The sequence below is a fragment of the Thunnus thynnus genome, chromosome 3, assembly GCF_963924715.1.
Source record: "Thunnus thynnus chromosome 3, fThuThy2.1, whole genome shotgun sequence".
NCBI classification, from domain to species: domain Eukaryota; kingdom Metazoa; phylum Chordata; class Actinopteri; order Scombriformes; family Scombridae; genus Thunnus; species Thunnus thynnus.
In genome coordinates, this window is record NC_089519.1 from 17,397,495 (window position 1) to 17,541,673 (window position 144,179).

At 38.7% G+C, this 144,179-nt stretch overlaps 3 protein-coding genes across 8 annotated transcripts in view; 2 read left to right on the forward strand and 1 right to left on the reverse strand.

Moving 5' to 3' along the window:
• Window positions 1-1,753: 1,753 nt before the first annotated feature.
• Window positions 1,754-17,928, forward strand: LOC137179659 (zinc finger protein 709-like). Of its 4 annotated transcripts, XM_067584503.1 has the most exons (5): window positions 1,754-1,838; window positions 5,501-5,635; window positions 8,011-8,398; window positions 9,037-9,122; window positions 12,550-17,928. In XM_067584503.1, exons 3-5 carry the CDS (start codon window positions 8,347-8,349, stop codon window positions 13,645-13,647), a joined length of 1,236 nt encoding a protein of 411 aa, XP_067440604.1. In that variant the 5' UTR covers window positions 1,754-1,838; window positions 5,501-5,635; window positions 8,011-8,346; the 3' UTR covers window positions 13,648-17,928. The 4 variants fall into 4 exon arrangements, with proteins under 4 accessions (XP_067440604.1, XP_067440605.1, XP_067440606.1 ...); XM_067584504.1 differs by lacking the exon at window positions 8,011-8,398; XM_067584505.1 differs by lacking the exons at window positions 1,754-1,838; window positions 5,501-5,635 and adding an exon at window positions 8,739-8,863 and having other exon boundaries at window positions 8,382-8,398.
• Window positions 17,929-23,528: 5,600 nt separating this feature from the next.
• LOC137179653 (glutamate receptor 2-like) lies at window positions 23,529-120,311 on the reverse strand. 3 transcript variants are annotated; one of them, XM_067584489.1, is made up of 20 exons: window positions 119,860-120,311; window positions 99,782-99,922; window positions 84,099-84,338; window positions 82,593-82,714; window positions 81,354-81,428; window positions 80,531-80,584; window positions 75,289-75,447; window positions 74,577-74,744; window positions 73,923-74,027; window positions 73,725-73,832; window positions 72,430-72,493; window positions 70,997-71,139; window positions 67,526-67,741; window positions 65,326-65,480; window positions 62,117-62,315; window positions 59,040-59,287; window positions 47,060-47,174; window positions 40,137-40,271; window positions 33,076-33,251; window positions 27,910-28,001 (listed from the first exon to the last, which is right to left on the reverse strand). In XM_067584489.1, the coding sequence occupies exons 1-19, from the start codon at window positions 119,927-119,929 to the stop codon at window positions 33,081-33,083; spliced, it is 2,688 nt and encodes an 895-aa protein (XP_067440590.1). In that variant the 5' UTR covers window positions 119,930-120,311; the 3' UTR covers window positions 27,910-28,001; window positions 33,076-33,080. The 3 variants fall into 3 exon arrangements, with proteins under 3 accessions (XP_067440591.1, XP_067440592.1, XP_067440590.1); XM_067584490.1 differs by lacking the exon at window positions 33,076-33,251 and having other exon boundaries at window positions 23,529-28,001; XM_067584491.1 differs by lacking the exons at window positions 33,076-33,251; window positions 47,060-47,174 and adding an exon at window positions 46,075-46,189 and having other exon boundaries at window positions 23,529-28,001; window positions 119,860-119,986.
• An 18,274-nt stretch (window positions 120,312-138,585) lies between these two features.
• LOC137179669 (glycine receptor subunit beta-like) overlaps window positions 138,586-144,179 on the forward strand; it is a 64,096-nt gene continuing 58,502 nt past the window's right edge. The window contains exon 1 of the mRNA XM_067584523.1: window positions 138,586-138,670. The gene's annotated coding sequence lies outside the window, so the exon portion shown is untranslated. The remainder of the gene's footprint in view (window positions 138,671-144,179) is intronic.

Consider the following 144,179-nt stretch of genomic DNA (forward strand, 5'->3'; position numbering starts at 1 on the left):
GAATCAGGTAGAAATGATGAAAATTAAAAAGCATCATTTTAGGGATACTGTGGTGAGTGCTAAGGCAATGGTTGGGCAAAACAACAGGAAAATCACCCAGCAACTCCAGACAAGCTGTTAACTCTATTAAACATTCATCTGCGAGGTCCAAATCAGTCAGCAAATCGAGTGGTGGAAATCCTATTTCCATTGAGGATAGCGGAACTAGCAAGGTTTCATTCTATCCAAAACGGCTGACTAACAATTGCACAGATGACAAATGTGTAGAGAAAAGACAGATAGGAGGATTTCTTTTTCCTCATTGCAGCTGCATTAGCAGAGAGGTGGAGGCAGAAATACAGACTGTAAAAAATAAGGACTTCGCCACCGTGACGTCACCCTGTGGGAGAAAACCTTCAGCTGTGCCAGATGTTTTCAGGTCCTCACCACACTGCTCAGATTCAAAGAAGAAAGAAAACACATCGATCTTGATGCATTTGATATAGAAATAGATTTACTGTAAATTCAAACAGAGTACACGTAACCCAAGCTGGTTCATGGAGCATCTAAAAAAGTCATCATCATTAAAGCACATTCATTTATTCATTTATACTAACTTCAAAGCTTAAAATGGTTCAACGTTTTGTGGTTATTTGCAACACTAGATTTTGTTGAGACTTGCAGAAATCTGGACAATGTTACTGTGAATCATTGTAACATTTACTTAATACATGTCCAACAAACAGTTTGAAGCAAATCAATTAACCTGAATTTAGATTTTCTATCTATATCTATATCTACAGGACACTGTAAACTGTGGTATAGCATGTGAGCTAGAGCATGATGAGATCAGATAATTCAGTTGCTTTATTTGTCTAAGGTGAGTGTGAAATCATCAAATAACAGTTTTAAAAGTCTTTTTTAGTGGCTCTATAGCCTAACATGATTTTAAATCTGGTAAACATTAGCGCTCTAATGTATTTTACCAAAATGTATATGGGTCTGGCTCAGGTATAGACCACAGGGAGTCCAGCCATAGACATATAACATATATGAAGAATTAATTCCGGGGAGTGATACAGGGAGTGAAATAAGAAATTTATACATGTACAGTAACAGTCAAAAGTTTGGGCACACCAGAAAGTGTGCCCAAACTTTTGACTGTTACATAAAGTAGGTATAAACACACACACACACACACACACACACACACACACACACACACACACACAAAACATATTTAAATGTCTACATAAATGCAAAAAGCATCATAAATCAATAATATGTTCACATATTAGCAATGACTACATGTAAATATATCAGATAAAAATATTTTTAAATATGTCTAATACACAGTATGTGGAAAATGTTAAAAAGCTGCCAAAATAAAATATTTATATTATATAGTATAAAATATATATTTCTATCTTCATTTAAGAGATTGGATCATACACAATTAGAATATTTTCTAAAATATTTTATCTTGTGTAACTTCTGTATTGGCTCACAGTGATGTATGCTGTATGGGTATGCTGCTTTTTGATATGACCAACTCATGGTGCCTTGATACAAATAAACATGTATATTTTTTAAATAATGTCTGGTGTTTAATTGTTTTGTGAATCTCCATCTCAGTGTAATGATCAAATATTTGATGCCAGCCTGTTTATAGCATTAGTAATTCCATTCATCTTTTCAATTTTATGTAAAGTCCTTATTTCTTTTCCTTTTCTCTTTTTTTGTTTCGAAACCATCCCACAATGCTTCGCGCAACTACGTCATTGTGCCGTCAATTTCCAAGATGTCGTGATTCTTTCCTGAAAACATCATAGCAGAAGAGAGACTGTGGAGAGATAAAGGTATCTGTTCCGCTTTGTTGTCTTGGTTTGTCTGCGTAAATGCTTATTGATAACACTGTGTTTAAAGCTGGAAGCAGTCTATGTAAATGTTGCGGCTTTTTTCCACCACATCGATGCTAACCTTATGCTAGGCCGCTACTATGTTAAATTAACTGTTAGCTCTGTGGTACATGTTCTGCTTGTTGTGTGTTATGATACCTGTGTATAACGTTACTTCGGGTTAAACCTGTTAGCATTTTGTTATCTTCGACAAAGATTAAACACATGATCAATATAGTTGTTGTGTTAATTAGGGAGCGCGAGTTAAAGGTAAATAGATGTAATACGCTCTGTTTTATTTTTTTCAAAACTTTACTCTTTTACAACAAATAGGTATGATAACAGTTATCATACTAAAACAGTAAAAAAACCAACTTTTTACAAGCCAGAGGAGTCAAAAGTCCATTCATTGTGAGTGATTTTGGAGTTCAAATAAAATTTACTTCCTTTAAAACATTGAGAGTCTTCGAACCTTTTTTGTTCTTCACATTTTCGATTGAGGTGTCATACTCTTGGAGTTTGGAGCCAGACCATTTCGATCTGTGGATGTGGAATTTACCAAGAATGATCCCAACCCACTGAACACAAAATATAACATCATCAAATATAAATAGCTACAATAGTACCCATTTTTCTATTTATAAAGTGTTTCATAGCTGTCCAAAATAAATTCAAATGATCACACTGAAAAAACAAATGAAATATTTCATTTATAAAAATTAAAAATAAAAAGTTTCTCTATTTGAATTGCAACAAGTAATATGCTCTGTTACTGGCTCAGTCTTCTGGATGGGATGTGTCACACATACATGTGCATTTACTGAGAGAGTTTGGACTGAAAGTAAAAACTGTTGGACTGCATTTTACTATCCTCTTGAAAACCTCTGGGCATCAGTTCAGATATCTGTCTGGATGCTCTGGCCTGATAATCCATCAGCTTTTCACTATTAGCAACACTTCACACACAGACTGCTTCTGCAAGATGAGAAATCCCACTGACAGTAAACACAACAGTAGTTACATGAAGCTTTTGAATAAATGTTCCTTAGTGCTGTTGTAATGGGTGTACTCCAAAACCCGACTGATGCTCCAGTTTAACTGGCATTTTATTTCATTTCATTGATTCATTTTTTCTGCTAATGCACAATTCCAGAACAAGATGCGATTCATAAACTAAATACAGTTCAATTTCCTTGTACACATTTCATGACCGAAAAGGAGCAGGGAGAAGAAAATCTTATAGCCTATTACCTGCCCCCTTACTCGAAACATAGATTAACAATAGAAATAGATGATGAAATAGGTTAACAAGTGATACTCGCGTGCATGAGACAGATGTGTCATAGGTATGGCTTGTGAGGACACATTGTCAACTAGCAAGGAAATAAACGCTCTGATTCCTTTGTTTCTCTATCACATTCTCTTGTTGGTGTCTCTTGAAACATTGAAATGGCTTACTGGAACATTAATGTTAGTCTCAACAAAAATACATGGAAACATTAGAAGTTCTCATTACAAAACTAAAGCCCCATTTCGACCAAATGTTCCATGTACTTTGGACCCAGAGGAACTAATCTCTGGAACTAAACATGGAACTGTTGCACAGTCCTGTTTGCCTTTCCACTATATCTGAGGAGCCAGGTAGATCATGCGAATTAGATCCATGAGAAATTTAAAAAATTACAACCGTGATTGAAACACACCATTCACACATGAGAAAAAAACAAACAAACACAGATTTGTCTTGTTCTTTGTATTTACTGCTACATGAGTTGGATTTAATGAATGAATGAATGAAGAGGAGAAATGCAGAGGAGGAAAATGAAGCTAAGAGCACTTGTCTCCTCAGTGAATCATCAGCTGAGAGTTTGATGGTTATTTGTTTGTGCTTAAGAACGTAAATAATAATAATAATAATTAGAAACTAACGTTTTATTACTGTCATTCACTGCTTTGTTCTCACTACCGCTGCTCGCTCTCTTTATTCACTCTCTAGCTTGCTCGTGCTGTCTCTCTCTTTTTCTCTCATCTTTTTTTAAAACAAATGGGGAAGCCGACAGCAAAGTCTAACTTTACTTTTAATGTTAACAAACAAAGAGAAATGTCCTTCCCATGTCCTAAACTGGTCCTAAATCAATACTAGAACACTTCCTTGTTTTATGAATGAAGCACAAGTTGAAGCAGCCAAGCTGTCTGTGTTTGACCAATCAGCAACAGTTATCCCTGCAAACCCCGCCGCCAAAGTTCCTGTACTTTTGGAAAGCACTACCCCTGCAGCAGGGACTTTTTGGGGGGTAAAACAATCTCCCTTAACTTAGACCCTGGTGCCTCCGATGGAAATGCAAGTAGACGAACTGAGTTCCTCAAAAGGTTCTTAATCCCTGGGGAAAGTTGCTGCGGTGGAAACGCAGTTAAAAAAAAAAAAACTACCCCTGCTGGAATTGAACCACTGGACTGCTGAATGTTATAACATATCACCAATGATGCTTTAAAGTATGCCACTGAGATATTGAGGCAACAGGAGAGACAGGAAACCACGAGTCCCAGTTCTGATTGAGACATTAAAATTAGTAGATGCTTTACAATAATAAAACCAGAATACTTTTAAAATCATTTGCATGAACTTGGTCATCGTACTAGGTATTGGCAAGCTAGAGTGAATTGTGGTATTATATAATATAGCCAAACAAGATAATACTATAGAATAATATCATGTAGTTTTACAAGCAATACTGGCTGCCTTTTGCATCTTGCATAATTAAAAAGAATCAAATAGTAACAACACACCAACTCTGGTGGAAAGATGTAAAGTAAAAAATACAAAGCGCTGGCCAGATGGTAGTGTTTTCCACTCCATTAAATTCAGCACACAAAACAGCACATGCTGCTTGTGCTGACCTGAATCGACAGTTTGTGTGGCAAGTCAACAAAATAACGCGTGGGATCTGAGAGAATAGCAGGCAGCAATTCAGTCACTGAGCTTTAATGTTTTCCTTTTGTGTACAAAAGCAGAGACAATGGGCCTCATGCAAGAACATTTTCATATTCTTGTCCTAAAAATCATACTTTTTGTGAGGTTTATTCGTACAAGTGGTTCTTGCATGAAGTTGTGTAATGTGAAAGGATAAGTGTGGCCAACTCACAGAGCTGGTAGAATAGCATTGTTGAGATTGACATCTGGTTAATCCTATGATATCAACCGCCTGCAATCTATTTAAGAGGATTTCTCAGCCCTCGCCGCTACATAACAAATATACATTTGGCACGGCCAAATGGAGCGCAGCTAGTATTTCCTTACCAAAACATGAGCTGAAAAAAATTGAACTTCAATCATGTCCTCGGCAAATCTTTGAATCCTTAATAAATAAGTTTTAGTTCAGTGTAAGGTTCTCAGGAATTCATTCCAGTGTATTTTCCATAATAAGAGAAAGCTCTTAAGGAGGCTTCCACAGTGACTTATCTCCACTAAAGAGATGGTGGAGTTTTCTCATTGATGAACAGAATGACTAAAGAGTGTATGGAGGCAGACAGAGAAAACCATGTAGACTCTTTATCTTGTCTGTCACTTATCGACTCTTTGCTTGCTTCAGATACTTAAACAATGATCTGTTTTCTTTTGGCAGATTCATCTGACAACAAAAGTTCTCTTCCTCAGTCCAGTTTGGCTCCTTTTTCTCATTATCTTCACCAGACAGTTTTAACAACCGCACCATTAAAAAGACCACCAACAAGAACACTGGCAAGATCTGAATAAGGAGGTATGACTCTTTCATGGCAACTTCACTATATTCCTTATGCACTCTGGGAAATCAAGCAGTATTTGTATCTCTGTATGTACTTTGGGGTGGGGAGGAGGATTCTTTTTGATTGTAAACGTGAAGTATTTATCAGTACAGTCCTGCTCAAAATGAAACTAGGGCTAAGAATCCTCCAGCCCAGACTGCCATGTGATGCTTCCTAGACGCCCTTTCAGCAAGGAGAAGTTCTCATTTTATTTTTTTCTCAAGTTGATGCAGAGTTAAATACAGAAAAATCAGTCATTAATATGACGAGCCGAGTTGTGTTCAGGTGAGGTCCAGAGGTTACAATTAAGTGGCAAGTAATAAAGAGCAACAGATATTTTTACAGGTCAGTAGAATCACTTTACTGTTCCAGACTTTCCATGTGTCAGTCAACAGAGCTTCTAACAGTCAGAGGGATAGTTTACCACCATACATACAGAATGGTGATTATAGCTGGATTTTTACTGCACAAAGTTTCTTTCATTACCAGAAGGATTGCTGACAGTGTTGATGCTTTTTGCACTCTGATTCCATCACTGCAGGGCAGAATAACATGAGGCAACTGTGTGATAATTATTATAAATAAAAAGTAACCAACTATTGTCTTTTTATTAGAAAAATAATCCACACACTGTTAAATATTTTCCATTATACACAAATATAATAATAATAATAATAATACATTTATTTATAGCCTTAGCCTTACCTTGAATAATTGGAAATTATTTCTAGTGTATCTACAGCTTGTGATTATATGTAATACAAAATATCACTTTCTGCTGTCATTGTAAATGAATTTCCCAGCGAGAATCATCTTATATCATATGAATTACTCCACTCATGGTTCTGATGATGTTGCTTTAGTAAACAGCTCAGCCTCATTCACATGAATACGTGTATAACTGGATAAGTAAACCAGAGTGAGCAGAGTCAGTTGATAACCAGCCTCATAACAGCAATTATCAGGGTCACCAATATTGGGCTCAGTGAAGACAAAGAGAGCAGCTTGCTTTGTGGTAGGGCTGAATATGGCCTCCGATAGTCTGGAATCAATTCATTTTGATTCAAATCTTGAGTCAGTTACATCAGATAAATACAAATATTGCATAAAACCCTTCTGAATTCATCCTGGGAACTTATATTTCTTCTACATTCAACAAGTGAGCAACACTTTTGTCCTTGAACAGTCCTTGAACATGGACTGTCAACACATTTCGTGGTTATAAATGGACCACAGATTTTTTTCTGGGGTGCATATAAAAAACATGACACATCTATATTTTTTTAAGCCTACATGTGCAAAACAGTTGAGCAAGAATGATAAAAGACCTGCACCACCTGCAAGGGCTTCATTATTATGCATATTTAAAAGAAAAAAAAGCTATCCCATAAAGCTCTGCATGGACTGTCTCTAGATCTGGTCAGTGAACCATCCTGAGTCACAGCAGTCCCAGAAACTGCGGCGGATCTTCAGACTGAAACAATTCTTGTCACAGTTTATGGGACTATCTTGACTGAAGGTGGCTAATATAGCCTCCTATCGTTTATGTAACTTTTTAACTTAAAATAAGCTCTTTTGTGCCAGATTTCCACAAGGTAGATTTTTTACACATCATGCAGCCCTAACTTAACTACTTACTTACTAAGTAACCACTGTATACACACATTTAATGTGAGTAAGAATAAATAAAGGCAGGGTTTTCTAGCAGAAGCCGGTCACTTCTCCTGAAAAGCTGACCAACTCAACTGAACATCAAAAAATATGTATATGATTTTTAAATAATTATTTTTATTATTTTTATAGGCATTTAATGCTTTTATTGGACAGCTGATTGTAGAGAGATGACAAGAAATGAGTGGAAAGAGATAGTGAGCAATATGTAGTAAAGGTCCCTGGCTAGTTCATTGTCCCCACCGTAACCCATAGGTCATCAGAATGCCCCAGAAATGTATACACCTTCAGAGGAAAAGACCAGGTGGACTATTTCACGTAGTAACAGCCCATATTTACTGACTGCAGCTATCATCATTAGCTACTAAATAAATAGATCATGATCATGAGACGATATGCACCATAATCTGGATGGATACTGAGAATTCTATTTGCAAATTTTTCATATGTATTCCTCCAGACTAATTACCCGGTGAACTAACAAAGAACTTTAAAAGTGTTTATTAGGTGTGTGCCCGAATACAAATGCATTATTTGGCAAAGCACAAACAATGTTTGTTTTTTTTGTTTTATATGAATATTTGTTTCATACAAATATTTTTTAAATTATTTGTTTTCAGGTCAGTTACATTGCAATCTCTGTCCCTCTCCTCTGCTCTGCTGTTATTTCAATCAGCAGGTCTCAATGAGGGGAGTCACATCCACCTGCTACATGACACACATCTCCTAATTTGGACATCAATCCTGGAGTTGGGGGTGTTCCTCTGAGCTACTGACACACAAAGTGCTCCCAAGGAACTCTCCATAACCTGTTGTTCCCCTTCTCCTTTCCACAAAGTTAGGTTGTAAAAAATAGGCAATGAATGAAAAGTACAAAGCAAGAATTGCCTTTGAAGTTCCTCCCTACATGTTACATGCTGTACTGTCTCTGTGTTATGGGTGTATAAATAGGTAGAGGTCTGTCTGCAATGAGGCGATGAATAAAATTTTAGCTCAGTAGTCAGCGCAGTCATCTATGATCTGGGAGACTCCAGTTCAAGACTCGGTGTGGGGACCTCTTTCGCAAGGTAGTTTATTCATGAACACTTACTTTAATACTTTAATTTTCTAAAATTAAAAATGTAACAAAAACAAAAACAGGATTTTAAGCCTCTTTCCACTTTTATTCAAATACAAGTACAAATAATTTTGCTGCCTCAACAAATGTCAATACAAATACTGGGCTCTCTGTATATCCCTAGTGTTTATAGGTCTTCATTTATAGTGTTTTTTTTAGCAAAGTAGTAGTCACATCTGGAGGCTGATGTTCTTCTCAAACAAACATTTTTTGAGTTTGGTCTTTATAAAATGTATTAATATGTAGTTCAGTAAATGCATTATTCATTTCTCCTTTATCCTCAATTGCAGTACAGTCAGGGATAGTCTATAGCCATTGGCTGCGCTCACAAAGGTCAGCTCAGCTCAGGTTCAAAGTTGAACAAGTTAAATCTTTCATGAAGTGAAATGCAAAGCACTCAATAACAGGAATATTGGTGAGTAAATAAAAATACACCACATACACAAAATCAGCAGATGCTAGGGCCAAAGCTGCTCTGTCTGAAAATGTGAATGAATCTTTAAGTGGGCTAAAGTTACATTTCCTGTAACTTGATTCTTGAAAATCTGTTCCTGTTCTGACAAGTCTGTCTGTATTTGATCATTTCAGAGCTGAAACGTGCTGACGAGAAGAAAAACATTTGGAGGACGTTAACTTATTCACCAATAAGACGTGAAATGAGTTCTTCAGAAGAGGTGAGATCATTATTAACATTATCCAGTGCTTTTTTTTAAGAGCTACCACAGTCGCCACCTCCAACAGCGCTGCCACACATAGGCCTGTCACAATAATACTTTTGTTGGCTAATATATTGTCCCAGAAATAATTGCAATAAATTATATTATTGTCATTTTAAGACCATTTTATGACACAGTTACTGCCGGAGAAAATAATTTTTGGCAACTTCCAAGAGGAGTGTGAGTATTTAACTATATTATGATGTAAGTTATATTCAGAAAGTATTTTTGAAAATAAGATTATTAACAGAATGTGAAGAAATAACAGTCATGATGCTATGTCAAAGACCTATATGTATTGTGTTGCAGAGATACCTACTGAAGTTAGCATGGTAACCAGCTAGCCCCGGCCCTGTCCAGCCCATACTGTCTCGTAATACCACTTTGTACCTCAGGGGCAATAGTGGGTCACTGTAGCGTCCAGTTTGTCCTCAGTCCAACATGAGAGGAACAAGTGGTGCTGCTGTAGTAATGGCAAAGCCAGGCTGAATTTTGCTCTAGAACTGTTAATATGTCACTTTATTGAGTTTTAGGATTTTTTCAGGTGAGAAAGTAACCACATAGATTCCCAATATGTGGCCAGGGGAAAAGTTAAACCTTCTACTGATCAATTACATGTTATTTAACTGTGAAGCTCTGGGTTGATCCGTTTCTTTCACTGTGCCGATGATGTAATGTTCATTACCTGAGAGAAAACAGTAAGACTTTGCTGTTGAGCCAAAGTGCAGGGCTGTTGCTGGAGAGAGCGCCAGTTTTGACTCGTGCCACGCTTAGTCACATGACCAAAAACTCAGTTAATCTTTTAATGTCTTAACAGCGGAGGCAAAAACCAAACCTTTGCATGATTTAAGTTGTCTCTGCAACATACTATAGTACACGATATCACACAATATTAGGCTATTTGCTATATATGCTATTAATGAATTCATTTATTTATTTAGCAATCAACATTTTCCCACTGGACATTTTGGATGTTGATATTTTCATCTGCTGGCCAACTACATGTAAACCCTGGGTGCAACTGCTTTCTGATCTGTGCAGCTCTTTTGTAATTTATCATTTTCTGTTATGTCTCAGTAGCATTTTCATATGTCATAGCACAGATTCACTGTAAACAGTAAGCTTTCTAATATATTTGGTGAGTTATAATGATGGTGGGGTGATGTGTTTGATATGCAACCCCCTATTTTTTGGATCAGTGGGCCAATTCTTACACATTGAACCTTTAAGGCATGTACCTATGTTCCAGATTTTTGACGTTACACCCAGTTTGGTTCCAATTGTGATTCATTATTTATTATTCCAAGCAGAGTATTTTTACACATCTTAAAACATGACTAGAGGGGATCTCTCAGTTAAACTTTGATTCATATATCAACATTTGATCTGATCAATTTGCCCTGTCAAGTACTACACCCTAAACTAAACTTTGGAGATTGCTCACCCTTAGTAATGACCGTCGCTGTGCAAGTTACATCAAATTTAACAAAGTTGTCCTTGACAGCAATTTTCAGAGGTGGCTGGTCAAATGCTTTTTCAGGGTTAATGGAGATCATTAGAGAAGTCAAAGCTTTGAGTGCATAATGATATTAAGTCCTGTAATGTAGTAAGTAAATCTTCTTCCCTTTTAAAAATACACGTGTTTGGGCATCTACGCTTCCAAATTAGAAGCTAATGTATTTGTATGATTAACATTTTTTGTGGGGGTTACCCTCCTTTAATATCAAAGATATATTAGCATCCATCATAGAATTGGAAAGAAACACAACCTATCATACTAAGGTTTCATAACAATATATATGTTAATCATTTGGAAGCATTTCATTTAATGAATGAATTTAAACAAGGGAAATTGAAAATAAAGGCCTGGTTCTCTCTGCAGTTGAGGTACATAAAGTAGTCAATAAGTAATGAGTAATCTAAGAATTACTCAGTCCCTCCAGGATATTGTGATTTTGCGATCGCAATAATTAACACAAATTCAAGAAATCTCTGCATTATTTGCAAGAGCTTGCAGTTATGTTAAATTACTGCAACTTTTCCACATGAAATGGCCAAATCCTCAGACCGCTTGTGATTTAGATCAATTGTTGCATTTCATGTCATTATGTCATTGCAGCATGCAGTCAGGAAGGACTCTCACCTACCAACAAAAATGATGCCATAGACAGAGCAAAACAATTCCCATGTCTTCCCAAATGAGGTTTGCATTCAGTTAGTCAGAAGAATACAAGTTGATGTTGTTCAGACAGCAAAGATGGACATAATCTACCTCAAACATAAAAATGGGCACTTTGGAAATTAAACTATATTTTTACATTAATTGATCTCTCTATATAAAGCAAGGAGTCTCTGTCTGTATGTATGTTTGTCCTTCACATATCTCGAAAACCATTCACCCAATCTACTTCATACCTGGCGGATGTATTGCTGGGGACCCAAGGAAATGCTGTGTTGAGTGTGAAGTTGTGATGAGCGTTTTTTTTAGAAACAAGCGAACAGCGAGCCGCTCAGCTCCATGTCTGACTGCAGCGGGGGCTGTTTGATATTAACACAGTCACATCACATCAGGGTGGGGCCTTGCTGAGCGGGACAAAGACACACACCCTGCTCAGTTAAACTGCCTGAAAGAGAAGAATGAGCATACACAGGAGAAAAAAGCAGAGGCAGTAAAACTAGCTAATAGGAGCACAGACACATTTGACTGGCAGCAGAATCAACCAATGGAGGGCTGTGAACTACTTCTACGGTTCAACTTCAGTTTAGTCTCACTGGTGAAGTTTCTATCTGGATTTAAACCATTTAATTGATTAATTTATTATTGTTTTAATTGATACATTTGTCATTGATACATACATATGCAGTTCTCGAGAAATAATAAGCAATCGGCCATTCCGAACAGGCACGTTTTGAATGGGCACTGTCCTAGTTTATTTTAATGGCATTATTGACTGATTTTATATGGTACTAATGTTGAGGTGAAAGTTTATTCAATAAAGGCTTGTCAATGGAACTCAAGTACAGTATTTTCTTTTTTATATAATTTTTAGCCCATGTTCATGTTCAGAAAATAAATTACAAAATTAGCACTGAAATATAAATGTTTCTGTGATATTCAGTTTGCTTTTTATCATTATCATTTATCATGTCATTACATATGACTCTTCTTTGGTAGTAGTTTTTAAAATAACTAATAATTAACTGCAGTAAGAACATATAAAACATTGCAAATTGTATCACAATTTTTTTAGAAAAGCTACAGCAAAATCAAGCATTTTTGGCTGCAATAATCACAAAAAAAGAAACTCCTGGAGGGACTGATTACTGGTTAGCAGCATTTTATGAGTCCTCTACTCTGACCTTTATTTCTGTCTTTTCTCCTCAGGTGAAACAGTCAGACACAGACAGGAGTAGACCTCATCAGTGTCAACAGTGTGGGATATCTTTCAGTCGGATTTGTAGTCTAAGACGACATGAAATCACTCACACCGAAGAGAAATTGTACCACTGTGAACAATGTGACATCAGCTTCAGCCAATTACATGAATATAAGCTACACCTACATACCCACACTGAAGAAATACCATACTGCTGCGACCAATGTGGGAAGGAATTTAGTGACCAGACTTCATACAGAAAACACCAGCGTGAGCACACTGGACCATACCAGTGTGAACAATGTCCAAAGACTTTTATTTATTTCAGTATTTACAAGATACACATGCGTGTGCACACTAAAGAAAAACCATACTGCTGTGACTTGTGCCCAAAGAGTTTTAGTTTTCTAAGTTCATACAAGCGACACCAGCTTAGCCACAGTGGTGAGAAGCCGTACCAGTGTGACTTCTGTGGAAAGAGTTTCACTCAGTCAGGGCATTTCAGTCTGCATCTGCGTAACCACACTGGAGAGAAACCATACGAGTGTGACCAATGTGATAAGAGTTTCAGTGATTTGAGTGGTTACCGTATACACTTGCGTGTGCACACAGGAGAGAAACCCTACTGCTGTGATCAGTGTGGGAGGAGTTTCTCTCAGTTGGGGAATTACAAATCACATCTGCGTATCCACACCGGAGAAAAGCCATACCGCTGTGAGATCTGTGGGAACTGTTTCTCTATCTCTAAAACCTACAAACAACACATTCGCACTCACACCGGAGAGAAACCGTACCAGTGTAAAGAATGTGGTAAAGGCTTTGGTCGATTAAGTAACTACATCCGCCATCTCCGTATCCACACTGGAGAGCAACCATACAAGTGTGACGAGTGTGGGAAATGTTTCAATCATGCGCACAGTTACAGCCGACACCTGCGTGTCCACACCGGAGAGAAACCATATTGGTGTTCACATTGTAAGAAACTGTTTACTCGATCGCAGTCCTTGAAGAAACACCGCTGCGTTGAAACAGTTGAAGAGAGTTCGACTGTGTTCAGCGAAGAAGCACAAGAGAGCTGCTCACCAACAGACCCAACAACAAAATAAACTACAGTGTGTATGTTCATAGCAAACATGTCACCCAGTGCAGCGGTGTGGCTCACTGACATGTTTTTAATAGCTTTTGGTCAATAGTGGAGCTCAGAGGAATAAGATATCTCAGACTCTGGGTACACACACAATACTTGTTAGTAGATCAGTTCATCGTTGGCTTTGATCTTTCCATGGGATTGTTTGACTCTGAGAAAATATAGAATACAGCACCAGACGGGGGCTTTCGTGGCAAGTTGGCCGCAGTTAGCCCTGCTAGTAAGCACGACTGCAGCAGCATGGCTTGGCACAGCTATCCCCTGCCGTGAGGCTTTAGTGGAAACACATTTCATCACAGGTTGGTTTTGTATGGTTAGGCCAAAGCAGACCGACCGGGCTAATGGAAAAATCCTGTTTGTATCTTCTCTACTCTCTAACTGAGATTATAGGAGCTGGAAAGATAGTGAGGTGGCACAGAGTGTCAGACATTAAAGAAACCTTCAAAATGATGACTTTATAAAAGACATTTGTGAATGACACTATTACAAAAGACCAAGTGTGTTGAGTCATTTTATCCTGTTTAATTAGGGCTAGATAAAAAAAAAATCTGCTTAATTAATTTTTATTTGAATGATCCAATATCGACTCTTAAAATCCAGAGATTGATCTTTGCATTTGCACCATTTCTCAGTAAACAATTGTACATCAGCTCTAAATGTTGTTGTGTTTGTGGTGGTTACTTGTTCTAAGTGGTTCAGTTAGGGCTGCATGATGTGTAAAATCTGCTTTGTGGAAATCAAGTTATTGCAACCTGCACAAAAAGCAAGAAAAAAGTAATGTTGATTTGAAAGGAGGCTATTTTGGCCACCTTGAGTCATGACAGTCCTGCAACTGTGATGTGAATAATTTCAGTCTATGGTGCAGCCTGTAGTGTTCAGGGAAACATACAGTGGTGCTCACTTGTTGAATGTAGAGGAAATGTAATTCCTTTGATAAATTGAGAAGAGCTTTATGTAGTATTAGTATCTATTTGATGTAACTGCATCAAGAAGTGAAATGGAATTGAATCAGGAGATCAGTGGTGATATTCAGGCCTGTTTGATTTTTGAGAAAAGCTGACTTTTAATCATTAACTGCTATAGTATGCTAGCTCCTAGCTTGCTAATGTTAATCAAACAGCTCATGCTAATATTTGTTTGCAAAGTATCTTGCTCAGACCACAAAGTCACTCATGATTCTAGATTCAGGACTCATCTGTGAGCACCTGGCTGGGAGTTCAGGACTGAGCACAGTGACCTTTCTTTATCTTTTATTCTCATTCTCACACTCATTGGAGCATCACTCATCATTGAGGCATGGACATTTGTCCACTGTGACAAGGTAGAGATTCAAGCTGGAGAAAGATGGCTTTGCTTTTGTGTTTATTCAATTTTTATTTTAGATGAAAACATAGAGAGTGTGTATATTTAGTGGTGTTATTAATAAATTCTCAATCGTTTTGGTCTTCTTTATGTATTCGATTGATTGTAAAATGTGTGCTGTCTCAACAATAACAATCAGAAACCAACTTGTATCTCGTAATCCTTCCTGTTCTCTCAGTGTATCCGAGTAAAATGCAGAATTTCTGTGGAATCAGTGGTGGGATTAGTTCATCCAGATTCTAAAAAGATGTGATACCACTTCACCCTACTCATATGTAGTCATGGAGACTTGTCTGCCCAGTTCTGAGATGCCTGTCATCAGTAGCTGCCACCCAATATATTAACGTTCAGAAATGTCTTTGTGTTGCTTGGTGTTGTCAAAATACATTTACTGACCTTAGAATTACACGTTTTTTCTTAAAATTCAGTTCATGCGACAATATTCTTTGACAAGTCATAAAGACTTTGTATACGTTTATTTTGACCTTTACACATTAGTGGACCTACAACTTGAAAAAAGAAAAGGTTATAACGAGGTTAAAGAAGCTGGAAAGATCATTAAATGTTGCTCAGTCTTTCATTTTAAACCTCAAAATTGATTATTTACTGTCAGACACTGACAATGATGACCCAATCTTGTAAAAAGTAAATTTGGGACAGAAAAGAAAACAGCAGAGGGAAGGACAGCAGCAAACAAAAAAGAACAAGGAGAGGAAACTGTTTTGGGTTTTTTTTTTTGAGTTGTATTGTTAGTAAAACTTCATGAACTGTATTTTCATTTCAGATCTGTCCGTGAAAATTTGATAGTTTTGTGTCTAGATTTAAAACTTGTAGCTAAATTGTCTGTGACCAAATGTCTTCAGTCATTAAACAAAGTAAGAAAATCATTGCTTTGTGTAAAGTTTTAGCAGACAAAACATTGTAATTCCAAACAAAAAAACCCAGAAGGTTCTATCTGAAATGTATCTGATTTAGAAAACCTCATTTAAAAATGTAATAGGATATTGGTATTGTATATTCAGAAAACAAAATACTACTATTACTGACTGTATATTACGGAACCCCTAAAGTACCAAAAGGTGATACTTTATCTTGTGTGCACAAGTTATAGGATCTTGTGCATACAAGATAATTTACGATAAAGTCATGTGTGTGAAACATTTAACACTTTATTAATTATTCATAATCATTTATAACTGCAGGACTGATGACTTATCAGTGACTGTGACTATCAAGCAACTATTTACTGTTTACAACACCTAAGAACTTATTACTAAATCTTCTTTTGGCTGAAGCTAGAAGACAAGAAGGCAAAATAGCACATTGAATGTTTCAGTGGGATAAAGTAAAACAACTGTGATAGTACTGATGTAGTATTACCACACCAACAATAATAATGCACTTTTCAAAGAGTTTCTTGAACAAGTTGCAAAATGCTGAGACTGCATTCACACTGGATAGGCTTTTAGTATTTGTTCCTGAAAAAACAACCAAGTAGACCATCAGTATAGTTAGAGCCAAGTCAGGCTTACCATTCCAAAAAGGGTTAGTTTTTCACATGTTCTAAGTCATCAGGTCTGAAGTTATACTTAAGTCCTTAATGAAAATAATAAGTCTATTATAGTTAGCAGTTATAAATGTTAATGAATGATTTTCATCTTGTTCCTTTACACCTGAAACAACGTATGGATGGAACATTTCTTAAAAAAACTACCCAAGTTTGAAATCTTAGCAAACACATTTTGCGTTTCAAATTTGAAATTGGAAGTAGCTCTTTAGAGTCCCAGCTTGATTGACACCTGTCTGTCTTGTATCATTTCCTGTTTGTACAAAGTGGTCATTTACATGCATTATTCACATATCGAAGAGCTTCCTGCCTGAGGACCTGAAACTGGTGTGTCAAGTGCTTTAAATGTAACGAGTAGGATCTTAAAATCAATTCTAAGACCAACTGATAGCCGGTGTAAGGACATTAAAAGAGCAGTAATATGGTCTGCCTTAGAAGTTTGGCTGCTGCATTTTGAACAATTTGGAGTCTGTGAATTGATTTCTGATTTATGCCATGAAGAGACTATTCCAGTAATCTAATTGCGAGGAAATGAAAGCGTGTATGATGGATTCAGTATCTGAACTTCTGGCATTGTTCCTGAGATGGTAGAAGCAAGACTTGAATACTTTGCTGATAGTTATTTCACAGTTGAGGCTGGAGTCGAGCATCACACTGAGGTTTCTGACAGAAGGCTGAAGATAGTTGATTTACCGTTAGTGGACCAAGTGATCACTGGATTTGTGGATATAGATGTTGGGGCCAATGATGAGAATTTCTGTTTTGTCTGAATTTAGTTAAAGGTTTGCAGATGTCCAATCTTTTATATCTGCTATACAGGTTTTTAAGGTGGAAATGTTTTGGACTTCATGGATTGTCAGACTTCACCGGTATATACAGTACCAGTCCAAAGTTGGGACACATTTTCTCATTCAAGTGAATGGGAGGGTGTGTCCAAACTTGTGACTGGTACTGTACATGTGTGTCATCTGTATAAAAGTGGAATTGGATGTCATGCCTGTGAATGATGTGACTAAGTGGGAGCATGTACAGTGTATATTATAATGTATAGTATTAGTATGTCGTATTGGACTGTGAAGTCAAATTGAAGCGCTCAATAAATAAATATAAGAACATGCTGTAAAATAAGCAAATGCTGATGTATTTTTTTTTATTAAATGGATGAATAAAGTCTGAAATAAAAGTTTGAATGTGTAGGGACTGCCCAGTTGCCTAACCACGTCTGCAGTTCAGTTCCAGCTGTGTTGCATGTCATACTCCTTTCTACCTGTTTCCTTGACTTTCAAATAAAGGCAAAAATGCTAAAAACAATCTTTTTTGAAAAGTGTGAGTGTGTAAATGACTGAATACATCTGTAAATAATATAATTATTTGGACATGAAGTAAAATGGTCTAGTATTCTGAATAAATATGTAAATATGCACATATATTCATATTGAATATGAAACCCTTTGGCAATCCATCTTGATAGTCATATGGTTATTATCTATATATCTATATGCCATATTCATCATAATTAATTGGCACATTTAACAAACTTTTGCTTCAATTAAACAATTAAAAATAAAACAATGACAATGAATCTTGATTATTTGAATTAATTACTTATACATCACTACTTGTTTTAGATCTGTTTGAATTAATGAATTAGTTAAATTATTGAATGAATAAAATGCTCTTGAGCCCTTTTACTTTTTTACTTTTAGTTTACTTTTTTGTGTAAACAGTGCAATAGTTCACAACAATCAGATTTTTTTTTAACTTGCATTTAAGTTTCTATTGGTTTTGTACAACATAGGGTTGGGACATGGCACCAATAAAACCTGAATATCAACAAGACATAGTGTGCAAAATAAAGATAAGTAAAATTAAAAACAACAACAAAAAAAAAAACAATTAGAGAAACAAAATTTCTGAAGAAATTTTAGGTGTGCTGGCAACCTGGCACAGGCTGAAAGGCCAAGTCAAAAGTCAAAGCACACATAAAAGTCTTTGTTCAGTAAATGTATATTGTGTTTAGTTTGTCAGTTATTATGAAGATTTTTCCAGGCTTCCTATTGTTGGTGGTTGTTATGGATGCTGATATCTAATCATTGTCTTAACATTGTGTAGTTATCTGAGCTGTTATGTTGTTTTATTTGATGTAACTGTCAAAGTGAGACATAATTGTAGTACTACTTAATCTTATATTTTGCATGTCTTATTTTGATTATATGCATCTGGTTTTAGTGAGTTGCCCTGCATGCTTTTTTATATGGTTTTATATTTTCTGATATTGTGTTTTGACTTGGACTGAGTGCATTGAACTCTGATCAAGTGATGGACTAAGTGAGAACACCGGTGAGTGATTGGATAACACACCCCCCTTCACTCAGGATTGGCGGACTGGACTGAGCTCCTTGATTTTTGGTGTGAGAGGTGAACGCAGGTGGAGAAGGAAGGGCAGAGAGGAGAAACTTGGAGACACGGGGAGCGACGGATGTGAGAGGGTTCGCTCCACAGAAAATCGGTTGCAGTTGGTCGTGGGAACCTGAGGACGGAGACTACTCGTTGAAGCAGCGTGGATACACCGGAGAAAAGGTGCAGCTGGGACGAGGAAGCAGACAGACCACAGCGGGACGAGCCAGGCGTTGATGACGGAGACATACATGTGTATATATATATATATATATATATATATATATCTGGGGGTATCTGTCCTGTGACGGAGTAAGCTAAGGTGATAGCCTCCACTATCCAGTTTGACAAATGCTCTTTAGACAGGGCTTTGCCTGCTGTCTGGGATCCAAACAAACTGTTGATTTGAGCACCAAAACACCCTGGTGTGCTCCACATAGATGGAGAGGGCATGAACTGGACAAAAAGTATGTAAACTCTCATCTTCCTTTGACTTAAAGGGAGGAAGGCAAAATGCAGACAGATCAATGACAGTAGACTTGAGCCCAGCCTTAATAACGCAGTCACTCTCCTATTGTCAAGGGAGAATGTAAGGAAAGACTGATGTACAGACAAAGCTGCCAAATTTCCCACCTAAACTACTGCCACTAATAGGGCTGCTTTTAGCGATAAAACATTTTAGTCCCACATCTTGGAGAGGCTGATATGGGGCCCTTGTCATAGCATCCAGGACTGTAACTAAGTCCCAGGAGTGTGCAACTGACAGACACCCTGCATAAACTGTGAAGCCAGAACATGGCTGCCTGGTGGTTTGCTATCTATCCCAACATGGCAAGCTGAGATGGCAGTACCAGCACTCAGATACTTTCCAGGAGGGAGCTCTGGCATTTTGTATTACCTTCGCCCAACCAATTATACCTCCTCAGGGGCCAAGCAACTAGCTTCCATCATCAAGGAGCTGGATGGAAGATTTCTCCTTTCACCTGAGTCAGCAGGTCGGGTTACAGTGGCAGTGGCCATGGCGTACACAAGAGACTTCAGGTCCACAAACCATGTTTGCTTTGGCCAGTTTGGGCCTACCAGGATTACCTGTGCCTTTTCCTCCCTCATTTTGTCCAACACCTGTTGTAACGGGAAAGGTAAGGAACACATATAGCTGACTCTTTGTCCAGCAGTGAGCTAGGGTGTCATGACCCATGGGGGGGTTGTCGTTCTGAATGGAGAAGAGTGGACAGTGAGCTGTGTCTTGTGAAGCAAATAAGTCTACTTCTGCCTGTCTGAAATGGGTCCAAATACTCTCAACAGAGAAGCAGAATAACAACAATAATAGTAATAGAGATGTGACTAGCAACAACAAACAGCAGCAATAGCTGGAGAGGGACACCAACAGGGCCGCAAAGGCTCAGCCCAGATTCCGGGGTTTCTTGCGAGATGAGAAAGCACAAAAAACTCCAGGGAAGAAGCCAAGTTGCCAAGTAGCAAGCATTAATGGTAAATGAATGCATACAAATGGAGAGGAGGAGGAGGAGAAGAGAGGAGCTCAGTGCATCATGGGAAGTCCCCTGGCAGTCTAGACCTATGGCAGCATAACTAGGGGCTGGTCCAAGGTGAGCCCTGGCCGGCCCTAACTATAAGTTTTATCAAAAAGGAAAGTTTTAAGCCTACTCTTAAACATAGAGAGGATTTCTGCCCCCTGGACTGAATCTGGAAGAGGGTTCCACAGGAGAGGAGCCTGATAGCTGAAGGCTCTGGCTCCCATTCGACTTTTGGAGACTGTGGGAACCACAAGTAAGCCTGCATTCTGGGAGCGCAGTGTTCTAGTGGGATAATAGGGTACCATGAGCTCTTTAAGATATGATGGTGCCAGACCATTAAGAGCTTTGTAGGTGAAGATTAGGATTTTAAATTCAATTCTGGATTTTCCAGGAAGCCAAAGCAGTAAAGCTAAAATGGGAGAAATATGATCTCTTTTCTAGTTTTTGTCAGTATACGTGCAGCTGCATTCTGGACCAGCTGGAGAGTCTTTAGAGACTTGTTAGGGCAGCCTGATAATAAGGAATTGCAATAATCCTATCTTTATCTGAAGCCACACCAGAGTGAAAAACAACAGGGGGGGATATGCTTTGGAATGTGGGTGTGTGTGTATGTATGAAATTAGAAAGTGAAAAAGGGATTTGAAATAGATAGAGTTGTCCTAACTCATCAAGCAAAAAAACAGTCTCTCTGCATTTTTCCAAGGAAAGGTCCTTTAAACTGGTATCGTCTGAAACTTGAGTTGATAAACACTGTAGCAGTTCTTCGAAGTTGAATATACATGCATATCCTTGAGGCTAGAGGTTGTCGTTGATCAAGCCCAAAACTTCTTTGGGCTCTTATAGAGATTGCATGAAACTAAGAGGGTTTTACTGGTTCTCCTACAGGATGGTTGTACAGTCTGTGATAGTTTTATACTGCAGGACAGGTGCAGTGATGTAGGCCAGAGGGGCCCAATCAAAGCCTGTCATGTCCAAGAGCAGACACTTGGTTGGGTGGAAAGGGGTATCGCTTTATTCAGTGGTGCTGTCTGGAGACAGCATAAGGCATTAGTATGAACTTGAGTTCGAAATTACGTAAAACCGTTGCGAGTAAAAGGCCAATAAGTACTTTGTCAAACCCATATATATGGCCGAACCACCTGTTCAACAAGCATAAACTTGTAGAAAAGCACTATTTTCAAGCTGCCCTCAGTGTCTCATCAACCACCGATATGTTTTACACAATCACAGCATGCTGGTTAAGCTAATAACATGAAAGTTGTCTGTATGTAGCCTAACTGTTTATCTGAGTTTGCCATGTATTAAAATTTGGCAAATTCTTGTAAACTTTGCTGCTGACTGAACTACTAACTAGCCCCTCCTCTCTACCAGTGGTGCCTGCAGGCAGTGAATCACATCAGCAGCAGAGGGAGTTGGACAGAGAGCAGTTGTGCACACACCCCTTAAATCAGGTTGTGGTGACAGATGGGTTGACATTGTATGTCATGTGTGGACTGTGTGTGTAGACATTGTATGTCATGTGTGGACTGTGTGTGTAGACTGTCATAGATAATCTGGCAATGTGGGTAACATCAGACAAACATACATAACTTGGATCTGTGTATATGATGATTATTCATAATAAAGGTTGAGGGCCATGCAAATTACAGGAGTTTCCCGGGAGAAACAACAAAACAGGAGATGGGGTGAAATTACATGAGAAACCCATGAAAAACGGAAGTGTGGCAAGTGTGTAGCCAGCCATGAGCAGCACTGTCAGTTAGTTTCTGTGTGGTGCCTGTGTTGTAGGTGAGCTAGTTGCTCCACTACGAGAGGTTCTCTGGTGTGTGTGTGTGTGTGTGTGTGTGTGTGTTTGGGAGAGTGTCAGTACGTAGCTGTAGCCCTGCTGTTTATTGTGCTTAACATTACCATTGTCAGCCCTAAGTATCTTGAAAAGCTCTTAATGTAGCACAGTTAGTTATCGGCAGACCCATGTGTTGTTTACTGCCACCGAAAATTAATAAATCTTTGGCTTATTTCCATAGCCACAATTCGCTGAGTAGTATGATGTTGTCTCTCTTGCCCTCTCTTATCAGACTTGCTAATACTACCAGCAGCTCTGTGTGAGTGAGAGGCACAAACTGAGGATACGGTTAGCTAGTGTTTTTATATTTATACTTTGTGGCAGGTGATATGAAATATTACTCATCTTGCCTATTACATCATGATTAGAGAATTCAGAAAAAAGTAGTTTTTAAACACATTATGTGTATTGCTGTAAAAATCATGTCATTATATGCCAACATAGTTATGTGTGTAGTGCAAAAAAAGGTGTGTAGTTACTCTTTAAGGTAAAGCTTGTGGTTAATTTAAAAAAGTGAACTTAAAAGGTAGCCAGTCAGGAATCTTGAAACCATTGGCAGAAACCCTTGTCCACTAGAGCAAACAAAACAGAGACCCACTTGTAAAAAATTGCCCACAGCGCTAATAGTGATCAAAAAAATTTGTAGTGTTTACACTATTCTACTGATCTACAGGTGGCTGTTATGTCCAAAGAGATGCAAATACAGTAAAGACGAGGACTGCAAACTAGTAAACACTGTTGTAAAAAATGCAGGTCAAAGCATTTCAAAAACTCTTTCTCATAGATATTTAAAAAAGTCAGTTGTGCCACAAGCCCATCCACTAGTTCAACAAAACAGAACTATACACTGATTCTGGCATTGACTGGCAGTGATGGAAAGTAAATAAGTACATTTATTCAAGCACTGTACTCAAGTACAATTTTGAGGTACTTGAACTTTATTTGAATATTTCCATTTGATACTACTAATATTGTCATTTTTTCTTCACTACATTTATTTGAACAAGAGTTATTAGTTACTTTTATTCAAATTATGAATACAGAATATAATCAATAAGTAAGTTATTATCATTATTATTATTATTATTATTATTATTATTATTGTAGATTAAACTACCAAGCAGTATATAAAGACTTTAGAATTAGCCCCACCTTTACCAGTTGCAACATTGAAGTAATGCTTACACATTAATGCATCTATAATTACAGTACAACCCAATAACATGATACATACTATTCTGAAAGGGGCCCTTCAGCAGCACAGTACTTTTTATACTTTAAGTATATTTTAATGCTAATACTTGCTCGTACTTTTACGACCTGTGTCGTACTTTTACTTTTACGCTGTGGTGTTGTTACTTTTACTAAAGCTAAATTAAAGTAAAAGACCTGAGTACCGCTTCCTTCTTCCATCACTGCTGACTGGAGGTGTTACATGTAATGACAGGGACAATTTTACAGTAGAGCAGAATGGAGGAAGAATTAATTTGTGCACCTCTGATTTCCCACAACTCTGAAACACTTTCTGTGTAAACACATTGTTATGTACTGCTCTTCATTCTACACACTGCCCTCTGCAAACTAATAAACTATAACTAACTAAATAACTAAACTAAGGTTGGGGAATGATTGTGGTCATGGTTAAAATAAGCCAACACTGCCAGTGGGAAATGCTAAATGAACAGCGGTCTCCCATGTCAAAGTCACAAGCTTTGTTGAGCAATTACTCCTGACAGACAAGTCATAATTCACTAATGGCCATTGTCTTGAAAACACAAACATAGGTTGTTCTACAAAATTTATTCCAAATATTGTTTTTCATCAGAGGACACACCAGTCTATGTCATGTCGCTTTCTCTGCATGTGTTGTGTTTTTTCAACAACAGTGTTTTGTGGCAACCATGTTTTATATATACTGAAACTGGTCAGGTCACATCTGTTGTGGTAGATGTTTGGCATTTCCATTTATATTCAAGACTTAATTTGCTCTGTTGAAAAGCAATTTACAAGATTTTGGTCAAAATTGATGAGTTTAATAGAAAATGAAGTTAAACCAGAGGCAAAGTCAAAAGTGAGTCATTCCTCAACTGCCATTTTCACATTTCTCTCCATGGTTGACATGTTTGAGAGCCATTCTGTGATAAGCCATTGACACTTTTTGATAACACCAGGAAATTCTCACAATAATTATCACATGTGGTCATTGCAAAAATGATATGGAGTCCATGAGAAGAAATGGAAGTGGAAACCTTGACATTTTCAGCTCCACTTTACCTGGCATTTATCACGTCTTGGCCATTTCTCATGTTGTGGAAGAAGCTTTTTCAGCTAACCAGCTAGCCTCTAACTAGCAGCACAAATAACAGCTTCCTGGTGAAAGAAAATAGCAGACTTGAGTTCTTAAAAGCATACACTATACATAACAAGAACCACATTAATACTGCAATTAATATTGTTAATATTATTCTTATTACTATTAAACACTAAAATGCAGCCAGGCACAACGCTTCAGGCTGTCCAGTTCATCTGAAAGAAAAAACTCAAAGTGACATGCAAACGTTCTCTTCGCACTCTCGTCGTCCTCCTCATCTTCATTGCCATGATCAGTGCAGTATATTAATTAAAAGGAAGGTTTTTGTTCACAGTTGTTTGTCCACCTCACAGCAATGAGAGCTCCTATTGGCTCAGGTTTCAGTATCAGCAGCTGCCATTTGCTGAGCATGGAGAGCTCTGATTGGTTCTAAGTCTGTTTGGCACATAATCCAGTTGGCTTCAGAACTCATGTGACAAGGTTATGTGCATGTGTGCGTGCAAATGTTAGTGTAGACGTGTGTATCATGTGATAATGTATGAATATGTCAGTTTGTGCTGATATGGTATATTTGTCTATATGTTGTTGTGTTGTATTGGTATGTTGACCTATAGACAGGGATGGGCTGACATATGAGTACTCCTCATATGTATTTGAAAGGGGCACCCCACCAATTTAGTCCTCCTTAGCTTGTGAAAACAGTTGTATAATGTCTTCTGTGGCTCTGGGGGAGCTTTGTCCAGTCTGAGGAAATAACCCAGATGATGTGCATTCAGTATCAATATGTGTTTAGGTAGTGCAGTAGCATCCAGCAACATTCTTTATCAAACACACTACTGGTTGTAAGTCAAACACACTCAGTCACTTGCCTAAAAAATAAATGGAGATCTGTAACATGTCATGTCCTTGGAATACAAAAGTACTGATATTTGCAAATCCATGTTCGATATATAATTATAGTGGCCATATTGTGTTTGTTTTTTGGGACAATTGCATTGCAACATTGCATTCATTGTTTGCCACTTATCCACAATTTCTGTCCTCTCCCTTTTCATCATAGTGCAAGTGAAAATATCTTCACATAACCTGCATTTTCTGAATGAGAGAACAATAATTTATATCTAGGCTAATAGTCACTAAAATACTGACTACAACAGACACGTTTCAGGCACATTTTTCAGTTGTCCAACTCATGCACGTCTGATAGCTTCTATTTTAATTAATACTGCACTATTTTCCTTTGACTTATGTGCATAACTACAGTGACTGGGCTGTGAGTGCTGCCAATACAGCAACTGATGTACTACATGTCATGACAAAACCCAGAGACACACAACCGGCTTGTACTATGTCTTAAAGATCTGTCTTGACCTCTTCCCGCTGGGCATCATGTGTCTCCTTTCAACCCATGACAAGCCAGATACACTGGTGGGACCCATCATGTTCAGATGAGGTAGCAGAACTCAACTTACGACAAATGCAATGTCATTTGAAATTTCATATAACCCTTACCAGGTTAGCATGATGATATTGCCAAAGTTCATTTCTACTTGCAAGTTTGATTCAAGCTCCAATTTAGACAACGTGCCTTTGAATGTTGACTCCCTCTGTTGACCTAGACAGCTTGTACTACAGCTTGCTTCTACCTACACACACTAAGTCACCAGCTCCTTCTTTTCACCTACAAGTGAAACTTCATTTATCAACCACTCAGAATCACTTGTGCAGTTACCAAGATTTAATCCCCAGCTGGCCCCTGTGTTCACTCATGGGGACTAACTCCAGCGTTTTTCTGCTGTGGGTGAGCCTACCCTGGTTAATATCCTATAAAAACAATGCATTAACTGTAGCTTTTGTTAACACTAAAAGCAAAAGTAGTTTAACTGACTGATTTAACTGATAATTTATAATGGTCATCACACCCTTTTCCTACATGCTATCTGACAATTATATGGTAGAGGAGTTGTGTGTTTCACACAGCCAACACAACAACTTTGAATCTTAAGCTATTACTCATAAAGAAGTGCAAAATGTAAACTAGTAAGTCATTTCCAATAATACTTCAGTTAAAACCCTACAAAACTTAATAAGGATACTGCATAACTTGTAAGCATGAGACCACCAAGATCCAAATACTAACTGACCTTATCAAATGAAGCAGTATATATAGGCATGTGTCTGAATAATTGTGCATATAAAGGCTTTTGTTTGATCATTAAATCTATCAATGGGTGGTGTAGCACATTTTATTTAAACACCTACAAGTTTTTCAAATTATGCTGTTGGCTTAAGTTTTTGTTATTGAAAAATTAATAAATCCCAGTGAAAATTGATACAGTTAATGTGCTGCTTTCACCCCATTCATTCTCTCATATTCTCAAGTATAATTATTTTGTATCAATGTACATTATGACTTGTTTTTGCCCATCCCTGTGTATCATGGTATGTATGTATGTATGTACGTGTTTGTGTGTGTGTGTGTGTGTGTGTGTGTGTGTGCCAGTCCATGCATCTCTTGGGTCTGGTAAAAGTCTCTACTAATTAGGGATTTTCAGGCAGAAATAAGGGAAGCAATTAGCAACAATAACATCATTATCTGTTAACACAATTACTATTATTTCATGGATGTGATTTTTCAGGACATCAGTTTTTGTTCAAAGCACTTGCACTCATTTTAACCAAGATTCTACCCACAATTCCTGATCACATCCCTGATTAATGTTATTATTGCCAGCATCACTATTGTCCTTATTTTCTATACAAGAGGAGTCTTCATGGCAAAAATCTATGAAACAATGTGTGTTTAGTTTAGAAAACTGTCAACTGTGCTTGATTGTTTTTCATGAATTTGTGAGTGACCAGCCATCTTTCTTGCTGTTGGCCACATGATTCGCTTCGTAGGTGGGCAGGTCTTTGCTGAAGCTTGACAGCCAAGTGGTAGAAGGACAACAGCTTTCCAGTCTCTCCAGGTTAGATGTTAGAAAGTGAGATCAGGAGTCCTCAGAGAGATATGATTGGCTAAACTCCAGATTGAGAATCAGGGCAGATGACCCACGGTGAGTGGTGATTGGTCTACGAAGAAGATAACAAGTATTTCCATTCACTTTCAGAGGGGAAGGGAGGATGTGTGTTGATTGGCTGTAAGGCACTGGCTCGGGCATGGTCAGGAGAGATCAGTCATGCTGAGGCTCATGGGTAATCCTGGACGGAGGTAAGCCACTGGGACACGACCATTCTCACTAGTCGATCCTGTGATGGACAGACGAGCTTTGGAGCGCATAGCATCTGTGAATTTCATCTGTGTAAAGGAAAAATATGTTAGAGAAAGATATCAATTTAATGTCTGTCTGTTAAGTATAGAGCTGCATTCACAGTGTGGTTAGCCTAGCTTAGCATAAAGACTGAAGGCAGAAGTGTAAAATCTACAATTTGTAGTGTAGAGTTACAGTACAAGCTGTGACTATTTCTTGAGTGTATAGTTGAGAGTTTACAGTGTATACATCCACCCAGCACTACTGCGCAGCTTCTCTGGTTACAACACAGTTTGCCACATACAGTCCATACAAACAGGTGAAGAGTGTAAGCAAACAAGAGATTCAAAACAATATGTGGCAAACAGTAAATAAATAAATGATACAGTTTCCATCATAGGTCGTAGATGTGGGATAGTGATTTCAGGAGGGGGTCTAGTGTTTCATATGTTTCTACTCACTAAACCAGTCAAACTAGCTACATGCTCTGAACATACATCCCAACATGCCAAGTCACGACATCAACAAGTTTGTCTGTTCTAAGATTAAACAAATAGGATACGACATATTTATTAATGAGCTTTAGAGGTGTTGGTAGGCAAGCAGTTTCCCCCTGTTACCAGTCTTTATGCTGAGCTATGCTAACCATATCCTGACTGCATCTCTGTACTTAACACACAGATGCGAACAATTCCTTTACATAATTATCAATCACGTGATGATAAATGAGTCATGTGGTGCAAGATTGTAATGTAGAATAGGAATGTAATTCATTTTGATGACCTTTGAGAATGTATGGAATGAATCCAATGATACTTGAGCATATTGAATGAAAGTTAACGAAAGTCCTCCACAGATTTAGCATTACACTCCTATAACATTGTCAGACTCACAATGGACAAAGAATCCATGCAGTAGAACTAGAGATTCTTTTTTCCCCACACACTTTTGTACCATGTCAAAACCTGGCATCTGGAGTTCCTCTTTAACATCATATAAACGATCATCTCCTTTTTCTTTATTATTTTGGTATATTTCATCATGAAATAAAGGGACAGGTTGACACTGAAAAGCCCACTGAGATAGTCTGTGTGCATACTAACTTCCACACCAGGTGCTCAAACTGTAAAGACTGATAATTACACCTTGAGGTGCATGGGCAGTCCTCACCTTTACCAACTGACACTGTTTACTATGTAAACAGTGTCACAGCTCTTGTCAATCAGATATATTTGTCTTTTTAATTTTAATAAACCATTACATCTTTATAAGCCTAAAAAATGCTTTCATTGAAGCACTGCCCCCTTCAGAAGTCTGTGCACTATAATGCTCACTTTATTATACTTTGGTTTATTTTAGTATTGCTCTGGAATATACAAGCACCAACCAAAGTGTTCATTATTTCCTTACTGGATTGTTGCCACCAGATTTCCCATTGACTTATTAATTCCGATACACTGTGCAATGACCTGTGTGGCTCAGACTTACATTAAATGTCTGAAACACAGTGTGATGCCATCATTAGGTTTGAGTGAATGTTTTATTCCATATTCTTGGATTTTCAGTCAGTACTCTCAGACTTTAATTCCATCATCTCAAGTTCCATTCAACACTATCAGACTTCTTCATATTCAGCGAGCCCAGTTGTGCTGCAAGGTAGTATGGTATTGTACCTCATTCCTCTTCTTCCTCTCAGGAAATAGATGTTATAGTCTTGTTATAGTCACTTGGTACAGCCCATATAATCCGGAACATACTGTATATACTCGCCCAACAGAGAAGCCACCTCTCTGGAGACAAATCTGCAATACAGTGAATTGTAGAAACATGGAACCGCCACTTGGGGGGCTGTTTCATTCAAGAGCCAAAATAGAGCCATTGGAATTGAGAACAACTGGCTACTGCACAAATATCACTCAATACCCCTTTTACCAACTTCCATGACGCTCTCATGCCACCCTGTCGAGTGGGTTATGGACGACCTTTGCTAGCCAGGGAAAGTCACTGCATAGGCTTTACCCAGATTGGCAAAACAGATGAATAATTGGACACATAAATGCAAACTTTGAGTGCAGTCTTTGTAGGCATGTAGTACTCATAAGGTGAGCAACCTCCTCTGCTCCTCAGATGCAAAAGGAAGAGGGTAAAAACCCATGTGCTTAAAAGCAATGATACACTGTACAATTACAGTAACCTTAGGTACATAAGGTGCATTCAGGTGTAATGTAACCTTCAAAGTATTTAAAGCTAACTGGATGCAAGAGGGATGCACAAAACATGGAGATCATCCACTCACATTGTGGAAGACAAAGCAAAGAGCAGTGCAGTCTTATATGAAAGAAACCACAAAGGATCTTTAGTAACAGAAAAGGAAGACTGGACCACAGCAATAGAGAATGAGACAGGGGAAGTATGCGAGTGCCCCCCCCCCCCCCCCCCCCCGGTCTGTTTATGTATGACACCACTGCTGTATTGTATGTCCAAAAATGTCACTGTTGCACAGAGCCCACCACACCTGAAGGGAGGCATCAGATGACACCTTTCCAAACGACTATAGTTCTGGGAGTGTCCTGGCAGAGTGAGCCAGGTTCTCAAAAACAGAGTATAGCCTATATGCTAGGGGTTACCGTGAACCCCCAGTACAGGTAGCATATAGTTTTAGAATAGAATACCAGGTTATTTGGATTATGGTCCACCAATCCAAACTTTAGAGATTGCCTGTAGCTCAGATGTAGTGCTGTCTGAAAATAATCATCTCCAATATTGATTGTTGCAAACCAATCACAAACCCAGACCTACTGCACTCAATAACTCCTCAGTGTGAGCATTCTGAACTTGTGAGTTCTCAGACACTTGCAGGTCTAAAATGGAATGATGAAATTGTGGTTGTAACAACCTTTGTTTGCCTCTGAAGGGAGAACCACCTGTATGACTGTCCTGTTCAGCCTCGTCCCCAACAACCGTGTTGATTATGGACATTAACAATGAACGGATGTCATACCCGAAACTGTAACCAATTACCAATTGCAACTGTTCTCTCTATGTGCACCACTCCAGGAACTGACCACAACCCGAATGATCTATAGCACCATTGGGGGAAAGGCTCCTTACTTCTGATATATATTTATTGATTTGGTTTATTTTACCTGCAATGTTCTGAGCACAAAAAAGCACAATTTATAAGCCCTGGAAACAACCGGTTTGGTCACCTGAAAAACCGTAAAAATTCAAACCAAGGTCTACAACCTGGGACAACAGTGCAGTGCATTAGTGTGCAAGAAGGGGAATTCTTAGGAGTCTTAGGAGACTGTGGTAGGGGATGTAGTCTATGGTTATCTGATCTTGTCTTGGCTGTCAGTGGACTCTGTGATCCAAGGACAGAGCAAAAGGCCACAAATGTGACCCACCATTACAGGGTTCAGTGCTGGAGCTGAGACCTGGGCTCAGCCAACCCCCAGTCCACAGGCAGATGGGACTTTGTGCTGGTCCATTTCCAACTAGGTGTGGCTACTTAACTCTGTAGAGTCTGGTGTTCTTAGTTAGGAGAAGAGTACAAGAACTGAGCAAATCCTGTGGTGACAGAAGTATAAATATGTAGATTGGGCCTCACAAATGTCCCCACCGGCTATTTGTCTTTTTGGCGTAAATAGAGGTGTCATTAGGCCACATGGGGGCATGCTATTCCATATGGTATGTGTTATACAAAATAAACTGAAAGGGAACAGTGGTATTTTAACAGGGTATGGACACCTTTGTAGAGCAAATGTATGTGCTTGATGATGCTACCAGTCCGAATCATCCCATCTTTTAAATGAATTCATGGGGCAGCGTAATGAAAAGCTGACATTAAGACAGATGGTAATGATTGGTCAATGAGGCAGTCCATTAAAGAGGATGATTGGCTAGAAAGAAATAAAGAAAGAGAGGAATAGGAGAAACAAGGAAAACATTGAGGATCAGGGAAGGAAAAAGCTCAAATGGGGAAAGTGGAAGTTTATAAGAAGGAGGAAAGGAGAGGCAAGAAGGAAGGAGTGGAAGACAGTGGAGTACAGAGAAGGTAGGACAAGTAAAGAGAAAAGGACAAGGTGAGGAGAGAAAAAAGGGTTAGAGGAGGTGATCAAGCTGTTGGGAAATGAGATAACAAAGAAAAGTAAAAATCACAGCCATAGACAGTTTTGACCAGAACCTTGTATGCAGTGTTAAGCTAAACTTTATTACTTCTCAATGATACTATTGTTTATCAAGAACAATAGCTGCATTCACATCATGCACTAAATATACAGTAAATGATACCATTTAGCAATGCCAGCCAACATCAATGGCAACTTTTATCTCATTGGGTTTTTTTGTTTGTTTGTTTGTTTGTTTTCTTTGTTGTTGTTTTTTTGATTAGCAAACAATTACATGTACATGGATATTAATGAAATTATACTGTTGAAAACTATGATGTGACATGTTCACTTGTGGTTTGTCATTTCATAACAAGTCATACTATTGTCAAGTCATACTATTGATTTGCATCCTACTTGTATTTCTGTCTATACATAAAAGTCAGCTGATTAAAGCTGGACAAAAAAGACCCGTACTATAATGGCTAACACTGTGAATTCAGCAGAATGTATATGTCACTCTATACAGCTCTAATTAATGGTGTTGCAAGTATGACAGAGACATGTCACACTCACCACTCTGCTGCTTTCACTTTCTCTTGTTAAGAGATGTGATCTTCAATCACTTTGACATTACCTCCAGAACCTACAAATGTTTCATATTAAAAGCTCACCAGAAAAGAGAAGAATTATGCCCTTTAGGTACTGGAGGACTTTAATGTGAAACATCTGTGCTGGAAATGGTTAATTTCAGTAATTAACAGTAATCAAAAAAAGTAAAATTGGAAGCATGAAGTTTAAAAAAGTAATGTTGTCCAACAGTGAATTTTTCAGATTAAATCAAATCAATTAGGGCCATTGAAAGTGCAGTTTGCCATTGAAGCTGCTATGCATCACCATAATATGGATGCAGTTTCATGCAGCTTTGTTTGTTCGAGCAAATCCATGGTCTAAACATTGTCTATGACTGTGAAGTGCGGAAGGTTTTAGCCATCAATCATCACTCTCCTACCCGTGTTAGATCTTGACGCTCTCAATGCCGTAAACGTTGTAGCCCTCTTTATAGGTGGCGTAGTTTGGCTGGTGGCTGGGGGACAGCAGGTTGAAGTTGGGGGCATGTTGAGGAGAGGACAGAGTGTGTGTGTAGTTTCCTGTGTGCTGGGGGGACGACAAGGTGTTGGCTGCCACCTTCATAACACAAATAAAGTCATTGTTATTAATATACTGATTGTGCTTGTGGAACAATGATGACGCACCAATAGTAGATAATTGCATAAGACATAGGTTTGCATTACAGGGGAGCTGTGGCCTTTCAAGGTACGTCTACGCATTAAATCAAAACGTAGTAAAATTTACTTGTTTACAGTAAATAGCAACAGTATGTGTGTGTACTCCAAGGCCCAAATGTCATGTTGAAAATATAAAAAAAGACCTTAAAAAAAGAAAAAACATTTTTGAATGTTCTAATTGTCTTCAATTTTGTTTGTTTATGAACTGTATTATCAGTTCTAATCTGTCACTGAAAACCAAATGTTGCCTTGTTATGTCTAAATTTAAAACATGCAGCTAAATTGTTATCTCTGCCCAAATATCTTAAATCAGAACTTAACTTCCTTCAGCAGTACATACATTGATTATGTGTATTAAAACAAGTTAAGACTAATCTGTCTCCTTTGTTGCAACAAAGTAAATGCTTCATGTGAAACCTCAAAAGATGAAACCTTTTTCCAAACAAAAAGTGAGTTCTCAGAGTTAGAGGGTTCTATTTGGAAATGTGATAGGATTTTGACAAACAAAAGAGAACTGAACTATATGACAGTCAGAAGGATGTCAAAACTTTGAACCTCAATATCTCAAAACCACTGAGAATGCAGATAGAACCTTATAATTCTAAGATCACAACACTAACACCAAAGGAAAGAACGAATGACATCACCTTGAGCACTAGAATTTTTTTCACTGGCATTTGGAGGGCATTTTTCTGTGTTCCCCAATGATTTATAGACCAAATGATTAATCAAGAAAATAATCTATAAAAAGTTGCAGCCCTATTGTCACAATATCAACCTCTGGTTTCCCTTCCAGAATTATTAGGAATTTATACTTGCATTGAATTAAGGGTGTATACCTCTGCCATAGCTTGATGGCTATGTGCAGAGGCTCTGAGGTTATGTCATAGGCTATGGAGATACCGTGTGGGGACTGCAAGAACTGTGAATAGGAACGAGCTTGTATTCGTTCCTTCAAGTTTCCAATGCTGGTGGAGATTGTTTAGAGCATAGGTAACATTAACCCATAAGAACCCATGGTGACACAGGTGTCACCAACCCTTTCAATGTTCTGGAAAATTCCTTATACAGCTTTCTCCTTGATTTTGACTCATGAAGTCCCTAAGTGACATCTATTGAACATGGTGCAGTCATGTGACAATGTGTGAATCTGTGTACCCATGACATCACTTCTAAAATTTGTTACTAAAGGTAGGTTTCAACTCATTTAACAATTCTGATGCTTTAATAAGATGTCCTGTATTACATTTAACCTGTTCTGACCACATTTCTTGAACAAATTGATATAAAACAAGTTAGGGAAATATCGTTATGACATATATGTTACATTACAGATCTTTGACACTGAAGGTAGAATTTAAAAAAAAAATTCAGAAATGTGTTCCTTGTGGTCCATTTGGTCTGTTTTATATTCCCCATAGTTTTCCTTTAAGGAGAAATGGGTCCGGGTTCTTGTGGGTTAAGGAAGTTGAAGAAAGACTCACATTAGTCTTCTTTTCAGTAACACACATCTAGCAAAGCCTTTACACTGCAGACCTTCTGTGGCAATATCAGTCTTATATTCAATAATGAGACATGGCAAAATAATGTTACAAGTTACCTCTAAATGGGTATGTATGCAGTATATGTGTAGCTCACTGTTGCTATGTATCACAAAGTAAATACAAGAATGTAAACACTGTTACTATGGGGAATATAATTAAAGCATGATATGGCCTGATAATGTACACTTCAATCCATTGCAGTAATGACATCAACAGGTGAAATTCAATGCTCAACTATAAATCAAAATCTCTCCTGTTAACCCCTTGCATTAAGACTAAGTATAATAAATAGAAAAGAGTTTCAAATTACTTCTTGCTTGATTCCAAGATGCCAGGAGTCAATTTTTGCAGCCTGGGGTCAGAATTGTTTGCCTGCCACCAGAGTGTCAGCACACCAGACCTTGGCCCACATGGGAGAGGCCCCAGGTGGGTTATCCTGAGTGTGAGCTATGAACCAGAGAGCTCCCCCTGCAGGCATGCTCTAGCATATTCTGGGTAAGGTTGATGTATTCCAAAGATACCCATCCATTTAAGTGTTTGAATTGTTTTTAGTCTGGACCAGCAGCTGGGTATTGCTCAAACAACACATCTTCCAGGATCACCTGGGTACACAAAATCCTTGGGCAGTTGATATGTGTACCTGGCACCAGAGCACATTAAACCAATGATCGGTGATGAACTTTGTATGATCAGATGTGTGGCCATAAGCTTATGAAAGTCTGGTGTAGGATGAAGCAGAGCTGTCAACTGTTGCATGTTGTGCGATGATACCTTCAGATGGGCAGACAGGGGTGATGGTTCCCACTTTAAAAACATGAATATAGCATGAGCTCCACTTATAAGGGTATCACACTGCATAAGGCCTGCACCATGATGCTGGCAAGTAAACTCAGGCTGATTGTCTAATCTTGAACACAGGAAGAGTGTTGGGGTTCCATACTGGTCATGAAAGAGTGGAACCACTCTTTACTATTGCAAAGACAGTAGATGGGTCATGGGCCCATGCAGAATACATGTGGTTTGCAGATTTGGAGAAGAGTTCTGACTGTCCCTCAGGGTGTCTTGTGGGAACTGCAGGATTACAGGGTGCTGGGGTGATTGTTCAGCCCTTTTTAGACATGGAATATCAAACATTCCTGGCTTCATCTGTTAAAGTGGTTACTTTTTGTCATTCAGACAGGTGACTTTTACATGTTCTGTGTCATGGCTTCATTCTGGCATTACAAGACATTAATGGAAAGAGAGAATGCTTGAGTGATATTTGGAAGCTGGTGCACGAGAGGAAGCAGAGAGAGAGTTAAAATGTTATGACAGCAAGGAAGGAGACTTTTTTTGGGTTGTTCACAGGCTTTGAGTATGTGGGTATTAATCTAGTCAGCAGTTTGCATGAATGAAACTGAAAACATAGAGGGAAAAATAGTTTTATTGACTGATCTGATATGAGAAGATAGATCTCCTCAGTGCCTTAAAATTGGTTCTTTCAGTGTTTCATAGTTCATTAAACAAATTTTGTGCATAAGATATGATAATTGAGATATTGAATTTATTACAGTGATGTTGATGTGCATTTCTCTCTTTGTAAATGTGAAATCCAGGCTAGGCACAAGTGTATGATAAAGATAAAGTTTTATCTTGTGCTCCTCAGCCTTTACATTAATCTGAGAATATTCAACTCAGACTTGTGCTGTGTCACAACGGCAATCATACTAGGTAGGACACCTAGTATGATTGCCGTTGTGACTTTTACATAAAAGTGACCAGGGTGCTTATTCAGTCATGAGACCAGCATGTTAAATTGCCATCAGCTTAACATAAAGGGCTGCATGTCTGAAAGGGGCTCAACATGCCATCTGGTCCTAACCAGAGTAATAGTGTTGTTCCTAATTTCATGAAGAACAAGCAGTAAGGTGATGTATGAAGGAGCATAAGGAGCATTAGAAACACCAGATAGATAAAAGGTAAATGCTAAAAGAGTGGCAATTCAACATTTTGTTCAATGTAAAAACCAAGTGCAGCAGAGACACATACTTTGCAAACAGCCAGTAGCATCAGAGTCTGCAGTCAAAAGAAGGAAATGCAGAGCTGCATGTTGACTGTGAAACAGCTGAAATATGTACATCCACCACAAATCAAACAACAGGCTAAAACCAGCTGGACGTGTTTTATCCAATACGGTCTGCAATGAGTTGACAGTGACTCTGATCAGAGAGTTATTTTAAATCAGAGCAAAGAGCCACAGCTCTGACACTCGGTCTGCTCCTCTAAAACAACCTGTATATCCACCATTTATCACACAGACTGAGTACAATAAAGCTGACCATACCGACTGAAGCGAGCATAGAAGATGAAAACTTTTATTTGGATATACAGAACCAGAATGTGGAATCCAGGCTAGGCACAAGTGTATGATGACAGATAAAGACAACACAGCTCATGTAGTAAGAAGTAATTTGGTGTTTTTAAAACACACCTCTACATCTGCTAAGAAAATCTACTCATCTACACTGATGGAAGAATGAATGACTGTGAGGAACGCTTTGTTGTAGAACAGGAAAAAAATCATCTGCTCAAACTAAGATAATGGACAGCTTTGCAGCTTTTATTTTCCAATGTTAACATCTCTCTACATATATACGGCTGTGGCTCAGGAGGTAGAGCGGGTCGTCCACTAATCGGAAGATTGGCGGTTCGATTCCCGGCTCCCCCAGTCCACATGCCGATGTGTGTGTGAATGGTTAGTTTCCTCTGATGGGCAGGTTGGGACCTTGCATGGTAGCCCCTGTACCCATTCAGCGTATGAATGTGTGTGAATGGGTGAATGTGATTTGTAGTGTAAAAGCGCTTTGAGTGGTCGGAAGACTAGAAAGGTGCTATAAAAGTACAGTCCATTTAAGTAATACAAATGGGGGTTGCTTGGTTAAGTCCACATGCTTATGCATATCCAAAGCTTAAACCAAAGCCATTGTTGTCCAAAAACTATTAAAAATAAGTCAATGAGCCACACCGCTCTACTGGGTGTTCCTTCATTATGAAGAGTTTGGTCACAAAACCCTACTGTATCTGTTAGGATTATTAGGGGTCCAAGCAGCGAAGCTGCTGGAACCCTATTGTATCTGTTAGAATTATTTATTATATAATTATTTTTATTTTTATTTTTCTTCTCACCCTTAAAGTATCTGGGTCTAAGAAACCGTAACAGTGACAGTTCCCAGACTTGGCAGATTGGTTGGAAATCTCACCCACTACTCAGACAAAAATTTTTTACCAATTGGCCAGATGGTGGCGCTATAACAACAAACTTCATGTTTTGGCCTATAACTTGTGAACCACAAGTCTCATACACAAAATTCTTTTTTTCCTGGATTCTGTGGGTTCAGACAAATGTAACCATATAAACCATGCCCATTTGCGCCTAGATAGATTTTCAGCCATTTTGAACCAACACAAATTTGTCATTTTGTCCTTGTATTAACCACTAGTTGGATGTAATGAATGAATGAAAAGGAGAAATGCAGAGGAGGAAAATGAAACTGAAACTAAGAGCGTCTGTGTCCACAGTGAATCATTTGTTGACTGTTTGATGGTTATTTATTTGTGCGTTAAATCGTGACTGCCGTGAAATAATCAGAATATAACGTTTTACTTCTCTCATTCAGAGGTTTTGTTCTCACTACCGCTCGCTCTCCTTCCTCGACCACCGCTGCGCTGTCTCTCTCTCTCGCTTGCTCGCCCGTGCTCAGCTGGCTTGCGCTATTTCTCTCTTTTTCGGCTGCAGAGAAAACAATTTTCGTCGCTGGGTCCTCATTTGACGCTCCAGGCCTTTAGAGAGGTATTGATTCAACTTTATGGTCATTTTTGGAGGCTGTAGTTTGTGCTGCTGTTGAATTGTATTGTTTTGCTGAGAGGCGTTTCTAAAATTTTGTATACCCTTGTGATTTAAATAGGGTAGACTCAGATAAGAAACACTTCTTAGTATTAAGTAATGCAAAATTAAACAGCACCTTAAACTATAACCTCAAATTGAAGCTGCAAGCAGCAATGATCGGGCCCTCACACCTTTGTGCATGTCAGGGCGCACCGCAGTCAAAGTGCTGTTATTGCGGAGCAACACAAAGCAGCATTTCATTTACCAGAGGGCAACTGACAGGGATATACATTTTCATGAATATTGGACATTGCATGTAGGAGATAACTATCACTTCCTGTGTCCACTTTACTAGAAACACACAGTAAATGTACATTATGTTGCTGCATATCAAATGTAGACCACACACTTTAAATTTCATGTAAATCAAAGGAACTTTTTAGCACAAGGCTTGCTTCCTGTTGCCACTAGGCAGTGCTACATAAGTGGCTCATTAATAAAGCAATAAATTTATTGGATGTGGCTTGACATGCATATGAATTTTCATGAATATCGGATATTGCACGGAGTTAAATATAACTTCCTCTGTCCATAATATGGTTTCATGGCGAAATATGCTAATTGACTGGTCAAGGGCGTTCCATGAAGACTCAAGATTTTGATAAAGGTCTTTAGATGACACCAACCAAATTTGAAGACCCTCTGGTTAATTCTCTAGGAGGAGTTTGTTAAAGTACAACACCTGCAAATGGAAAAATTTGCACAGTAAATTCAAAATGGCTGACTTCCTGTTGGACTGAGGGTATGGCTCCAAGCAGCTTCTTTGTAAGTCTGGACATGATACATGTGCCTACCAAATTTTGTTCAACTACATCAAATTTAATGGTGGGGGCTCTGACTTTGAAATTTTGTAGGGGCGCTATGGAGCCATTTTGCCACACCCATGCCCATGACCCATAAAATATATAATTTTTCACCACGTCTGACGCATGTGCAAAGTTTTTGTGAGTTTTCAAGCACCTTTGGCCCCTCAAAAATGTGATCTTTTTGGAATATTTATAATACTAATATCCACAAAGCTGTACCTATAAAATCAAATAAGTTTATTTATTACCTTACCCATATGGTTATTATCATGAAAAACACTGGCCTGCATTTTCTTATACTATATATGCTTTTCTAACAGGAAGATATTTGTCAGTTTGTCTTGCAACATTAAGCGTCACACAAACTCAGATTAAGATTTATTATTAAGATAGTTATTTTTAATGAGAACCCTATATGTAGCAGATTTAGTACTAATAATATTACTGCAACACTAATTATAGTTAAGATCGAAAGTGAATTTAAATTAGTGTTTGAAAAGATAACGTACCTTCATTTTTTTGGCTTCAGCATGGCTCTTGTAGCAGAACTCTACCAGCGCTACCATCATGGCCAGACCCAGACCTCCAACCAGGATGTAGAAGACTCCTGCTACGTTACTGAGAGAAAGAGCACTGGTCTTCTCCTAGTACACACACACACACACACACACACACACACACACACACACACACACACACACACACACACACACACACACATACACACAAAAAAGAAGGCAGCCACCCAGAGAAAATTGTTAGTGGGGTGTTTATGTTAACAGTGAATTTTAATGACTGACACACCACCTGTGAATGTTTCATTGTCTCCTTAACCCATTATGACCTAAGGCACCCTCTAAAAAAATTCTAGAACTTAAGGCATTGTTTAAAAACAACCTCCTAAGAAATGAGGGTTTCATGAAAAACTTGACAAAATTGTCAACACGGAAACAAAACAAAAAAAATATCTCATGATGCATTTTGTCTTCTCCACGTGTATTTCAGCGAAGCATGATGTATTTCATCAGTGTATTTCATCTGTCTTGAAAACGATGCTCACGTCTAAAACATGCTCACATCGCATCCGGTTCTAACAGAAAAGCACGCAAATGTAGCACCTGGTCTTAAAGGGATATATACACACAAATGTTGCATCTGATCTTAATGACCAGATGCAACATTTGGACAACACAGAGTCACAGGCAATTGGACTGAACCTGAGCTGCAAACATTTAAACCAATTCAAAACATTCTTGCCCTTTATCAATTTTTCTTTGTGTAAGTCATTATTGGAAAACAAACATGTGTATACCCTTTTTGTTTGTATGTATTGCATGTATGTTTTTGCAGTTAATGATCACCATGGAAAAGATAATAAATTCCTCAATACCACCTAATGAGACTGTCAAGTTTCCTCTACAAGCATCTTCCACATCGGTTTTATGTTCATAGCTCTGGCCATCGTTTCTATCAGGTATTATCTCATACTCAACAAAATAAAAGCTGAGATCTTGGAATAAGGTTACATCACTAAAAATAGGTCCAAGATAAACATGGGCAACTAACACGAGTAGTCCAACAGTCAGAGAGTTTGTAAACAAGCCAACAGGAGCTGGATTATTTTAATCAAAAATATGAGAAACAAAAAGCAGGAGAGCTCAGCTGAAATGTCAGTAATAATCCCTTATTACACAGGAGCACAATTCTAACTAGTCGACATTTTTGCCTGGAATTCTAAGTTGTACGGCAAAGACATTAAGACACTTTTAATCTTGTGGCTCTACTGGAATATCTTTGCATGATTTACAGTTAAAAACTCCTTATTTATCTTATACTGGACCTTTATGCACCAGCTCAGTTCAGCCTCTGCATGAAACAGACCGTTTCAGCTCCTGTCTCTCTAAGGCCCCCCTCCTGAACAGCCCGCTCTAATCTGATTGGCCAACTCTTTGAAGCCACCCTTCAGGGGACTTCCTCCAGCTCTAGGGGTTAAGTTAAAAAAAAGCAACAAACTATAGTAGTAGGATTGAACTATTTCTCGTTTTTTACTCAAAATGTCAACTTCTCGAATGCATCCATACATGTTCAAACCCGAATCCGATCTGAAATATAAGAGTGGACAATGCAAACAACACATGGAAAAACCTTAGCGACCAAGGCTATAAAATGGACAGCCATTTATGGGCATGCACAGCTCATTGGAAAGGTAAAAAAAATGTTCAGAGCAGGTTGAAGCCCGTGCAGAAAGCATTTCTACATACTTAAACCTCAAGTTTTGGAACTTTGACCATGTTTAACGTAGACATCCAACATCAGTATATAAATAACAGAAAATTACAAAAAGCATAATATGTCCCCTTTAAGGTTGAACTTGAATTGCAGTTTTCTTCTGTTTTGAATCTACACTGCAGCCATATAACAATCTTTGATGCTCAGGTTGATCACAACCAGAAGACAAATTTTAACACACTGGAAATTTTCCTCACCCCCATATTTTCAAAGGTGGATGGGGAAATGGTTCAATCATTTCAATCATATAGCTGAAAAAATTAAGGTTCATGAGAGAATCATTTTCTTGGAAAACCTCTCAAGTATTTGTGTCCCATTCCTTGTTACCGTGGACAGCCCCAAGTGATTGGAGGTTCTGACACACTTTGTAGCATGTTTATTTGTGTTTGTTTATAGCTGTTGTCTATTATGTTATTGTGACATGTTCTAGGGTCCAAAAGTCAGAGACCACTTTTCCATTCAAATGAATCAATCATGTATCTAGCTGTCTTATCATGTGCTATATCACTGTGATCAGGAGCACATAGCCTGCAACCTAGGTAAACATAAACTTATTGCCAATAGTAACAGTACAGCCAGGGCTTTTACCTTCAACCATGCTGGGTTAGCTTCCAGCCCACACTTGACACAATGAATGTTATTAACATTGGAAGTAGGATCCAAACTTTAATTACAGTAAAGCTTCTCATTCAGGACACCAATACAGTGTCTATGGTTTTTTACTTCTGTGCTCACACCACTTGCTTATTAGAGGCTTTCCCTTACGCCATCTAGACATTCATGAATGAATGAAGGCCAATATGCAAAAAGCTACTCAGAGAAGAACTGTGTTCTAAAGTGTGTCAAAATTCTAAGAATGACATAATTTGTCTCTTATCCTTATAATTAAGCTCAAAGGTCTCAGAAGTCAATTTACAAACTTTCAGGCCCGTCGACGGCATCTCACAGACTTCATCAGTGAATGGGGCTGGCTTTATTGTTATCATGTGACCTGAGTGGAAATGAAGTTGATGTTCAGCACTTAAGTTACGTGATAACACAAGCCATTTCCATTTGAAGAGGAAGAGCATGAGATGCAACTGAATGACGTGAAAGCAGGTAAATGGACCTTTGAGCTTAGATTATGTTGGCTACATACATTTTATATAAGTTTTTTTACATACTAGCCAAGGTTTGTCTGACTGAGAACCTCAATTGATTTAACACCTGCTGAAATCTTTAAGGTGCCACTGAGCTCTTTGTATGCAGTCTTTCTGGCTTAGGAGTCCAAAAGGCAGCAGCAGACCATACAGCTGTCAACTTCCTGCTGACACCCTTCACCATATGCCATTGCAGGTATGCATCTATGCATCATATTATGCTAACTGAGCATTCCAAGGTCTTACAATACTCATAAAAATATCTTTCTCACTTCTTTACATAGTAGGATTCTAAATCCAGCATCACTAAATCAGGTATGTTTAATCAATCTATTCAAATTTTCCTACTCATGCAGTTCAGTCATTTCTCTTCTGTTACAGGTTATTAGCAGAGAGTCAGTCTTACATGTCTTCTCAAACCAGTTGAGTGGAACATTTAAATTAATTTGCAAATCTTTGTAAAATAGGTTGTGCTGGATGCTTGGTGACATAGCTACTTTTATATATTTATGGGGCTAGTTGGCAAGCTACTCTTGCTGGTGAGCTACCCAGCGCTGTCATACCATTTGCATTTGGTCATTGGCACAATCTGTTGAGTCAAAGTTCCACAAATTTGAATTGCATGTGAAAGCTCCAGAGTTACTTTGCTGCTGGGAGTGAATCCCCCGATGGTGCCGATTCCATTGAAATGAACAAATTTTTCTGAAATGTCACCATTGCTTGCAAAACCAGGTTGTCTTGACTCAGTTGCCTCATTGACAACTCATTACTTTTTCATATCTCTCTGTCTATTAATGTGTGATCATTGTAACCAAATATCCATTTCCATTTCCTGTCTAAATAGTGTTTCAGACAGACACACAAAATCTTACTTAAAAGTTAAAACAGACAGAATAACCTACTACATATTCAACAGACAGCAACAAACATTTCATTGAGTCTAATTGCTAATACACAGTGGATTTAATGACTTTTTATCTTAAGACGTTATATTCTTTGTTTTCAAGACACTACTTGTTTATCTTATCAGCATTTTAATTACTAACGTTTGAACGTCCAGGGTTCTACCTTACTGGGGTTGTCCTTAAAATTACAAACACCTGGGCTGCAGTCAAAAAGTACCTCCTAACCACTTTTCCTTGACCTCGATGGAAAACATCACAAGGTCAAGGAAAGATGTGAAGGAGAATTCATAAGGACCTGGGAAAAGACAACTGTGGTGAGAATCTGACTGCACTTACACTGGGCTACGTAATTATGCAATGGTGGATATTATTAACGTGGGTCTGCTGTGGTGAAACTACAGTGTTCTGATGACAGACTACAAAAAGTGTATTTTACATACTTTGCCCCGGTCGTTCTTACCGTGTTGTTTCATGCAGGCTATATAAACGTGTACAACACAGTGAAAAATATCACTGCCTTACCAAGGTCAGAATTGGATTTAAAAAAGGAATATAGGCTACCAGTCACAAAACTGATGACATTATCACATTGAGAATGCCCTGCTGAATCCCATTTATTGTATGAAAATAAAACTTAAATGTATGAAAGATAGGCAGAACATGTTACTACTTTACATATCATCATTCTTAAGTTTCAAACATGATGAATTAAAACATCATCTAACTAAAAATGTCTCATATACCTTTCTCTTGAAAGACTTCTGTGTTATGGTTAATATGCCAATTATGATCTGTTATTGGCCTATAATGCATATAACAGCTTAACAACCACCACATACAAACTCAAACACCTTGAAATGTTGACTTGATTGTGCTTTAAGGTTGTTATGGTTGATAGAGGCTGTGGGTCCATTTCCCCTCTGTCGAAAGCTCTGTTCCACTCGTTTGATAACATGATAAACAAATATACAAAGCATTATTTTGTTGCCATTTTTCATGTGAAGAAACGGCATCTGGTTATTTAAATAATGCAGTTACGCAGCTGTGCCTGGTGTGTAAATGCGCACAGTGTCTCTCTTCACATGGGTGATCCCTGCAAGTATTTAATAAAGTCAAGCAACATTACAGTCGTTTTAGTGCCAAATTCCCTCATTTTGTTATGATCCGTCCACTGCGTACACTCTCCAGACACGCCAACAGGACCCGTTAGGATCTAATATTAATTCATGTTTATTGACAGTGTGTCCTGGTTGAGCTACAGTGGAAGGATTATCAAACACCTGCAGCGATCATCCCCCCACCCTGCAGCTGAAAAGATAAGTGCGTTTCCCCATTAAGACAGATGCTTTGTTCATTTACCCACGAGGCACGGAAGCGTAACTTCATTCATTCATTATCTATCTATCTATCTATCTATCTATCTATCTATCTATCTATCTATCTATCTATCTATCTATCTATGCCATAGCGAGCATAGTTAATGACAGTGTTTTTGTAGAGATGCCGTGGGGACGGATAATATAGATATAACAATAAAAGCGAAAAACAAGTTGTTTTCTGGTTTCGGTTTAATTTCTATTCCAACTGCCAATTTGAAGACGAAAACAGGAAAAGCAGTAAATTTCTGTTTTCTAATTCACACATAAATGTAAAGTGCTTTGTATAATTGTCTATCCTGTTATCAAACAAGCTGAACACAGCTTTGGACAGAGGGTACGTTTGAGTTTGTGAATGGTGCATCGCTTGCTGCCGCAAGGAATTGTGGGACAGAATTATCTCCTTTCCTTTCGTAAAAGATGGTCAAGTGTACCCTATGCTAAAGGAAATTAGAAAGGAAGCATTGACGCAGCTTTCCTTAGTATTTAAAGAATTCAACTAGCTCTTATCATGGATGCCACTTAAATACTTCCGGGTCATTACACTCAGTTAGGAACCAAAAAAGACTATTCGACTGCAGCCCTGTGCTAACCATTCAGTGGAAATGTTTGTTTTTTCAGATTTACACATATATTTCACGTATTTCTATTCCTGATACATATAGAACCATGCTTACTGTGCACGTTAATTGTATGAAGAGACAGTGTTTGATTGATCCACAGACATATACAACTAACCTTATTGGTGGAGTCCTTGAAGCCACACTCTCCTTTATCGTACCACCACTTGTTTTTCATCTTGTCTAGGGTCCCTTGCTCATTCAGTTTCAATACGGCAAGGTTTACTGGCACTCTTCAATGGGAATAACATAAATAACATCATTATCAATGTTATCTTATGTTATTAGTGGGGCAGCGGTTCTCACACTCTGGTCTAGCAACCAAGACAGGGCCCACTAATTTTAATAATAAGTTTGTTATTTAAAGGAATGTCATCAGTCATGAATGATACAGCATTAAAAGCTTTTGCCACATTACTTTGAACTTAAAGAGCATGCAAAAATGTGTGATTACCAGTTTTAGTGCAAATATTTGATCCTCTCCAATTATCCAGTTATCTAGTTAGTCTGTTATCACCGTGATTAAATAGACAAAGCTGTTTAAAATGTCCTTTGTTGTCAGGCCCCTCTATTTGGCCCCTGAGACAGAGAATGAGAGGTGCTGCAGTGAAAAGCCTTTATGCTTTTTCAAAAGCAGTATTCGTCCAGGCCAGAGCTATAGATAAATAGAGTTTGGCCAGGTTGCACAAACTCTTTATCAACAGCCCTTCTCCTGCATTGTTGCTGCTATCTGGTGTGAGGTCACCTGACCCTATCCTTGCCCCGGAAGCCTGCCCTAACCCTGACCTCAACCAAACAGGGTGCAACACATCGCAGGAAGAAGCAGCACAGACTACAATGCCACCTGTTGGTGAAAAGCTGATCAGCAACTGCTAAATTTAGTATCTATATGTAACATCTAGGAGTATTTGTTTGTTTGTATATTTATGTGAAAGGCAGCAGCTTGACATTGCTTATGTTGCTTATTTTTGTGTTCACATGTGGCATTTTAACTGTGCTGCTTCTTTCTTTCTCTTTTTTTTTTTACACCTGATAACCCAATGTTACCTTCATGTTTTAGTGTGTGCATGTGTGTGTATGTATGTGTGTGTGAGTGTATTAACCTTGCTCTCCCCTCCTCCGCTGCCGCATTCTCCCTTGTCATACCACCACTTGTTTTTCAGTTTGTCCAGCAGCCCCTGCTCGTTCAACTTTAACACCGCCAGGTTCACCGCATTTCTACATGAACACAGTGGCTGTTAGCAGTTCAGTTGTTGTCAAAGTCAGTCCTCCTGCTGGTATGCATGAACTCTTAATCATTAGCATGAACAGAATACACACAGCTGGAATGCTTCTCTTTTCTTAGCAGCAAACTTATCAGTATTAGATAGAATTAGCTTAAACACTAAGCTCAACCTGCTGAATAATCATGGACATAAGAATGTTGTTGGAGAATGTTGGGTAATATGTCTAAGCCAGAATCACCTGATATGTCTTTGTGGAACCATACAGATAAGATTGGATTCTGATAGCAGGTTTATAAATTACAAATTTCTTATTGAATCTTCTATCACTCCTCCATTTTTAATTTGCAAAGAATACTATACAAACCATCCAGGTCGCAGCTTCTCATTGTTAACTGCCACTGACTGTTGTTTTTGCCAGTTGAAACATTAAACCTCACCAGTGGCAGATTATATTTTATAACATGATTGACAATTACAAGTCAATTACTCCCCAAAATGCCAAAATAAGACATGGCTGTTGTTTGACTGATGTGCTTTTGGCTAGCCATTTTTGTATCAGTCTGTTTTCCCTTCAAATAGTGTCTTCAATGGCACTGGCTCTATCAGTTGCAATAACACTGGACTCAACAAGTGAGATCTCACAAGGCAGAGACATCGCTAAATAAAGTAACAAACACAAGTGAAGTGGAAAGATGATCATGGGTGAAACAAGCTGACTCAGATTAGCCACCACTTTATTTGGAGGTCAAAGTGAAAGTTGGTACATCTGAAATGTTGCTGATAATCACTCACTGGTCAGGAAAACCATAAGCACGTACACCTTCACCATGTACTGAACTCAGCCACTCTGAGTATTGAACTCAGAGTGGCTCTGTAAACTGTAATGGATTTTTACAACTGATAATTTGGGTAGTAGTTTTACCATTCCCCTTAGTTTTTGAGTATATAGGGGTTTGTTTACAACCGGTCTGATCATCTGACCACTGTTGTGGACCTTTTTTTTTAGTGATGTCACTGAGTTGCAATGTGGGTATTACTGTTGGAACTGATGACCAATGTTACAAAATAAAATTCCGAGTTGTAATAAACACAGTTTTCCTATAAGTTAATATTAAGTTAGGGTTAACACTGGGTTGAGGTCAAGCATCTCAGATGATGACAGATTGGGTTTAGTGTTAACGCTGTGTTGGGTAAGAAAACACAAATTGATGATGAAACAGACTTTGACACAGGACTGTCTGTCTGTACTTGGCTAAAGGCCACTTGTAAGGTAAAACGAGTATCACTCTGTAACATCTCTCATTTAGACTCACAGTCATATAATATTAACAATTTACGCTGATCAAATTTATATTTCTGAATCAGGACTTCTGGTGTTTGGATCAAGTAGCTTGTAAATAAGACGGTATATGTTAGAAGGTAGAACTATATTTTTCAGTTGTTGTGAGCATTAATTAGGCTCCCACACAAAACTCCAGTGCAGAATTTTGGTTATTTCTTAACTTCCTTACTAATGCTGAACTGACTCTGATTAGATTCAATAAAGGATTTAGATTCCATAAGTTGATCCAATTTTAGATTCAGATTCCATGACATGCTATCAAAGCCCAACAAAGACATATAAACAACTCACGAGTACCTATAGTAGCCTAACTATTTGCCTACATCGCTGACGACAGTAATCATCCTCCTCTAAATAAAACTTCACTGCTGTTGTTCAGGGACCATATCTACATGAAATCCACAACTTTGAGCTCAGTAAATCCCTCGCAGGGTGATTTTGGCTATGGGCTGGCATTAGGCCATTCATTTTAATGGGTATTTCCACATTTGTGTAACAGTCACTTTGAATGATGGTTAATGACATCAGGAGTAACTCAAACTGTTCTCTAAGAGCAAAGTGACAGGTTCATGTACACTTTGGTGAGGCAGATGGATTGAAAGCAAATCTTTTTTTCTTTTAAGTTCCTCTGACACCCAAATCAATCTAAGGAATGGCTAGAGATATTTCTGTTGCCACTTCAGTACAGTAGAGGTGAATGGAACTCACTGTCATATGTTTCCAGAAACAGCACCCCTCTTACTTTGGATAACCAACAGAAAACAGATGTACAGTAGTTTTCATGAAAAGTTTCTCTGGGTTATTCAGAGTAATAGTGACACAGTAAAAAAATGTTTCTGGCGTAATTTTTAAATTCAGTGAGCAGCACAATTTAAATTTCATTCACCTACGAACTGAATTTGAAGTAAACATCCCAGAGACACATATCTCAAAATGAAGAAAATTAAATACTAAAGCATCTGCATGGCTGAATATCACTAGAAGTAAGTGAGAAAAATGTTTCTTTGATAATATGGGTGAACAGACCTGTTAAATGACGATTAGCTAAAGCTTGTTTACTATATCATTTGGAAATGTTTTAGTTAATGACTGTGCAGGAACTACAAGTGAGAATTACTAAACACCACTATGATGAAAGGTCCATCTATGTTTTTTGAATAAGTAATTGAATTAATTCAAAAGATTTGTTGTTAACGAAACCATAATTTTTTCAAAAAATGAGGCCAATCTTGCCACATGCTTATGATATCATGGCACCTCTGCTTCACTTTTTCACATGAGTGAAAAATCCATTTTGACTGAATTTGCTTATACAGACCCATTTTAAATGTATTTAGTATTGTTTGTAAAGCCATCTAAATTACAATGAGTTATTTAATGTGTTTTGAAAAAAAGTCTGAATATTCTAACAGTTGGTTGGGGGGAATCCTAATCTAATTGTCTACAAATGACTTTATAAATTAATTGATTGTTGAGTATCCATCTGTATCTATGAAAACTACATGGCATATGTTTAATGTGGAAGATTAAAAGTCAAATACATCACACCTTATTATATGTATGTCCTTTTTGTATAAATTTCCTTTTTATGTTTACATTTACTGTGTCATAATACATGAAAAACACATGTTAGCTTTTTATTCTGAATGAATTGTTCTTCATTGTGACATGAATTTTCCATGCCACATTAAAAAAAAACAAAAAAACAAGTGGCATGGAAATGTCACAATGAAAAACAACTAAATTCTTTTTTTTAATTACCAAAAGCTTATTAATTGCCCTTCAAACATACTGTATTTTTCATTTAATTATGACATAGTAAATGAATACATAAAGAAATACATATTAGAATGTGTGTTGTATTTCACAATATCTTTGTTTGATTTGTTTTCATATAAGCATTTTCAATCTTTCATAGTTTAATAGCCAAGAAGTGATCAAATTTAACCATCAATCTCAACAATGTGTCATTTTCTTTCTCTTTCTCTTTCTCTTTCTCTTTCTCTTTCTCTTTCTCTTTCTCTTTCTCTTTCGTTTTGAGATCATGATAGCGATGGTTAATCATTAGCTGTGTGGTGGAGCATTCTGGCTTATGTAGCTTTGCCAGTCTTATTAAATTTATTCAGTTTGGGTTCTACATTGTCACAGTATTGGTATGTTTTAAGAAAACTACATAGGAGTTGTATGCTTAAAATTCTAATATGTTTTAATTAAACTTAACTTGTACCTAATCTATTTTGTGCCACTTGACTAGACCAGGAGGTGGTTGCACATGCTTAGACACTGAATGAATACATGTCCACAAATCCACTTAGAAATCATAGAAAAGTCAGACTTGTCAGACTTTGAACACCCCTGCTCTAGTCTATATGTGTAAGTGCTCACAGTCCCCTCAGGGTTCAGGACCCACCAGGAACATAGCCACTTCTTGGGCCTCATTAAGGGGAGGGTCAGTACGAGCTGGGTTATGCCATGGTTTTACAGGCTAGATGTCTCGGAGCCATCTTTGGCACTTGCATTGCTGGAGGCCCACACGTCAGGGTCTGCATAACAATCCCTACCCTGGTCAACATGCTATATGGCTTTGGAAGAGCTTATGCAATCCTAAAGTGGTCTATCTCCCATAGTGAGACACCAATATAGTTAGAAAACAACTTTGGGTAATTTAACGTAAACCCTTGTTCTTTGATAACAGAGAGAGGTGTTTTACTATCACTTCCCTCCTACCATACAGAAAGAAACTGCTTTAGAATGACTTGGCTCAGTTCAACCAGTCTCTTACTAACAGACATGATGTAAATTACATAGTTGGTCAGGCCAACGCAATTCCTACTGTGAAACACCCCATTCTGTTATCAAAGAACCCTAGTTACCAAGAATAAAGTCCCCCTCCACACAAAAATGTGTCTTGCTGATTGTTACTTCATTTGAATGTGACCTTTAGTGTGCAGAATGATGTATGTATGTCCAGAGTTTGTTCTCACATTGACCTGCTGAAGGAGGAAAGTTTCCCTGCACTCACCTTAAATCTCAATTGAACACATGTACCTGATATGTTATTATTATTTAAAGAATTTGGCTAGCTTTTTTTCCTCACTTCTAGTGATTTTCAATATTTTTCATCTCATATGCACAGCCAAACCAACACTGAACTCATCCTACTTACAAGTATTTTGTGTGTATCCAAAGTCTGATATATCGTATTCCTCTGTGCTTGAGAAACACCACTGCATTGAGTGACATGTTTCTTCGTTCCTGAAGAAAGTGTAGCTTGTTTAGAACCGGCTCCAAAGAGTAAAAATAGCGTTAAGATAGTAACCCACCACTGCACATGCACAGAAACCATGGTTCCATTTACAGATGTTAACTAGCTTGTTGTACTACATAATACAACTTCTTGACTTTGTACCGTTCTTTGAGAAATTTATAATGTAGAACAAAGTCAAGAGGTTGTGATATGCAGCACAACAAGCTAATGAAGCTCTGTAAACAGAACCATGATTCCATGCATGTGCCATGGCATCTGTCTTACTAGAAACCTCACTCCTGAGGGTTACTATCTTATCGCTGTTTTTACTCTTTGAAGATGTTTTTAAACAAGTTACAGTAACCACTGTCTTCAGGAAGGAAGGAACATGTCACCCAGTGCAGCGGAGTGGCTCACTGACATGTTTTTAGTAAATTTTGGACAACAATGGAGATCTACAGGCTCTGCATATGAGATTTGTTGACAATAAGAAAAATACAGAAAATGGCCAGCCAAATCCTTTAATACAACTAAACCTCAATCGAATGCCATCTGGACCCTGCACAACATTTTTATCTAATATCACCAAATTTGTTTGTCATAGAACCAAAGCTCAATGCTAGATAACTACACATTTAGTCTGCTAATTAGATTTCTTATTAGTGACCTCTGCTAATGCCGTCTTTAATTGCTAGATGACACAAAAGAACCTACATTAATTGATTAACTCTTGAAAAGGAGAGGAGACAATCCAGCAGGAAGAGCTTTTAAAATAATAATAATGATGTAATGGGTGGTGAAATTGTTGCTAACGATGTTTGGTATTTTGTGCCCCAGTAAATCAAGCTAGCTTGTCAGTAATGAATCCAATGTATTAGGTTTCATGTATCATGTAGTGATGAATGGAGGCTAATGTTTTTAAGACATCTAAAGCACCCTGTATATTATGTGTTGTGAAAATGTGGCCATTAACCACGCCTGGGCTCAGTTCACCTCAGATTTGAGTGGTTGAAAATACTGTATATACCAGCAAATTATTTGTCATTGATTGAGTAATCATGGCTATATTTTTGTTTCATAATTTGAATATAATGATTTTCACATGCCAAAGGGTTTTGAGAACTTGAATTTTCTGGGTTTTCTGAACTGAACCCGCCATGGACATTATAACATCAATCATCGACTTTCACTTCAATAGTAGCAACAAGGAAAACACATTAAATGACAACAGTAAGATCATGCTAGGAGCAGAGACATGGAGAAACTGGAAGATAATGTTTGCAGGAATTCAGTGAATAATTCAAGTGGTATTCACTTCACAAATTAGGAGTTCTCCTGACTATAAGATGAAGAAATTAAAAAATGTGTCTCTGGTTCTAGCATGTTATAGTACAACAGTCATAAAATAGAACTATCAAAGGGTTAGACTTAAAGCTCCATTAAGCGATATTTTTGGTGTTAAAATTGTGTCAAGTCATCTGAAAGGGTTACTAGTGCCACCAGTCTCACTGAGAGTCAACACCCAAATCTGCAGCTCTATAGAATTCAGTTTCTCTAAACTCACTGCTTTGGTTAACAAGTTCACTCCAATGGTTCTCATTGACCCATAACAACCAGACCCAATAGAAGCCACTCTTCACTCACAAATTCAAATGAGTTGATTGGATGATGCCTGTCTCGGGGAAAAAAAAACAAAAAAATTCTGGGAAAGCCAAAGTCAACCAATGGCTAAGCAATTAGAGAGCAAAAGAGATCCAAATATTTTTTTCGCAGGAGTTGATGGCTCAAACTCGGGCCCTGTTCTTCAAACATGGTTTAACTAATCCAGCGTAGCATGATGTTAGGTAGCTAAGTTATGTCTCATCCAGCTAACTTAGTTTTTCTAATGTACTTAATTATTGTGATAACTGCATACTCTTATTCTGAAATAAAGGCAACATGAGAAGATAATTGAAACCATGGTAAGTGTTCATAATCGGATGAGTGTTGATCATTCATATGTTTGGCTGACATGTCACTATGGTATCATTATGGTACAGAGTACTTTTTTACAGCAGCTGCACAATAGTTAATCTCTTAAATGAAAGGCCCTGTTTTTATGTTGGTGCAGAGTGTGATGCATAGGGTCGCATTGGGGAACTGTTATTTTCCTTGCTCACACTGAGGTTCTTCCCTAACTCATCATGCCAAGGATGAGCACCATCCACTGCTCACCTGCTAAGAGCAGGTTGAAACCTTGGCACACTCACATGTTCTATTATTTTGCCACTTTATTTGGTGAAGGCACACCCATATAAACCTCTCTGAAGTCACGCAAACTCCTTTATTCATATTCTGCTCATCTTTCCACTCTCCACTCAGTTTTTTTTCTTAAATCCTTGGAAGACTGAATAAATATTAATGAGCAATTCTTACCTGCATCTGGCATTTACAACAGCTAGCATTCTACACTGACAGCCTTTTCTTACTGTGGTGACTCGCTTCAGCCATCTGAAGGCTTTAGGTGTCTGTTCTGTCTGCACACTTATCCACAACATATTCACTGGTTAAATTTTGTGCAACCAGCACCAGACTGTTGCAAAACATTACAAATACCTCTGTGCTTATGTGCACATTAAACATGTCAGTTATGATTGATTATTTCGTACAGTTCTGTGGCCTGGAACTCCACATTTTTTAAACCAATACAGGTAGATGTGAAGCTGAAGAGGAAGACACAGAAAACTGTGGAAATGATCACTGAATTCAGACAAAAAAAACAATCCCACCCCTCCACCCCCTCTGGAGATACATGGAAATGTTGTAAACAGAGTGGAGTCCCAAAAATTCCTAGAAACCACCACACAACAGGATCATAAAGAATAACTTAACATTAAATCAACTTTTTTGAGTTAGTAAATTACATCTACAGTCACTTTATTATACTATCTATTGATTCTGGGCCGATTTTATAGTGGTCATTGAAACAGCAGTTATTTAATTTTTCCAGAGAAAGTCTGTCCTTCAAGTATCTAATCTTAATTTTCTATTTTATTGCTATCACATGTCATCATTTTGCTGTTCTGACACCTGCACTAAAACATATTCCTTGTATAAATGTACTTGGTAAATAAAGTCAGATTCTGAATTTGCAAACAACTTCAGTTTTTGAATGATGGTTTTAATGTAAAACTGAAAGCTTGAAAAAACTGCCACCATGCCTCTGGTTAAGAACGTGTGTTTATATTTTACAGTTAAAGGTGCAGTGTGTAGAATTTAGTGGCATCTAGCAGAACAGACACGGCAGAAATGGAATATAATATACATGAGTATGTTTTAATTAGCGTATAATCCTAAGAAAATAAAAATTGTTGTGTTTTTGTTACCTTAGAATGAGCCCTTTATATCTACATAAGGAGCAGGTTCTCTTCCAGGGAGCCTGCCATGTTGCACTACCATGTTTCTACAGTAGCCCAGAACAGCAAAAATCAAACACTGGCTCTAGAGAGGGCCTTTCACATTTTTTGTGAGTTTCGCGGCCACCGTACATGCTTGGACGGGGAAGGGGAGGGGCTATTCAATTGGCTGCAATCTGCAACGTCACCGCTATATGCCAATAAATCCTTTGGTCCTTTCACTGTCCAAAGTGCCAATATAAGTGTTGTTTTAACAGACTTGAAACATAAAAAACAAGGTGATATGCCTTTGTTGTTACTCTTCCATGTAGCCAGGTGTGTTGTTGATTGAATGCACCAATCTTATGGCAACAGGAAAACTGGAGAGAATTGACCTCAGAGTGAACAGAATTATTAATGAATTTAAGCAAAGTTAAATTTTGCCTTGTATGTGTATTGTTCAGGTTTTAGATAAAGGATAAAGTGCTAATGAACTGCCCTAAAAATCACACTCTTTGGAAAAGGGCATCAAAAGTCAGTGTTGACATACTTCTTTAGCTCATAGTATCCTAATCCTATATTCATAGATATTTTACTCTTTACCATGAAAATTAAATTGTGACACTGAAAAATTTTGATGACATCACAATATTCTACATACTGTATCTACATCATTCATTTCTTATAGATACCAATGATGAAAGGTTTCATTTGAATTTGAAAAAGAAAATGTTTGAGATTCAACTTGATATGTCTTGGTGATGATCCGCCTAACTGTCAATAAGCTGCACTTTTACAAGTTTGGGCTCAAGAACCTGTAGCAACAGCTCCTGATAGTCTTCAAGCCAGCTTTGTAGAAGGAAGAAATGCAGATTTGTGCCAAATAAACTACAATAAATTAAAACTAAGTCATATATGAGGAACAGGGCCCAGGACTGAAATTCTGAAATTGATTGATTGGAAGATCAGATTATCAACAGGGTAAAACAGGCAACTTCTACAGGATTCCAAAGCTTCCTAGTTCACTGTGTGGCAATGTTACTGACTGTAACTTGTTGTAGAATATGCACTCCTGAAACACTGAATATCAGCTGACATGATTAAAAGTGGGTGCTGCTAATCATCTGATCTTGATGCCTTGTCTTGAAGATTGGTTTCATATTAAATTCTAGCTTAAAGACCTTCATTTTAATTGATATTGTGCTTACATGGTGCATGTTCCAAAATAAGTTTTGGTGTAATCAAATGGCCACACAGCAAATCTGGATGCATGTAGTATTCTAGCAGAAGAATATTGTACACAATGCAATCAAAGGGGGAGGAACAGGGGTCAATAGCAACCCAGCAGCTACTTATTGTCCCAGGCCCCCTGGTTAGTCCAGCCATGGTAAAGAATGACTTCTTTGGGATGTTCAGGTTGAGATCAGAGATCAGCTATAAAACCTTGATTAGCTAGACTCATTCCTGAATTACTACTGACCTCTGGTGTTCAAAAAATCGCTTAATGCAGCTTTAACTGTGAATTTTGTCAAATACAGATAACTACAATAAGCATTAGAAACATTCATTAGAAGAAAGGTCACTTTTAGGAGCAAAACGACAGAGACAGCAACACAGAGAGACATTAGAAAGAGTGAGAGAGGGAAGGCAGCACAGACAGAACCAGACAGCCATCTGTAGTGTGCTGAAAAGACACAACAGTGAGAAACAAACTCAGTGACTAGCATGCAGCTCAACGACACGCACAGACACACACTTGCCCAAACATACATACACACATAATGTATCTGGATCATTATTCAATATAAGGTATAAAAAATGAAGTACGGTGTCTGTAAGTACTAGTAGTAGTAACTCTGCTGATGTTTATACAGTATGTCTTAAAATTCAGGCTGCTATTGACTGCATACAATTTAAAGCTAAATATAACTGTAAATAGGTTAACTTCATAGTTAAATGTTGACTTTACATACAATGTTCTGCAGTGCAGAGCCAAAAGATGTATCATTGTTCTTCCACTTACAGACTGCACAGTATGGGGTCGGGACAGGACGTTTTGTTTTTAACTGTGAAAATATCTGAAGGGTTTGTGTAAAATTCACTTTTTTATATTATAGCTTTTATATTTATCAAGAGCATTCAGATTAGATGAGAGGAGGCAGAAATCTCACAGATATATCTCAAATCTGGAAGAATAAAACCAAAACTAATTTGCATGGAGAGATACACTGTACCATTTGAGGGAAGTAAGAAAGAAAATGCGTTTTTTTTTTCTTGACCCTTTAAGCAAATGGGAATGTGCGATGCACATGAAAAAATGTCTTCATGTGTCATTCATTTTAATATTTAACAGGTCTTTAATTTTCTCATCATTTCCCTGCATATTTTTACCGGGCAAAAAACAACAACATCAAAAAAACCCACTTGTAATTTGTTACTTATTATACTGAAAATATAGAAAATATTCTGGGACAGTTCTTAGAATTTAATTAGTTATGTTTTATAAGAAGCAGTTGATTTCCAGAGAAATGTTCTTGCAAGAATTGCTCAATATTAGCAGTGATGCTTTCCAGGGGAAGCCTGAAAACATCTTTCTATTGTGAAACCATCTCCAGTAAAATCATCTTCATCTTTTTACTCATCATAAATTTCTTTCCTCTGTGGCAACACGCGCTTGAGTCCTTTCAAGGCCCCTGCATAAGAAACTACAGTTACAAAAGCCACTTCCTTAGAAATTCTAGAAATATGTGGGACCTGTATAAACAATGTAATTCCAAGGAATTTTACATAAACCCTCCTTTTCCCCTGTAACCAGACCTCTTAAAGACTTGCTACTTTGAATGCTGAGAGACAGCAGCAACCAAAGATAGTTTTTTTTTAGGAGATACAGGATATTTCTAATGGAAAGCAAATACATACACACAAACACACACGCACGCACGCACGCACACACACACACACACACACACACACACACACACACACACACACACACTAGAAAATGTGCAGGTCACAAACTCATAGACATCAACAACTCCTTGAACCAGGTCTTAAAGAGCCCCATTAAGATTTGGGGGTTTTCTGAAATCACTAAATAATGTTGACAGTATGTTTCATAATGGTTGAGTAAACCTGCAACCAAATTCTCCTCTCACGAAAGAATATGAAATCAGTACTAATTAAAATGGATAAAGCAAAGAATGGCTGGGATTATTTCACATTCATTGCTGTATCATGATATCTCTTTTTACAGAAATGACACAAAAAGAGACTACATAATTCTAACTCTACATCAAATACAACATATCGTTAAAATTTTTTGTGATAAATTATTTCTTTAAGACCTGAAATCTCAAACAGCCCTCCCCCAGTTGTCACGGCAACCACCACTAGCCATTGGCCAGAGGTGGTAACCATGGTAAAAATACAAACCACTGAGATGATGTCATCAGGGTAGGTGGATTATTATAACAACGAGTAAGCCGCCATGCCCCATTCATCACACTCGCATACTGCACCACCCAGTCAGCACTAAGGCTTGGGACCAGACTACATCACTCCCCACTGTGGTTTATTTTTTCATGAGCAGGGCTGAATATGAACACAGCCACAGCTCACACACTGGCTAATTACCACCAGCTTGTACATCCTACTAACTACTAGATCAGGTAATCAGTCAGTATGTTCTGGTCATTATGGTTTAGGCTTCAGGGAAATTCTGAATCGACATATCACTGTACATTGACAATTAAAAATTGTTCTTTAAAAGTTTTGAGTATTGAGAAATGTACTTTGTGAATGGGGAGAGGGGACAGTATGCTAGGCAGCAGGTTAGTAGTGTGAATGGTACATGGCAGTGCAGGTTGGCTAGCATTGTTATACTGATCCACCCACCTTAATGGGGATCCTTTAGGCGTGGCAATGCCGTAGCCTTTGGAGTCCAGGTTTCCTCCCACTTTCATGGTGTCGCAGGGTTTCCTCTGCTCAATGTACTCGTTCATGGTAGACTCCAGCAGGTAGGCATACTTCCCTTTGGACTTCCTGACACGCAGGACACCCTCTGATGTTTTCTTGACGAAGACAGAAGGTTCTGCTGATTTCATGTACTGCCACATTTTGTCAAACAAGGCAATTTTAGAGCGCTGAAAAAAGAGAGACAGAAAGACACTCAGATTAGATACTAAACTTAGTTTGTACAATGTGGGTACCTTTAAGTACAATGTAATACCTTAAGCAGAGGGTACTACAAGATATACTGTAACAAATGTGCACCACTGAGGCATAATAAATGTGGTGAGTGCATCTCTTTCCTCATAAAACATTTGCACAGATGAGTTTTGGAATATTATTTCCATCAGTCTTCTTTTTCCATTTCTTGGATGCTACAGCCACCAACTGCTGATCAGTGGATCAGGGTCAAACCACAGGAATGCCCATCATGACTCTCCTCATCATGTACATGTATATGTAGCCATTATGTACTCTTCTGTTGCATTGTATAATACATTAAGCACAAAGCACTTTTATATTTCGCCACTAGAGATTGTGGATAGGTTACACTTTCTATGAAGCCCATGTCTATATTGCCTTATAAACATACTCATTATGCGGGATAATCTGCTTTTAGCACTGTATAATTATATTATTATAATTATTATAATTATAATTATAATAAAATTATGATCACTCATAAATATTCATAATGCTTTATAACAATAATCAACATATTATAAAGCATTTTATAATGATTTGTAAGATAGTATCATAATATTTAATAGTTGCATTTACATTTTTTGCAAAGATCATAGTGTATTATAATTATAATACATTATAAACATTTTATAATGAATTATAATCACTCTTAAAATACACTATGATGTGATTATAAGTTACTCTAAGTGGTCATTGGGTGCTTTAAGTGAAGTAATGAAATTCCTGAGGGATAGGCAGATATTATACATTTCAAGCTGGCTATAAGTCACTATAAGTGGTCATTGTTTTTAAGTAAAGTGAAACAGGACAGTAAATATATACAGGACAGTAAATGTAGTGAAGGAGGGATCTCACGATGCTCTCGGACCCCTCGGGTCTCTGTGGTCTCTCAGACCACGGACAACTGCGCAAACCACTCAACCAACAGCTCATTCTGCTAGTTAAGGGCCAGCACATCAAATCATCTGTGTTCGTTACTCTCTAGAGGGCACGGGCCTGCACCACGACATTATCCCCTCCTTCGGGAAGCACATCCCCGTGCTTCAGCCTACAAGCTCTCTCACACGGTGTCAGGCTCCTCATTCACTTCCATTTATTGTAATATTTCTGAATTAGCACTCATTGCCTCATGCCTCTGCTGAAGCACAGAGGTGGGAGGTGGGGAGTGGGGACGGAATGTTACCTTGCTATTCCTGATGGGGTTTACCTTTCTTTGCTTCTGGCTTAGGTCCAAATAAGACCTAAGCCAGAGGACCAAATAAGGTCCAAATAAAGCAACATTTTGGGTCTTAGTATAAGCAAGACATGCTAAGGGGAAAAGGGCCATATCTGGCTTGGGGCCCTTGGTTTCTTGAGTCTAGGGGAAATATGACTCTTGTATGACATACATGTGCATGTAAATGTATATCTCGTGGCTGTTTGCCATTGGCTGTAATCCATACATTTGTATGATTTGACCAATCAATGATGATTTCTTTGTCTCTAAAGACTATAAAAAGGTCAGTTTGGCTTTTTATAGTGAGACAGATGAACTGATGCAAATCATGTGTGTTCTGTCTCCTTATTGTACAGTAATAATATATTTTAATCTTCAATCCAGCAGTGTTTTGTGTATTATTTTATATGTGCGTTTAGCGTCTTCAGATTTCCACGACATCCAATAGCAAAAATCTTTTCAGATGGGGGACCCTGGAATAAAATCTTATCAAATGGGGGTCCGTGGTCTAATTTGTGTCAGTTTAAGGGTCCTTGACATGAAAAAAAATAAGAAGCACTGCTCTAGAGAGTCACGACCTCGGATGATTACATGCACAGGCCATTGGCTAGTAAGATGAGCTGTTGGTTGAGTGGTTGGTGCAGTCATCTGTGGTCTGAGAGACTGGGGTTCAAGTCACGGCGTGGAAACCATACTCTGCTACATTTACTGTCCTGATTCACTTTACTTAAAACAAACAATGGCCATGGATCTTGTAATGTATTATATCTGCCTATACCTCAGGAATTTCATTACTTCACTTAGAGCACCCAATGACCACATAGTTACTTATAATTACATTATAATGCATCAAAACAGTGATTATAATTTATTATAAAATGATTATAATGTATTACAACTATGAGAATTATAAATACACCATGAACCTTGCAAAGAAAAATGTCAGTGAGTGCCAAACAATTATGAGGCATTATGATGACCTTATAAGTCAATATAAAATGCAAGTAAGTAAGTTTAAAAGTAGGTTTATGCATTATACATATGGGCTTCATAGAAAGTGTCAGCAGTGGATACAATGATTCTGTACATGTGAGCAAAACCAAACAATATTACAGAATGATCATAGGTCTCTCTCAACCCGCAACAGTGGTGCCAAGTATCATGAAATACAAAAAATATTTTTTTTATTTTACTCATTTACTATTAAAGTGTTAAGTGGCAAGTTACATCCCAGAGATTTTTATATGGCAGATTTTAGAGCAAAATACTTGAATTAGACAGTGCTCTCGACCACGATCATTTACACACCAAATTAGGAATATCTTTTGGAACAATGCTGTTCATCTGTCCAGTGGAGTTCCACACAGTCAGAGAATTTATGAAAGGAGCACTTAAACTATTCTGGAGGCTTGTGCTGGAACAACACCCTACTAACACATTGCACGTTGGCTTGTCCTATAATTTGTATCACTTTTATATGTGTCCTGTTGAGACTGTAGGTTGCATTAGTGGTAACCTGCAGTCTCTTGTGTGAAGTCTTTACCCTGAAGAACTCCTTGGTGGATCCAGAGTCCAAGGTTCCATATGCTATCTCTGTCTGTTTAGCCAGGTCTTCAGCACTCTCAATGGGAGAAACCATCCTCTCCACCGTCAGGAAGGCAGCCAGGTTGGCAGTGTACGATGAGATGATGATCAGAGTGAAAAACCACCACACACCTCCCACTATGCGACCTGACAGAGACCTGCAAACACATACACATAAACAGTCCAAGGTATGCTGTTATTACAGTCTCATTAGTTGAGCAGTCAGATGAGAAATGTATGGGCAAGGTAGGGGGATATACAGAGTTCAGCAGAAGGGCTGTTTCTGTGCAGACTCCACTAGCTTTTGAGGATTATTTCTTTTATCTGAAAAATGAAAAGGTGTTCCTGGGGTTTACTTTACACATTCTAAGATACATGAGCATCTACTACAGCAATTGCTATTAAAAGTGAAATCTTTATCATTTAAAAATAAACATTTAATTAGGTAGAAAATGTAAAAAACAGCTACAGCTCACATAAGGTTTACCAGCACAGCAGTATTTATTACATGTCATTATAAATAATTCTTATCCGTCATATTCCCCCAGGCTCTCTTTCTACTTCTTAGACTGCATGGGCATGCAGTCTATGAAGAGTCCCATTTCCTTTGCTGGCAAGTCCAACTCTGAACTTGTTAATGATCTGAACATCTTTTATAATCGTTTTAATATTCATGATTTTAGTAAGGAACTGTCTATGTACAGAAATGTTTGCACAGAACAAAAGGAGATATATGTTGATGGGGACATGGTTTTTAAACTCTTCAGGGGAGTGAAAGAGAGGAAAAGTCCTGGCTCAGATAATATTGGTGATTGCATTCTTAAGAACTGTGCAGAGTCATTTCCTAACATATTTTCCTCTATCCCCATGAAGTCACTTCAACTTTATAGGGTTCCTCACCTCTGGAAGGATTTTGTAATTGTACCTGTGCCCAAGACTGAAGCACCAAAGTCCCTCAATGACTTTCGGCCTGTGGCACTTACTTTTCTGGTTATGAAAAACTTTGAGAAAATTATAAAAGATGAGATTTTGGGTACAACTCTGGTAAAACTGTACCCACTCCAATTCGCTTACAGGGTAGGTAGGGGTGTTGAGGATACCACAGACACCCTACTTAACAAGGTCCTGGGTCATCTGGATGGTGCAAAGAACTTTGTATGGCTGCTTTTTATTGACTTCTCTTCAGCTTTTAACTGTATCCAACCTCACATTTTAGCAGATCGACTTACCAGCATCCACAACATTGACCCTGGCTTAATATGTTGGCTGGTTGACTTTTTAACTTATAGATCTCAGAAAGTGACAGTCAATGGCATCTTATCCAATGTCCTTTTATCCTCTATTGGCTCCCCTCAAAGGTGTGTCCTCTCAACACTTTTATTTGTTTTATACACTAATGAGTGTCAGTGTCATTATGTGGGAAGACACATCATTAAGCTTGCAGATGACTCTGTCATTGTCCCTGCTTAGTGACAATGACATTGACCATTGTCCAGTGGTAGATGATTTTAGTGATTGGTGTAAGCACTCTTTCTTGGATATAAACGTGTCTCAAACAAAGAAATTATAATCGACTTCAGAAAGAAGCCCCCACCTATTCCTCCTGCTTTTATTCATGACCAGGCTGTTGAAGTTGTCTGACAATACAAGTATCTGGGGACAGTAATTGACAAAAATTAACATTTGACTCAAACATTGATGCTGTCTGTGGAAAGGCCCACCAGTGTATGTACTTTTATTGAAAGCTCAGAAGTTTTGATGTTGACACCTCTTTTATGGAAATGTTTTATTCTTCTCTCATTCAGTTTGTTTTAACCTTTTCTTTTATCTGCTAGTTTGGGTCATTTACACTGAAAAACGGGAATAGGTTGGAAGGCATTGTAAGAATGTGAAGTAAAATCACTGGCAAAATCTTGAGGAACTCTTCCTATTCTACAGAGTCAGAGCCACAAAGAAGGCCCAGTCCTGGCTGACCATAGTCACTCCCTGTTCAGTGAGTACAAGTTGCTTCCATCTGGTCGCAGATATATTCTGCCTAGATGCAGGACCAACAGACTTAAAAACTCTGGGAAATGGTGTTTGTTAAAACCACAAAAAAATGAAATATTACAGCAGTGGTAGATAAATAGCAGCCTGTTGGCCAAATCTGTCTCTTCAACAAGAAATATTGACCCCCTAACAAATACTGAAGTTTTTCCTTTATAAATCTACAGTAGATAACAATGTAAACACAAGGCTCATGTAAATTCAACATTCTGTAAATAAATATGACCTTGTAACCTCTTATAAACTTACAAGATGTATAACACAGGTAAATGTATTATACATCAGATTTTTGTCAATAACAGCAGATACCTTAAACCAAAAAATAAGCAGGTTTATGTGTTTATTGTGTGTGGATAGGCTATCAATTATATTTCTCGTTTCACAGTGTTACACAGAAGATATGTTCTATGATATGTTTTGACTCCATTAGCCCTAACTTACTCATCGGAATTATGATAACAAACAGTGCTGAAAAAAAATAGCCTATGGTTGCTGACCCTTTACTTATGGGATGGAGTTAACCGCAAGACTTACTAGTTTTACTTGCTGTGTAAGGTTATGTTCTAGGGCAGGATTTTTAGTAATTTGTGTTATTACAAATGTCAGTGTGACTTTGAATGAGGTTTTTTTTACTTTCTTCATGTGAATGTTTGTTTATTTCCTTGAATATCCATTTGTTTCTTAGATTTTGTTTAGGTAGTTAAAGGAACTTGGTTTAAGTCACTGAAACATCCTGGTCATGGTAAAAACATATATATGTTTTCCCCATATATGTTCGGGGAACTAAAACATTTGGTTGATGTTGGGGAAATGTTCTGGTATTGTTTAAACATTTAAAAAGTCAATACTGAACATGACATAGGATGTGGATCCTAGTCCTGGTGTCAGGTCATGTGCTTTGTACCCTAACCATCAATTACTTTTTAAGTTCTAAGGTAATCGCAGTTCCTGCACTGGAACAAGGTGTTGCCAGTGAAAAGACTTTGGAGTTCATTCAACACCTCTAACAGTGTCAACAGCAACTTTGAAGCAAAATCATGTCTAACAGAAAAGATCAGAAATGAATTAATTCATACTATGGGAACCTGGGGTAAAGAGTCATGCTTTAACAGCAACACCAACCTTGGTGAGATGTCACAACCCTGCCGCATGAAAGCACCCAAAGAGAACCAAAGGGAGTTGAAGATCCCAAACTCATTGGTTGATTCTGTTGTCAGCGGCAATGCTCCATCCTCTGGCTCCTCCAGCGTCCACTCATAAGGGCTGAATCTGGATACCTACAAAATAATACATATTACTTATTGGTCTGATTTCCCTGTTGCAGTGTACCTGTATGAAAACACACCCCTTTTTCAGTCGTCCATCTCATGCACATCTGACTGACTGACTGACATTGCACTCTGATGACATAACAGCTTGTGTTTTACCTGCACTACACATGCGTTATTGTGACCCAATGTGTATTTTTTACATTTCAAGTATTCTATTTTCTTCCATTTTATTTGTGTGATTGAACACACATGCAGGTTACCTATACTCAATGCTCACAATGACCAATGAACACACAATGAACATACTGTTGCTAAGCAGGTAAAATGTTTACCATGTTCACCATCTTATTTTTCAAAGTACAAAGTAGAGCTAGGGCTGATGGGAATGTGATTAGTTTTGCAAATATTTAGTCATAAACCAAAGTATTGGACAAATTAAAATTATGATGTTGGCACAGATGAAAGGTTGAGGAATCACCAAAGTAATTTCAATTCATCCTGAGGGGGATATGAATGTCTGTACCATGATCCATCTAATAGTTGTCAAGATATAATCCAATTATGTCACACTGGTGTTACTAAAGGTTAGACGTTAGAGGATCACTTAAGTCAATAGGATTCATCCTCTAGGAATCATGAATGTCCGTACACATTTTCATGGCAATCCATCCAGTAGATGTTGAGAAATTTCTGTCTGGTCCAAAGTGGAGGACCGACTGACCATCACTGCCATCCCTAGGGCCATGCTGCTACAATGGCTAAAAGCAAGAGCAAAGCAGATGTAGCTGCCCAAATCAGACATCTCGACAAAACAACAAACAGCTCTGACAAAGTTTCAGATGGATGATTCCATCACCAATCTACTGGCAGATGAAGGGAGCGTAACTGTTGTGATACCAAAAAGTATGTAACAAAAGCATGAATAGTTTCTGGTGAGGCTGGTGATTGTTAGCAAACGGAAAGTTATAAACACCAACGTTAGCCTTCTGACTTTGACACACCTTATTTTGGTTGTTTGGTTATTTTGCATGCCCTCAGCTAGGACTTCAGCGGATAAGTTTATTCAAAAGATTTGTGTTTTGTCTTGTAGTGGCGCTTCACATTGCCGCTTTTGATTAATGCTGCATTTTCAGAACATATGCGACACACTGGTTTAGAACTGGCTGCCAGAAGAATGAACATAAATTGGGCCATCCATTTATCTTTAAAAGTTTGGTTTTCTGCATCAACTTTCCTTATGTTGGAGCAAGCCATGCTGTCATCACTTTTACTTCTCTCTTGCCCTTGCTAGCGAACTGGCCACACAGGGTAAACAAACGATTTGATTGGCTCAATTGAATAAAGCTATTACCATATTACCTGGTAACTGATAACTGGATTAGCAGTGCCCACTGTCTAAAGCTGCAACCATACGGATAGAACCGTCACTTGATCCAGGTCCGGACCGAGGTCCGCCATTTGGTGATGCCTGCCCTAGCTGATATTTTTTGTACTGTGCTACTTTGTTGCCAGTAACTAATTGAGTAAGAGTAGAGCAGGCCACAGTAATGAAAGGATCAACATTTGACGGTCTTTATTTTAGTTGATACCAATACTTGCCATCAGTTTGATTTTACTCACTAAAATCTCTCTGAACAGTGTCCTCCGACTGCTCAGCTACTGTAGCGCAGATGAGAGAACAGAGTTGATAAAAATGTTAAAGGGTAAATCGTCAGTAAATCATCTGCTAATATTTCTGATTTTCTGGTTGCTGTTGAAGCTAACATTGGGATTTGCTTGATTTTTCGTCTTTATGTCTCAACAATGGTGTTCAAGCACTCCTTCATAACTGTCCATTACTAAATGTTTTCTTATCTTGCCCCAAAATCCATGCTTCCTTTAGTGAATATTTGTTTGTCATTAGGAACCTATGACAACCATGGTGACAATATACAGTAATACTTGAGAAATCTGGTGGGAACAAAACCAGAGGGTTAACCTACTTTGTTATAGTTCACACAAAGCAGACTCAACACACATGCAAACACACATCTCTAAATAGACCCACTTACCAGAAAGAGTACAACACTGACACCTATATAGGCAAAGACGATGCACATCCAGATTTCATAGGCCAGCGGGTCCAGAAAGGAGAAAACTCCTGGCTTGGATTTCTGTGGCTTTTTGATCATGATGGAGATTCCCAAAGACATGAAGGGTTTGGAGAAATCTATTACCTCTTCACGAACAAGAGTGATTGTCAGGGGAGCAACTGCTATATCTGCTTTCTGTTGGAGACACAAAGACAGAGAAAGATTGTGTGGTCTAATCCTGGACTACAGTCTGTTCTTTGGATGAGGAAAAAGAAAACACACTACTAGACAAATTTAACTATGAAAAACTAAACAACAAAAACTAGAAAAGGCTAAATTTCCTAAAGAAAATTGACTCTGCTGATTAACTGTGTTAATAAACAATGGAAACAGCATGAGTGTCTTAAAATCACAATCACAATTTGCCTCAAGGCATTCCAGGGAGCTCATTGACACCACGTCATTACAAGACTTTTGTTATTTGAAGATAATACACTTAAGGTATTATGAAGAAGGTAATATTCAAACATCCAAACCTGTTCTAAATCTGATTATTGATGTCAGGATGCAGATTGAATGGAATATCTCTTGGACTTGGCATCAGCCAGTGGGGGAACTTAGACCACCAAAACCCACATCCCTCAGTGTTACTTTTAACAGTGGCAAAATGGTCTTTTTTATTAAACATTATTACAAGGGTTGCTAGCAATCCCAGTAAGATATCTTTTGTAAGGCTCCTGCTGAAATTATTCTTACAGTTTCAATAGCATTGTTTATTGGCTTATAAAAACAATTCTGAGGGAAAAAAACACTGGGTGAAAACCTTTCGGCAAGTTTATTGCTTCTTTGTTTACAGCAATGGCAGTGAGATAATGTGCTAGATCCAATGCCTCCTGGGCACACAGTACCGCTGATGACCTGAGCCCAGTCCCTAGCCACACTGACCACGACTGAGAAATGCATTTGCTGAAGATTTCAACTTCATTTGATTTCAACTCGGAAGTCTTTTACTACAAGGAATCTGCCTTTGTGCATGACAATCAAAAAAGAGAGAGAAAAAACAAGTACCTGTACAGAGTAAGAAAAATACACCTGTCACAAAAGACAGGTGATATAAATTTTAAATAAAATTTTACAATAAAGAATGAGTAAAAATCTATTCCATATAAGTAAAAATCTGTTCTATAGACACACCAAGGCAGCCATCTGCAGTGTCATCTTGAGATCTCATTTTGCTTGTCTTTAAACTTTTCAGACAGTTTTTATTCTTGTAATGGCATAAATCCCTGTCTTACCAGCATCTGTCACCCACAACAGCTAGCATCCTATACTGACAGCCTTTTCTTTACTCTAGTGACTCTCTTTAAAGCCATCTGAGGCAGCAGGTACTGTATCTGTCTCATCTGCAGTCTGTATTGGAATAATGTTGCAGATTGTCAAGGCACAATTACCCACACCAGATCTACTGGTTAAATTTTGTGCAACATGTTGATAGAGATTGTTCAGGTTAAATTTTATATTAATGTGTGTTATTTTGAAAATCCAAATATATTTGTGGATCATTACCAGGATCACATGTACGTGACAATATGAAGATTCAATAAGCAACCATTTTGTTCCTAAAATGTCAGCAGTCATTTCTGCATTTAAAAATATTAAAATCTTTTTTTTGTATATTCTCAGTTCCACATGATTCCAATCTCCCTGCTCACTTACAGAAAGTCAATGCCTTTTCTTCTCTATTAGCTAGACACTCAATTCTATTTAAATGGAAGGATATAACCCTCCATCACACGACCAATGGATCAAAGATTTGATGCAGAACATCAAGCTTAAAAAAATCAGATGCACTCTCAACGACTCGATTAAGAGATTTTACAAACCCTGGGACCCTTAATAAACTACGTGAATAGTTTACCTGGCCTGGAACTATGAACTCATACCTCTACAGTTGGTCTGTCCTATCAATGTTTAAATACACTATGTTTTTTTTTTTTTTGTGATGTGTCTGTTTCAGATGTTGTTTTTGGTTTTGTTCTTTGTTTCTTTCTGTTATTCCTTATTTTTGTGCGATAAATGGAAAAAAATCTCTATAAATAAAGTGTTAAAAAATAGTAAAATCTAACTGATTTACACTGATTTTTTTTAAAAGTAATGTCATGAATAAAAATAAAAGAAGTATGACATGCAATATCACATCATGACGGAGAAAGCTGTAAAGGGGATAAAAGTAGCAAATGTGATTGATCCCACATATGACCGATGCAAACAGGAACCAGCTATTCTGTTACATATGTTCTGAATGTATCGAAAACAACACCATTTTTAGAAATCTATCTTTGACCCTTCATCAAAAATATGTAAAACATCATTATGGTGTTCACACAGAACGCAAAGCAAATTTTTTGCACGGGGGGAATACATACAAGTCAATGCAAAGTGTGAATAGACGCAAATTTGCATCTATTCGCTCCGGGCAGCGTGAATGAGGTGTATAGGCAAAATTTGCATGAGTTGAAAATATTCAACTTGAATGAAAAGTTTGCATGTATTGGGGAGCTGGAGCAGGGGATTCAGCTGCAGCTTGCCAACAGACAGCTGTTGAGAGCTGGCCAGCTCTGGAGGAAAGAGCCGGGGAGCACGTTGGTGCTGCTGCTGATTTCTGGAGGAATAAACACACAACGGAACACCACACCAGTCACACCGGATTCTATTCTAATCTCAGGAGGCAGAGCTGGTCGTCCACTAATCGGAAGATTGGCAGTTTGATTCCCGACTCCTCCAGTCCGCATGTCGAAGTGTCCTTGGGCAAGATACTGAACCACAAATTTGTCCTGACAGCTGTTCAGTGTGTGAATGATTAGATTCTTCTGATGGGCAGGTGCAATCAATCAATCAATCAATTTTTATTTATATAGCGCCAAATCACAACAAAAGTCATCTCAAGGCACTTTTCACCGTGCATGGTAGCCCCTGTACCCATTCAGTGTATGAATGTGTGTGTGAATGGGTGAATGTAACTCGTAGTGTAAAAAGCGCTTTGAGTGGTGGAACGACTAGAAAGGCACTATACAAGTACAGTCCATTTACCATTTACCATATAACATCAGTAACATCATCATGCTGGCTCCCATTGTCTGGGTGGGCACTAGCTGGTGCCTAATGGTGCTTGCTGGCTGTTTGGGGCGAATGAACACAAATGATCGCGTGGTCAACTTGCGCGAGTAATGCAAGGCGAAAATTTGCTTCGCATTTGGTGTGAACAACCTGCATTGATTCATTTTTTGGTGTGGCCCCAAAGAGATGTCTTCTTTGTCTTCTGTCTTCTTGTTTTACTCATTGTTTTATTTTTACTTGTAATTAAGAACATGTAACATGTTGCGGTTTATCTTGCTATCTTGTATAGTATATCTTGTTAAGTTGTTTAATAAAAATACATTTTTATCTTACCCCATACACCAGCTCTCCAACCATCCCATTCCAGATCTTGGTTTCTGCATCTCTTGCTCCATATTTGCCATCTCCCACTATCCTTAGCTGGTAGCGTATACCACAGTGCTTTGCAATCTCCGCAGCCAGGTCAACACAGTATCCTTGCATCAGTCAACCCCCCCCCGAAAAACAAACAAACAAACAAACAAACCACATGCACAAAGAGACACGTCAGCATTGTTCGACAAACTGCCCAGAATGTCCAGTTACTGTCCTGCAGACTGCAGGGTAGATTACTTTGAATGTTGCACAGACAGATAATCAGCAAAGGACAACAAAGCAAAAAGCCCACTCTGTTATACAGGGGACAATCATCTTCATTCTGGAATGTGTGCAATGTAGTGATTTCCTGAGCCGATCCTAAGGTCGGCATTGGAGGCCAAAAAAACTTGATCGTGACATCTTTTGTGTCAAGTATTTCCACACCCAACAACTTATGGATATGATGGTGACATCAATTTTTAACAAGTATATTGCCAGCAAATTCTGTATATTGTATGTCCCTCCAGAAGAGTTCCAGAGACTTGTAGAACCAGTGCTAAGGCTGAGGAACACCATTCTTCAAAAAGACATTCCCTCATTTGGTGTTTTGATAATGGTGGTGGAGAGCGCTGTCTAACACGTCAGTCCAAAATCTCCCATAGCTGTTAAATTGGATTGAGATTTGGTGACTGCAAAGGCCATAGCATATGATTCACATCATTTTCATACTCATCAAACCATTCAGTGATTCCTCGTGCCCTGTAAATTGGGGCATTGTCATCCTGGAAGAGACCACTCCCATCAGGATAGAAATGTTTCATCATAGGATAAAGGTGATCACAGAACAACTTTGTATTGATGTGCAGTAACTCTTCCCTCTAAGGGGACAAGTGAACCCAAACCATGTCAGCAAAATACCCCCCACAGCATTACAGAGCCATAAGATCCCCTCACTGTAGGGGTCAAGCATTCAGACCTGGACCAGTTTCCCTTTAATTTGTCACCCGTCTACATATATATATATATATATAACATTGATAGATGGTCTTTGGAAATGAACAGCTGTATCCCTCTTGAAAAGATTACATATGGATACAATACCTTTCTGAAAATTTGGCAGCCTTTCCTAGAGTATATAGGCACATCACCTTAGGGATGTGATCACTTCTGGCAAGCCAGAGGGCCTCTTTGTTTTTCACTCCATGACTTTTTTTTCTAACTGGGTTTATACAGGAAAGGAATTAGGGTTTCTTTGATGTTCTGTGTTCTGTATAATTGCTGACAATAAATCTGAAAATAAAAAATAAAATATTTTAAAAAAAAGTATACACATTTACATATATATATATACACACACACATACATACATACATACATACATACATACATACATATACATATACACCTACCTTCATAGCGGTCATTGTCTTGAAACAGCTCAGCATTCTTTTTGAGCATCACGTAGGGGGCTTCCTACACACACACACACACAGATTAATCTCTATTGCTTTATCAGTTATTGCTAACTATATGGCATTCCTGGCCAACTGGTATCGCCTGGACTCGTCTGAACCAATTCGATAATTTAAGCTTTATGCTTTACAGTGATGCAAACATATTATGATGTGTCTTCTATGAAACCAACATGACACTAATATTACCTCACCCTCAATTTTGTCATTTCGGTTTTAAAGGTACAGAAAACACAGCCGTTACATTTATTAATATCATCACTTTGCATCATTTTTGCACCACATTCTTCATGAAAGAATCTTTGTGACTTTGACAAAAGGTTTATTACTATACATGACCATAGATTTACATAACATAAAATTTGAATTAATCCCCTACAAATAATAGGAGAAAACATGTTAACAGAGGTTGATTATGTATTCTGCTAACATCATGCAGTTTGTGGGGAAGATCTTCTGCCTCTGAAAAGCAGGTGTAAACAGAGCACAGACGGAATTTACAAGAGCCAAGACAAGGCTATATCTAATGTGCATTTACATATTGCCTTATAACTAAAGCCCGGTGCTTTTCTTAATGAACACAATATCTGATTATTGTAATGAGCATGGGAAGTTTTGGTTTGTTTTCATCAAACTTCAATTTGAAATTGATCATGAATGTATTCTAAAATCACTATAGTCTGCAATTATATTTTCTTTCTTTCGTTAAGACATTTAAGTGAGTTTTTGGCTGCATTTACCCCAGAATTAACATCCATATCAAAACACCTCTGCCTCCACCTGCTCCACTCTGAACTGCTGGACCTGCTGCTCTGTCTCTCCCTCTTCACTGATGGCTTATGTGTATTTTGTGTTACTCTGTCACATCATCCCCTTTTTGTTTCCCATGAACATGTTTATTGCCTTCCAATGCATTAATATTAAGATATATGCTAAAGAGTCTTATTTTGAATTTATTTCCAGTGGAGTTGAACTGTGGCCAAAGTATACATTTTGTAGTAAGATTGTGGTAATATCCTAGAAATCCTGCTGCTGAACTGTGCCAATGAGCTTTCCTTCACTGGCAGAATGAGCTCTCCCTCACTGGAGGACTGTACCCAGTGCAGTCTTAGTAAATCTGATGCTAAATACACGCAGATTGCAGATGCAAACTCACAGACAACCGTAGCGTACACTTGTACATTGCCATTCTTTCACTACATCTGGCCCATTAGTGTCATGGTGTTTATTACCAGTATAGTTGTAACGATGACTGTCTTGTTCTCCATTCCCATGGTGTCGTTAGGGTAAAGGTCTGACTTTGTCACCACCATCTTATCCACCTCATTCCAATAGCCAATCTAAAAAAATACATGCACACACAGATAGATTATATATCTTACACATGGCTACATGCTATCATGATGATGTCAAATTGATTCTTCAGTTACCTTCACAGGTCCGTTGTTCTTCAGCTCCATGACTGTCACTGAGTAGTTGACTCTCTTCCCGTACTGGTCAAACTGAATATTCCCTGTTAAACCATCTACACGCACCTACACACACAAACACACACACACACAAAGGAAAAAATCAATAAAAACTGTATTTTTTATTTATCTCATAGGTATCTCTAGAAAACATGTGGCTGTTGCAGTTGCTCACTTCAACCTCTTTTTCTCTAAATACTACTAACTGTTTGAAACAACAACTCTTCCTCACGGGACTCCTTAGCGGCCACCAGAGATGTAATGGTACACAAAATCTGCAGTTCTAAAAGTAGCTCACTTTTCGAGTCAGGGTTAAAATTAGGATAACTTTTTTTTCATTTGTTATGAAAAATGAAAAACAATAAATAATGGCTCATTAAATCATCAAATGAAAATTGAAAATGGTCTATTACGACAAGTGTTGCGCATTCATAATGAACTTAAATGAACCATAAGAACCAGCAGTGCAGTTAAAGCTTTTGACTTTCAGTTCAACAGTTCGACTCAGTCGCACTCTGTTTTCATGTTTTTTACACCCTCCTACCACCATCACCAAAGGCTGTACAGTTACCAGCTTTCATAAAACTGGGTCAGTCTATCTCTCCTCACAGTTACCTGTTTAAGGGCACGTTCAATCTCCACCCCTTGTGCCCAGGGCACTGCTGGATTGGCCAGACAGTCCCCACTGTTGCCACGACGACTCATGTCTATCCTCTGCTTGTGGAGGAAGCGGAAGGCCTCAGTCATCACATGGACGGCATCATACGTAAGGGCTGAGGTGTACTGAAACATGCAAACACACAAAGACCCTGCATGTTATGGCTGAACAGAGAAAGAGATATTGTAACATCATCCTTGTGCTGCCTGCTGAGTAGTTCTTATAGGATGTATTAGAACCTTTGATTCAGTTATTTAAGCCATCATCCACTGTGGGTGCTGTGACCTGTTAAACTTTTTCTCTCTCTGGCTGCTCATCATTACATATGCTGAGTCACCATTTAAAAGTCCAACAGAAATTCTAGTCAAGATCATGAAGTTTCCTAATAAAAAGTTGTTCAAATCATGTGTAAAGCAATTATAATTTTACAGCAGACATCACAGTGCTTCACGATATAATTTTAGGAATTGTAGTATTAGGTTTGTTTATTAAACTATTCTTATTCTTCTTCTTCTTATTATTAGAATTATTATTGTTATAATTAGCTTGGTAATCCTTCTCTGGTCCTTGGACCAGGCAGGTTCCAGCTCCTCCTCACACAGCATACTGTAAATTTCTGGAACAATTCATACTAACCTAAGTGTGAACTAATGAATGTCTAAATCTTACCCTGATCCGTGTATCAGCTCCAGGATACTCCTTTTCTTCCAAAGCCTCCCATCGTTGGTCAAACTTTGCCACCACGGGATCATCAAAGTCTACTAGCTGAAACCCAGATACATTTGCTCCTCCATACTGGATTTTAGAGAGGTCGCCATCAACAAAACCCTGGAACACAGAGACAACGTTCATTTAAATTGATGACTTTTTCTTAACACTGACTACCTTTTAGTGCATGTTTGTCATATTTCTACTAATCTGATGGAGGCAGTGCTGAACTGGTAATCTGGCATACCAGGCATTTTCCCAGTGGGCCCATGCACCTTGGGGACGATATAATTTAAATTTCTAATATTCATTTTTTGATTTCTAACGACAGGCAAATAAAGCAGGGACAGTGGCCCACTGGTTCTTTTTCTACAATGACACTAGGCTGGCCCAATCACATCTCTTACTGGGCCGGCCCCGCCTCTCCTCCTCAGTCCTCCATTTCTTGTGTCAGATGCTGTCTCAGAGCCAAACATCTGTGCATGAAAGAGGGCATCTTTGTCAATTGCCAAGATGGATGAGCAAAAATGAAAGAAGGGGGGTGCAGAGGAAGTGTGGGCCAAATAACTGAAAAATCTAGATGCCAATGCCGCCAAATGTGCAAAAATCACAAAAAGGTTTGCTGCACGGGCTGCAGCAGTGGCTTTCACATCTACAGCAATAGCAGTACCCACCATTATGCAGCAACAGGTGGAAGAGGAGAGGTGGCTGGCCATGGCAGGGCAGCCAAGGAACAGGGTGAGCAGGAGGAGAGTGTAGTTGAAGACGTAAGCAGGGAGTAGTGGCATATCATCGCAGGGACAGTATATAGGATGGGTAATTATTTAAAGGAAAGTCAAGGAAAGGTTAGCGCTCATGATATTTGATTAATTGTTTATGATATTTGATTAAAGGCCACAGGCCTTATTTTTATTTCTAATTTTAGGGAAGTTTGACACACCACTGTTTCCAAACTGAATCATATTTGAATTATGGCCAAAATGTCAAAGTCACTAATGACGTCATTCAGGGAGGAGCTTTATTGGAAGTGACATCACCAGGGGAGGGGTTTACAAGGGAGTCTAGGAAACACTGGTGTAAAATTCCAGTATTTGGTAAAACAAGGAGGAGTTCTAGAAAATCAAATAAGACAGGCTCCACCGTAGGAGGAGATATGAAGAGTATCTAAGATGATGTTTGTGGTCTTTCAGGTAATTGATCCATGGACCAAGCCTCAGTTTATTTGTATTGCACTTGATACACAGTAAATCTTATTACATTGAACGCTGCCAGTTTCGTTTTATTTCTTTGAATTTGGAACAGCTTGATTCTTGGAACAAATATGTTGTGGGAGACCTGAAAATGTATTGGCCCATCTGAAGAGTTTTTCCAACACATAAAATTGGTGAGCGAGCCAGGAGAGGCACAGGGAGCCTGCGGCCTGGACAGAACATCTGTTGACCAGGGCAACAGTGGCCACCAATAAAGATAAGCAGAACCTATTACCACATCTGCTAACATTGTTGTTTCTGGCTTCAGATTGCATCTGAACGGGCAACAGGTAACAAATGTCTCTACTTTAAAGAAGCTAATGATGTTATAAAATACTGTGATTACTGTGAAATGGCAGAAAAGAGTTTAATGTAATGCATGCATGTTTTGGGGAATGTTTGGGTAAATGTTTTGGGATGTGCTATGGTGTGATGCTTTGCTATGTGCTAACTGATGCTTTAATATGTGCTAGCTGCTATGGTGTGATGTTTTGAAACAGTTTGGACAATATTTAAATAGTGCTGTGAAAGAGTTTGAATAGGTTCAAAATAGAAGAAGCTTAGACAGTGTTAGATAGGGTTGTTTACGTTAGATTGTGTTGTAACAAATTTAAAACTGCTGGCTAAGGATAAATGCAAATATGGGACGATTGTTATTCATGTGGACATGAATAACTCTCAATTACACCAATTGGAGGTCACTAAAATTAATGTTGAGTCGCTGTGTACATATGCCAAGACAATGTCGGACTCCGTAGTTTTCTCTGGGCCCTGCCTAATCTGACCAGTGATGACATGTATAGCCGCATGTCACAATTCAACCGCTGGCTGTCGAGGTGGTGTCCAGCAAACGATGTGGGCTTCATAGATAATTGGCAGACTTTCTGGGGAAGATCTAGTCTGATTAGGAGAGACACCATACATCCCACTTTGGATGGAGCTGCTCTCATGTCTAGAAATATGGCTGAGTTTATTAGTAGACCAAAACCATGACAACCCAGAGTTGAGACCAGGAGGCAGAGCTGCAGTCCTACACGCTTCTCTGCGCTTCCATTAGAGCAGTTACCCACTCTAAACCACATAGAAACTGTGTCTGTCCCCCGACCACTTAAATCAATTAAATCTAAAGTAAACAGAGGAGGATTAATTTATAAAAATCTGATAAAAATTAAAACCACAACTGCAATAGTAAAACAAAATAGGAGAATTAAATGTGGACTCTTAAACATTAGATCACTATCATGTAAAGCCGTATTAGTAAACGATTTAATCTCAGATTATCATATTGATTTATTTCGTCTACTGAAACCTGACTGTGTCATGAAGAATATGTCAGCCTAAATGAATCCAATCCCCCCAGTCATATTAATACTCACATTCCTCGAGACACTGGCCGAGGAGGTTGAGTTGCAGCCATTTTCAACTCAAGCCTAATTATCAACCTTAGACATAAATTTAATTATAAGTCATTCGAAAGCCTTGTTCTTAGTCTCTCTCACCCAACCTGGAAAACTTTACAGCCAGTTCTATTTGTTATAGTGTCCTCTTTTAGCGTATCTGTGATCAGGAGAAGGTTCGCTTTTTCGGTCAGCTGGATTACCATCAAAGAGGAATCGTACACGTGTGCTTATCCCCCTTTTCTTTTGGAGCTTCTCCCCTTGCTGGACAAAACTATTACGGGATCCGCGAGAGTTGCTGTTGCAACCCAGCACTCTCAGTGTTACCTGCAGAAGGAAGAAAAGATTTGCTTCATGGAGACGCGGATAACTTCTACGCCCCGCTGTCTACCGACTGAGTCGACCATCCTGTGTTTCTCCGCTGCTCGCCGAGAAATCAGCGCCGTCAACCTTGAGAAACCACGGACGGCGCCACCAGTACCATGCACCGGAGGACCTGCTGCTGGATTTCACTGATGGACTCACACACACACACACACACACACACACACACACACACACACACACACACACACACACCGGCTTGCTCCGGAGAACGACACGAGAGAGAAGTCGTCTGGGCAGAGATAATATTAGATTTGTGTGTTTATAAGCTTAGTGCTTGTACTGTTGTTGTGTGTTTTAACGGACCGCCAAGTCCCGTTTGCTGCTGTAATCCGAGGAGTATTTTTAAGTTGCTGCCTGTTTAGCCTGTGTTCACCACACTATACTGTTTGTGTTATCCCATTTAGATTTCTGTGTTTGTACCACTGCGAGTGAGAAGTAAGTTGTTTTGTCAGCTCACAACCAGACAACGTGCGTAATGACCACCATCCGTACGCGCGATCTCTGTAGAAAAAGCAACCACTGCTCTCCTCTCACGGTCGCGGGACCGAGAGTCGGTCTTCCCCCTTCTCTTTCCCCTCTCTTTTACTAACACACACACACACACACACACACACACACACACGCCTACACATCCACCTAATCACGCACGTTTTCCATACATCTGATGGCCAGATAGCGTGGGAGATAGCGCCGCCCTGCTCGCTTGTTATCCACCATCCATAATTTAAAATCCATCCAGACATAATCTATAATTATCTCTGATAATTATGAGATATAACTAATAACCAAATGCACTCCTTTCAAACCCAACAACAGTGCTCTATATGAGAAGCTAAATTTAGAGAGTTTCGATAATAAAACATCCTGATTGACTGTGTCAAATGCTTTACGCAGATCGAACTATGGGACATCCATTAACTTTGTACAGACTCATTTCTAAAAGCCAGAAAAGATATGTACAATGAGCAAACTGAGGCACAGCTAACACTTTTTGTTGATGGCTCATGTTTTAGGGATGAGACAGGAAGCCATGCTGGCTATGGCATTACCAAATTGAATGACGATGCAGTTTCTCAAGCTAAGATAAAAGGGCTTGATCAACCCTGTTCAGCACAGCTAGCAGAGATCAAGGCTTTAACAGCAGCCTGCAAACTAGCAGAAGGGAAGAATGTTAACATCTATACAGACTCCACCTACGCATATGGTGTCTGTCATATTTTTGGTAACATATGGAGAGAAAGCGGTTTTCAGAGAGCTGATGGCACACCCATAACTCATGGAGTTGCGATAACACATCTGTCACTCTGGTGGCAAAAGGTAACAATTTTGCAGATGAATTGGCCAAATAGGCTGCCATGGGTACTAAACTGACAGCTTTGCTTGGTGAATTGAAAAATCCCACACCAGAGCAACAGTCACTTATCAAAACACAAGTGATGGCAGCTCTATTAGCTCAACCAGAACCTCCTGAGGGACTTGGACTCCCTCATCCAGGCCCCTCAAAAGGGTCACTGGATAAATCTGAGGGGTTGTGAGATGATTAATGGGAGAGGAAAGAAGAAAAAGCAAATTTCTGATACACAAATCTGTTTTCAGTTTTTTGACTTTTCTCTAATCGTCACTGAACATGAACATGAGATTAATTTGTCTTCTGTGACAGTAAACACAACACATGGGGTGTTTTCTTGGTTATTTTGGTTCTCAGTTGATTATCAATGAGTTGGCGTGCACTGTAGCTCATGGTTCGAAGGGCACTGGCCCATTTGACCCAGTTTTACAACAGCACTGGTTACAGAAAACAGTTGGCACACAGAAACCCAACAGCCATGGTGGCAAACCCCTAGAAGGCACAAATTCACTGCTCTTCCAGTTAAGTCCTGAGACATAAATATAGCCTCTTAATACATTACATTACATTATATATGTCATTGTTTGTCTTGTACTTTTGTTTGGGCCCATTACTCAGACTAGGAGGCTGGCCCCCTGGGGTTGTTGACTGTAAACCTGTTATTTGACACCTGACCTAGCAAAATGTTTTTTTAACAATATCTGGCCCTTTAACCATCACTTTCATTTATCAGCCACACAGAAGCAGAATTTGGTCAGACTGGAACTGAGCCCACTAGCCAAAGTGTTCGGTCAGGTTGAAGCAGACAGACAGTGACTCACCAAATTAGCAATGATGTAGTGGTATCCCTTCACGTGCCTGCCTATAGTGATCACCTGGTCAGAAAAGAGTAAAACCTGTGTTAATAATAAACAAGGGACAATTATAAAAAGTCATGAAAATCATGTATTATTGTGTTTTTTTAACATTTGCCACCCTATTGTGGCTCTCTGATGAATACCACGCATCTCCAAAATGTTCATTTTTCACAACTTAAAAAAACTGTCCAGTTTTAAGCTTGTACTTATAGAAGATAAATTGATGGGTCAGCAACCCTGACCTGAAAACAGCTGCCAGTGGATGAATAGATGGATTAAGGAATAGATGGATTTAAATAATCTATTCACAAAGATAATGAATCAATTAACTATTTGATTCAACATAGCACAGGTAGCCCTGTCATGAAGGCTGCCATGTTCATGATTCTTGAGGACACTGTGATTGGTTTGAAATGTTCAGAGAGAGCCTTGCGAAGAACAGATACCAGGCCTGGAACTGGTGCTCGCAGGTCTGCTGAAGCCCAACAGAGAAGGAGAAACACCAGAAAGGAGTTTGATAGTACTTAATCACAAGCTACATGTTTCAAATACTGGTGTTCCTGATTTAGACCCATTAAATGAACACGCCTGAATTATCTGTATATGTAAATATGAAAGATATGAAATTTAAATTGGAAAATTAAGGCTAGGATGTATTGCTACTAGGAAGATGGTTTCACCAGAGAAGATTCACCCCTCTGTTGGTCTTGTGAAAACAGAGTCCACTCAATATTAAAGATGATATTCCTATATTAGCTGTAGTAGTAGTAGTAAGACTGGTATCAACCTGTTCCATGATGTCTTTGACTTTGTCTTGTTCACAGTCTAGGATGATGCGTCTCTCCTTACGAATTTCCAGGTCCTAAAATCACAGATGAGTAATGGATAACATTTAACATTTATCAATCAACAAATTTAACAGAACAACACTGTTTTAACAGAGCACAGTGGGGCATTTTTGACAGCTACCATTTCCAGCAAACATCTGGATTTAAAGTCAATGACTATTTCAGAATTCCAGGATTTATTGGTCTCCTGTTGATCCACAGGATCAGGATCCTTACTTTCATTCTAATTTCATGGTTTTGCCTATAGGCTTTCTTCATTCACTGGCTACTACATGACTGGAGTTGAGAGCGTGCTTGCGTATGTATTTACCATCATCACGTTATATTTGTATGGAACATAAATAACATGAATATCCTCTGGAGGTGTAAGTCACACTGAATGATATCAATATGGGTTTCATGTCTGTGTGTTCAGATTTGACTGAGCTATGACTCAGAGGAGTAAGATTTATGACTCTTCTTCACCTCAAGCAGTATCTTTGCCTCAACTTTGACTCTCTGGCGCCCCCCTGGGGAGGCTTTTGGCTTTCTCCTTTAGCTTTGTCCTGCTGAATGTCCATGTCTGTTACAGACCAGATCCTGTGATTTCCCCATGATTAAAATACTGTCCAGAACCATGAGTTAATTTACCAAGGAGCATAGAGAATATTTCATTCCCCACCTCCCCCTGTAATGTTCCCAATGGAGCTTAAGTGACCTAAATCGAACACATCCACACTGTTGCATGATTAAGAGGTGCAATGAGGAACTTCTACCTTCAGTGATGTGTGCCTCACCTTTCTACTGTTTTTTCACAATTCTGGTCACAGCTGTGACTGCTGAGTGCTTATTCAGCCCAAAATGTTTGAAAACTACTGTCTACAAGAGAGTTTGTGGGGACTGGTTATATTATGCACTGAGAATAAATGAGCAAGGAAGTTGAACCTAGTGCAACTGTAGAGGACTTCAATGCATAAAGTGTTTAATAGATGAGTACAACAACAAACTCAGTGATGATTGAAACTCATTCTCCAGAGGGGAACATAAATGTGTGTGTGTGTGTGTGTGTGTGTGTGTGTGTGTGTGTGTGTGTGTGTGTGTGTGTGTGTGTGTGTGTGCGCGTGTGTGCGTGCGTGCGTGCGTGTGTGTGTGTGTGTGTGACTGAGGGTGGATTGCATGTATGAATACAGCATCTATACCTGAAACAGGGAGCGGTAGGCTTCATCCTTCCTCTCATCTTTCAGGTTTCCTACATTTATTGCTGTGACAACCCATTTTTTCTCTGCTGCAGTGTCCAGAATGACCTGAAGAGTAGAAAGACCTACACACAAAAACACAGACATAAGACACAATCAGTGAATCATAATACTTAAGTTTAACTGTAGTCTACAGAGGTTAAAAAAATAATTAGATGGCATATTGTGGATGTAAAATAAGACCATTCAAACTTTGATTTATATGATCTAATGAATGTCACATGACAGCCAGTTGGACCAACAACTCACATGTGACCTATACCATTTTCCATGTATGAATGGCCCAACAGAACTTAAATGCTTGGGCCTCAGCCATAAATAAATTAAATTTTATTAAGCTCTGCTGACTTAAACCAAATTGTCTTTAGTTTTCACTCACTAAAAGTAGACAAAACAATAATAATCATATGATAAGAATGTGACTACACTGGGAATAAAAGTAATGCATTTGACTATAACTAATTCAAAAGAAGATGCCAAAAGGAAAATCTCCATCACCTGATTTAAAAACATGGTAAATTACATATAGTATACTGTATATAATTGTGTTTACTGACTTCTTACACACAGTATACTGTATGTAATTTACAGATGACATTGCAATTATAAAATAATTACATACAGTACACTATATGTTATTTACAGATGACATCACAATTATAAAATGATTATATACACTCACCAGTCACTTCATTAGGTCTCAATCTAATGCAATCCAATACAACAGCTCTGCCATAAATTCTACATTTACAAAGCTTATACATTTTCAGTTTTTGTTGACATTGTCAGAAAGGTGATAATTCTACTTCATGTTTATTATTGAGGTCATAGTGAGTGGTGGTGGTGTACTGGGGTGCATTATATTGAATGGTGTTCCCAATATTCCTCATTTATGTTAATGGAGTGGACAAAATATTAGGAACACCATTCAATATAATGCACCCCAGTACAACACCACTCACTATGACCTCAATAATAAACATAAAGTAGAATTATGACCTTTCTGAGAATGTCAACAAAAACTGAAAATGTATAGGCCTCGTAAATGTAGAGTTTATGACAGAGCTGTTGTATTAGATTGCATTAGATTGCTCAGGTAAGGTAATAAAGTGGCCAGTGAGTGTATAGTATACTGTATGTAATTTGTGTTTACTGACTTCTTACATACAGTATACTGTATGTAATTTACAGATGACATTGCTTTTCTAAAATAATTACATACAGTATACTATATGTAATTTACAGATCATATTGCAATTATAAAATAATTACCTACAGTATACTGTATGTAATTTCATTATTACACTAACAATACATATTGGGATATAGTACATTTTAAACCAGAAACAAATCAAGGTGCTTCATCACATTGATGCAGAAATCTTCTGAAAATCCAATAAAAACACTCAAATTTCTATTTAACAGTCCATTCATTAATGGCCTCATTACCTCTATCACTGTCGTATAGATAGGCAAACTTTTCCCATTTGTAGTACTCCACTAATGAAACTAGTGGTCCTTTGATGTCCGGCCTCATCTGGAGAACAAACTGATTCATTCCCTCTGCTGGGAATGAAGGTGTGATGAAAGAGACATGAAGCGTCTCACAGAAGGATGTGATGGTGTTTACTGACTTCTTGTCGTAAAAACCAAAAATGGCGTAGACACCTCGAGAGAACTGAGAACAAACTGGGAGAGGGACAGAGAGAAATATTTTAATAAAACATTGATAAATTACATCTGGCAGAGAGAACAAAACTCATGCTGTTAAGCTAGATTTAAACAAGTGAAAAAGGAAGGGTGTCCTTGTGTTCATCACTTTATGAACATTTTTACCTTCTAAAATTTTAGCTCTTTGTAATAACATTACATTATGGCCATAATGGCCATTAAAGGCAGCTGGTTTCTGTGTTTACACTCAGTCTGACACAGAGATAAACGTTTGAAATGATTCATGTCAAATTCATGTTAACATCATTTTCAGGAGGCTCATGCAGCTTGCCTGAAAACACGTTGTTGCTGGGTCTCACAGGCCACCCACATGTTTCAACAAGAAACAAAGGGAGTCCTTAAGAAACTCAATTTCCCAGAGTCCTTGGTTGTTCGCACCCAAATGTGAACTCCACCCATGGACCCAGGCTAACAAAACCAGAGCTCCCCCTCTCCACTTCCTCTTTCTCCTCACTGCTGCTAAGGGAGCAGTTCAGCTGCTTAGCTCTCTCTTTGTGGCAGAAGATGTGAGAGCCTGCCTAAGACTCAGTAACCAAATTATCTAGTGCCAGTGGCTACTACACAGGTCTGCTGGCTGATTTTACAAGCACAGGAGCCACGAAGCAGAGTTAGTTTGCCGCTATCTCTGTAAGGACTGAACAAAGGAGTGACCTGGGCCCTCTGGCCCTGCACAGTTGGATCACCGACAGCCCAGCAAAGCCTGTACCATTCAGCCTCAGAGCCACAGCTCTTCCCCAGCCTGGTTCACCCGCTGGACTCATCAAAGCAGCAAAACAAAGTATCTCTTTCTCCATGGACTTGGTAACATACTGGGCACAGTATAGACCAGCACATGGCTAAAGCACAGAACCGCTTAATTTAATCAATATCGATGTACATGTATTGATTTGATTTAAGGTTATTCATTGAGCTCTATTGTTGTGATTTCTGTTTATAGTCAGGTTACTGTATAGTCACACCACTAAATTGATGTTAGCATGCTTCACACATGTTACATCCAGTGACTAAGCCTTGCATGCAGCTAACTATCTTCTTTACTAACTTGGCATCATATCCTACACAAATTGACTTTAACATAGACATACATTTACACACTTTTTGTTCTGACCTAACACGTGTTCAACACACGGAGGCAGAACAAAGAAGACACACTCCCTTTTGCTTTTGTCCTCCCTTGTTCACAGCACAATGGAATATGTGGTTCCAGCGCCATCTTTGATTTCACCATCTTTGATTTCACCATCTTTGATTTCACCATCTTTGATTTCACCATCTTTGATTTCACCATCTTTGATTTCGTCATCTTTGTAGTTTTCCTTTGTCTCAGCCAGCACATGGTCTGAGTTCTGCCTTTATTTTTTTTCCTACACACACACACGCACATACACACACACACAGACACACACCACACACACACACACACACCTGTATATAGTCGCACTAGCTAGATTACATATTGTGTGTTTTTACTTTTGTTTTCTTTTTAAATAAATGCTTTTAATGCTTTTAGATATATATATATATATATATATATATATATATATATATATATATATATATATATATATATATATATCTGTTTAATGTTGCACAAGAGTGAATTTTGCCAACCTCTGCTCTGCAAAGAACTCCAAAATCCTTCAACCGTAACTACCTATTGATATGGTAATTTTGGTTATAGTTAAGTAAATTATAAATCAGAGTTCCAAACTGATAGCTTAGTAAATTTTATGAGACTGAATCAATCGATTGGCTATCTTTTCCCTGACCCCAGGGTCGTTCCCTGTAATTATTAATTCTTATTAATAATTTCTATTGATTTTAATAATCAGTAATCATCTTTGATAATCATTAATTATTGCTGATAGCCAAACCTGTAACCAAGGCCCAATGTTATGTGTGAGCCCTCGTTTCCCTGAGTCTCTATAAAAGAGGTGGCAAGTGCAAAGTTAGCATGGCCTATAGAGTCACAATAGTCACATTAGTGAGAAATGCGCCAGGTTGAAACAAGCTAAAATAATAATTTAAAACAACACATATGAACACTAACTGGAGTCCTGGACTGGATACAGATCAGTGACAAGCACAGACAAGTTAATGTTTGTCTGGAGAAATATGACATGACTGAAAAGACATGACAATCACACCAACACACTATTAAGACCCAAAACAGAAGAAGCCTCCAACACATTTAACACTTACAGCATAAAGCCACTGCATGGAGCTTCTTTTTCACATTGTAAAAAAGAAAAATATTTGGAGGAGCGCTCAGTGAGTTTGTGTTCATGGGAACTATAAGCCTTCTATTAAATGTAATGAGAGGTTGAATAGTGTTAAGATGTCTAAGTTATCAATCTGTTTGCATGATTTAGCACAGATTTCCAATTCAATATTTTTTCTACCATATGAACCCTAGGAGGCTTTGTATACACTAGGAATGTTGATTATTGATCAATTATCAATTAATTTCCATTAATAATTGAATCAATCGTTGATCTAGGTGGGGAACCAGGTTTCTCTAAACTCCTAACTGAGTGCTGTAAGTAGGTTTCTCATTTACATAATGTTTAAGGTTCAGCTTACTGGAGAAAGCAAGGTTACTTAAGAAATGTATGTAAACACACTGACTGAGATGAATATGTTTTTTAACAGGCTCAGCACAACTTCCTCAGCTGTCCCCTCCTCCTCCCCTAGCTACACAGACCTTACAGCCTCCCTGTCCCTACAGCTGCTTCCCTTTCACACTGTCATCCCCCTTCCTCTCCCCCTACCACCATCATGGACTACATCACTTTTTCAACCTTTCTTCACAACCAACATTTTTTACATTTTACAAAGGCTTGCCTGATTCTCACCAATTTCTCAGGTGAGAAAAGGTGAGAAAGAGGGCTATTTTGCAACTTTAATATTTATCTTATTACTGTATAATAAAAGGGGGCAAACGTTCGCTGTAATGTTGGGACATTTGCCTCTTTCTACTTAATGCATGGACACAGAGAAGTCCTTTGTGTCTCTGTGTCTGCTGCTATATTTAGTTGTCCTATTTTACTGACCTTGTTCTATACTCTAGAAATAAAAGTTCAGTTTTATCTCTTTGGGTATAATATTGCATTAAAATGTAGGCCTATTATAAACTACATTCATGTATATATTTATATCCTCTGCTCAGAACATAAGCCCGTGCTTTGATCTGACTCAATCGCAAACTCTCTTGGAAACCTCACATAGCTTATATAAAGACAAAGGTGTACATGAGTATGTCAGTTCTAAACAAAGTAAAGTACATGTTGGACTACAAAACACTTCAAATGTTGTATTTTTTTTTATTTCATTTTACCATATTTCAGTTAGTGTATAGAAATATAGGGTAACACATATGGAACTAATATAAAACCATTCTATACACCACAGAAAAGAGCAACAAGAATTATAAATAAGGTGGATTCAAGGGAGCATACTAACAGACTGTCTATGATAAAACTGAAAGATTCAATGGGATTAAATACTCAGTTATGTACAGAGCCAAAAACTTTGAGATTGTTGCCTGGAAATTTGCAAAGGTTGTTTGTGTTGGGATCAGCTGATGAGGATCACAGAAGGAAATATTATTTTAGAACCATGTATGCACGTAGTACATTGAAGCAGATGTGTATTTCAGTGTACAGTCAAAATGGAATGTGGAATTCTCTTAAGAATCATTTCAAATGTTCTCCAACTATTATTCACTTTAAGAAAATGTATAGAGAGAGAGTAATTGGATAATATGAACTAAATGAGTAATATTCATGTTAAGTCTTGGGTCAAATATGAGCATCCACATGTGTCTTAGATGAGTGTTAAAAGTCCTGGTAGACTATCTAGATTATTTTGAAAAGGGGGCAGGTATTATCATTATTGTTTCTTCTACCTTCTTCTTCAATCCAGGAATATTTATTATGATATTACAAGTCGCAGCTTAAATTTTGTGTGAAAAGAATAAACTGAATTGATTGAAAGAAAGAAAGAGTGTGCTGGTAATTCATATCATTTGTCCAATTCCAGGTATAATTTCATGGTGTTGAGCTCCCTCTGGTGGTCATTGTTAAGTTACATAAAGTCCGTTACACCAGTCTCCATTTTAGTTGCTGTATAACTGGAGCTAGTGTGCAGTTCAGCATTTTCTCTCTGTGAAATTTTGAGAATATATGCCTGTGAGTATTATATACGTTCATTTGTTGTATATAAGCTAAGTAGCAGGCTAAGTACCCTGGCTGGTTAGCTATTCATGTACTCAGGTTCACCCAGGGCTTCTTATTTTTCCAATCTCATCTCCACCAGTACACGCAACCCCAAAGTCCTGTTTGACATCATTAACAACATTGTCACTCCTGCACCTCCGGATGTGTCTGTTTGGTCAAATAAGGACTGCAGCAGTTTTCTCTCCTTCTTTGTTGATAAGATTAGAGATGTCAGAGCTAGCATTATCCCCTAATTTATTCCCCTCTCTACTTATGCTGTTCGGCCATCAATTCTGGACTGTTTTTCTCCAATTTCCATGCAAGACGTCACTGATCTGGTGGGTAGTATGAGACCCTCCTGTCCTGTTGACATTTTACCCACTTCCGTCCTGAAAAATGCACTTGAGTGTATTGGTACATGTCTGGTCTCTATTATAAACAGCTCCCTGCAATCTGGTTGTGTCCCAGCTTACTTCAAACATGCAGTTGTTCAGCCCCTCCTGAAAAAAACAAACCTTGATCCACACATTCCCGATAATTACAAGCCTATATCCAAGCTGCCTTTTATTTCTAAAATTTTAGACAAAGTTGTTGCCAAACAGCTCACTGCTGTCTTGACTGCACACAGCATTTTAGATAAATTCCAATCAGTTTTCCGTCAGAAGCTTTCCACTGAAACTGCTCCTCTCAGAGTTTCAAATGACATAATGATGTCTTCCAATGTGGGTGAGTGCTCCATTTTAGTGCTGCTGAATCTTAGTGCAACTTTCTGTGGATCACAGAGGGAGCGCCTTGGACTGGTTCTCCTCCTACCCCTCAGATAGGAGTTTTTCTGTGTCACTTGGTCCTCACACGTCTGAAACTGCTGCTCTTTCCTGTGGTGTGCCTCAAGGTTCTGTTTTGGGTCCTATTCTGTTTGCTTTATATATGCTTCCTTTAGCTCAGGTCATCAGCAAATTTGGTGATATTTCCTATCACTGTTACGCTGACAATTTCAGCTCTATGTCTCTTTTAAGGTTGATAACCTGACAAACTATATGTGTTGCACAACTGTCTGACTACCATTAAGGACTGGATGTCAGACAACTTCTTACAGCTTAATACTGACTAGACAGAGATTCTTATCATTGCTTCTGACAGTATAGCTCCCAAGGTTGCTAAGTGGATTTGGTCCCTTTCCTCTACTGTTCGGTCTAACTTAAGAAATCTTGGTGTTATATTTGACCAGGCTATGCATTTCAATCAGCACATTAAATCATTAACTTGTACATGTTTTTTCCATCTAAAAAATATCACAAAACTCAAGTCTGTCGTCTCACAACCAGAGCTCGAAATGATTATTCATGTTTCATATCATGGCTGGACTATTGTAATTTCATTTTCACTTGTCTCAGCGAGTCATCTCTGAACTGTCTACAAATGGTCTAGAATGCTGCTACAAGGCTGTTAACCAGGTCCAGCAGGATGACTCTCATTACACCTATTTTAAGTTCTTTACATTGGCTTCCCATCCGTTTTAGGATTCATTTGAAGGCTCTTGTTATCACTTATAGAGCCCTGCATGGACAGGCACCTGAGTACATCAGTGATCTTCTCCATCCCTATATCGCAAGTAGGTCACTTGGGTCTTCTGATCAGGACCTACTGGCTGTCCCTTGCTCTCGGCTAAAAACGAACAGTGATCGTGCCTTTGCAATTGTGGCTCCAACACTATGGAACTCTCATCCTTTACACATACGGTTTGCATTCTCCAGAGCTGCTTTTAAAAAAAACATTTGAAGACCTATCTTTTTAAATTGGCCTTTGTGTCACCCTGAGTTGTGTGTGATGTGAAGTGATTGGTCATTTGTTTGTTTCTTTTTGGGGTACCCTGTTGCCTGTGTTTTGTTTTTATGTTAAATTTAACTTGTGGCATGTGTTCTTATTGTTTGTATGTCTCTATGGTCTTAATTTCAACTTTTATTCCTGTGAAGCACTTTGTAAATTTTATTTCTGTGCTACATTAAATAAACTTATTATTCAAAGTGAATTGATATTGCCTAACTGAGAACCTACACTTATTCAAGCTTCAAGTCTTTATTGGAACAAATATGTTCATCATTCACATACAGCCCATTGTCAGTCAGACTTCTTTTTTTGCCTCTTCTTTTTTCTCGGTGATAAATTGGTAGAAGCAGTTTAAGCCTTTCTATTGTCGTCTCTGGAAACTTTTCTGAGACACCGAAAGGTTCACTGCCTAGCTCCGGCCCAGACTTTTTATCAGTTGACTTTTTGGGGAAAATGCTCTCATTTTCAGCCAAGACTTCAGGTATACCAGTGACAATTAATCTGTACTGAAGATCCATCATGGTTTCTCTCAGACTTCCATTTTCCTCTTGTAATGTGTTAAACCACTGTGGTAACTATAGTTACATACCATAAGATTCAGGACAGATATTCAAGGTCCCAAGATGATGACGCCTTTCATCAAGTGTTATCATTGGCTCAGAATTTTAATTTGTCCGCTACTTTGGTTTATGACCAAATACCTGTAAAGCTAATGACACTTTGTACTTTGTACTTGCTAACACGCTAAATTGGTGAACATGGTAAACATTATACTTGCATTATATGTACATTTTTATTAAAGGGTGGGGGAAAACTTCCCAATGCGGACATGGACGATTCTGCATTGATTCACAAAGCCATTTTCTAAATGTTAGTTAATAATGTGACGTTAACGAACAAAAAGGCAAGTGAGGCCAGTGCAGCACCTTGACAGTCTACAGCACGCATACAATAGAATTCATCTTCACAAAAGCCAGTGGTTGAAAGCATTTTTTGATTTAATGAGTAAACATTGACCTATGCAAGACGACTTTGACTTACGTTTAGTGGAGCAGCAAACTCCAGCAGTAAGAAAAGAGACCAGTTGACAAACACACACTGCAGCATTAAACAACTTAAACAACTCTGAGGTGAAGAAAATAACTCTGTTCTCAGCAGTGTTGGGAATAACACGTTACAAAGTAACTACTTTTGGTGGTAATTAGTAATGTAACTAATTATTTCTCCAAATTAAATAACGCAATAACACTTACTGAAATTTAAATGGGCTCGTAACTCGTTACTTTTGTCTTACGTACTTGAATGTAGTGGACAGCTGCAGAAGACAGCAGACAGACACACACACAACACAAACACAACAACATCTGACCATACCGTGTTTCAGAGCTGCGTTGTAAAGTCCACATCATTGTAGCCAACTTGTGGTAAAACATAAGCCTTGTCTCTGGAGTTATAATGTTATACATTGTAAATAATACCTGTTACTGAACTGGCCCTGCTATTCCTGGTTTGAGTTGTGGATCGGCTGTAAAACCCAGAGCACACTTTTGAGTTGTCTTTCCTTTATGTTTGTGAAACTGGATTAAACTGAACTGATTTTGGGTTGTGGGGAAAAAAAACGGAGGGAGCCCTTACTGAGTGGATTGAACTCTGAGATTGTAGGACGAGTTACACTTTTTATTTACAGTTATTGGTAAAGTAATTCTATTACTTTTTGAGAGAAGTCACTATTAACTGTAACTAATTACTAATTTTCAGTAACTTGCCCAACACTAGTGCTCAGTCTGTTTCACCTCAAAAACCCTACAGCTGCTCAGCGTGTTGGACAGTGATGTCTTTCCCCAGAGCTAACGATGCAGCAGAGAGGCTGCTCTCCACTGCTGGAGACATGACGTTAATAACACAGTGGAGCACTCTGCCTCCACCTCATTTTGTTATTCTCATACAAGAAGGATGCTTTCAGATAAATTCATTAATTAACGCAGTAAACTTTTTAAAATAAAAGGCTGCGGACCATTTTTCTTATCTGCTAGTTATGTTTCATATTGTATTTCAGTGGACTAAGGACACCTAAAAATGGTTCGGCACACCGTATAGTGAGACTGAAAATAGGCCCCTCCCCTCTTTTCTATTAATTCAATTGAGAATTGATTCTGAATCGAATCAGACACCAAAGAATTGAATCGAATCGTGAGATTCCCAAAGATTCCCACCCCTAATTTTTATTGTGAGCATGTTAGCATGGTGTTGTTAGCTGTAGTGGCTCTGTAGTTTCAGAGTTAATTGAACTGGTCCCAGTCTGGCCACTGTGGCATACATGGAATAGAAGCGTAAATGGTAGTCATCGTTTAGCTCAATGCATCGCTCTGCTGATGTTCAGCCTCAAAGGGCTGCAAACATGCCTGTAGAATCTTATTCTAGTCTCTTCCTTATTTAAACTGTAGCTCATTTTATTATTATAATGCAACTGTTGTATACCATGTTTTACCAAAAATTTGAGACGTTAACATAAAGGAATTTCTGAGTATAACTGTTCTTCCAAACAGTTTCTTAATATCTAAGGTAGGCATTTTGTCTTTGTGAAGTAAATGAGGTAGTTACAGTATCTGCACATTTTATATCTTTCTAATAGGTGCAAAACAAGCGTGTCGAATGAGAGGACTCCATGCATTCATTGCTATCACAATACACTGCACTTTAATAGCAGAGCATTGAGCCCCAGGCCATTATTACATCATGCTCTGATGAAGGCAGAGTAAACTGCATGCATGGAGTCCTCATTCTTTTTGCTTCTCCTCAGTGTTCTACTACCACTGACTTCTGAACATAACATGACTCTACACTGCCCCAATTAAAATGTATCTTTTATGTTTATGAAAGGATATTACAAGATTCATAACTAATAAAGACATTAAGATATTACTATTATTATTACCATTACTATTTATTAGTAGTAGTATTTTTTAATACTCCATTACAGTGTGATATGATCTGTTGAAATGTCACTGGGGAGATGGTTATTAAGTGGATTACTCTGTTCCTACATATGATCCATAACAACTTTTATCTGGGGATTAATTTCAATATAGCTACTGTACCCCTTCATCCTTCCCTAAACATATACCCTTCATAAGCACACACACACACACACATACACACATACACAAATATGGAAACTAATGAAATCTAGAGATGCTGCACTAAGGAAGGCAAAAAAAAAAAAAAGAGAGAAAGAGAAAGTTGTCATTAAACAACTGACAACATTTCTTAATACAAGCAATTTTGGTCTACATTGTATGCAATATGGCTTTAGGGCAAATCATTCCACCGAAACTGCTACCTTGCACTTAATTGAGCAAATTAAATCAAGACTTGACAAAGGAAGAGTAGTTGATGTTGTATTTTTGGATCTGCGTAAAGCATTCGACACAATCAATCATGATGTTTTAATATCGAAATTCTCTTAATTTAACTTCTCATCTAGAGCACTGGCATGGATGTCTTCATATTTATCTAATAGGATACAATGTGTTAAAATTGGTGACACACTGTCCAATAACAAAAAGTGAACAATGGGTGTTCCACAAGGGTCAGTGTTAGGTCCCCTATTATTTAGCCTATATATTAATGGTCTCCCTAAACAGTGTCATGATGTAGAGCTACAAATGTATGCAGATGACATTGTTGTGTACACACATGCAAAAACAGCCGAGTTAGCTGCTGCTAAGCTAACAATTGCATTGGAAAGGATCACACATTGGCTTCATCAATCATGTCTGAGTCTAAATGTAAACAAGACAAAAGGTATGTTTCTCTCTAAAACCATGGTACAACCTCATAACACTGATATTCTCATGAAAAGGTGAAAAGAGTGATATAGTTACTGATTTTAAATATCTTGGTGTGATATATTGAAAACTGTCTCTCTTTGGACGCAGCCAAGATATTTATGCATGCTATGATTCTTTCCCATATGTCTTATTGCATCACATGTTGGGGTCAGGCTGGACAAACAGCCATAAAACCTCTTGAGTCCTTATACAAACTCTAAAAACAAAAAGCCAATGCAGTTCTATCACTGTAGGGTACTGGAGAGATACAATGTACTGAGCTTTGAGAATTTTAGATTATTCTCAAATTTGTGCCTAGTTTATAAAATTTTAAATGGTTTTGCCCCTCCTCCACTATGTGACTTTGTGTACACTCGCTCATTAAGTTCTATTAGATCCTCCAGAATATCCTCCATACATGATTGTATCATACCATTTTGTCGCACTGCATTTGGACAGTCAGCTTTCTCTGTGAAAGCCACAACTCAGTGGAATGTCCTGCCTGATGATATGAAGAGCTGCAGTTCAATCAGTGCAGTCACAACCATGTTGAAGAATCTGTTGAAGGCTGCTCAGTTCTGTGGTCACTGAGTCTGGATGTGATCTCATGGTCTTCACAAATAATCTTGCTTTTAAAAACTGTACACTGTCCCGATAAATAAATACAAAACAACAACATGCATAAGATTTACTATATATATATAAAATTAATATATATCAATCTTAATGTTGTGATAATGTTCATATTACTGTTATTTTATACTGTCCAAATATTTGAAAAATTATACTTTGATGCTTTGGCAACATAGTTTTTAAAACTTTCATGCTAATAATGACCGTTGAATTAAATTGAGATATGGAGCTGCAGAAAGAAATGGAGCTACAGAAGACTGCTTGCTCCACATACATCTACCTCACCTGTTGTTAGATCAGGAGGAGGACAAAGGAGAGATGAATGAATTATGCTACTTGCCCAAAGTCACATTTGATTGGATGAACTTTTGTAAAAACCCATGAGTGCAGGATGAGTCATCAAACATTTGAGACTGTTTTACAGGAAGAGAAAAGACGGGGATTTTGATGTAAAAAACACTGATTTTATGACATATATTTGGCATATAACATTGGCGTATTTAAATACCTATTTTACTACAGTAGCTAAAAATCTTGTACCTACGCTCCCTGGGGTCCGTTTCACAAAGCAGGTTCAACAAACTCTGAGTCTAGTCCTGAACTCTGAGTTGATCTACTCTGAGATAGGAAACTCTGAGTTTCCGGTTCCAGAACAGCTGATTTGAGTCAGTTTATTCAACTCGGAGTAGTTTCACCTGGAGTTAAGCGCGTGCACCACAACTATAAAAAGTCAGCATCAATGGAGCCCCGATTCAACGAGTCGCCATGGCAACGGGGAAGAGGAGGGCGGCGTTTTTCACCCCACTAGAACTAGAAATCTTAATACGCTCATACGGCAAGTTTGAACACGTTTTCAAAAAGAAGTGCAACACCGCTGCAGCTGCAAAAGAGAGGGAGACGGCGTGGGAGAACATCGCTGCTCGGGTCAATGCGTAAGTTTAAATGTAGTCCTTTGTAATCACAATAATATTACAGAGGAAAACTGCTTGATTGGTCGCCTATTAATTTATTTCATTTAGGTCCAATCCCGCGAGGGAGAAGCGCACTTGGCCGCAGTTTAGGATGAAATATAAAAACATTGTTCAAACAGGTGAGACCTCGGCATAATCTCATGGGGGTACCTCACCTTGATCATCTTTTACATTGTAAAGTAAATATTAAGTGGCTGTTTGACTGTGCAGTTGTTTTATCCCCAACATAATGCTGGTTTCACACACATAAATGTCTTCTCATCTACATCATGTTCTGTTAAATAATTAATCCTATTTAAACTAACACAGACTTCTACTCAGCAAACAGAAAGAAGGCAGATGTCCGTAAAACGGGTGGTGGCCCAGCACCGCCACCTCTAACGGAGGCAGAGGAGCTGGCCCTAAGCCAGAATTTAGGAAGGCCAGTGGCTGGCTTCGACACTGTACAAAAAACTTCCGTTTGCAAAGAAACGCAGCGCAACACACAATATCTGCTGGGATGTGAGAGCATGACTACGATTGGTAATGTTGCAAATGTAAGTATGGATTAGGTTGTGTATGTAGATGATGGACTGTGACGTGAAACGGTCTCAAAAAGATAATTGTCTGGAAATGCTAGAACATCTATGCGCGGTCTGATAACCATCTCTCAACGAATATTTAATTCTCTGCGCAGTAATGCTGCACCTTCATCCACGGGATCGTTATCAAAAGGACATGCCATGTTAGTGAAAAAGTCGCCCATTACTGTGCCTAATGGACTTCTAATATACTGACTCTGATTTTTTTAATGATTTTTTTAAATGATAGACGGCAGAACTAGGCTACGCCAAAACTCGCCTGCTGACTGAATGAATGAGGAAATCAAATGGAGTGTGTGGCTCTGAAAGAGGGCGGAGACTGAGGGAAACTCGAGGTTCATTGAGAAAAACCTGGTCCCAACCAGGTTAGGTTCATAGAGTCTGTTACTACGGTAACTGACCAAGAGCTTAAGTTACCTCTCTCTCTGAAACAGGCTAGAGTTATCCCTCTTTCTCTGGATTGAGTTACCTCCCTTTTTGAAACGGAAAACTCAGAGTTTCCCTCATTTCAGGGTTAACAGACTCTGAGTTTTCACTAAACCTGCTTTGTGAAACGGACCCCTGATCACTCAGATGTATTCAATGAGGAGCAGGTACACTAGAGGCACTACTCGCAATTTGGCATTCAGACAGGATCCTTTTCTTTTAGTAAAGTGAGTGACGGTAAGGTCCCAAAGAGACTTCAGGAACTCAATACTAGTAAAGCTGCAGGTCTGGATAATATTCAAGCCAGGTTTCTTAGAGACACTGCAGATATTATTGCTCCATCTGTTACCCATATAACAAATATGTCAATAGAACAGGGTAAGGTTCCAACAGAGCTCAAGACTGCTCAAGTTCTCCCCCTCTATAAAAAGAGTAGTAAGATAGATGAGGGGAACTATAGACCAGTTTCTGTTTATGTGTGTGTCAATAATAATGGAAAAAATAAAAAAAAGTACATACAAAATAATAATATTTTATTCAGCCTCAGTCAGGATTTAGAAAATCTCACTCTACCGAATCCCGCCTGTTGTTTCTGACAGACAAAATAAGAAAGGAGGCTGACTCAGGTAAACTCTGCGGAATGGTTATGTTAGACCTGTAACAGGCATTCAACACGGTAGATCATTGCATTTAATGTACAAATTAAAAGCTCTGGGCTTTAATGAAATGGCTATTAGGTGGGTTAAAGCCTATCTTACTTCTAGATATCAAAGGGTTGATGTCAATGGGCCATTATCCATTCAAAACTCATTACTTGTGGTGTCTTGCAGTGTTTTAGAGTTGTTAATGTTTTTATTATATATCATTGACCTTAATTTATATTTTTATACGCTGATGATGCTGCATTACTAGTATCAAACAAAGAAAAAGTAGTGGTGGAAGATACGTTGAGCACAGAGATTCAAAAGGTTGTGAGGTGGCTCTCAGATAATAAACTTTAAAGATTGGTCAGACATCAGTCTCTTCAAAATCTTCAGTAAATTACCTAAGATGTATTATGGATATTTTTTTTTATCAGGGGAAGACATGGCTTTAAAAGCTCTGAACAAAATTAGCATTAGAACAAAATTTCTGGCTAGCAAAGCCAAATTGTTGGATATGCCAACCTTAATAACTCTAGCTGGAACATTGGTGTTATGCCACTTTGATTATGCTGCCACCTTTTGGTACAGTAGCTCCTCTCTTTTTCTGTGAGTTTTTTTTTCAAATTACAGACTGCACAAAATAAGTTAATAAGAGTTGTTTTAAAGTTGTCCCTCTGCACACATCTCAATGCAGGTCATTTCAAAAAATTAAATATTCTCCCTGTGGATAAAAGGGTGTTGCAAATGAAGGTGGGTATTTCCCACAAGATTGTCTACAAATCTGCACCTCCCTACCTTTCCAACAATTTTAATCTAGAACAACTACAACACTAGAGGCAGTCTAACAAATATTATTCCTGTGAGATTTAAAACATGTTTTGGGAAAATACATTTTACATACAGCTTCATGTCAGTGGAACAAGCTGCCTATCTTGCTCAAGCTAAACCCAGTTGAGAGGAGTTTTAAATTAGATCTTAAGAAATGGTTGTTAAATAATTTGAAGATATACAAATGCTTGATGTTTTATTGTCTGTTAGGGTTTTTTAAGTCTAATGTCAATCTTGCTTGACACTTTCTTATTCAAGCTGCCATCTCGTACTGCAATAGAGGACCATAATGCAAATAAGCCCCAGGGCCTTGTTGTGGATTTTAATCCTCAATAATTTTAAACATCTTATGTGGACTCTGTCTTTGTGATCAGCCTGTCATGTATGTTTTAAATTTTGTCAAATAAATCTATCTATCTATCTATCTATCTATCAATTAACACAGGGACATGGGATTAAAACTGGGAAAATGTATTTTTCATTTCACAGGGTCTTAAATGCTAACTGAAGACAAACACACCACTGTCCCACCCATGCTCAAGGGGGTGAAGATGTGTTAACTTTCTGAGTTTTACAAGCAACATCTCTATTCGTTTAAAATCTGTGGAGGCGTCATCAGAATTCCTCAGGCACAGATTCCGTGTGGGCCAACATTTATACATTTTCTACATATTTCTTTGATTGTTGTAAAAAACATTAACTGCTCCTGCTCAGAATTGATTTCCATGTCTGCGTAGCTGTGAGGATCCATGCGACAAATCTCTTGTGGACTATATTATGGCCTTTATACTCTGCTATTCTTAGTTTCGACATGTGTTTTGTGATAACAGTATTATTTAGAAACAATGTGGAATATTGACCACACCTGTAATTACCATACAGTGGCCTCAACAACCTACTGGTGCTGTATGGCTTGGCACTCAGGGAATGAACAACTTACCATGGACCTTAAAGACAGATCACAGAGAAACTGCTGGTGTCTGTGTCCCACACACACACCATCCTGCTGTCGGATATACCAAATATCCGACAGCACCAAATGTGTATTAATTCACTGCTGAAAATGATCCCCAATAAATATTTGGGGAAAATGTCCTGTCTAAGTAAAATTTGCCAGCTGTTTTAGGTAATTACTGAGCCTCATTTTAAAATGAAACTATATATTTCTTAGGGTCCAAAAGTATCAAGAGACAGACTAGCGCATTCCTGCTTTGCATCTTTTCATGAGCTTTGTTTACTATAGTTAAGTGTAGAATAACACCTGACTTACCATTTAACTCTAAAGTATTGATACTTGCAACAGCCTCAAACTACTAATAGTAATAAAATGTCTTCAGTGTCAAAAACAAAAGTATGCACAAATTATGTATAACTACAACAGCTGCAACAATAACACCTGTAGTTTATCCAACTGTGTTCAGTATAAGAGAAGACAAATACTTACAGCAGTTGGTGACAGCAAAGCTGTTGGCCACCTCCAGGTTATCTATGTGTGGAGTCAGTCTGAAATCTGCCATCCCAAACTGAACCATGCCAACTCTGAATGCACTGTACTCCTGATCTGCACCCCTGGGGAATAAACCACCTGAGACAGGCAGACAGACAGACAGACAGGCCCGTGGTCAGATAGAGAAGAAAACAGGAAAATAGGAGGAGAAACAGAAGAATTGCAGGTTACACAGTAAACACGAGTACAGTTTTCACAAACAACCTGAAAATCAAAATGTTTTGTTTTTCAATAAGACAGTTGTAAATACTGCTACACTATATACCATAATCAAATAATGTAAAGTCTCAGAGGCTTTGAGGTTTTTGCTACTGAGACTTTTATCACTGCAGTAAGGACAGTCACTGTTTTAGCGCAATAAAATCATGCCAGCCTCAAGGTTGAGCTTGAGCACCTGCTCGCTAATGTCATTCAACAATCAGGCAGCATAGGTTTGTAGCTAATACAGTAACCTCATCTGCAGATTATCTTGCGGCCATTGTGTGTAGTATTGGAAATAAAGCTTGGAAATTCTTTACTTTGGCACCATGTGGTGATAGTCATGAATGTCATTGTGGTAAACAGAAATGTAAGCTATACCTCTTGAAGCCAGAGAGGTACTATTAGGGCCCTCTAGGCCTTCAGAGAAGGCCAAACGTATTTCTGTCATTTAATAATTATTCTCCTCTCATTCTAATTTTAGCCTCATTTTCCATCGAGTTTGCTTCAGAAATGAAAGTGTTACTGTCCTTAAACCATGAAAACAGAGTTATCCAATGAGATTTTTTTGTTGGCTCAAGGCAGAGAAAAGGTTAGCTGGGTCACTCACTGATTAGGACTTCATAATCGGGACAGAAGCCCCCATAGACGTGTTTGTTTAGAAAGTGACGAAGGTGAATTAACCAATCACATTTTGATTTATAGTGGGTGGGACCAAAAAAACATCCCCCTAGGCCTTCCTGAAGGTCAAAGCTATCTTTCATGTAGTTTAGCTCACTGCACATGTTTGTGGTGTGTGTGTGTTTGTCATGTCTTAATTAAAGGCTCCCTTGTCATGTATTTTGTTTGGTAATGTTCCTGTTACATCTTAAAAGCTATTATGGGTCCATAAAGACCGCTTTGTGTACACATCTAATAATTGTTTTAAGTTAAATAGTGTAACTTGTAACTCTGACTGCTAACTCTGCTAGCTTTGCATTTTTCTATGGGATTTCCCATTGTATTAATATGTTGTTAGCTAAGCGAGGATTAGTGTCCTGTCAGCCAGTCCACCTGGAAACCTGTTTTCAAATAGTAGTGCATTTATTAAAGCTCTAAGCCGCAGTCCAAATAAGTTTGGAGACAAATGTATTTTTCTTTCTTTTGTACATGAATAATAATAGCACACATGACTGTAGTTTTATTTGAGAGAGCTGGTAGCTGCAAACAGCTGTTTCTACACTGCTGATTTTGGGTGATTTTTGTGATTGCTCTGATTAATAAATGTATTCTTTGATTTTGAAACAGTGGCCTTATGCTGTTGTTATTCAGCCTTCTGAGGCAATTGCATTAAATCAGTGAATTTTATTTTATGAAAAAAATGATCCCCTCAGAATTTTTAACAGAATCCTCAGTCACTTCATCCTGGCGCTGAGCCTGAGAAAGACAAAGGCTATTTTGATATCCATTGACAAGAATAAAATATATTCTGAGTGGCCAGTTTTATATTTCCAGTTGTTATCTTTGTATGGTGTTCATTTTGTAGCCTAAATGATCTGTGTTTTTTGTAAGGCTGTAGTCTCCTGGTAGATTAGTTGGTCGATATGCTCTCATCTGACCAAATTCTCATTGGTCGAATAATCACTGTGTTACTTTCATAAGTGTTACATCAATAGCCTTCCAGGATTAATCCATTATTTCCTGCAGTGGGACGAACAGAGTAATAAATTACCTGTGAAAACGGCATAATCAAAACACCCACGTTGTTTTCACAACTTTGAACTCGCCCAACCTAATGGAGACTGCTAGGTCTAACTGTGCTCAATGTTTACTTAACGTACTGAACATTTACTGAATCAGTGTTTCTCCTAAAAAATTTTTAATGCCTAAAATAAAGCCAAATATCCATTCATTCGGAAATCAATAGTATTTGGGAGCCTCTGTGCAGCACTGTTCCAATACATGGGTCAACCTCTGTGTCGTTGCCTGGGAAACTATTGGTAACATAACTCCATTAAGGAATAGGGCAGTACATAATATGTTTGCATAGCAGGTGGGAAAGAGTGAGCGGCAGAAAAGTGACGGTGAATGTGAGTGGAGCAGAAGAAATGTTAGCAGTAAGTTGTCAGTCTGGCAGTAAATGTACAGTACAGACTACAGTGTAACAGTTAATAAATACTGCAGCTTCAAGACCAAGAAAAGTCACGTCTGTTATTTCCCCAGGTGCTGGGAAAAATGAAGGGGGTTAGCTCCAAATTAGCAACAATGGGTTAGCCTAACCTGAAGACGCTAAACAGAGAAATAGAGAACAAAGAAATGTGTGGCTGCTGAGTGTCCCGTAAAATCCAGCAATTTTTTCAGACTGACATCAGCTCTGCATAAAAAAACGTAGCCTTTACATTAATTTGAATGGGGACAGTGTGTTTACGCAGCAGGGGTGCCACCACACACAGCCCAGCAAAAAAAACTCAGCAGTCATCTGGCAATCAGACTCAACTTTTGCTGCAATGCATCCAACAGGGCACTGCGTTGGCCAATCACATACATGCAAGTGTACATTCCTGGTGGATTACTCTGTAACATGAAAACCATATTTGAGAGATATCTGGCAGAGATGGCGATACAACACACAGGAAAATAAAAAAGATAAAACAATGAAAGAAAAATTATCACAAGTATCACAATGCATGCAGTGGAGCAAAAAAAACAACAACTATGCAGCGGTCCAATTGGCTGGATACCATTTTGGTCCCAGCAGTGCTCTAGATTCACTATCAGCAGGTACTTGGTCATAAATCGAAATATTGGACAAAAGTTAAAGTTTGACCTGATGAAAACTTAAAGGATCACCAAAGTCATTACAATTAATCCTGAGCTGGGTATGAATATGTATACCAAATGTCATGGCAATCCATCCAATAGTTGTTGAGATATTTTCAAAAACTAAAAGCTGTCAGGTTGGAGCATACTATAGCTGGCCTCCAGGGTTGGCTCTGCAACAGCTTCCCAAAGAAACTGCCTGCCTGACTGCATCCACAGTCCCACTGCGTCCCAGTAACAGCATCTTGAGACTGTGTAGCAGAGGTCAGTCAGTCATGTTGGATCAGCCAGTGAAACTAGGAGATGAGAAATGTTTGTTTATTTATATCATCTATTATACCATTATTATATATATGTATTATACTGTACATTGATTTTATATTTATTTAATTTAAGAACCACTGACTGAGATATATATTTATTAGGAATTTTGTGCAAATGAGAGCATGTGTTCACAGGTGGACCATATTTACTTGTCTTTTTTTTCAAACATATCAAACGTGCAGGGAATGCCAAATGGATTTTCTTTTAAACAATGTCACTTTAAAAAATTAAACGTCAGCTCAGCTGTACCACTTGTGGTGGAGCTGGCAGAATGAGGTCATTTTTCCACACACACGATCTTTGGCCCCAAGCAGGGATACTGAGGCTGTATCAGGCAAGTATGGCTGCTTGCAGTGAGGCAGAATTATTAGCTCCTGTGACTGACAAGTCTTAACAAGTTCGCTGAGCTTCTGTCAGCAGAAACAAGGCCAGTATTAGTAATTGGCCATTGACTTAGTCAGGATATCACACTGGCTCCTACTCATCTCGTGGCCTGTTGTCAATCCTTTTATAGAATTAGGGACTGTGGAGAGGCAGGCTGAACCTCATATTTCACTTTATAAAAAAGCCTTCCCCTAATTATGAATATTTAATATATATATATATATATGTATATATATATATATATATATATATATATATATATATATATAATTATGAATATGTAATTTTACAACACCAATATCCCAAAACATTATTAAAGTATTTAGTTGGTACAATTTGTCTATCCATTACTTCATTACAATAACTAAAAGTACATAATTCAAGACATTGTATTTCTATTTCAACCTTAGTAGTCAGCATTTAGGAAAATTTGCCTGTTTGCTTTTGTGACAAGAGTTGGATGAGAAGATAGATACCACTCTCATGTCTGCTGCTAGCACTTGGTTAACTTAGTTTATCACAAAGACTGGAAACAGTCTGAGCTTTGTCCAAGCGTAACAAAATCCGCCAGGGTTCTTGTTGTCACTGTGATGTCACCAGGCTGCCAGCGGAGACTTCAGGAAGTTACTGCCCAGCCAAGTCACATAACCCACAAATGACCACAATGTTGTGTTTTTACACTTTTAAACAGACGAGATATGAAGTGTTGATCAGTGAGCTTTAGAGGTGCTGGTGGTGGGTATAGTTATGTTTGCAAAGAGCCAGGCCAGCTGTTTCCCTATATTTACAGTCTCTACATTATGCTAATCTAATTGACTGCTGATGGTAGCTTCTGATTTAACAAAGAATGGTATCAATCTGAACATTTTACTCTTGGCCAGAAACCCAGATAGCAAAATGAATCTGGCATATACTTGGGCCACATACTTTGGTTTCTTTTGGTCCAATATACACCTGGGTCCTCAGCCCAAATCTGGCATATATACCGAAACAGATTGAGAGGGTGGGGAAGCAGACAACTGCAATCCTGTTATCACACTGTCCGTCACTGTCAGATCACTGAGTAATAAACTGGACGAGATCACAGCGTGACTCAGGCTTGATGAGGATTTTTAAAGGAGTAACATGATCTGTTTTACTGAGACATGGGTCCATGAGGAAAGCACAAATATTGACATTGAGGGCTATACAGTCATAAGGGCAGACCACTATAGAGCCTGGTTGAAAGCATTTTATCATTTAACATAACAGCTTGGTATGGCAACTTAAATGTAAAGAGCAAAAACAAGCTCTCCAAAATTGAATGTCATCTCACAAATCTTTTGGTGGAGGACTATCTTAATTGACAATACTTGTGGGGGTGGGCACCAGACACTATGAGCTACTGTCTGTATCCCTCAGACTGTTCTACCTTCCACAGGAGTTGGACAAATCACCGTAATTTTTGTCTACGGTCCAGGGCCGAATAATACGGAATCAGCAGAAACCATGACAGAAAGCTTCAATGCTGTGCTCTCCCAATCGGCAGATCAATCAGTGTTCACTTTGGGGGATTTTAACACATGCGACCTGTCACCTCACCTTCCAACTCTGCAGCAATGTAAGGCAGAGAGCCGGCTTCCCCTCGGAAAGTCGGATGACAGAGAGGAGAGCTTAAGGACTGTTTTGAAACCCTGGATTGGCATATATTCTTTAACTCGTGCTCTGATCCATGCAAACTGATGACATGCTATATTAATTTCTGTGAGGACACAGATTCTGAGGAAAGATTCTGTACAGGTAATGCAAAGCAAGCATGGGAGGGGCTCAATATAATGATGGGCTGGGACAGGAAAAAGCAAAATGTGAATATGGCAGATTGTGGTGAATTTGTTAATGACCTTAACATCTATTATGGAAGGTGTGATGTAACAGACCCAAGAACAGGCTGCAGTACTACTGCAGCAACATCTTTTAAAGATTTCAGACCATTCACACTCACTCCACTTTTAGCTAAGTGTATGGAGAAAGTAGCCAGCATCCATCTTAAGTCCTCTGTCGACTTGACCCCCTACAATTTGCTGACAGATCACACAGGGGGACAGAGGACGTGACTCTCTCTATAGTGGACCAAATAGCTAGACCCCTTCAACAATCAAAATCATTTGCTCGTGTTCTTCTCATTGATTTTAGGTCTGTTTTTAACACTATGCAAATTGACACTCTCTCAGAACGACTTTTTAAGATGAACGTGAATGGTGGTCTCATTCACTGGATTAGAAGCTTTCTAACTGTCCGCAGAGAGTTCTGATGATACGGGGTGTACTCAGACAAGCCTGTTTTAAACACTGGGGCACCACAAAGCTGTGTGCTGTCACCACTGCTGTTTTCCATTTACACCAATGAAATGACTGTTCACAGAAGTAATGTCAAGGTGTTGAAATATGCTGATAATATGGACCTTGTTCGTCTTCTCCTGAAAGACAATACTGTACATGAGGAGGCTGATTTCAGCCAGGCCACTGTACTGCAGGACTGGTGACAGGCAAGTTAACTGGAAATGAATGTGGCCAACCGTCCTGTAGATGACTTACTTCTACATACTTGGGCACAATCGTTGATCAGACCCTAACTTTTAATGAGAACTCAGAGAGCATTTTTAAGAGAGCCAATCAGCGATTGTTTTTAATCAGGGAACTGAGGAGCATTGGCGTTAGCCAACACATACTTGAAATGGCACACAGGAGCCTGAACAAAAAACAAAAGAACAAAAACAAGCTCTCCAAAATTGTTAACATAGCAGGTAAGGTGATTTGCAAGTCACAAAAACAACTTTGAAACAAATTTGACAGTGCTGTACACAGAAAGGCTAAACATATAACTGCAGATACCTCACACCCACTACACTCAGAGTTTGAGCTGCTCCTGTCTGGTCATCGATTCAGGGTCCCAAGAACCAGCCAGAACATATACAAGAAGTCTTTTATTCCCCATGCCATACAGGTATTGAACACAGAATGAGTGCATCAGGGAACACTTGTCATTTTATAAGATTGTTTTATTTATATAACCTATCTGTTGCTACTTGCCCATTTGCACTAGTGTATGTTGTATATTCTTTATGGTTTTTAACAGTGTGTTGTGCTATGTGTAGTGTATGAATCAAAAGAGAAAGGCTGTGATCCAATTCTGGCCCACACACTGGAGCATTCTAAATTTTTAGTTTGGCTGACTCTGTATGCTGATAAATAAAATAACAAGACTAGGTCAAAACTTAGTATATGGCTGAAAAAAAAGGTTATAAATGCAGTTGCAAGAACATTACTCTATTCATATCTTGGAATGTTTGAAAGAGAACTTATCAGAACGTATCAGGGCCTGAGCAAGAAAGTGGAGGGATTCAGCAGCCCCTGGTGCTGAAAGCGCGAGGAACCTATTGTTTATGTTAAGTTTATTAGGGCCGGAGAACGTAGAGACTAATGAGTTACAAGTAAACAAAATCATCAGCTCCTTAAAAAGCTCCAAAAGTAGAGATGCTTTCCAATTTCACACCATGTTTGTTAAATCACACAAAGATATTTCAACTCCCCCCATTGCTCATTTAATTAACTTGTCTTTTAAACACAGCTCCTTTCCTCATGACAGGAAATGTTCCATTGTCACGCCTATTTTAAAATCTGGAGACCGCCTTGAAGCCAGTAACCACAGACCAATAAGTATACTGCAAGTACTCTCAAAGGTTACTGAAAAATTTGTCATTAAACTACTGACAACATTTCTTAACACAGGCATTTTTGGTCTATATTGTATGCAATTTGGCTTTAGAGCAAATCATTCCACCGAGACTGCAACCTTGCACTTAATAGAGCAAATTAAAACTTGATAAAGGAGGAGTAGTTGGTGCTGTATTTTTAGATCTCTGTAAAGCATTTGACACAGTCAATCATGATGTTTTAATATCGAAACTCTCTTAATTTAACTTCTCATCTAGAGCACTGACATGGATGTCTTCATATTTGTCTAATAGGATACAATGTGTTAAAGTTTGTGATGCACTATCCAGTAACATGAAGTGCACAATGGGTGTTCCACAAAGGTCAGTGTTAGGTCGACTTTTATTTAGCCTATATATTAATGATCTCCCTCAACAGTGTCATTATGTAGAACTGCAAATGTATGCAGATGACACTGTCGTGTATACACATGCAGAAACAGCTGAGTTAGCTGCTGATAAGCTAACAATTGCATTGGAAAGGATCACGCATTGGCTTGCTCAATCATGTCTGAGTCTAAATGTAAACAAGACAAAGGGTATGTTGGTAAGGGTACCATGGTACAACCTCCCAAGGCTGATATTCTCATCAAAGGTGAAAGGCTTAACATAGTCACTGATTTTAAATATCTTGGTGTGACACTGGATCCAAATTTGAACTTTAAGAAACATGTAAAAAAAATGGTTAAAACTTGAGTGAAGCCATTGACAGGTGTTATTTTAAGAAACTCCTCCGAGAGATTTCACCTGAGCGACTTCAAATTTGGTAGGTGACATCTAATGTTTGCCATGCTAAATTGCGAAGCTTTTTAGTTTTCATGTACGCCCTTGGCGTGACATGCCGAATAATGTTGCCCAAAACATGTTTTGTGAATGTTTGTTTGGTGGCTCATTCCACAAGCTAAGCTGCAGGATAAGACGTGTGTTCATATTTGTAAGTTATCATCAAGTTTTGATGAAGTTTCATTCACTACCATGTTTAAAGGAGAAAGGTACCATGCCTCATATTGCAATTTAATTTAACAATTGAGCTTTAATATGTTATATATCTTAAGATTTTTTTAAACATTGGACATCTTGAATGTTGTTTTAATTTAAGACCATGGGCAAAAGTTCTTTGCTGTAAGTGTTTTACAGAATATATGGAAAGCAAAGTCTTTTTTTTTTTGCTGATCTGAAAAATACTCTGATCCATGACTCAAATCCGTGATATGATCCAAACCGTGAGTTTTGTGATCAGTTGCACCCCTACCTCCAACAGTTGTGCAATAATGATGTGGGAGTCAAGTAAACTACTCAGTCACGGACTCCACTGTTGCTAACCAGCCAAAAGTATATTGCCAGCCCAGGCCTGGCACATGTACTTAGTGAAGGGTTGCCTTGTTGCCATGGAGATCAAAAGTTCTGCCCCACTTCAGGGCTAGCCTCTTTTCCAAAATGTATTTTTGCATTTCTTTTATCAGTTTTTCTGAAATGCTGAACCATGATATTCAGGGTTTCTGTAAATATTCTAGATTAATTGAAATCTACTACTGTACTATTAATCCTATGAAATTTGATGGCACTTGCAGTTGTCGAATGCAAAAAAATGTATTAGCAAGTTCTAATAAATAGTAGATACCATGTAGCTTAGAATATGAACAAATTACACAAGTATCATTTTTCAGCTATTCAGAATGGCAGATTGAAGAAACTCTATGGAAAAATAAATTATGGAGCAGAGGCTAGTGCAACACAAATAAGCCCTGGAGGGAAGCAGGACCTCTGCTCTCTAAAGCTTCTGTGGATAGAAAGTCAAAATAAATTTAATATATTCAGCTCCTTTATTTAAAAAAAATATTAAAACACTTAACAGATAATACTGCCAAATTTTAATTTAATAAGTTAACTGTCTTGTCTATAAAATATCAGAAAATAGTGAAAAATGCCCATCTTTTTCCCAGAACTCAAGATAACAAATTCAATTATTTTGTTCAACCAACAGTCCAAACATATACAATTAACAATAAAAACAACACTAAGAGTCTACAGCCATGTTAGCAACTCTGTGAGGCTATATACGTACAGTGATGCTTTGAGCTAAATGCTTATGTAGGCATGCAAACATGCTCACAATGATAAGGATGTATCAAACCAAATCAGATGTTGCAGCGCACCACCACAGGGTTGAGCGGAGGTATGGGCGTGTTTATTTGTGTTCTAGAGCATAACCGCTGTGAAACAATTGGAAAGTTGTGTTTTATTATAATGTTGTATTGATCTGATTCACTAGCTTTCTCACTACCAGCACTCCCTCTCTGCATTCACTCTCTAGCTCGCTTGACCACAGCAACTCTCCCTAACTCACTTGCTGGTGGTCTCAGTTCTCTCTCTCTCTTTTTCTCATCTTTTTTAAAATGAGTTGGGAAGCCAACAGCAATTCTCCAAAAGTTGACTCTGGATCAACTTTCTCGCCTCAGGCCAGTGGAGCACTGTTGTGGCCAAAGCCCCTGCAGTCTAAACACACTACCCCCATTCAAATGAGTGGGAGGACTGGCGTTTTTGCTGCAATGCCTGATTTGGTCTGAATACAGCCTCATGCTAACATTCCGATGTTTTGCAGGTATGTTTATATTCACCATCTTAGTTGAACTTATTAACCTGCTAACATGCTAATCAGCACAACACACAAGCTGCTGAGGCTGAATGGAATGTAATTAATTTTGCAGGTATTTGGTCATGAATCATAAATATAAGACAATTAAAAATTTGACCATATGATGACATTAGAAGAAGTCAGAGAATCACCAGAAGTGAATATGCATATTTACCAAAATGCAGAACAAATCTATTATATTATAATGGAAATTTTTTTTTACACCAGTGTTTCCCACAGGTTGAGAATTTACTTTGTGGTAGGTGGCACGGTGTGTGATGGCAAGTTCAGTAATAAACTAGTCAAAACAAAGGTTTATGAATAATGAGTGGGAAAATAATGGTTTATTGCAAACAAACAGCTACTCAAAATAAACAACTATATGCCAACATAAATAACTATTAAGAAATAAGTAACTATTTAGATATTAAAATAAATTAGATTTTCAAAGTATATTAAAGAACAAAACAGACTTTAACTCTGCTTTTTGATGAACATGTTAAAATAACTATACGCCAACATAAATTATTAAAAATAATCTATTAAAAAATAAATAACTATTCAAATAATAAAATACATTTCACATTTTCAAAATATATTCAAGAGATCAAAACACTTTAACTCTGCTTTTGGTCCAGAGTTGTTCTCCTTAGCCTTTTGTCATGTGCCTATTTGCACAGTTGGTGTCGCTTACTGGAACATTAAATTTTTCTTGCTTTGGAAAAATACATTTCTAACACCTGTCTGTATTAGGGGTGGGACAAAAAAAATCAATATTGCAAGTATTGATACATATTTTTAAAATATAGGATCACTCAGAACAGATTCAGCTACTTTGACTCACCACCACCAGAGCACCACTACCCCTGCCTCCTTGTGGAGGCGCTGAACAGATTGGTGACAGTCAGATGGACAGCAAATTGTAGGTGACAAAGTAGAAATGCAAGTAAAATAACCAGCCATGAGCAGCTCCTGCTGTCATACTCTCCTTGTCCACGCTGGAAACACAGAGAGTCCGCTAGAGCTTTGACAGTCAGTAGAAGCACATTCATGGCGCACTGTAAAAGTTCCTGTGTGGTATCTTGGTTGTGGCTTAGTTAGTGGCTCTACGAGAGGCTCTCCGGTGTGTCTTTGTCTGTGGAAGAGTGTCAGGACATAGCAGGAGCCCTGCTGTTTATCATATTAATGTTTAGCCTTCTGTTGTCACTCGTCAGCCCTTTGGGTTATTAGCACAATGTCGCCTCTCTGTTGTCTCTTATCAGACTTACTAACTGTACCAGCAGCTCTGTGAGAGGCACAAACTGAGGCTACAGTTAGCAGTGTTGTGATATTTATTCTTGGCAGCATTTGTGTGCTGGCCTGTGTGCATGGTGAAATGACAATTGGCGTCTTGATTGAAAAAAAATTGGAATTTGTATTTTATCTACCTGAGCAGGTCTTAATCTACCTGGGTTGGCCACCCAAGTAGAGCCTATATACGGAAATACGGTTCACGTAGCCACCAAAAGCACATACTAGAAGTGGAATATACAGGGCTGATGACGGTAACATAAAGCACAATAAACAGCAGAGCTACGGCTATGTGCTGACACTTCTATAGTTCTCAGTAGTAACGACTTTATGAGCTTCTTTAATGATAACATTCTAACTATTAGACACAAAATTCACTACCTCCTTCCCTAAACAGGCACAGATCTATCCCCAAACACAGGAACCTGAGAAACAGCTGTAAAACCTGACATATATTTAGACTGTTTTTCTCCAGTTGACTTTCCTGAACTAACTTCAATGATTTGTTCAGCTAAACCATCACTCTGTCTCTCAGACCCCATTCCAACTAGGCTGCTTAAGGAAGTTTTACCCTTAGTTAGCATTTCTTTACTACATATGATCAATCTGTCTTTAGTAACAGGCTACGTACCACAATCCTTTAAAGTAGCTGTAATTAAACCTCTTCTTAAGAAGCCTTCTCTTGATTCAGGCATTTTAGCCAACTATAGACCTATATCTAATCTTCCCTTTATCTCTATCTCTCTAGATCCTTGAGAAAGCAGTCTCTAATCAGTTATGTGACTTCCTACATAAAAATAGTTTATTTGAGGATTTTCAGTCAGGATTTAGAGCGTCTTGTTAGATCTTAGTGCCGCAATCGACACAATTGACCATCACATCCTATAACAGAGACTGGAACATTTAATTGGCATTAAAGGAACTGCATTAAGCTGGTTTAAATCAGACCCATTTCAGTTTGTACACATTAATGATGAATCCTCCATGAGGGCAAAAGTTAGACACGGACTTCCACAAGGTTCTGTACTTGGACCACTACTATTCACCTTATATATGCTTCCGTTAGGTGATATTATTAGGAAACACTCCATAAATTTTCATTGTTATGCAGTTGATACCCAATTATATTTATCAATGAAGCCTGATGAAACCAATCAGTTAAACAAACTCTAAGCATGCCTTAAGGACATTAAGACCTGGATGACCTGCAATTTTCTACTGCTAAACTCAGATAAAACTGAAGTTATAGTGCTTGGCCCTAAACACCTTAGAAACACAATATTTAATGATATAGCCACTCTAGATGGCATTACCCTGGCCTCCAGCTAAGGAATATGGGAGTTATCTTTGACCAGGATATGTCCTTTAACTCCCACATAAATCAAATGTCAAGGACTGCCTTTTTTCACTTACGTAATATTGCAAAAATCAGGCACATCCTGTCCCAAAAAGATGCAGAAAAACTAGTTCACACATTTGTTACTTCTAGGCTGGATTAATGCAATTCCTTACGATCAGGTTGCCCTAACAAGTCTCTAAAGACTCTCCAGCTGGTCCAGAATGCAGCTGCACATGTACTAACAAAAACTAGAAAGAGAGATCATATTTCTCCCATTTTAGCTTCACTACATTGGCTTCCAGTAAAATCTAGAATAGAATTTAAAATCCTTCTCCTAACTTACAAAGCCCTTAATGGTCAGGCACCATCATATCTTAAAGAGCTCATAGTACCTTATTACCCCACTAGAACACTGCGCTCCCAGAATGCAGGCTTACTGGTGGTTCCTACAGTCTTCAAAAGTAGAATGGGAGGCAGAGCCTTCAGCTATCAGACTCCTCTCCTGTGGAACCACCATCCAAATTCGGCTTGGGGAGCAGACACCCTCTCTACGTTTAAGAGTAGGCTTAAAACTTTCATTTTTGATAAAGTTTATAGTTAGGGCCAGCCAGGCTCGCCTTGGATCCGCCCTTAGTTATGCTGCTATAGATCTAGACTACCAGGGGACTTCCCATGATGCAGCGAGCTCCTCTCTCCTCCTCCTCCTCTCCATCTTTATGCATTCATGTACCATCAATGAATGTTACTAACTTGGCTTCTTCCCCAGAGTTTTTTGTGCTTTCTCATCTCACAGAAAACCCTGGGATGCAGGACAAGCCTTCGTGGTCCTTTGTGGTCCTGTTGGTGTCCTTCCCTGGCTATTGCTGCTGTTATTGTTATTGTTATTGTTATGATTGCTGTTATTGTGGAAAAAAATGAATGAATGATTTTGAGTTAAATTGCAGTTCCACTGCACCCCTATCCTTGTAAACATGCATGAGGAGTGCACATACAAGGCACAGATCCCTTGATTTTTTGGCAGAGGAAAGGACTAACACCTGAGACACACAGCCTGCGTGAGCAGCGCATGTGCATCATGGAACCTCTTGCTTTTCATTTCCCATGTTAACAGATTAGAACAGCCACACAGCCCCCGTGAGACGCGCACCTCACTAGAGATTGGGGGTCTCGGCTATTTTTTCGGCGTGACGCGTGCCATTCTTAGCAAAAATAGATAGAGAAGATGATCTGTTGTAGTCATATTAACATCATGCCAGCAACAACCTTTCACTACGGTTTCAATGTCTATATCTGTAGAATATGTCACGGACATGAAGTGTCACTAACCAGACCTCACCATGCCCTTCAGAAAGAAAGCCGCTTTCACCTCACATATTATTTATTTATTTTTAACAATTGAGCACATGCTTCTTAATCTTTTTCTGACTAAACTAAATATAAATGTAATTTATAATTAAATAAATTACAGACCCTGCAGAAACGAATGTATATCCTGCAGCAGGCATGAACACGGGTTGAGGGCACTGCCCCCACAGCAGTCCGTGAACACACATCAAGGAGGCCCATGCATTTTGGACTGTGAAAACTATGGTGACTTGGAGGCACAAGATACTCAACTTCTCCCAAGCCATGAGGCACTGTCTGCCATCATCTGAATCAGGTCTGGGGACTAACTGGCGCCTGGGCGCTCTGGTGCCACCACTATGATGATGACAAGCACATTGTCTCGCCAGTACCTAAACAACGTGCCCCCACCAACGCAGCCCCTTGCAATGTTTTAACACAGGGCTGTTTTCGGTCTGAATGCAGCCTAAAGCATGAATCAGGCAGAGAACAAGATGAGAAAGAAAAAGAAATTCACTGGCTTGGCTGGAAAGCATCCAGACACTTGACATCGAACCACCAGAGACGTGTGGGCTTTTGCTTCATGAAGAGATGGGGCAGTCTGTCATCATGCTCCGGTCTCTCAGAGGGTTAAGGCACAGTTTCTACACACTTGGAAAACATTCTTTCCTTTGATGAAGCAGTAGACATGAATATATGCTTCTGTCACATCTGTGGCAGTCATCCAGTTGTATGGTGGGGGCATCAGCAGATGTTACAGAATGCAAAAACCTGTTTCCTGACAAAGCAGTTCAAATGCTTTGGCAGATCCACTTTCCACTGTCAGCCATGTATGTCCCAGAATGAATATGAGCCAGAAAAATCTAAGGAACAAAAAACCCCTATGCGCCTCCATATGAGGAAGTGCAGTCACGGCTCCTTTACTCATTTCCTTCCTAGAATAGAAGAACGTACCCCCTTCTCAGCATCTTGTCAAACCAGGGAAAGGGCTGCTTCATATCCATGTGAAACGCCAGTTTTATGCAGGGTGATTGGTGAGCAAGGCAGAGCGGGGCTGCCCGAGTTATGGGGGCTGGTATAACCAATCTTGGTAAAAAAAAAACTCAGCCATAGGGCTGTGATAAGATGAGTAGAGGAGAAGCCACCCATATAGGGCGATATGAGGCCTCTGCTTCAGATGTGACGTTGCAAGCAGTAAATATCAACCAAAGTGACTACCTTGACCAAGATCAAGCCAGCCAGCCAAGGGAGGGCCAGGGAAGCAGTGTTGCTAGTTAGTGGTAAGCCGGATAGCAAGCACTAGCAAGTCACAATGCGTCCAGAGCAGCAGTAGCCTAGCAGTGAACAGAAGTGTACAATATTTTGTGGAAGAGGCAGTGGGAACGTGGGAACCTTCTCACAGATGCACCAGTCATCTTGGTCGTCATACTGGTACCGCAACTAGTTAGCCACCGTCCGCAATTCTCAAGTGCTGGGGAGAGTGGAGGGGGCGAGCAGGCTGAATAAGTAACGATAAATGGGCTACTTTTAAGAGGATATTCTGTATTCAAGGTAGCTGAGTGAAAAAGGGAGACAAACAATGGATGCGCTGGGGCTTTATTGACCTTAAAATTACAACAAGGAAGCGCTATGACTCTAATTTTACCTGTTAAATTCCTGTTTGCACCGGAAGTGGAGATATGTTGCTTTGCGTACATTGACATCTGATGCTTGTGGTCACCTTGTGCCTACATTTAAGCAAATATCTTACCTATTTTATAAAATAACATACAGCTTGAGAGATTGACAGAGCTGAAAGAGACTTTATTCTACAGCAGTCTGAGAATCATCAATTACTATTTTGAAAAGTACCACTAATTAGGTAATTTCTCCTACACAACACTGGGATCAGCTGCCCATGTTACTGTTAAAATAGTCATGGTGACTAGTCAGAATGTGTTGGTATTTTTGTTTTAATACATGTTTGTAACAATATGATATAACAAAAGGTGTGCGAGTGTGGCCGTTCAAAACGTGTTAGTACATATTTCTTCCCAAAACAAGTGCACAGTGCTAACTTATTAGGTTAGTTGCATTATTACGCACAGTGCACTTTTCTGTGGCATGGGCTTTTTATTATGTAACAAACTAATTATAACTTAGATCATCAATAAAATATTACATAGTTGGGTCGAAAGATGATTTAATTTATATTGATATTTTAGATAACAGACCAATAAAGTTAAAAAACAATCTGGCTAGGTGATTGTGAAGAACGCGGATAATGGTAATAACTAAATAATCTGCATGATTGTACGGATACCTTAGCATCAGAGCCAAGTCCCCAGGAAGAGCGATGGGCTCTGAAGCCAATTTGACAAAGTGGCCAAACCTTGTTATTACAATGCTACATGATGCTATTGGGCCCAAAAAGACTTTTTCCCATAGACTTACTTTGTGAAAAAGACACACAATGCTCACAAGCTAGAACACAAAGTAAGCTAGCTCAGCTAGCTGTAAGCTAGGTAACTTTAAACATAAATTTGTGGCGAAGATTGTCTTTTTAATCCAATATCTTTGGTGGATGTGGTCATGTCAGGCCATATGACCTTCTCAAATATGTGGATGTGTGTTCCCAACTTTGAGAAATGTATATTAGGCTGTGCCGATCAGGACAGCAACTTTTTACTTGTTTTTGCTATGGCCAGCAACAGGAAGTTAAGAGACAAAATTTAAAATGGAACAGGCCAGAAAATGGGTGGGCTGTTTAAGGTCAATAGAGTGTGTTTGCTACCTTCTGATGGGTGGTGAGTGCAAAGCTCTGTCTCAGGGTGCCGAGGTGAAACCTCAATAGGGTAAACCAAAAGTGAAGCCTGTTAGAAGGTGTAGCATGTACAAAATAGAACAGGGTTCCAACACCATTGTACCTAAAAATCAGATCAAAACAATAGGGAAATGAAAGATCATTGTTAGTCCTCTTCTTTGTAAAAATGCATCTGAAGTTCAGCCACAGCTTCAGCAGTCTGAGTGAGGCAAATCTAGAGGGTAACTTCCAAAGTTACTGGGATATTTGCATTTGCATTTTGTCATTTGGCAGACACTTCTTGACAATCAAGCAGAGGACAGTTATTTTGAAAGAGCTGTGGTAGAAATTCTGAAGGAGCTGACCAGGTACAAGTGCAATGAGAAAGAGCGCTAGACAGGTTTATTTTCAATATATAATTATTGAAGTAAGAAACAACTGGAAGTAGACAAGTGCATCAGAAATACCATAAATAACATGAAAGAAGAGCGACAATTAAAGTGCTAAAAGGTTAGGGGGCTCAAGTGTTGAGGAGTTCATGGAAGAGCTGAGTTTTGAGGCATTTCTTCAATGCACCAAGGGAGTCAGCAGACTGTATGTAGCTGTGTAGCTCATTCCACCATCTTGGAACCACAAACAAGAACAGTCTGGATGGTGATTTCATATCAGGCAGCAAAGATATTACCAGACATCGTTCATTTGCAGACCGGAGTGGTCGGGAGAGGACAAACAGCCTGATGAGTGACTCAGTGTAGGTAGGTGCAATTCCATTTGTTGCCTTTAAGGCAAGCATCAAAGCTTTGAACTTGATGCGAGCCGCCACTGGGAGCAAGTGGAGGGAGATGAACAGAGGTGTGACATAAAAGGGATATGTCTTGTTAGTTGCAATTTACCTACACGCAATTACCAGGATGAAGACATCGACTTGATTTGCTTAATTGAGACTGCTGGAGCTACATATTAGCTTTGGCTTAATTTAAGAATGCATTTTTATACATAACAGTTTCTCGCAGTGTAATCGTTCTATGAAGGAATCACTTCACAGCCATTTTAGAGGAATGATTACAGCGACCCATAATTCTCTCAGTGTACATATGGCATGTGAGTATTGTATTAAAATAAACTCCAAACCATGATTAAACACACAGACACGTGACTGACATCGGTCTTCTCATATCACTCCCGGAAAGGAAGCAGTTAAGTGTATTTTCCAAAATGTTCATTTCTTTAACAGAGTGCTGTGGACATGGTTCTATAGACCTGTAAGATGCCTGAAATATGGATTCCAGTGTGTGAAACAATATTGACCATCAGGGGTTTCTGTGTACTTCCAACAAAGGGTAAGCCATCAGCCCCTAGATCCAAACAGCTATACAACACCACACAATTAAAAGATCCTCTAAACTTATGACAAAATATGTTGTTTGACATTGTCTTCTAAAAATATTACATGTGACATCTTTATGACAGTTTTAATTATCCGCTACCACCATGGTTAAAGTTTGGTTAGGTGTAGGCAAAAAAAAAACTATCTGGGTTTTAGAACAGTCAATGTCATGGTTTAAAAGAAAAGTATGTTGACTGTCAGTAGTAAACGGGGTGCATCAGCGATCTCCACTGCCCAAGTGGCAAGGATTTGAATGAACAACAATGCTGTGGGTTTGGGGAAGTCAAACCAACCATGTGTCAGAGCCAAAAGTCTTCACGTTTCCATTCCAACTGTGATGTTACTTCTGAGTTCTTCCCCTTTACTAGGAATGCCAATCAGTCGGTGGAGGCTTTGGTTGGGATGAAACCCTGCAGACTGTTGGCTCTCTCTGACATGTGATAAAAGAAAAAAATGAATAAAATAATTTGCTTAGTTTATGGGACCACCCCAACAGTTTAATTTTAGGTTTTCAGAGGTGTAATTAAAGGATAAGACTGTTGTTAGTCTATATTTTTCTCAAGTCGGAAACCACACAAAGAGACCAAAATCCACAATGTGTTAGTCAACTTAATATTTATCAGCCCTGTCTGTGGCACTCAGCCCAGAGCCCATTGGTTCATAATGGGGAAAAAAAGGTGCACAAATATACAGTTTAATTTTATAAATGGGGCCCCTGCAGGCCTACAATTCTTACATTATACTTGGTAAAGGCAGATAACTCATTATTAAAGAACTCAGATCAGCATCAGGAGAATAAAAACATGACCAATATGTTTGACTTCCAACACAAAATCAGTCACTGGAGCCCTGACTTCAGGGACGAATGACTCCTTTGGCCCCTAGCCATGTGTCCAGTAGTCCTGTCTACCCATGAGTTGGCCACTGCTTTTCAGCAAACATTACTAAAACAGTAGTAGTAGTCTGTAGTGCATTTTTGTGGGGACTATTTCAGTGGTGGATTGATATACTTTGTGTTCTATAATGAGTAGCCAATTCCCAGCAGTTGGTTGTTGGTTTGGGCCTTTTAATATGAAACTGTTGACAATAAGAGAAAGGCTTAATGTGATAATGTGAAATCATAAAAAAACACCACATCAGTAAGATTAAATTGTTTTGATAACCAAATAAATTCAATACTATAATTCTAACATATTTAGTTAATGTATATCTAATTATAGCGTTTTCATGTATTTGAACACAGTGATCTGTAGCTTGAAATCCAGCACATCCTCTCAGGGGTAGTTGTGCTTGCATGTATGGTCATACAAGGAATGTGGCTCAGGAAAGATGTCTGAACTGCTGGATTTGAATGGTGTTGGATTTATCTGCCTTGAGCTGTGTGCCATGTTAACACCTTCAAGACAAACACGCATGTGCTCGCGCGCGCGCGCGCGCACACACACACACACACACACACACACACACACACACACACACACACGCCACACTGCACTGCTACTCAGATGTACGCGCCTATAAGCTCACACACAAATATAAATGAAAATGTTGACATAACTGGAACACTGCAGCAGCCGCTGTGTAGTCAGAAGGCCTCTCCTTATGAAGAGCGGAATAAGGAGGACAGAGATAAGACAGGCCCACATCAGGAGGATGAGGACACGGGGAGCGATGAATGGGAGCACGAGAAAAGACAACAAGGGAGAATAATTAAGACGGCCAGATGAACGAGAGAGGTGAAGATAAGAATGATAGTTACAATGACAGAAATTAAATTCCTACCGATCTGGACGCTCGGAGATCCGCACAACGCCTCGCGCAAGAACAATGTCACTACAAACAGCAGCTTCATGGTGGTGTTCAGGTTCCTCACGCGACGCCACAGCAGCCTGAGATAGCGGTTCCTACCAAAACATCACCTCCATCACACACGGTGTGAGCTCATGGCGTCATTCCAGGTTCGCTCGAGCTCTGCAGATGCCCTGTCCTGTCTCCTGAGGTGCGCGTGCTGCCGCTGCTGCTGCTGCTGGACTGGGGGCGCGCGCCGAGAATAGGTTAGGAATACCGATGAGACACGAGAGAGAACCGAGGGCAGCCGACAACCGAACGTGAAACAGCGTTTATGAGACCAAGAGAAGGCTGTAGGAAACTGATAAGCAGGCCTGCAGCACGTTAAAATAAACTCAAGCGGAACACATGCATACTGTAAGGAAAGCACATAAAATTTCATTTTAAAATATCTAACGATTAATTTTATCTGACAAAAAATATAAGCACCAGTTAAATACATGTACATTGTAAAGCTGAATTAATTTTAATGATTTATTTTTTATTCATTATTTTGTATTCTTAAGTCTAAGTGTAATTCTACTATTCTTGTCTGACTGAACACGCTATAATGACTTGAGACATGGGTTATGCTGTAAGCAGACATTACAAAGAAAAGAACCATGGATCAGCTGCCTCTCTTAGGTTTATGGTTATGAAGAGGGGAGAGCATTTGGTTAAAATGCTAAAAAAAAAAAAAAAAAAAAAATTGAGAGGAACCATAGGGTCTAAATGATAACTTTTTATAATATTTATTATTCTTGTTTGTTATCCGGCAAGCACAGGCTCAGTTCACTTGTATAGAATGTCCCTTCACTTTTCCCTCCCCTGTAGTCTTTCCAAAGGTGGATCTAAACTTATGAATAGTGGGCATACATCATCCCCCGCCCACTTGTTTGTTATTGTTTGAGGCCTTCTTTGTTTGTGTTTGCTTTCATTTTTGGATTTAGTACTGTGCCTTGATGTACTGTTTCCTTTCTCCTGCTTCTTTCTGTACATCTCAGTTCACCTACTCTTTAAATTCCATAAAATCATTGCCCTGGTCCCTGCCATCTTTCATTCAGCCTTGGTTCAATTAAGTAATTAATTTCTGCCTTGCTAAAATGTGCCTCGTAGCCAAGATAGCATTATTACCAGAATAGCATTATTACCAATAACTATTGTACTACAGAGTTCTTGGATTCTTGTTATTCTTAAATTCTACTTGTTTATCTATGGTTTACTTTGTGAGTATTTATTTCCTGAATTTTTGTAATCAGTGTTGATTAGGACAGGAGCACTGTAATATCCATGTTGTTATGGATGAATAAATTGAACCGCTGAACCTTTGAAGCTTTCTTATTATCATCATCATCATCATCATCATCATTGGAAGTAGCATTTTTTTTTCCATGGATATGTATTCTATAAGGTGGTCCAGTGATAAATATTAATTGAGGCGTTTGATTTCCAGTACAGGAGAATTGTTTTCTTGGTGACAGAGATGAGTGAGCTGTTCTTGTTCTTGTTTAGTAAGTTGATTACTGAAGGGTGTGAACTGGTTGGCAGACCCAGAGTGCATGAAAATAATTATCTGTTATGTCCACTGTGTACAGTGAACAAGTGTCTGTGTTTGCTAGTCCCATCTTGTATATATATATTGAGTAATGTGTGTTTTCTATAAATGGTTTGTATTGGATTAGCTGTAGGTTTGTATTGGTCATCATAGCAAAGATATTTTTTATTTATTCCTACCCAGAAATCGGTGGAGGGAGAAATAGTTAGATCAATATTGAGGGTTTGTATAGTTTCTCATTAGTTTATTTAGATCTGTAAATTGAATTATGTCAATTAGGGTTCAAGTGGGTTATAGGTTATGTTAATTTTGGTTTTGATAATGGATTTGAGTTTCCAGAAACTGGTGTCTCCCAACTCCATACTTCTATATGAGGTCTTTGAAAGGTATGAACTGATTATTGTGGAGCAGTTGTGCCCTTGTGTGATAGTGAAGTAACATGCCATTAAGTTTAAAATCGGGGATGTGCCAAATAAGAGTGTGTTTATACTGTGTTGGAACTGAAAAGCTTAATAACTTCCCACCAGAGTTGTGAAATTAAGGTATTTTTATAATATGGATTGTGATGGAAATACTCCTCCATCTCATATTGTTGAATGTCATGCTATGTGTGTATTAATGTTTGGCCTTTCACAACATAGGAGGATTCGTTGGTCTGCAGTTCTTGGCAGACAGGGAAGTTAGTCCTAAACAAAGCATGTAACATAAATCAGCAGTTGAACCAGTACCACAAACAGGCATGCTGGCTATCTATTGTTTGATGGTATGCTAAGCACTGCTAACACATTTGCAATGTAAATTATCTTACCTGAGTTACTTACCTGTTTCCTGTAGCAAAAGGTTGTTCTGTGAAACTCAAGGGTATTTTTATTTCCTGGTTGTACCATGTGTGAGTAACAGAGGAGGGGATTATGGATCTTGTGTGTAAAATGTGTTTCTGGAAGCCACATGCAGATATTGAATAGTGGAATTGTTTATGGATTTATGAGGCGAATCGTATCATATGTAAATACCAGTTAGGCCAAATAATTTACTGTATATACAGTATGTGTATGTGCATTGTAAACTCCCCTTCCTAATGGTTAAGTCTACTCTAATTACTCACTGGGAGGGTATATAATAAGGTTGGGCTAGGTGTTGAGAGTAGTGACGGGAGAAACAAAGCTTTCTGAAGCAGTAAATCATATGAAGCAATTGTGATGAAAATGGTTCACTGTTTCAAAGTATTTGATACAGTCAAAATGAGCAACTTTGACATTGCTTTTATATGAAAGGATTCAGGGCAAGATGTCATGAAACAGGCAAAATATGTAAACTCACCGCTATCACCTGTTTGATGTTTTCTGTCATATTTTATTCAATAATGGTTATTTACCAAAAACTGTCTCCGTGCATGGATTTACAAATATATATGGAGATAATTAGTCATTTGTTAATAAGGTTTATAATAATCTCCTACTACTGATGAATTAGGGACAGTAAGCTCTGTGACAGATTTATATTATAAGTGGCTTTAAGCAGTGCCATGAAATAAAGGAATAAACGTGTCTGCATAAAATAATAGGCTATGCTGCAACTTGGAAGGTGAGAGAGTTTAGAGTGGATAATTTAATTTTTGGTTTTTTTTTTATTTTTCCAATAGAAATTTATGATTAAAGAGTTAATAAATTTGAAACATTTATCTGTTGGTGTGACAGGCAGCATTGAGAAGTAAGAGTTAATACAGGGGAGTATTTTCATTTTGACAATTGTGATTCATCCTATGAGGGAAAGAAGTAAATTCATCTGAGGATTACAGTGTACGTTTGTTTGTGTGTGGTGGTGAGTGTGTGTGTAAATTAGAAAACTTAGTTTACATCACTTATGATTATTGTTCATCACTTATGATCATCTCCATAGTGTCTTAGAGCCATGCGGTTGTCTTGATATTGTGGAAGAGCTGACCATCAATGTATACCCAGATAGCAAAAGTCATCTGGTCCAGATCTTGCCTAGAGCTTCTGTAAGTTTATAAAGCAGACTTAGGCTAAATCTGAATCAGTTCCATACTGGATCTAGGCTGGCCTCAGATCAGATGAAAATCATTCTATTTCCCTCAAATATGGGCTGTATCTGAGGGCTGGATCCACACCACCTCTGGCCTCTTTCATAACTATGTAGTTTCAGTCCCCACAACACGATTCCTGTACAAAAATATAGATTTATCAGATTACTTTCAAAGTATTCAGTTAAAATTTATATTCTTACACAAGAATTACTCACATGTTATCATATCTGTTATGAACTTTTAGTTAATTATATGCCTCATTTATTTTTCTCATGCCACTTGCATTCCATGCAACCAGAAGTTATGAATCATTTATTAAAAAATATATAGTATTATTTACCACAGAAGAGATATGAAAAAACAGTAACATTATATTTAAATGTGTGAAATTTTCAATTGAATGTATATAGTAAAAATGTATGTCTATAAATTACATTTTTATCAGCAAGGCTATAAAATCCTCAAACTACAGAGAGCTAAACAGATGTTTGACAAGAGATTGCTGTGATATAATAGTATAAATGGACATCAGTTTGTGCAACAGTTCCTGGTGTTAAAGATATCCTTTGGAGCTGGCAGCTTCTCAGCAAGAAACGAACAGCAGCTAATGGAAAGTTACCGAAGTTTAGTGTATTTTGACTGCTTGATTCCCGTGTCAGACCTCTCAGTATCATAAACCATTCAACAAGCAAAATAGTTCCATGATCAGGCACATCCTGTCCCATAAAGATGCAGAAAAACTAGTCCACGCATTTGTTACTTCTAGGCTGGATTATTGCAATTCCTTATTATCAGGCTGCCCTAACAAGTCTCTAAAGATTCTCCAGCTGGTCCAGAATGCAGCTGCACGTGTACTGACTAAAACTAGAAAAAGTGATCACATTTCTCCCATTTTAGCTTCGCTACATTGGCTTCCTGTAAAATCTAGAATAGAATTTAAAATCCTTCTCCTAATTTACAAAGCCCTCAATGGTCAGGCACCATCATATCTTAAAGAGCTCATAGTACCCTATTATCCCACTAGAACACTGCGCTCCCAGAATGCAGGATTACTGGTGGTTCCCACAGTCTTCAAAAGTAGAATGGGAGGCAGAGCCTTCAGCTATCAGGCTCCTCTCCTGTGGAACCATCTTCCAGATTCGGTCCGGGGTGCAGACACCCTCTCTATGTTTAAGAGTAGGCTTAAAACTTTCCTTTTTGATAAAGCTTATAGTTAGGGCCGACCAGGCTCGCCTTGGATCAGCCCTTGGTTATGGTGCTATAGGCCTAGACTGCTGGGGGACTTCCCATGATGCACTGAGCTCTTCTCTCCTCCTCCTCTCCATCTGTATGCATTCATGTAATATCAATGCATGTCACTAACTTTCTCATCTCGCAGGAAACCCTGGGTTCTGGGCCGAGCCTTCGCGGTCCTCCACAGTCCTGTTGGCATCCTTCCCTGGCTGCTGCTGTGTCGTTGTTGTTATGATTGTTGTTATTCTGTCCCCCCCCTTAATATGTTATATTTTAACCCAGTAATTGAGAGCTAACTTAATTCTTCTCAACTCCAGCAGAGTTTCACCCAGTACTATTAACAGAGCTGGAACTGGGGAAGTACTGAATGCTCCACTACATACTTCTAGAGCCTTAGCTCGCAAAACATTCAGTCTAGCTATAACAGATGGCGCTGCAGATCCATAAGCTAAACACCCATATTCAAGTATCAAGCATATCATAGCCCTGTAAATCATGAACATAGTTAGTCTTCCCAACCCCCAGTGAGAGCCTGCCAAGCAACATAAAACATTTATGAGTTTCTCACACTTATTAATATCAACGAGTATGCCAGGTCCTTTTTTCATCAAACTATTCACCTAAGAATTTAGATGTCCCAACTCTCTCGAAACTAGTGCCATACAGTGACAAAATGATCTGGTTTCTTCCTTTTGTAACCAAATATTACATATTTAGTTTTGTTGGCAGATATTTTAAATCCCCATTCATTTACCCACACAATTACACTGTCCAGTGCTTTTTGCATTTGAGTGAAGTTAAAAGGCAGATTCCTACCCCTTTTCCATAGGGCCCCATCATCAGCAAATAGGGACAGTCCATAGTCTACCTCAACCTTGCTGAACATTCATCATCGTCATATTAAAAACAGGAACGAAACAGGACACTGCCCTGTGGTGTGCCTTTTTCAACACTAAATTCTACTGATACTGCTGATGCCAATGCTAATAATAATAATAATAATAATAATAATAATAATAATAACAATAATTTAACTGCCATATTTAACTGTATTGTAAAACATACATTAATGGCATCTGAATTGTCATGACTATATTGCAGCTTATCTTACTCTCTATTGATTATCTCTGCTCTCCTTTTCCTATTTTTCTGCCCCTACACTCTCTGACTCTCACTATGTATTTGCTGAAATTACTTTCCAAGCATATTTGCTTTATCTTTGCTTCACACAGCCATATTTTCATGGTGTTGGAGGACTGGGATATTTGCCTGTTTAAATGCTCCTGCCATGCGATGAATCAAGCCCCAGACCTGACTAACCCTAGTCTGCAGCCCTAATTTACTGCAAAAGCTCTGCCAGCTATTCCTCTTTGCCTCTTATAACCCTTCTAGCTTTTGCTCATAGTCTTTTGTATTCAATAGCATATTGTTCAATTGGAGTTAACCTTAGCTTTTTGCATGCCTTATTTTGAGCACAGACCACAGAATTATAGGCATCATTCCACTAAGGGACTAATGGCTTTCCACTTGCTGCTTTTTGCATTGGGATTGATTGAGATGCCACTGACCTTACCACCTCATATTGAGTTATACCATGTATCTACCCCTCCCTCGCTACAAACCCTTCCCACCTCCAACTGAGATCTTTCCTCACATTCTTCCCACCTTGCCCTTTTATAGTTGAAAGTATTTGCACAGCAAGCACCCTTCCTCCCAGTTGATGAGCCTGCATGGAAGTGTGTTCAATCCCATCTCCGCTAGCCTCCTTGGTGACGAGAAGTCACTGGCCTGGGGAATTGATGAGTATCCCCTGATAATAGCAGGCAGATGGATAATTAGATGATTGGTTTGGTTTGTTTGAAGTTTGCCACCAGCCTTGATTTTTCACTTGGTCGGGTACCAATGGGGATACAGGAAAATCCGGAGGAGAGCTTTCTTTCCATAGCCAAAATGTGTATAGGCTATTTTATTGTGAAGGGGAGACTGTACGGAATTGCTTTGTAATGGCTTCACACATATGCTAGGACCAGTATCTAAAAAGTTTACAAGAAATCTATAGATTAAAAAGGCCACCAACATGCCAAACTTGCTAGACTTTCCAGTTGCCACACTGCCAATCCTCCGGGAGGGTTGTGATAACCTGGCCCTGTTCCTCCTCAACAATATCCTGAGATCTCTGTCCTGATCCTGCAGCCTGGCTCCCCTCATCCTCCCTGCTGCTGCTACTCTTGATGACACGTGTCATGTTGGTCCCTTACTTCCTGACTCCCTGACCAACTGACTGAATGATGAAGTTACACCATTGGTCGGCTGAATGCTGTGTGACTGAGTGATGCAGTTACACCAGGTTCAGACCAGAAGCGAAAGCGCTGTGAAGCGTCAATTCTCACGTCAGCAGGAGCCTGGCTGTTCATACCAGAAGTGCACTGGTCAACAAGCAACTCTGCTCCTCTGCTTCAATAAAATAAATATTCACTTAAATTGCATAATCTTAATAATCAAATCAGTCCATGTAATCAGTGCAAATGAATAGGTCAAGCTAGCGCTAACTAGCTAACATGTTGACAGTAGTGGGCTAATGTGCTAATGCTAGCGCCATGCTAACAGCAAACTAAAAGAGATTTTAGCGTTTTATACAGTAAAAATAAATCACAACAAAGGTGTAGGCACACAAAAGCTTCACTTTTTTATCACAGGCTGTCCCCACAGTCACAGTCCAGGTTTACCCTAACCAGAAATAATGGATTAACAGTACCATGCGAGCTGATCTCAGGAGAGTGATAATGGCAGCCAAACGGGAATACAGTGATAAGATCAAAACACAGCCAAGTGCTAATGACTCACGCAGTGTGCGGCAGACTTTAAAGGGGAAACCCAGTTGCACAGCTAACATCACTTCCTCCCTCCCAGTCGAGCTGAGTACTTTTTATACACGTTTCGAGATCATTAACACCAACCACCTGAAGGGAGCCACTAGCGACACGACTAGCACTCCAGATCTTGCAATTGCCGATGTGCAGAGGACAATCCAGTCAGTTAAGACGTGCAAAGCAGCTGGACCAGACGGAATATTCCAGGCCATGTGATCAGAGTGTGTGCGGTGCAGCTGGCAAGTGTGTTCCCTGACATTTTCAATTTCTCCCTCTCCCTGTGTGTAGTCCCCTCCAACTTCAAGACATCCACCATTGTTCCAGTACCAAAAAATAGCAAGATAACATGCTTAAATGACTGGCGTCTTCTTACCCTCACCTCCATAATTAGTAAGTGCTTTGAGAAGCATCTTAAAGACCTCATCTGCAGTATGATTCCACCCGCACTGGAACCTCACCAATTTGCTTTCCAGCAAGACAGATCTACCGATGGTGCCATAGCCACGACACTCCACACCACCCTCACTCACCTGGAGAACAGAAACACTTGTGTAAGAATGTTGTTCTTAGATTACAGTTCAGCATTCAACAACATAATTCCCTTCAGACTCGACTCCAAGCTAGGGACTTGGGTCTCAATCCAAGCCTGTGCATCTGGATCCTGGATGGCTACACACAGCCCCAGCCTAGTTTAAATAAGTTCGCTGATGACACAGCAGTGATTGGCCTGATCACCGACGATAATGAGACAGCCTACAGGGGACAGATCAACAACCTGATGCAGCGGTGCCAGAACAACCTCTGTCTTAATGTTGAGGAGCTGATCGTGTACCACAATAAGAAGAGAAGGCAGCCGGACTACATCAACATAAATGGATCTGTGGTGAAGACAGTCAGCAGCTTCAAGTTCCTCGTTGTCCACATCACCGAGGACCTCACCTGGGATGAGCACACCAGCCATGTAGTAAAAAAGGCACAGCAATGGCTCTTTCACTTGAGGCAGCTGAAGAAGTTTGGCATGGGGTCCAAGATTCTATTAACTTTCTACAGAGGCACCACCAAAAGCATCCTCACTGGATGTATCACTGCCTGGTATGGTAACTGCACCACACTCCACCACAAAGCACTGCAGAGGGTTGTGCGGTCAGCCCAGCACATCAGTGGATGTGAGCTTCCCTCCATTCAGGATATACAATATATAACAGGTGATGTGTCAGGAAGGCCTGTAGGATTATTAAAGATCCCAGCCATCCCAACCATGGACTGTTTCAGCTGCTACCATCTGGCAAGCAGTATCACAGCCTCAAGGCCTGGACCAGCAGGCTCTGGGACAGCTTTTTCCACCAGGCCACCAAGGTTATGAACAACAGCCTGCAGCTTGCGTGATGTCACACACACATACATAAGCACATACTATATTTGTACATGCACTTAAACTATGCACATATAGATATTTATTTATATATCATAGGTAGGACACATCCACACTGCACTATACATACAGTCATATATTATAGGTAGAACACCTTCACACACACTTTACATACAACCAAAATTACAAGGTTTGTTTTGGTGCCTGTGTGTTGTGGGAGAGAGGTTACTCTGCATTACTAGGGAATGCTGGCGCATACTGGCTGCCACTTCTCTGTGTTAAATTGACTGTGAACTTCAACTTCTTGCTTTTGTGATTTATTTGACCTTCCTGCATTTTGCCCGAGTTTGTCATGTTTTTCTGTTTTTTTGTTTTTGGATTAAACAATAAAAAGTGCTGCCTATCTTCTCTACAGGAATTTACAGATTTTGGATTATTCAACGTAAAGTGCTGCCTTGGCAGGTGATGACCATATAAGACATCTATGCAAAACATCTTTCTACCATCTCAAAAACATCTCTAAACTCCACATGCAGAGAAACTTGTCCATGCCTTCGTCTCCTCAACACTGGACTACTGCAATGCACTCTTAATAGGGATCCCTGGCAGGAGCATCCACAGGCTCCAGTACATTCAGAACAGTACTGCCAGGATCTTGATGAACACATCACACCAATTCTGTTTTTATTGCACTGGCTCCCTGTCTCCTTCAGGGTTGACTACGAAGTCCTGCTACTCACATACAAATCCATCAGTGGACATGCGCCTTCCTACCTACAGAACTGATCACACCATAAACCTCCAAGTGTACCCTCAGATCTGCCCACAGCTTGTTCCTCCACGCCCCCAGTACCAAGCTCTGTGCCATGGGGGATCAAGCCTTCTGCTCTGGTGCACCATGCTTGTGGAACAGCCTTCCTAACCATCTGAAGGCAGCACAGACCCTAGAATTTAAAAAATAAAAAACAAAAGCCCAAAAACCTGTCTATTCAGGAAGGCTTTTTCATCTTAACTCTTTATGTTGTGTTGTATGTTTTTAATGCTATAGCACTTTGAAATTCACTACTAATGAAAAGTACGGTACAAATTAAATGTATTATTATTCATATTTTATTATTTAGTCATATATTATAGGCAGGACACATGCACACTGCACTTTACATACATACACTCATGTTATATACTCTTGTTGTTAATACTCTTATCTGTTACTATTGCTTTACTGTGTAAAACATTTATTTTTTTCCTTACTGCATTTTCGAGATTTTTACTACTATCAATCAATCAATCAATCAATTTTTATTTATATAGCGCCGAATCACAACAAAAGTCATCTCAAGGCACTTTTCACACAGAGCAGGTCAAGACCATACTCTTTAATTTACAGAGACCCAACAATTCCCCCAGTGAGCAAGCACTTGGCGACTGCGGTAAGGAAAAACTCCCCTTTAACGGGTAGAAACCTCAAGCAGAACCCGGCTCTTGGTGGCCGGCCATCTGCTTTGACCGGTTGAGTTGAGAGAGAGAAAGAAAGAGGGAAAGGAGTCGGGGGAGATACAGCAGCAGCCAGGGAAGGATGCCAACAGGACTGTGAAGGACCGTGAAGGCTCGGCCCAGAACCCAGGGTTTCCTGCGAGATGAGAAAGCACAAAAAAAACTATGGGGAAGAAGCAAAGTTACTACTACTAATTACTACTTATACTTGGGTAATGACATATAACAATAAAGAACTTGAACTTGAATTTGATTTCTGACAAGGTCGGACAACACATCAGACAACCAGTTCTGATCGATGCTTACGCTCTCCCTGCCCCCACAGCTGCTTCCCTTTCACACACTCCCAGTTAACACTGTGGCACAAGTCATAGAAATATTAAGGATATAAATATTGAGGACGAGCAGGAGGACAACCACATGTGCAGAACCACTCCAGAGGGCGACCATGGGGCAGGACAGATGGGCAAAGTTATTCAGGACGTCGACTGGAAGGCTGGAAAAGTGTCACTCGGGAGGGTGACCAGGAGGACGACCAGACATGCAGTGACAAAGGCTGGACCACTTTGGAGGTTGGTGATGAAGGCTGGGCCACTCTGGTGGTCAGCGACAAAAGCTGGGACGCTGTGGAAGTCAGCAACAAAGACAGAGGCCAGGAAAGGCAGCCAGCACCAGAAGATTCGGCTGCAGGTAAGGGCAGGGTGCAGGACAGGCAGACCGCTGGAGTGCAGAGCAGTAGGAACAGGAGATTGCTGTAGCCCAGCAGGGGCAGAAGGTTGCTGTAGGTCAGCAAGGTCAGGAGATTGCTGCAGGTCAGCAGGGACAGGAGTTTGCTGCAGGTCAGCAGGGACAGGAGGCTAGGACTGCTGTTGCACACATTTAGAAGGCTGGTAGCTAGGCTGCTGGGCCTGGTGCTTGGGCTGGAAACTTGAAACCATGGGCTGTCTTTCTATCCCTGGGCAAGACTCTGTGGTGCTGGGGAGCAGAGGCTGCTGCAACACAGGAGAACGGGAGGTTGCTGTCCGAACAGGAACTGCAGGCTGAGGTTTCACTGGCTGAGCAGGAGTTGCTGGTTGGTGCAGTGACTTCAGGACTGGAGACCATGGAACGGGGACTGCTGACTGAAACTGGGGAACAGGAACAACTGCCAGTAACCTCACCAACAAAGTGAGGACAGGAACCTGAACCAGCATTGGTGGAGCTGGTACTAATGGTTGCTGAACAGGCACTGTGGGCTGACAGGAGCTGACGGGACTGGCTGTGGGTTCCCGGAATGAGTTTGGGACTGGAGCCGGCTCAGGACAGGTGGGCTACAGACTCAGGAAACCAAGCCTAATTGACAGGCAGGGTGCAGACTTGGAGACTACAGGAGAGTCAACTGAGCTGGTCTGTGGGAAACGATTGGGCTTCTAACAGACGACATCCAGGTGGGGAACAAAATTACTCACTCACAGCCTCTCTTTGAAATTACTGCTGCTGCAGTATACACTGTCCAGGAGCGGATTACGCTGATGTGAGTGAGAGGCAATTAGTTTTGCCACAGTCTGATCAAACTCAGAAACCTTCTCTGAAAAAAGGCGTTGCTCTGCTGGGTCCATATCTTGGTCAGTTCGTACTGTCATGGTTATGCAGGCAAGAAGACTCAAATGCAGAAACAACAAGCAGGCGACAGGAACTACAGAAAATAATTATTTATTTACTAGACTCTGGTGACTGGCAGACGAAGACAGACAAAACTGGGGCCTGTTTCAGAAAGCAGGTTTAGTGAAAACTCAGTTTGTTCACCCTGAGATGAGGGAAACTCTGGGTTTTCAGATTCAGAATGAGAGCCAAGTTAAACTTGAGGTCAGTTACCGCAGTAACATTCATTAGCATTCATTAGTGGAGGTTTACTACTGTCAGAATCTAAATCCTGGTTGGGTATTTGTTTAGTTACTCAATGACTTTCTAAAGTTACTGCTTCAGTCATGCGGTAACTTGCTACATGCATCAGTCATTTCTTTGAACAGCGATTTTCATTCAGATATTACACAGTGTGAATTCAGCTTCAGCTCAGAATAAAACCTCTGCATGTCCTTTTGTTATAACACTGTGATTCTGTGCACAAGATAGCTGTCAGTTAGTTAGAGCAGCTCCTACACTGAAATCTTTATTGCAAATAATGTGTAATCTCAGTTTAAATTTGAGCAATGAAACTTTAGACACATGGGCTCAATGAATAATTATCTCTATCAGTCATGATGTGATTGGTTGCACTGATGGAACATTATTCCTATAATATTGGAGATTACATGTTAACATGCTTAGTGAGCAGGATTGTGGTGCAGCTGCAGAATGTAGTTTGAAAGTGAGATTTTTAAATAGGGAGCATAATCATGTTTTAACAGCATTTCAGTTACTATTTCAGTTCAGTATTCTGTATTTTAACCTCAATGCCTTTTCAAGTGCAATTCACCAAACACATTATTACTGGATCAGACTGAGAGCTTACAATCATGTCTCTATGTCTCTGATCTATATATGTTTTAAAACTCTAACTATATTTTTCATCTTCAGTTGCTGCCTCCTGTGTTTTGTCCGTCAGATTAAAGCTGAACAAATATATGTAAAATGTAATGTAGCTGCAGCCTGATGCATAGTCAGATTCCACTTTATCATCATTAGGGAAATGTAAGTCTGGTAAATGATGGATTAATGGACAACACTGAATAAAACTTTATTGTGTTAACTTATTGACACTTTTCCCGCTCTGACATAGGCTCTTTTTTTAAAGATAAATGTGCAATGTCCACACACACATGCATTCATACCTCTATGTCCACTCGATTAAAATGGAGGCTATGCCTTTTATTTACGCGGCCATAATGACTTGCAGTATCAGAGCTCCATTGATGATGGCTTTTTTTATACATGACGTACGCGCTTAACTGAACTGACTCTGATCAGCTGTTGTGAAACTGAAAACTCCCATCTTTCCCATCTCAGGGTTCATCAACTCAGAGTTCAGGGTTAGACTCAGAGTTTGCTGAACCTGCTTTCTGAAACAGGCCCCTAGCTGACTTGAAACACGAGGAGCAAAAAATAGCATCTGCAAACACTGGGATACACTGACCATGAACTGACAAAGAACTCAAAGAACAGACGGTGTAAATACACAAGAAACTAATCACAGATCAAGATACAGCTGGAGTGGGGCAGGCACTGGAAAAGAAAAGGAATACAAGGATTGGTTAACAATGAAGACAACAAGGTAGTGGCAGACAACAAACAGGGCAAGGCTAATGACACTGAATGAATGAATGAATGAATAGTTTATTTCGGTCATACATAATAAAGAACAAAACAACAGTTTGTGTGGGTATGCAACTGACAAAAACATCACCATACATCTTTATACCAATCCATTTCACACAATAGAAATTCACACAATCAATGACCAAAAAAGGAATAGGCTGAAGCCCAAGGCCTATTTTTGCCTATTTTATACAATCCATAAAATAACCCAGAATATCAGCAGTACCAAAGAAAGAAAAAAAAGAAAGAAAATTTAATCTAATTTGTAATCCTAATTCTTTTACAGTTTAATCATTTTACATTTTAATCATTTATTTTACATTTTAAGGCTTTTTTGAAACTCAACAGAGAGTTACACAATTTCAACTCTTCACCAAGACCATTCCATAGTTTGACTCCCAAAACTAAAACACATCTGTATTTTACATTGATTCTCACTTAACATGTTTCAAATATACACAACCCTCTTAAACTGTAATTTCCTTCTCTTGATTTTAAAAATTGTTGAATACAAATAGGAAGGCTTTTATTCCTAACTCGAAAAAGTAATTCCAATGTTTTTAAATACACAATATCTAAAAATTTTAATGTGCAGGACCCTATGAATAATGGATTAGTAGATTTGCAGTAACAAGCTTTATTTATTATTCTAACAGCTCTTTTCTTGAGTTTAATTATAGGGTCTATATTTGATTTATACACATTTCCCCAGACCTCAACACAGTATAACATATATGGCATTAAAAGTGAACAATGCAATATATGCAGACATTTCTTATTCAACAGATCCCCTGTTTTGTGAAGAATAGCAATAGATTTAGAGGATTTCCATTTGCTATATTCTATATGTGGCTTCCATCAGAGTTTATGATCTATAATCAGTCCCAAGAATTTTGTTTCATATACTCCATCAATTTAAACTCCATTAAAACTCAATTTTATTTCACAATTAACCCTGACACCGTCGAACACCATAAATTTTGTTTTATTTTCACTGAGTGATAACTTATTGATATCAAGCCACTTTTTTTTTTAACACTATCAATTCCCTTTCTACTGTTTTCAATAATTCTGAATTCTGAACAAAATTAATTTGTATAATCAGCAAACATAACAAATTTCAACTTATTAGATACTGTACAAATATCATTCAAATAAAGTATAAATAACTTAGGTCCCAATACCAAACCCTGTTGAATACCAGAGGTCACTCTTCTAAACTGTGATTCAGTATTATTCATTTTTACATATTGAAACTTATTATTTAAATAACTTCTTAACCGATGTTGACACCTCTTATACTATAGCGTTCCAGTTTCTGCAGAAGTAAGGAATGATCAATTGTTCAAACGCATTACGTAAATCAATAAATACACCTATAGTGTGTTGTTTCTTATCTACTGCTATATTTTCTACAAAGTCCATCACCACTAAAGATGTCGATTGCTTGCTCCGAAACCTATCGTGATCAGTAACTCATATTTCTCAATAAAGTATATATGGTATATTTAAAGATAGACTTGATGTCCTAGAGGAGAGGTTGACACACCTGACTCAGTCTCAGGGACAGGATGTGCTTCATGAAGGGAAAGCTGTTAGGTTGTGCGTGGACTTTAGGAAGATAACAATTTTAGGAATGCCATGAAGAAATATGCTTTCCCTGTACCTTGCTTATAAGATTGTATTGATCAGGTTGGCCAGACAAAGTTTGTGTCCAAAGTTGATCTCCTGAAGGGCTATTTCCAAGTTTCACTGACTGATTGTGCAAGTGAAGTGTACGGTTTTGTCTGTACTGTTTTAAGGTTATGCCTTTTGGCATGAAGAATGCATCTTTCAAAGGATTGCAGAATTCCATTACCTACCTTAATGGTATTGTCACCTATAGCAAGACCAGGGGGGTATTCCATCAATGCTAATGATAGCTGCTCTTACTTGAAAAAGCCCCAATTGAATTAACATCCACTTTCACTTAACACTCAAGCCGTTCCACTAACGCAATTCAGCCATCTCTAGTCAATGTTAACTATGACGAGGCTTGAATAATCTTGTACATATGAAGTACATAAGCAGCCCAGAACAGTCGATTGTCGAAAAGACAATACTATGTTGCAGAAAGAAGGGAAAATTACAGGGGTGTTCTTCTCAGCAGCGGAACAAACCCTGCTGATGAAACTATACAAAGAAAGGAGTCAACATCAAAAAGGGCGATACTGCCTTATTTAAGAAGGTGAGGGAGATAGTTTGGCTAAAAACTGCCCACAGATTAAATGCATAGTGAGCTTATTGGTTAAATCAGCCTCACAGGATAAATCTGGGTGGGGAGAGTGAAAAGCAGAGCTTGCCCCTACTTATTGTATTATCTTCATTTGTTAATAAATGAACATTCAGATCACTGACTGTGGCTATATTATCAGTAGGCTAGATTATATCAGATGTATGTTTAGAATTTATGGTGTAGGCTAACTTATGAGAACCAACTTACCAACTACATAATCAGCTACTCTTTGACACATTTTCTTTTTCAAAGGATGTCCATTCAATTTAGAAGCATCATCGAAAGTTAAAAATTAAGAAGTTGCAGTTGGAGATGAAGAAACTGCAGAAGGATATAAGTATACATTTAAATACAGAGGGTCATGGTTGGACTTTATTTAATTTCCTTTTTGTCTTCACAGCTTGAACAAAATGAGTGAATGAATGAATAAATAAATAACTTCAGAGCAACATTGGCACACTTTTATTTCTTAAAGAGGACGTTTTATGTTCATTTCAGCTCTAAATTTTTATTTCTGGACTCCACTAGAATAGCTTGGTATGAGTCACAGTTCAAAAAACTCCTTATTTATCTTACCGTCCCTTAATCCAGCCCCTCAATATACAGTTTCTCTTACACTCCGTTTTAGCTCCTGTCTCTTTAAGGCCCCCCTCCTGATGAGCCCACTCTGTTCTGATTGGCCAGCTTTACGTATCAGATTTGTGTAAATTATCATCAATGCAAACCAAACATTTCCTGCTTTACTGCTTCAAATTAAAAGCTTTTAAATGACTAACTAACAGGAGATTTTTATTGTGAAGAAGGAAGTAAAAACATTTTCCTTCGTTAGCGGCGCTAAAAACCGGTGGAAATAATGACAACCAGCACACCTCTAACAGGTAAACTACTACTCCTGTGCAATGGAGTTGTGGCTTGACATAACTACTCCTGGAGCAGTTCAGTGAACTCGCACTGTGCATGTAGCAGATGTCCATATAAAGAAATCCGTCACGAACTGACGTCAGCTTGGGCTGAAAATAGAAAAAAATGCTGGAAATTTAGCGTTCAGAGCAGTCTGAAGCCGGTGCTTTTTGCTCACAGGGATTACTGCTACATACATTTACCTCGTTAGCTGACACGTTCGCCACTTTTAACATGAATATCCAACATTGTGACATTATATATATATGTCTGAAAATAAGGAAAAACATAATACATCCCCTTTAAATCATAACTGTTAAGCTTTTAAACAAAAGGGTTCACTGCAAGACAAAAGTGAACATGAATAATATGGGGATTAACTGAAATAGGTACTTTTTTAAGGGTCGCTCACAGTTCTTCCATCCTATGTTTCCAAAAACGGACATGACATGACATGACATAATGATGCAGGTGTGGAAAGACACTTAACGGAACAGTCTTTTGGGATTCAGTTTCCACCCGACGTTCTTAAATTAAGCTAAATTAAGCTTGACAGTTAGCCTGCTATGGAGCAGCCTAGTTCTGTGGTATAAGTTACCTTGGTTACTGAGCAGGGTAGCTGTAAGCCACAGTGATGGAATGGAATTCTCAATTAAAATATCTTATCAACTTATCAAAATAAGCCAGACTTTTTTCTTTTATCTGCCTTGATGGAATATCCTGCTGGGAGGACCATGTTATGTAAACAAGGGCTTTGTTTGATATGACTGGCAGAGTGGCCTACTGATTAGCCTGTCATAGTGTGAGTTTGGCCAAGGGAAAGTGACTCCAAGACATCCTTGAATTCCCTGCTCCCCGTAGTCATACACAGCTGATGAGGATATTGTAGGATATTTACAGTAACAGTGTTTATGATGACTAAAAGAAAAAGGGGGAAGTATCCTCAGCATCTTGACTTATTTTTCCTTAGACTAGCCAAACAATGATAAAATGTTGCACAAACTACATTGTGAATGGCTGCACTGCACAGTGTGCAGACAAGCATGCAGCAGCCACTAGATAGTAACAAGAGGGCATCATTATCCTAAATTGTTACTCATTAATAAGCAGTAACTGATGAGGATGATGGAAACACCTTAGTTCTTGCACAGATTAATGTTGTTCTTTCTACATACATACTGCAAATTCTTATATCTTTTTATTGTTGTATCTATATTTTTATGGTGTATTGTATATTTTTATATTGTGTATTTCTCTTTTTAAATGTATGTTAATTCTCTCTCCTTATTTAGTCTCTGTAACTGGGGGCAAAATTCTAAGTTTCTTGTTTTATTCTTTGTGTTTTGTGCACCTCTGGACAAAGTCATGTGTAAAAAGCAGCTTATTAATGAAGAAATGTACTGTACTACTTCCCCCTCTTGCTCTGACATTATTATATTGCCCTGTAGGCAGGCAGGCAGAGGGGAACTTGGAATAGGATGCAAGAGCAGTGCAGATAAAGGAACACACACACAGGACAGCACAGCACAGCAGAGAGCGAGAGACAGAGAGAGAGAGAGAGAGAGAGAGAGAGAGAGAGAGAGAGACAGAGAGAGAGAGAGAGAGAGAGAAAGAGAGAGAGAGAGAGAGAGGTAGAGGACATACAGTCAGGCTCTAGCCAGAACAGCATCTCAGTGACTAACCACTGAATCCCTGTAATGCAGCAGAACTGATGATCCAGCCAGAGGTAAGAATCAAACACATATGCATTGTCTTTCTTACTGTTTTCTTCAGTTGCGGTCGTTGGGCACAGTGTATGTGTGCATGTAAGAGACAGAGCAGGAGAGAGAGCATAGTAGATTATTTTGCCTCAGACTGGAGGACAATGTTATAAGCCTAGGGTTTTGGTGCTGTTTGTGTGTCCTGTCCTTGTGTGTGTGTGTATGTGTTTGGCGGAGTCTGTTTTGTATGTATGTGTGTGGAATATATTACATTATGTGAGTTGTTATAGTTTTCCTGGCTATGGGATAGAGAACATTGTCTGTCTGTATGTGTGTGTCACCATAACAGCTTCAGCGAGCTGTGTCATCGCATTTTATCAGTGTAGTCTAACGCCGCAGTCCCCTCGGTCGCCCCACCTCCAGCCCCCAAACCCACACACTCTATACTTCCCTCTGCCATCTTTCCTCTCCCAGTCCAACTATGTTTCTCTCACTATGCCTCTGCATGATTTTAATTAACCTTCTCAAGGCTGTACAAAAAGCCAGTGGCTGTACAAAAATTATGGGAGGTGGAGGTTGGGCAAACTTTACATTAATTTTTTTGAAAACAAAGGGTTTTTTACAAACGTCTATATTTATATTGCAGGGCTCTACTGGAATATCTTTGCATGATTTAGAGTATAAAAAACTTATTTAACTCATACTGACCCTTCATGTAGCCCTTCGGTTCAGCCCCTGTCTGAAACAAGCCATTTTAGCTAATCTAAGGTCCCCCTCCTCAGGAGCCCACTCTGTCCTCATTGGCCAGCTCTTGGAAGCTGCCCCTTAGGAGATTTCCGCTGATGGGAATGCATTGTCTGCCCATTACTACTATGGGTAGTAAACTGATTCTCTGTTGTCCAACAATGTCGGAAATCAAATATGTTTATATGTTCTGAACGGCTCAAAAGTGGAGTAAAAGCTGAACACCATAGAGAGGGGAGGGGAAAGGGGGAGATGTGATATTGTTTAAATACAGGGATAATGGTGCATATTTTTCGGACAGTCTCTTCTGGAAGGCAGTCATAGTGTTGCACTCGACTTTTAACATAAAGTGACATAAATATTTGTCTCATGACTAAAAAAGGAGAGCTAGCAAGAAAAGTTCAAACCTCCTTCCTTCTCACTTCCGTGTGAATGTGGTTGTAAATGTTGGCATGTGGGTGTCAGGAAATTACAGAAATGGCCATGCACAACACCCTCTCTCCACAATCCGCTGTCGGAAAGATGTGGGAGGAGGGGGTTTCTGAAGCTATTCAACCATCCGACAGGCATATCTGAAGGAGTATTTGCTGTGTACTGGGGTGCATTATATTGAATGGTGTTCCTAATATTTTGTCTATTCCATTAACATATGTGAGGGCAGCAAAATATTAGGAACACCACCACCACCCACTACGACCTCAATAATAAACATAAAGTAGAATTATCACCTCTTTGACAATGTCAACAAAAATTGAAAATGTATAAGCTTCATAAAAGTAGAATTTATGGCAGAGTTCCTAAAAAAGTGGCTGGTGAGTGTATATGCCCCATAGAAGTCCCAGCTGACATGTTTAGTTGAGCAGCCCTCCCAGCACATCTGCCATCTTTGTGGTTGGATCATCTATGGGGCATGATTTAGCAGTTAACTTTTCAACCTTTAACCTTTTACTATCCTGGTCCTGGTGTTAAGGCTATAGAAGCCTCTGTTACACAGCTACTGAAACAACGCCCCTCTGCTTGTGCTGTTGTTATGCATGAGTGCACAAACAACAATGAGGTAAAATGAAAGACAACTTTACCTGCCTCATGGACATTCTGTTGGATCATGGTAAGTATCTTATAATCTTAGGTCCATTTCCTACCTCCACTTTGCTAATGTCAAGTTCAGCCGTGTAGGTTAACTTCACATCTGGCTAAAAGTTTACTGCAGGAGCAGAGAATGTCCCCGAATTTTTCACTTTTCTAAAATGGAGAGAATTTTTTAAACATGATTATCTTCAACCCATCAGGCTGGGTCATATCTGCTATTCATGAACATTTAACTGACACTACACTTAACGACTACACTGCCTTGGAATTAGGAATTAACAACGGACTAAGCTAACATGCTAACATTTAAGTCTCCTCAGCCCGCTATCATGTACATTTTAGGCATTCTCTTAATCTGATAATAGAACCCCTTCTTCCACTGTAAAATTGGTGCTACTAAATATTATATACAACATTAAAAGGACTTTTATTCTAAATGACCTCATTATTGCTCACAGACTGCTCACTGTGGACTGTGGACATTTTAATTGAAACCTACATGTCATGCTGTAAAGAACTTTCTTTTGGTGAGTTTTGGATATCCAATTTTGTTTGTTAAGTAAGCATCTCCTGCCACTCCCCTGCTTATCATTTATCGCCCTCCTAAACTCAGACAGGTTTTTTTTCTACCCCAAATCACAGCTGACTTTGATAATATTATCATATATGGCGACTTTAATACTTATGTTGATATCAGTTCATCAGTCTGTTACAATTATTTGAGTTTAAACAGCATGCTACCTGTTCCACTCATAACAAAGGACACACTCTTGATCTTATTCCCTAGAGGCTGTGACACAATGTAACCAATATTTCAGTTTATCATAGCATGATCACTGAGACCATATATCTGTAAAAACTTGTTAAAATGTATTCAGGGTCTGGTAGCAGTTTACTACGTACTGTATATACAGTTACTTTATGAATTGCTTGACTGGAACATACCTTTCCTCATAACACTTCAAGTGTTCAAGCACCTTTAGTACAGGTTAATGCAACTCAAAGTGCTTTACAGATGACTGATGAGCTGATAAAATGACAGAACAAACGTAAAATAGAATAAAACCAATGAAATAGATTAAAATAAAATAGAATAAGAACAAGATAAAACAGTTCATGACAAATTAAATTAATTAGAGGGAATAAAACATATAAAAACATGAATATAACAACATAAATAACATAAATAAGGGCCAAGCCAAAAAGGATTTAAGTTTACGTTTAAAGATATCAACACTTCCAGCTGCAGATTTTTAGATTTTTTTCAGAGACAATCTCTTTATATGCATATAATTTAGTTTTGCACAATTTTCGCTCTGCAGTCCAACAGTTCCTCTTTAATTTAATGGTCTCATGATTATTCCATGGCATGCTCCTGTTTTTAATAGTTTTACTCATTTTTACTGGAGCAACAGCATCAAAGGTTGTATCTAACCTATTATTAAATGCATTTACGAGAGTGTCAAATGAGGAGGGTGCAGATGAAGTTGGATTTCTAGAAATGATTGATTAAAGAAAAAAAATTAAAAGGAATATATTCTTAACTGGGATAGTTATTGGTAAAAGACAAAACAGTTTCAGAACTAAATCAATATCTCCCTTGTATATATACAGTATATAAAAAATAAAATTAAAAGGAGGAAATACAACCTGTCAAAATGAATTGACTTATTATTTTTATAATAGCAGTACATGAAAGAGCAGAACTGAAATGGTCTTCAGCCAAAAAGCAATGAGCTTTTCTTTACTAGAACTCCAAAAAAAAAAAAAAAACCTTTTAATTAATTGTCTGTCTTTTTAATTGTCTTTAAGTGGGAAATGAAATGCTGGCCAGCAGAAACAAAAGAAGTATATACAGAGCTCTATATAAAATAATGTGAATGTGGGGATTCAAGTTGCTTAACATGCTGGCTAATTAGCAATTAGATTAATCTGCGATTACATTTTATTCATTTGGCAGGTGCAGATTGCATGACTCCTGAGGAGAGACTTTTCATTTTGGCTGATATTTAACTTAAACACCTAGGTAGGTTAAATGAACTAAAGCAAGATGTGTAATGTTAAGTTACTGTTTGACATCAATGAAGTGGTGTTTCGTGTTTATCTTGCTGCACCCCCGTGACATTTTGCGCCCTGACTGAGCTTGTTTCTCTGCCGGGTGCACAGAGGGCAGAAGCCCCACTCACAGTCTTTGGCCAGGCAGGCTGAGCACTGACTCAGTGTTCAGGGGAAAAAATATCAATTCTTTTGCACAAGACCTTCCTCTTGACTTCCCCTCTGCAAGTTTCAGCTCTTTTGGTCCAATGTTTTCTTCTCATACACTCCTGGGACAGTGTACACTTTTTAACATAAAAGTTAACTCAAAGCTAATTTACATCTGCAGTCCCCCACAATCAAAACATACAACAGCACAACAACAAGCAGTAAAAAGCAAAAAACACACAGAACACACCATACAAAATACAAAATACAAAATACAAAGCTACGCAAAACAGCACATCACATACACCCACAATGTCAATTAGAAATTAATAATGTAAACTTGTCAAATTAAAAGCAAGACTATCCATGCTAATGAGAAGACCATAGATGAAGTTTAGACTCAGTGGTCACAAAGCTTATTGGTCTTTATTAGATTTTTAATTTGGCCTTGAATGTATTGATTGAACTGCAATTCTTCATATAATCAGGTAGGGCATTCCACTGAGTTGTTGCTTTCACAGAGAAAGCTGACTGCCCAAATGCAGTGCGACAAAATGGTATGGTACAATCTTGTATAGAGGATATTCTGGAGGATCTAATAGAACTTACTGAGCGAGTGTACACAAAGTGACATAGTGGAGGAGGGGCCAAACCATTAAAATTTTATAAACTAGGCACAAATTTGAGAATAATCTAAAATTCTCAAAGCTCAGTAAATTGTATTTCTCCAGTACCCTACAGTGATGGAAATACATTGGCTTTTTGTCCAGTGTTTTTAGAGTTTGTTTGTGTAAGGACTCAAGAGGTTTTATGGCTGTTTCTCCAGTCTGCCCCCAACATGTAATGCAATAAGACATATGGGAAAGAATCATAGCATGCATAAATATCTTGGCTGTGTCCAAACAGAGACTAAAATGTCTAAAATTTGCTAAGTTGTACTTTATGGTTTTAACCATTTTTTTAACATGTTTCTTAAAGTTCAAATTTGGATCCAGTGTCACACCAAGATATTTAGAATCAGTAACTATGTCAATCTTTTCACCTTTGATGAAAAAAATCAGTGTTAGGAGCTTGTACCATGGTTTTAGAGAAAAACATACCTTTTGTCTTGTTTACATTTAGACTCAGACATGATTTTTCCAATGCAATTGTTAGCTTACCAGCAGCTAACTCAGCTGTTTTTGCATGTGTGTACACAACGGTATCATCTGCATACACTTGTAGTTCTACATCATGACACTGTTGAGGGAGATCATAATATATAGGCTAAATAATAGGGGACTTAATACTGACCCTCGTGGAACACCCATTGTGCACTTCTTGTTACTGGACAATGTGTCACCAACTTTAACACATTGTATCCTATTAGATAAATATGAAGACATCCATGCCAGTGCTCTAGATGAGAAGTTAAATTAAAAGAGTTTTGATATTAAAACATCATGATTGACTGTGTCGAATGCTTTATGCAGATCCAAAAATACAGCACCAACTACTCCT

Coding starts and splice junctions, on each gene's coding strand:
- LOC137179659 (XM_067584503.1), top strand. CDS start 8,347: ATGATCTGGGAGACTCCAGTTCAAGACTCGGTGTGGGGACCTCTTTCG. Junction 8,399..9,036: donor GTGGGGACCTCTTTCGCAAG/GTAGTTTATTCA, acceptor TGATCATTTCAG/AGCTGAAACGTGCTGACGAG. Junction 9,123..12,549: donor AAATGAGTTCTTCAGAAGAG/GTGAGATCATTA, acceptor TTTTCTCCTCAG/GTGAAACAGTCAGACACAGA.
- LOC137179653 (XM_067584489.1), bottom strand. CDS start 119,929: ATGAAGCTGCTGTTTGTAGTGACATTGTTCTTGCGCGAGGCGTTGTGC. Junction 73,833..73,922: donor AGAACAACGGACCTGTGAAG/GTAACTGAAGAA, acceptor GTATTTTTTTAG/ATTGGCTATTGGAATGAGGT. Junction 62,316..65,325: donor GGTTGTGACATCTCACCAAG/GTTGGTGTTGCT, acceptor ATGTGTTTGCAG/GTCTCTGTCAGGTCGCATAG.